General features: G+C 41.9%; 3 protein-coding genes and 1 pseudogene across 3 annotated transcripts; 2 read left to right on the forward strand and 2 right to left on the reverse strand.

The window, feature by feature from the left end:
* Window positions 1–19156: 19156 nt before the first annotated feature.
* Window positions 19157–55213, forward strand: LOC129517451 (cytochrome b-245 heavy chain). The gene is made up of 13 exons (XM_055337298.1): window positions 19157–19252; window positions 21219–21314; window positions 22656–22766; window positions 31681–31765; window positions 34717–34862; window positions 37061–37251; window positions 40070–40199; window positions 42827–42919; window positions 45729–45982; window positions 46938–47100; window positions 48535–48681; window positions 51378–51502; window positions 52776–55213. The coding sequence occupies exons 1-13, from the start codon at window positions 19208–19210 to the stop codon at window positions 52900–52902; spliced, it is 1713 nt and encodes a 570-aa protein (XP_055193273.1). The 5' UTR covers window positions 19157–19207; the 3' UTR covers window positions 52903–55213.
* Window positions 55214–63766: 8553 nt separating this feature from the next.
* Window positions 63767–64927, reverse strand: LOC129518458 (glutamine synthetase-like). Its single transcript, XM_055338595.1, is given in 1 exon segment — window positions 63767–64927. A coding segment is annotated over 1 exon segment (1122 nt). The 5' UTR covers window positions 64913–64927; the 3' UTR covers window positions 63767–63790.
* Window positions 64928–83288: 18361 nt separating this feature from the next.
* LOC129517879 (60S ribosomal protein L27a-like) lies at window positions 83289–83787 on the forward strand (annotated as a pseudogene).
* A 5103-nt stretch (window positions 83788–88890) lies between these two features.
* DYNLT3 (dynein light chain Tctex-type 3) lies at window positions 88891–96342 on the reverse strand. The gene is made up of 5 exons (XM_055339179.1): window positions 96233–96342; window positions 94082–94123; window positions 91664–91787; window positions 90954–91031; window positions 88891–90692 (listed from the first exon to the last, which is right to left on the reverse strand). The coding sequence occupies exons 1-5, from the start codon at window positions 96260–96262 to the stop codon at window positions 90616–90618; spliced, it is 351 nt and encodes a 116-aa protein (XP_055195154.1). The 5' UTR covers window positions 96263–96342; the 3' UTR covers window positions 88891–90615.
* Window positions 96343–144179: the final 47837 nt, after the last annotated feature.

Genomic DNA, 144179 nt, shown 5'->3' on the forward strand with positions numbered 1-144179 from the left:
TATATATACAGGAAAGTAAGTGATGAACTATAGCTATGTGTAACAAAATGGATGAATCTTACTAACTTTATTTTGAACATAAAAACACAATGAGAAAATAATGCCTACTTTACAATGCAGTTTATTCAAAATATGTAGAAGGAAAAATTAAACTCTGTGACTTAACTTATAGGTGGTAAAATCATAAAGGAAAATGATAATTGCATAAAGTCAGGCTACCGGTTACCTCTAAAGGGAAAGGAGTTAGACTACAATCAGGAAGGGATAGACCAAGTGAGGAATACCAGAGGGCTGGCATGTTCCATTTCTTAAACTTGGTGGTGCTTACATGGATGTTTACTTTAAAATTATTAGTTAAATTGTACATAGATTTTTTAAAAAGATTTTATTTGTTTATTTGAGATAGAGAGCAGGGGCATGGAGAGGAGCAGAAGGAGACGGGTAGGAGGGAAGAGAGAAGCAGACTCCCCCCAAGGGAAGGAAGCCCCACACGAGGCTCAATCCTAGGACCCTGAGACCATTACCTGAGCCCAAAGCAGACGCTTAACTGACTGAGACACTCAGGCACCCCTGTATATTGATGCACTTCCAGCTATGCATCTTTCATGATTTTTAAAGAGATTTTCAAAAGTGATCAAATTGGTACCTTTAAAATCTACATTTTTATTAGTTGCTATAAAATGTCTCATCAATGAAAGGTTCACAGAAGCAATGATACAGTTAAATTATGCCAGGGCCTGCTAGTGTTGTTCGATCAAAAATTTCAGTGATAATGGAAGCATTCTACGCCTACACTCTCTGATACAGAAGCCACTAACTATATATAGCTATTGAGCACCTGAAATATGGCTAGTGCAGCTGAGAGATTCAATTTTAAATTTTATTTAAATTTAATTATTTTAAATCTAAAGACCCACATGTGGTTAGTGACTCCCATATTGGGCAGTACTGGTCTAGACTCATTTGCTTGGTAAAACCAAAAGTACCAAAGCTTTGTCCTTAGGCCATTCTAAATTTTAATCCTACCTCTGTTTCTACCACCATGAGACTTTAGGCAGTAGCACCATCACTGTCACTCTTTTGTAGAGCTTCTTTTGTAGCTCCAACTCCAGATAAACTTTTCTGCGCATGTTTCCACGAAGAAATACGTTCAAACACCAGCCTAGCCCTTAAATACAGAGAGAGAGACCACCTGCACATGTGAATTTTTGTTTTGTTTCGTCTTGTTTTGTTTCTTAGACCTACAGTTTATATGTTTTATCTTTTATGGAGCAGGATGCATTATTTATTTCTTCCCTCAGTGAACAGTTTTTCAGGGTTTTTCCCTTTTGGTATGAATATTATATTATTATCATTACATGTTACTGAAATTTAATTCATATTGTCTCAACATTTTTACTTTTGTGTGTTTCTAATGTGTCTTAAAATATGACCAGAAGCCTTGACAAATTTACATGGTTTTAAAATAGAATTCTCACTGTGGAAGGAGCCTCGGTGTCCATCAAAAGATGAATGGATAAAGAAGATGTGGTCTATGTATACAATGGAATATTACTCAGCCATTAGAAACGACAAATACCCACCATCTTCTTCAACGTGGATGGGACTGGAGGGTATTATGCTGAGTGAAGTAAGTCAATCAGAGAAGGACAAACATTATACGGTCTCATTCATTTGGGGAATATAAAAAAATAGTGAAAAGGAATAAAGGGGAAAGGAGAGAAAATGAGTAAAAATATCAGTGAGGGTGACACAACATGAGAGACTCCTAACTCTGGGAAACGAACAAGGGATAGTGGAAAGGGAGGTCAACGGGGGTTGGGGTGACTGGGTGATGGGCACTGAGGGGGGCACTTGACAGGATGACCACGGGGTGATATGCTATATCTTGGCAAATTGAACTCCAATAAAAAATAAATTAAAAAAATAGAATTCCCATTGACTAATTATATGGGATGAATTGTGTCCCTCTTCAAATTGGTATGTTGAAGTCCTAACCCCCAGGAACTCAGAATGTGACTGCATTTGGAGATAAAGTCTTTAATGAGGTAATTAAGTTAAAATGAAGCCATTAGGGTGGGTCCCAATCTAATATGACTGGTGTCCTTACAAGAAGAGATTAGATCAAAAGACCCTCACAGAGGAAAGAGCACATGAAGACGAAGGAAAGGAGGGCCATCTATAAAACCAAGGAGAGAGGCTTCAGAATGAAACCAACTCTGCCAAAACTTTGATCTTGGACTTCTAGCCTCTAGAACTGTGAGACAATAGATTTCTGTTGTCTAAGCCCCCCAGTCTGTGGTATCTGGTTATGGGAGCCTACTATAACAGCCCTTCCTCCCATGAGGCTTCCCAATTTATATATACATGGCCTGAAATTTTTGATCAGGTACCTCAAGTCAATTGCTGCAGTATATATTAAAATGGTCTGGTGGTTGAAATTGATTGCACATTTCTATGTGAGCCAATAATGTGAGGCAAGTCTTTAAAAGGGTAGCACAATTGGTCTGAGATTGCACCAGAGACATGCTATCATTAAGACAGAGGAAGCCAAGATCCCCCTTCACTCTTGACTAGTCAGACAACACCTAGAACATTTTTCTCAGTTCCGTGCACCACATTTACAAAGGAGGTAAAACTCATGCATTTTTGGGCACTGTGCTGGGTGCATTGCGTACCCTTCATTGTCTCACCAACCAATCCAGTGAGGTAGGTATTAATACCCCTCCTCCATTTTTCAGATGAGGAGGCGAGAGTAATAGAGGTGAAATTGATTGACTAAAGTGATACAGCTTCAAGTAGAGGGTCGAGATTCAAACAAAGACTATGCAATTTCATTGACCCCTTTGCTACTGAAGGAGGTCCTTCCTTCTGGGTGACTTCAGTGGATCCAAACCCTGCCTCATTCTTCCTTTGCCTCCTTATTCAGAGATCTCCATGTCCCCCCACTTCAGCCACCCTGTCTCATGGCCATACTCTGAACCTGGTCATCTCTCAGAAGTATACCATCTCTAAAGTTTCCAGCTCAGACATGACCCTTTGGATCACCACCTTTTGCTTCCCTCTCTTCCTCATTCACTCACACTCAAGGTGACTATTTCAACCTCATCAAAACTTTTGATGTCTCTTTGATTCTTTGACTTTGCCTCCCTCCTGTGTGTTCACTTTCTGATGCTCTACCTATCTTAGACTCTACCATCCATCACTTCATTCTCTCGTACATGTCCTGAACTCCCTCACACACTGTCCTTCCATATCACCTGTCAGGCAAAACCCAACCCTGATCACCTCAACCGCCTTCTTCCTCTATACTTGCACAGAAGTTGTTAAGGAGAGCCATGAAAATTACCCACAGATTCATACTGCTGCTGTTCTATGATCTCAGAGCCAACTGGGTTCTTAATTTTGTTTTCTACAGCCAAATCCTACATCTGAAAAGCAGACACAAAACTTGAAAGCTTTCTTCATTTTCCTGAAATGTCCATTAACCACTTAATCAACAGAAAACCTTTCCTGTCCTTTCACAAAGAAAATGGAAACCACAAAGAGGAAGTTCCTCAAACCCCTGCCACCAGCCCTACAGACCTTTCTGCATCTGCCCTCTTTCCATCCTTTTACAAGAGAAGAGCCCCTCCCCCTCTGCCTAAGATTCCTTCCTTCTATGTACTCAGGAACCTTGCTCTATCAAAGATCCTCTGTGTGTAGCTCCTTCCCTTTGTCCTAGCTCCTTCTCAACAACAGTTACAAGCTCTTAGTTGAAAACAAAACAAAACCAAATCCCTCTGGTGTCCACATTTCTTCTCGATTCCAGCCATGCTCTCTCTTCCCTATCAGAGCCAGCCATTTTGAGGTGACTCCAGTTTTTCATCTGAGCCCATTAACATCTGGCCCCCTTGGATCACCATCATCTACTGAGCACGCTGTCTACTGAAACCTCTTACTGAGGTCACTGGTAACTTAAACTTATTGCTAAATCTGGGGTTATAAGTCTGTATTATGCCTAAACTCTTGGCATCAAATGACTAGTACCTGAAAGTCTAGTGGCTGCCAAGCACCACAGTTGCGGGTTTGCCCTATCTCCTCTGACTGCTTTTCCTCTTCCTCCATTTCAGACTAGTCCTTTTCTGCTCTCTTCAAACTAAGTCTCCAAGAAATATCTGCCCTGGGCCTCCTTCCTTCTTACTCCTGTACTCTCCTATGACCTTGCTTACCTTCAACTTACTTTTGCCACTCACAATTATGTCTCCTGCCAGACCTCATTATTTTTTAAAAGATTTTATTCATTTATTCATGAGAGACACTGAAAGAGAGGCAGAGACATAGGCAGAAGGAGAGGCAGGTTCCTCACAGGAAGCCCGATGCAGGACTCGATCCCAGGATTCCAGGATCATGACCTGAGTCAAAGGCAGATGCTCAACTGCTGAACCACCCAGGCATCCTAGCCAGACCTCATTATTGAGTTCCATATGTATACATCCAATTAACCAGCCAATGCTTCCCCTTGGAGGTCTCTCATTCCCAACCCACCTAAACTCAGTCCTGTACAAAAATGAATTGATTACCCTTCTTTGCATAACGGTTGTTCTTGGCCATTTTCTTCATATGGCATTGCGGTTAACCTAGCTGCCCAAACCAGAAACCAGAGGTCAGACTTGACTCCTTCCTGTCCCTTAGTCTCATCCAACTAATTGCTCATTCAACAAATCCTGGCAATATTACTTCTGAATTTTCCATTTCTCTCCCTTGCCTAGTCTAAGTCACATCACTACCATCTCTTGCAGTGGTAGGATATATCTATCTGCTGTATTGTTTGAGAACATCCAATTCTGCAGTAGAAGAAAAGAAAACAAATGGGACAGGTGAAACTCAGACAATACATAAGCTGAGATCGGTGTCTTGGCTCAGGTGGCCATAACAAAATACCACAGACTGGATAGCTTAAATAACAGAAATTTATTTTCTTCCAGTTCTGAGAACTGGAAGTGTGAGATCAAGGTGCCAGAATGATTAAGTTTGGTTAAAGCCTCTCTTCCTGGCTTGTAGATGGCTGCCTTCTTGCTGTGTCTTCACATGGCCTTTCCCTGGTGTGTGTGTGTGTGTTTGTGTGTGTGTGTGTGTGTGTGTGTGTGTGTGATAAAATAGAGATTCCTTTCTCTTCCTCTTTTTATAAGGACACCAGTCCTATCAGATTAGAGTCCCAGTTGTATGATCTCATTGAACCTTAATTATCTCCTAAAAGTCCTATCTCCAAATACACTCATACTGGGGGTGGGAGCTGCAACATATAAATTTTGGGGTGACAAAATTCTGTCCAAAACAATGGAAGACATGTGAGATAAGTAAAGTAAGTACAGAATATGCATGTGAACCTAGATAGAAAAGGATGGAACCAACAAGGAAACAGTAACACTCCTGACATATATGATAAATATACATAAAGTACTCGAGGCATACTGTTTTACATGAGGATTATGAGGGATTCCATATTCGTGAAGTCCTATGTTGGCAAAAGTCTTAGCCCTCCCCCTGCCCCCACCACTGGGGGCCCCATCCTGGTCCCATGTGTCCTCTCCCTAAGAAATACAAATCAAGTCCTCAGTTGTTCAGCAGACTTACTGACAGCTACAGCTATGGGTAGGTATACCTGTCTGCATCTCTCAGAGGAAGTGTGTGCCACCAGTCCTAGGCACTTTCCATCTGTGGACCCCTGGCTCAAACCTGAAGTCTAGTGCTCACAACCACACCATCAACAGGGGGGCTGACACAGCAAGAGACAGACAGGATGTCTGCCCACTGCATATACCTGGATTCAGGAATTGGGGTCCCTCCGTTTGTTTGTACCCTATAGGTAGTATGTGAACCTACCTTATCTCTTTCCCCTTGCCATTTGCTGTGTGTTTTAAGGTTTGCCTGATAAAGTATGTGACTCAAGTCTTTGCATGTGTTCTGTGGGTCTTTTCTGTGACCTCTGGGATAGTTTGCCTGGTAGGGTACTCGGAGGCCACCCTTACATTCAGGCAGTTTCCCACATGACAGGTGGATTGCATTAATGGCGCCAATTCTTCACCACTCCCTATGTGCACACCATTGGTAATGTGGCTTTACAGTTCCTCCGGAGAAGAGATGAAATATGTTTTCCTGCCCTTTGAAATTGAGCTCAACCATGTGCTTTGCCCAATGGGATGTTGGCAGGCATGACACTCGTAGAGGCTTGAAAGAGCACTTTTCTGCTTGGGCTTGCTCTCCTGCACCTCTTCCACCTGTAGGAGAAGGATGTGCCCATATTTGCCCACTGTTCCCAGGAGAAGGATAAAAAACTGCAGGGTGTGGAGTTATGGCCGCCCAACCCACTCTAAATCAGCTGACTCCCAACTTGCCCAGCCTAGATTAGTCATCTATCAGCTGATCCACATACTTGCAAGAAATAGTACTGGATGCTGTTCTAAGCCACTAAATTTAGGATCTTTCCTTAGACAGTAATGGCCAATTTACATACTCACCAAGACAAATTCTGGAGCCTCCTAACTTTTATTTCTGTCTATAGTGCTCCTTCCCAATCCATTTCTTGTTGAAGTTAGAGTTATTTCTATGAAGTTATTTCTTCTAAGACACAAATTGGATCATCTTATTCCCCTCCTTAAACCTTTCAGTGTATCTTGCCTTTATCTTTATGATAAATCACAAACTCCTGCATAATCTGGTCTGTGCTCATTCATCTAGCCAGCCTCATTTTTGACATTCCCCATCCTCTCTCTCTCTTAATTTCAAATACACTGAGCTATTCACAGATCCTTGACTGAGCCATCTTCTCTGTTTGTCTCTAGGCCTCTGGGCATGTTGTTTTCTCTATAGGAGGCATATGTTAGTTTCTTAGGACTGTTATCACAAAATGCCACAAACTGAGTGGTTTAAACAACAAAAATTTATTGTCTCATAGTTCTGGAGGGCAGAATTCCTAAACCATGTTGTCAACAGGTCCCTGCTCCCTCTGAAACCTGTGGAGGAGTATCCTTCCTTGCCTCTTCCTAGCTTTTAGTAGTTGCTGGCAATTCTCGGCATTCCTTGGTTTGCAGCCATAACACTTCTTCCCCCCTCATGTCTTCACACTCTTTGTTTATAAGGACACCAGTCATATTGGATGAAGGGTCCATCCCACCCCTGTATGACTTTATCTTTCTTTTTCCCTAGCTTCATTGAGATATAATTGACAAGTAACATCTTGTAAGTTTAAGGTATATAACATGATGATTTAATACATGTATATATTACCAAATGATTACTACAATAAGGTTAGCTAACCCATCCATTACTTCACATAATTAATGTTTCTTTTTTTGTGGTGACAACATTTAAGATCTAGTTTCTTAGCAACTTTTAAAGCATATAACACAGTATAATTTACTGTAGTCACTATGCTTCACATTAAATCCCCAGAATTTATTCATCTTAGGGGCTGGAAATTTGTACCCTTTGACCAACATCTTCTAATTTCTCCCAACCCCTAGTCTCTGGAAACCACCATTTTACTGTTTCTGTGAGTTAGACTTTTTGAGATTCCACATGTAAGTGAAATGAGACAGTATTTGTCTTTGTGTGTCTGGTTTATCTCACTTAGCATAATGCCCTTCAGGTTCACCCATGTTGATGCAAGTGGTAAGAGTTTTTTCTTTTTTATGGCTGAGTACATTTTCTTTAGTCATTCATCTGGGCCATACTTTCTTGTTTCTTCTTCTATGCATGCCTTGTCATTTTTCATTGAAAACTGGATATTTTGAAAGTTAGGATATGGAGCCTTAGATTCTCCCCTATTCCAGGATTTGTTGCTTGCTATGGGTTACAGTTGTTGGTTTTGTGACTTTCCCAAACTGCTTTTGTAAAGAATGTATTCTCTGCCATGAGTATTTCATGAGGTCTCTTTCCTTGAACTCACGGTCAGCTAGTTATTTGACAGAGATTTCCTTAAATACCTGGAGCTTAACTGAGAAAGAAGGAAGAGAGAGAGAGAGAGAGAGAGAGAGAGAGAGAGAGAGAGAAGGAAAGAAGGAAGGAAGGAAAAGAAAAGAAAGAAAAGAAAAGAGAAAAGAAAGAAAAGAGAAGAAAAGAAGAAAAGAAAAGAAAAAAGAAAAAAAGAAAAGAAAAGAAAAGAAAAGAAAAGAAAAGAAAAGAAAAGAAAAGAAAAGAGATCTCCTCTCCAGGTCCTTGAAGAGTGGCTCTGTGTTTGGGGTGCTCCTTCAACCCCTTAGCCAGGCCATTTACAATTCTGCCTTAACCTTCACTTCTTACTTGCTCAAAGCCTAAAGATCAGCCAGACGTGGAAGCTTATGGTTTTCTTAGGTCTTCTCTGTGCACGCATCCTATCCTGGACATGTGCGTGCATGGCCTTCTGGTTTCCTCAGTCTACACAGCAGGTTGTCAAAACCCTTCATCGTACCCCCAAGAATCTCAGCCCAGCTTTTCCCGGCAGGCTGTCAGCGCCCTGAGTCTTACTTCCCCCCCCCCCCAGGTGATGGCGCATATCCTTCCAATGTCTTGGAGGAAAGACCTCCAAAGAGCTCTTGATTTCGGGGAAACAAAGTGCTCTTTTCCCCCAGGGAACCCCAGATAGGTCAGAACCCACAAACTCTTTTCCTCAGGAATGGTCTGCTCTGCTCCCTCTACAGATAGGGCCCTGCAAGGGCATGCCATCTGCTGTCTTCAGGACCACTGCCACATGGGGGCAGGGGATCCTACAAGGGCAAGTGAAAGTGCCACCAGAGCTCTCCCACTGGGTTTCAGTGGCCCTTCTCTGGAGGAAGCACTTGTTCGCTTGCTAGAAACCTTTCACTATCTTCCAGAGCTCAGATAAGGTTTATTCTGACCGTTTTCCCCAGGCGTTCCAACGATTCTGGGGATGGACAGGCCCCTGATTTCCTTCCTTGCCTGTGTTAATCTTCTCAGGCTGCCATAACAAAACACTCCAGATATCTGGGTGGCTTCAATAACTGAAATGTATCTTGTCACTGTCCTCGAGGCTAGAAGTCTAAGATGGAAGGGTCCTCATGATTGATTTCTGGTGCAAGCTCTCTTCTGGGCTTGCAGATGACTGCTTTCTGGCTATGCCCTCCCTTGGCCTCTGCTCTGTGGCCATGCAGAGAAAGGGAGAAGTCACTGGTGCCTCTTCCTCTTTTTCACAAGGACATGGTCCTATGAGATGAGGGCCCCACCCTTACAGCCTCATTTAACCTTAATTGCCTCCGTAATGGCTCTATCTCCAAATATAGTCACCGTGAGGGTTAGGACTTCGATATATGAATTTTGGAGGGGTATGATTCTGTCCATAATACCATCATCTTTGCTGACCTCATAGCTGACTTTTTTTTTTTAATAAATAAAAAGTTTTTCTGGGCACCTGAATGGCTCAGTTGGTTAAGTGTCTATTTCCGTTCAGGTGGTAATCTCGGGGTATCAAGATCAAGCCCCACGTTGGGCTCTGTGCACAGCATGGAGTCTGCTTGAGACTCTCTCTCCCTCTCCCCATGTCCCTCCCCTCTCTCAAATAAATAAATAAATAAATAAATCTTTATTTATTTATTTATTTACTTGAAAGAGAGAGAGAGAGCACAAGGGGAGAGGGAGAAGGAAAAGCAGACTTCCCACTGAGGAGGGGCCTGACTCGGGGCTGGATCCCAGGACACTGGGATTGTGACCTGAGCCGAAGGCAGATGCTTAACCAAATGAGCCACCCAGGTGCCCCAATAAATAATCTCTCTTTTTTTTTTTAAAGAAAGCTTTTCTAATACTGATTTGTTCTTTACCCCCTGGACAATTTTATTTGAAGGCTACTTGTAAGGAGTTTGGGGAAGTTTGGGAGCCTTATTGTTTTTTTTTCATTCTCTATATTGGGAGGCAGCCGAGGAGAAGGAACTTGAGAAAATCTTTGGCATAGTCAAAAACAATGCCTGTAAATGTTGCTATTTAACAGACTCAATTATCCTGGGGAATGTGAAGTGGATACAGCCAGGGAATACCTTATGTTGACCCTGGGCTCCCATTGCTCATGGTGCCCCTTTGATTTCAGCAGTTTCATTAACAATAACAATTTTATACAGTTACTCGAAACACAGGTGTTGCCCATCATCAGACCATACTTCTAGAGAGTTTATGAGACTTTTGGCATCTCTACTCGTATGCCTGTCATATTTTCATGGACATTGCTGTTTCTGATGGGCCCATTTCAGTTTTAAGTCAAATCAGTAGTTGTAAATTTGCACCACACAGACTGGAAGTTTTCCAATTATATATGTATGGACATAGATACTTAAATTTCAAAGACAACTGAAGAACTTTTGAATGTCACTCATGGTCTTCAAACCTTTCGAAAATTGTGGTTTCATTTCCACCAAGCCATTTGCCTTTGCTCAAAGTTGTTAATCCACTGAACCCAGGGAACTTTAGAACGGGAAATGACTGTGGTCTCTGATTTATATAAAAGTCTGTCTTCAGTCTGAATATCTTCACTTCCTTGAACTGACAGCAATATTCACATTTTTAGCCTGTAGTTTCAAGTTCAGTGCATGCAGATGTCTTCCCATATTGGTAAGAAAATAAAACCTTATGATTCATTTGAACCCTTGTTGGTTGGGTTTCGTAGACTTCTTTAATTACTATAATTATGCAAATCACTACAATGCAAACCCCAGAGAATGCTGGCCAAGTCCAGTGTGTTTTCCCAAATATTTTAGGGAGGTTTTCAGTTGTTAGTATCCTCCTGTTGTCTCCTGCTGCTCCTGGGCGGGGAGTCATCTCTGATCATCTCATCAGGACTTCTCCTGCCGCCTGAGCCCCTTCTAGCTTACATCAGACATGGCCAGCATCTGCCTTATCCTCCTGGATGACCATTAATCCAAGCTGATGCTATGTCGTGCTGGTTAATCAGCTTTCATGAAGGCACACCAACAGCATGAAAGAATTATGGCATAGGAAAGGGAGAACCAGCAATCATTATTGTGCGTTCCTATTCTCCAAGATCGTCACCATGAACGAGAAGGCCCCTCACTGGCCACATCCTCTTTGGGCCAGACTTTCTGTCCCGTCCTGGGGCCTAGTTGTCATTTCTGTGAGAACCACTTGTATCCACTATGACATTCTCTTCTACAACCTCCAGTGGAAGCTTGAAATCAGGTAACACGGTAAGTTTCTCCACACAAGGATGTCGCCCTTTCATTATACTGTGCTGAGCACTTTACCTCTCTCCCCACCACACCTCTGACACCTAGGCCAGGCAGTGCTTTTGAATTACCAAAAAGTCCCTCAAGGTGTGTTCCCAAGTGAAAGAGCAGCATCTCACCAAAATATATTCTGCCCCCAACTGCCAGAGAAATCTGTACACACTGAAGACTGCTTTGAATGTCAGCTTTTAAAAATTTATCTTAGGGGTGCCTGGGTGTCTCTGTCAGTTAAGTGTCTGCCTTCAGCCCAGGTCATGATCTCAGGGTCCAGGGATTGAGTCTCACATTGGGCTCCCTGCTCAGTGGGAAGTCTGCTTCTCCTTCTCCCTGTGTCGGCTGCTCCCCTTGCTTGTGCACTCTCTCTGTCAAATAAATAAATACAATCTTTTCTTTTTAAAAAAGAAAACACTTCTTTATTTTAAAATAATTTCAAGTGTGCAGAAGAATGACCAACCAGGATAGTACAAAGAAATCCAGTATGTTCTTGACCCAGATTTATCAACTATTGATGTTTTTATCACATTTACATTATTCTTCTCTCTCTAGGCTATTTTTTTCTGAATCATTTCAATATATGTTGCCTACATTTAGTGTGCATTTCCTAAGAGCAAGGCCATCACCATGTTTGTGATACATATCACATGTTTGTGATACGACAAACCAACGTCATGGTCCTCACGATGTGGCACACTGAGAAGGACACACATCAGTTCTAGGATATTCCTGCCTGGTATGCATAACCTGACTCTAGTCATGAATAAATATCAGTCACACCTCCAATGAGGGACATCCTACAAATAACCAGTCTGCCTTCTTCCAATATGTCCATGCCATGAAAGAAAATAAAGGCCAAGGAACTGGTCCAGATAAAGACACTGAAGATACATGGCAACTGGATTCCATGCATGATCTCAGATTGGATCCTGGACCAGAACAAAAAGAAAATGTTGGAACTTGTACTGTGGTTATGTATGCTAACAGATTTTGCATGTGACTACATGTGTTTACATAAAACATCTTCAATTTCTCACTGGCAAGCAGTAAGATCCTATTAGTTTTTTTTAGGCCAAACATTATTTGCTGAAAGTATCAGGGCCATGTGAAAAGCATATACCTTTTCTCTTGGACAGGATCCTATTACACTGCCAGTATTCTTAGGAGAGCTGCCACTTGAATCTCTCACGTGACACTTAAGTTACTGGCTGACCTCTTCACAAGGATGAGTCTTTGCTAACTGCCCAGGTGGTACTGTGAGAGCTCACATACATTCTGGGGTAGGGAAAAGTGATGGATAAGGCACAAAGCCAGAGCTTTCCTCCTTCAAGTCCAGGTAAAAGTGGTTGTAGGGATCTAACACATTTTGCTCAACAAACTTCAGGCTTCTTGGGGTTGAGCTGGTTCTGCATGTGTGTGTGGTTACTGCAAGGACTTGTCAGTGACATTTAGGCTGTCGGAAAGGGACTGGAGACCAAGGACTATTCTATCAGTCTTGTGACAAAGAGTTGTATTACGTGTTGCAAACAAAAGCAGCATAGCAGAGTTCAAGTCGGGGCCTTGGACGGCAGCTGGTACTCATGAAATGATTTTATTATTTATGGTGAAGCCCTAGCTTTACAAAATGGTTCTGGTGGCCCAGGTAAGCAGTAGTGCAACAGACTTCCCAGATTTAACTCTCAGCTCTGGCATCAAGCAGCCTTTCGACTCTGGGCAAGCTACTTTATCTCCCTGGGGCTCTCATCTCTCATATGTAAAATGGTGTATGAGTTTCCTGTTGCTACTGTAACAAATTTCCAAAAGCCAACTGGCTCACAAGAGCATGAATTTGTTTTTTTACAGTTCTGGAGGTCAAAAGTCTGATATCAGTTTCACCGGGCTAAAAGCAAAGTGTCAGCAGGTCTGTATTCCTTCTAGAAACTCTATGAGGGAACACATAACCCTGCCTTTTACAGATTCTAGAGCAGTATTCTTTGGCTGATGGCCCCTTTCTCCATCTACAAAGTCAGCAGCCTAGCATCTTCTCTTCTGTGATCTTTGCTTCATTCCTCACATCCTCTCTCTATGTCTCTGAGCCTCCAATAAGGACCTTTGTGATTACATTGGGCCCAACCAGAATAATCCATACTAATCTCCCCATCTCAAAGTCTTTAATTACATCTACAAGGTCCTTTTAACCCCATAAAGTAATATATTCACATGTTCCAGGGATGAGTTCTGTTGGGGAACGTGATCAAAAAAGACATGACCACTAATTGACCTGTAAGCTGGACCTGGGCACTTAGAGGCTCCTTACCCCCTGCTCTGTCCTTGGACTGTGGGTTCCACTTGCCTTGCCTGCTCCCAGAGGCTGCTCCCAAGACAGAGCCTTGAGATGGTGATGTGATGTTGAAAACATCTACACAGTATACATGATTGAGCCCAGTGGGGGTATCTTTATATAAACATTTAAAATTTGGAGGAAAGTGTGGGAGTCTATTCATCTTGCTGCCACCCAAGATAAGCCTCGTGGGTAAGTTCCCTCTGCTATTATTAAAATGACCATCTACCCACATGGTGTGGTTGCCTCTTCCTCTTCTCCCTGCCCTCTGCATAAGGGGGCTGGTTTCAGATTACACTAAGAAAGCTCCCAAGAGGGTTGTAAACCTACATGTACCTAAACATCCTTGGTAGGAGGACAAGTATTCATCCTACTACAAATGGATATGATAATTTTATATAGCTTGCGGGGTGGTTATGGAAAATAAATGAGGTAAATCACATAAGGCTCTTGGCATGTATAAAATGCTTTACAAAGCTGTGATGAAGACCGAAGTAAATCTCTAAATATTGATTTTTTTTCCAAGAAAAACAAAGAAAATAGGCAATTTACCACAGGAGGCATACTCAAAAGTTTTAAATTCACATCAATGATTAGTGAGAGAAAATATATGAGCTTCCCGTATTTTCTTCCTTATTCTGATGAATTAATGCATGCAAATCACATTTAACCTAAAGAGTTAAAAATGTAAATCTTCATCACCAGACACTTTAGCTTTCTATTAAGTGAAATGCCAGTTAAAAATCATGTCCTTGATGCCTTTAATGACCTATATCACTAAATGTCTCTTCTTTCACTTTATTTTCTCCCTCAAACAGGGGATAGAACATCTGGATCCCATTCTAGCAGCTGTATTCAACTTTCACTAAGCACTGAGACTGTGGTTATGGAGTAGAAGTGAGTTTCATTACACCACACGTTAGTAGAAACCCTTCTAGGTGCAAGTGGTAGAAAGTTCACTCAAACTGTTTTTTAAAAGCAGGAAGTGGTAGTGGTGGGAATTAATGGTGTTAATTTTGATACTATAAATTTTGATACTATAATGTGGCCACCAGGTTGAACTTCAGGAACAAGAGATTTCCTGCCTTGCTGTGAGCACCCACAGCACAGATTGTTTCAGTGAAGAGAGCCATCTTGTCCAAGACCATTCTGAGTCATCCCAGCTCCAGATCTCCCCACAGAGCTGCTGAGACCTTACTGAGACCACACATGGATAATTCAACTTCCCCTTCTACCCACTCATACTTTCTTATTTTTCCCTACTTTCCACGGGTACTTTCCTTCCAAGGCACCCCGTACAAAATGTCCTGAACACTAATCTCCAGCCTCAGAAATCCAGTCTATAAGAATAACCAGAATGTCCTAAGTGTCTTAGGCAGATCAGACCCGAGAATTCAAACATGGCCATCTCATATCTGTCTCCAAACCTCTCCAGCTTCCTTATCTTCTGATTTGATTTTGTTTGTGTTGGCATAATTCTTATGCAACTTCTTAGCACAAGATAATAGAGAGAGTCTACAGCAGCAGCCAGCATACCTCATTCACAAAGATAGAAGAGCTTCAGCCTCTGTACTCCAGAGCTCTAAATGGCCTTCTCTGGGTCGAGGACCCACCCCTGGGACAAACACTGTGTCCAGGGAGATGATGTCCCCTCGCTGGTCATCCTTAGGCAAAGGAAGTGGGGCCACATAACTCAAAGAAGCATATAGAGTGGGAACATGGCAGTTCTCAAAAGAACAGCATACACAGCAGAGAAAAAGGGAACAGAAATCAAGGCGCCTAAGTGGTTCAGTCAGTTAAGCATCTGACTCTTGATTTTGGCTCAGGTCATCACCTCAGGCTCGTGAGATCAAGGCTGTGAGATCTGCATCCAGGATCACACCAAGTGTGGAACTTTCTTAGGATTCTCTCTCTCCATCTCCCTCTGCTCTTCCCCTACCCCATGTGTTCTCTCTCTTAAAAAAAAAAAAAAAGGAAAAAGAAAAGTAAAGAAAAAGAAAAGACAGAGAAATCCACTTATCATCACCAGGAGCAAAACACACTAGGAATCTTGGTGTGGTAACATGCCTCCCTTTCCTCAGCAGTTTCACACATACTTCTGGGAATACATTAGGAGCCTAATTTAATTTGAAAAATCAAGAAAGAATTATACTTGGGAATGCCCAGTCAGGGAATTTCCTGACGACTTGGGTCTGTTCATCTCCTTTTTTCTCAGCCAGGGGTGTCCAGGATTTCAATCATATCTGAGGGTGTTACTCATGACTGTCTACTGGGAGGGCGAGTACTTCCGTCTGTTCGCCCACAATCTGGCTTGACACTAAATGCTTAGGAAACCATGGAAGCCAAAGCATCTGGCAGAAGATACAGATGTTCAATTTTCTTTATTCTCCGTGTCCAGTCAATCCCAGTCAACCAACACTGGTTGCTTCTTTATCAAACCCTCCATCTTTCTGAGAGTGGTGCACATTACAATTTACTGGAACAGTTTTCTCAAATGGGAAGGTACATTCCATAAAAGAAAGCTTTTACTTTTCTTTTTTCAGCTGATTTCTCTTCTTCCAGCTGTGAAATTGATTGAAGTCCTTCAGGCTCTCAAGAAATCTCTACTCACAGCCCTGTGATTACTTTTACAAAGAGGGTGAGGGAAGCAATGGGAGGGAATGGTTGATTACCCGCAGAAAAGATTCTTTCTCTTTTGCATTTTCTCTCAAACCATGGAGGGAGCGGAAAGGAGTCGAACACGTTCAAGAGTTTATGTGAAACAGAGCATTATTTCCAAGCGTATGAATATTCATCTCAGAGCATATGAATATTCATGGTACCCTTTGTGTCCCTTCGCTAGAGGAGCACAGGCGTCAGGGGGTCAATGAGAAAATGTGAGAGAGGCTTGAAGATATATATATTTTTTAATTTTTTAAAGATTTTATTTATTTATTCATGAGAGACACATTGAGAGGCAGAGCCATAGGCAGAGGGGGAGGCGGGCTCCCTGAGGGGAGCCAAGTATGGGACTCCATCCCAGGACTCTGGGATCAAGACCTGAGCCAAAGGCAGACGCTCAACCACTGAGCCACCCAGGCGTCCTGAGGCTTGAAATTTTAGATGGGATAAAGGAAGAGGAAGCAGCAGGCTGGGGAAGAGAAGAGGGGGAGGAGTAGAGAGGAGATTTTGCTAAGTTTCACAGAGCTTGATGCAGCCTCAGTTTGTGGTACTCCCCCTGACCTCCCTGGAGGAGGCGGAGCATGGCAGAGAAGGAGAGAGCAGATGTTTAAGCTGGTTTATTCCTCATTGCCTCACTTCTTTAATTACATGAGAAAGTGAGTACATAACCTGAATTACATTTTGTGCATCAATAGGCAAATTCCAGTCAGAAAAACAAACCAACACATTTAACACAGGGAATTTCACACGAGGAATTTGCGGCATGGATGATAGGAAAGCACAGAATCCCAACACAAGTGTGGAGGCAATGTAAAGATTTACAGCTACAGGAAGTGGTTACCCTCAGGGTTGGAGGGACACTGAGAGGAGGTGGTATAACTCGAGCCCAGAAGCCAGGGCCATCTGGCAGGAGCCAGAAGGACAGCGGCGATGGCCAGCAGGAGCTCGTGCTATAGAGGGAAAGGCTGACTGCTAGGAGCTGGAACCTTCATGGAAACGCAGCCACTTCAGAGATGCCACTTGAAGCAGAGAGCTAGGGGGTCGGGGCGGGGGCGAGGAACACCCTGGCTTCTCTCCTGCTCTTCATCTTTCCGTTTGGCTGACTGTATCGGACACCAGAGGGCCAAGGAGCCTGGCAAATACAATTCTCCCTGAAACAGAACAGAGCAAGGAAGGAGTGGAGAGTAGATGTCAGAGCAAAGAGGCCAATAATGGGCACATGTTTTCATTGTCTGTGTTTCTCTAATTCACCTCTGTGTGGAATGGAACCACAAAGCTGTCTGTCCTTTATGTGGGTTACTCATGATCCAAGAGCAATGGAGAAGGCCACAGTTTAATACCTTTCCTTAAATATTTTTTTGAAGATTTTATTTATTTATTCATGAGAGACACAGAGAGAGAGGCAGAGACATAGGCAGAGGGAGAAGCAGGCTCCTCGCAGGGAGCCTGATGCGGAACTGGATTCCAGGACCCCAGGATCATGACCTGAGCCAAAGGCAGATGCTCAACCATGGAGCCACCCAGGCTCCACCCTTTCCTTAAATATTAAGTGAAAAATAATATTACTTCTCTAATTGTCCTAATTCTATAGGCTGTTTCAAAGTGGCTCATAAGTAAACAACCACCAAAAACAGTTTCATGCTTCTCCTCTTTTGATTCTCTCATTCCCATTTGGTCCTGCTATTTCTGCTTTGAATTCTTCATTAACTATAGCTGTTGTACAACCACCCTTGTGTAATTTGTCAGCTTTGATCTCATACTGGGGTTACCATCCCACCCTCCTGTCTCTTTCATGTCCTGAAGACATAGTAGTCAGGAAAAAAAATGTTAAATCTGGTTTTTGGCACCTGCCACATATACCTTTGTTTCCACCCTGTTTACATATCTAACCTAGAGGATGTCATGTCTTCCTGGGAATACTATAGTCATCCAAACATTTTGCTATATTTGTTATATTTTTACTTCCTGTAATTGTATTTGAAGTGATTTTGGATGGGGTTGACACAGTTAGGCTTTTTTTTTTTTTTCTGGCATCCGGTTAGAAGTATAGCCAAAGTGCTTGGATTTCAAATCCCAGCTTTACTATTTCCTAATTACATGACCATGGCCAAGTAACTTAACTGCTCTGGGTCTCAATTTCCTTATCTATAAGCGTAATCATAGTAATAGAAACTACTTTAGGGGCGCCTGGCTGGCTCAGTTGGTAGACTGTGTGACTGTTGATCTCAGGGTTGTGAGTTCAAGCCCCATGTTGGGTGTAGAGATTATTTAAAAATAAAATCTTTATGAATCACTGAATTCTACTCCAGAAGCCAATATTGCACTGTTAACTAACAAAACTTAAATAAAAATTCAAAAACTAAAAATATCTTATAAAAAACTATTCTATAGGGGTTGAATTGTTAGAATCAAGTGAATTTATTTATATACTGAATTTAATATGTGTGTCTGTGTTTGGCATGTATCAAATCATAAGTAAATATATATGTTTGTATATGTATGTGTGTATATGTGTATGCACACACATATGTATCTTAGAAAATTGGCATGAGGTAAGTATGCTGTAAGTATCAACCGTCATTATTGTTATTCTCAACAAGACTGTAAAATGCTGCTCAGTCTGTCAAAAGATATGTAATATTTTTATCTAGCATGAAGTCATGGCTGGTTGAGTGACTTTTTAAAAATTACTACTTGATAACCAATTAATCAAAAAGTTAAGTCCCTGTGTAAAATATATACCATCATTGGACTGTTATTTGTCTCTCAGTTGTAGAAATTGGTCTCATTTCCTACTCTGTTTAGTTATGACTGGATTATTATAGACCTTTTTCTGCAGCTGTTTTGTGGTTTAAAGATTTAAAGTTCTTATGGAAACAAGATTTTCAGTTGACCAATGATTAGCTAATTTCTGATAATAGAAAAGGAAACCGATTGCCCCGAGGCTGCTGTTTTCATTTCCTCATGGGAGGAAGAAGCAGAGCAGAGAAGAAAGGCAGACACAAGGCATTGAACCTTTGTCACCATGGGGAACTGGATTGAGAATGAGGGGCTCTCCATCTTTGTCATTGTAAGTACCAATGAGAGAGAAATGATAAATTCTCGAACTTGTCGGGGTTCTCCGGGAAACTAAAATAGGGCAAAATTATTTTGTTCGTTTGTTTTATTTCTTTGAGAAATTGTATTTCTGATCAATCCGTAAACTGATTTACTGTGTGAACATACATCTATCTGTAAGCAAGACTGAGTGCATTCTTCCAAACTTATTAATGATAAGAATGTATCTGGGGGATCACTTCGCCTACTTATTACTTGAATCTGGGAGTACTAAAGTAGCCAGCATTTCACAGAGCAAGTAGAAGACATTTCATGCTAATAACCTACAAGTCTAAGTTGTTTATTAATATTTACTCAGAGGCAAATTCTCCACTTTTTATGTGCTTATACCACTTAAGAATGGGGAATCATAATTTTACACCATCTTCCAAATAACAGGTACAAGGCTGACTCATGTATGGGAAATTGGCCTTTATTTCAGTGATTACACCGAAACTAATTGACGTTCTCAACTTTCTTTTTTTAAAAAGTACCTCTTTTCTCTGAGGTAAACTTGAGTTGTTTACAAGGTTTATAGAAATTCAAGGGAAGGAAATTGAAATAAACTAGACTCATAAATACAGTGGATATATATTATGTATATATATAAATATATATGTATAAATCTAGTTTATCTTAAGAAACAATTTTTGTAAGTAAAGATAGGACTAATTTTCATGTTAATCTCTTTAGTCTTTTACCATAACAAGGACCAACTATTATTTTAAGATGGCGGTCTCAGCAAAGTGATCACGGACAATTGGGAAGATAGAAATGTGATTTATAATTAGCCTTTCCAAATAGCCAATGAAAGTATTGTACTGATGCTAAAAAAGAACACTTGTGAGTGGAATTTCTGAAAGAATTTATCATAAAGTAAATATTGAGTCTTTGAGTTGCAGACATAGAGAGGAATTTGTGTCACAAATAAAAGCAAGAAATACTGTGTCATTAAAAAAAATATGCCAAACCAACATTCTAATGCCATATAGAATTCTTCTGAGGACTCAGAGCTGTTCGCTTTGTTTCTTATCACCATTTTGAGAACAGATTATTCCTATAGAAAACAAGTTCATATTATACTTTTAGCTCCTACCACAGTTTTTCCCAGGAGATGACCTCCTCCTAAATTGCACACTCATATGCTTCACAGTAAAGACACATCTTGGAAAGCAAGAGTAAGAATGGAGAAGTAGTTTTAATACCTTCTTCTTCATAAAGAGTTCATTCTTAAGCACCCATTTAATGGCATTAAAGCACAGGTAAGAAAATATCACTACGGAGCTGAAGGTTAGAGACTGAGCTGTGCCTCCACTTAATGCAATCTATGCTTGGGATGCAATGAGCAGTCAAAATGTAAAAGGGTCTCTTTAAAAAAAAAACAAAATCCCATGCCCCTTACCCCCCTTGTTCCTGTTCAATATTCCCTCTTTTAAAAGTTAAGCAAACTTACCAAATAGAATCAAAGGCTTGACGTTCTAGCTGATGTGACTCCCACTAGCTGGGGTGGGGTGCCATGTGGTGGAGGGAGGTGATGGCACTCACGAGAATAGGATACAATGTCTTACAGGTGCAGGGGACTATGTAGTAGCATATGCCTTTCCCTTCTTTTTTGAGAAGACTCACTCACCGCTATCTATTTAAGCTCCAGAAGAAAAGAAGAGGAAAAAAAACAAAAGGGTGATAGACTAATAATAACCTGGCATACTGGCTGGTAGAGAAAGAATCATGGGAAACCACACAAGGTGGAAAGGTCAATCACAAAGTGTAGTGGCACTGTTGTAGGAAAAAGCTGACTTTGAGCTGGTTACACCCAAATTTGTGATCAGCTTCGTTGAAGGCTAGACTGGGGAAGTCCTGACCCTAGTCTGACTCTAATCTTATGTGAAATCTACCTATGGAAATGTGGAAACTTCATGCAACTATTTCTCTTTTTGCAGCTGGTGTGGCTGGGGCTGAATGTCTTCCTCTTTATCTGGTTCTATGGGGTTTATAACAATGGAGAAGAATTCTTTTACACTCGAAAACTTCTTGGGGTAAGTAAAAGTTCCATCTCATGCAATATTGACTGGCTCACATTTCTAATCAAAGATTCTGGTTCTCATTCCTTTCAACACTTTAAATAAATATTCTGGCCAACCCAAATAACACCACTAGCCTCGATCCCTCCATTGCAACCACCTGGGCACGAGTCTTGAGGCCACCGAGTGTTAGATAAACTAAAGCGTTTATCTGGGAATCAGAGATTCCCAGCAGCATCCCTCCTCTCCCAAGAACTACTGTGCCACTGTTTAGCTTAAAGAAGAAATCTGATGCCAACTCCGGAATGGCAGGCAAATTTGGAGAGATCCATCCAAGGGTGACATAGGTGGGGCAAGTGAGACTTTCCATATTCTTTAAATCATTTGATTCCTGACACTTTTGTGCATGGAGAGCTCTGCTCCTAGTGACATGTTGTGAAATGATCTTCAGGAAATAAGCCTCTCCCTCCAGATGGAATTGTTGAGGAACTTGTCCAAGAGTCACACTGACTAGGCCAGCAGAATGAAGGCTGCCAATTTTCCTTGGGGTTCTTTACCATCCTTGATTTCCTTGAGCTGCCAGGGCTCTTCTTCATGACAAATGAAAATAACTACAATTACAACTGCCCTCACAGGATACCATTTGTTATATCATGCTGAAACTGTGAATTCATACTTAATACCAATTGTAATGTGTATTATATATCATATGTATAAATAATTATGACACAAAATTATATTGTACTATTATAATTGTTAGCTTATTCAGGTTGACACTGAGAAGGATGATTTCCCTTTGCTTTCCCCTGCAAAATATGCAACTTCTGTAGGCGTTACAAAGAACAATTATAACGTCAAAGCATTACACCAGACCAACTTAAGTTACTGCAGAAGTGAGTCTGAGAACTAAGAAAATCTTCTTTAGAAAACCCCAGTTTCTATATTGAACTCTAATTAATAATACACGTGCTTAACTATTTAGGGGGACGTGAACTAATGTCTGCAAGTCACTTTGCAATGCATCAAGAATAAGATGTATTGATGGATGGATAGAGGAATGGGTAGATGGGGGGAGAGATCTATGATGGTGGAATCTGGGAGTTGGGAAAACAGGTGTCATTATGAAAGTATTTCAAATTCTCTTTACATTTCAAAATTTTCATAGTAAAATGTTGGGGTGGGAGAGAAGGGCCAGATTAAAACGAAGGATCCCAGCAGGCCCTAAAGATAGACTCTTGGTTCTGAAGGGCCTTCCTTCTCAGATTACTTGGTGTCTCATCTGGGAACTCTGGTCAAGTGGAAGAGGGGTATCCTGTGCTCACGGAAGTAACCTGCTTCCTATCCTGCACCTTCCAGTTTGCACTGCCGTTGGCTAGGGCCCCTGCAGCCTGCCTGAATTTCAACTGCATGCTGATTTTGCTGCCAGTCTGTCGAAACCTGCTCTCCTTCCTCAGAGGTTCCAGTGCGGTAAGAGCAAACACTTACAAAATTGAAAACTTCTCAAAATTTTCAAAGGCCATCAAACTAAATGTCCTTTCTAAGGAAAAGCAAAAATGCCCTTTCTAAGGTGAGGATCCCAACCTCTGTCCAATATTCACGAGTTAAGTGATGCCTGATTCTCCATGATATTTCTATATTTGTTGTTGATGGAGCTCCCTGGGACAACCATTTCACTTAGAATGGACATTTTTAAAAAGCCAACCAACCTACACCTCAAGAAGAGCAATCAAACACTTGTGCATCCACATACACATGCACACACACACACATCAGACATATATGATATAATACATTATGGACTTTATGAGGCTGACATGGGATTTGGGAATCAATCTTACAATGCCATGTTTTTCAAAATATTTAAGTCAGACACAGTCACTTTGTGGGTAACATCCCAAGCAGTTGAAATCAATGAGTGATGAGCCACAGTATAATGAGAGTGACTAAGAGGTATTGAGTCCATGGAATTGAGGAGTTCAAAGCTTTCTAAGTGCTCAAGACTTTTTTTTTACTCTCACTTTGGCAATTTGGTGATCCCCTAAATGTACTATGCTAGAAGAAAGAAAAGATTATGTAAGAAGAAACTTTGTAACCTATAAAATGGTATATGAATTTCTTATTGTTCTTATACAAAGATGAGAAACAAGGAACTTAGAATCTACTGAGATCTGTGTACAAAAATAAATACAATACAAAGCAAAATACGATGGGTCCCACAAAACATTAGAAATAAGGAGCTATGGGGGAATCAAAGAAGGGGGGAGATTTGGAATGAAGGTGGGGCAGGGAATGAAGAAAGGTTTCATCAAAAAGGTGGCATCAAATATGGGCATATGAGGATCAAATAAGCCACTAGGAGATGTAAATGAAAGAGAAAGACATTCTACATGGAGAAAATGGAATGAGCCACAGCAAAGAAAGTGGTGAGGAAATTATATTCATGAAAGCCCCATATAGGCATGGCAAGTGGCTTTTCATTGGATTTGTTTGCGGTTCCTGATCCCACCAAAGAGGGTAGCTGGGAAAAGTAAAAGGGATTGATATCTTGGTGAGACCCATTCCACTGGATCTTTAGTAACTAATAGCCTCTGTTTTTCCTCTTAATAAAATGTATGTGTTTTATATTAACTATCTTTAAAAGAATCTATTAAGTAGAGATAATTTATAGAGGAGAACAGTGAGCAATCTACTTTGATGGGGATGTAAGGGTTGTAAAGGGCAGGTGTCTGAGATAAGGCTGCAGAGGACAGCTGGAACTTGGCTGGTAAAGTGGGACCTTAAATGTATAGCTGAGAAGTAAATATTAATTTGGCAATCGTGGAACATTTGGGGGAAGGATCTGAACTGTCAATAACAAGTAGAATTTGCCTTACACTCTGCCTTATTTTTCCTAGTCTTACTAGATTTACTAGTTGATCTAGGAATATAGGATTGGCAGGATACAACTAATAGTAGACACTGATTATAAGGATTTCTAAATTATCTTCTCATTCTAAGAAACTGCAGAGGTAAAATTCCATTTGATTTAAAGTTTTGTCAACAAGCCCCCCGTAACATACAAAGCCTGATATATTGTAGGTGCCCAATGCACATTTGTTAAGAGGCTCATGTACTGTAGCTTTTCATTTTTAGGGAAGCACAATTCTTCTTTTAGCCTTCCTTCCTATGCCCTGTTTGAATACTTTCTATTTAGAGGAAGTAAACCCTGAGAAATAGGCAGGGTTTTCACCAGGATGGCCTGTTAAGAAATCCTTGTTACTGCACAGGCCCCAATTGCACTGCCGTTGAGCTACCATGCCCTGTGAAAAGCACATGTTGTAATGGTTGCTTTCTGGCTTCCTGTGGCCCAGGAGGGAAGATCTTCATGAGTGTCTTTAAAGACAGGGACAAAATAAGGCTGTTCTTCAAATTGCACAGAAGCTTTGCTAATCAGAGAGATCTGTATGTAAGAGAATGTATTTTTTTAAATTAGCAGCATGCAACATTCTTTTATAAACACGGAGTGTCCCTCCTGGGTTTCCCAACCTGAAATGTGAACTTGACAAATGAAACTTCTTTTCTGATTGGGAATAAAATAAGTGACCATGCTGTGAACAATGTTGGAAATCCAAATAGCTGCCACTTACTGAGTCTTCACAGAGCTCACTTCATAAAGGCTGCACGTCAAGTCGGTGAGATGGGGATGCAACGAAATGGCAATGTTGGAATTCAAACCCAGCTCATTGTGTCCCCAGAGACCATTCACTTCCCTACGTGCCACCTAAACTCAAAACTATCTTATTGTCCTATGACAGTCTTTAAAAAGTCCACCATCTATGTGAATGTTGGGCATGCTGAATAGCCCAGGCAGAAATGGCAAGACCGTTGTAACTTCAAGGATTTGTTAGTAGGACGTTGTGCAAACTACATAGTCATAGAACTTCCCTTCAGTTTCCAGTGGTCTTAATCAGTTAAGACTTTGCTTTATAATCCTTGTGATTATTTGGAGAAATAAAGCCCTAGTATTGGCCCACCATGGGGAAGATAAAGACTCTCGGCCTCCTTTGTTGAGGGGGATGGGGAAGGATGGGGCTTAGGATGCAGAAGTCCCCAGAGAATCCTTAATAATCCCAACTTGCCATGCAGAAACTAAATTCTCATTGGATGACAGTTCTAGTCTTCAGATCAGAAAGAAAAAGGAAGGTGAGACTGTTAGCTCTTATCTGTAACCTTATATAGTCTGAGAGTCAGAGGTCGTCAGTGTGGTTCTGTGTCTAGCCACATGGTCTAGGGAAGTCTGTTGGACTTCCTGTCTCACAGGGTTTTTTTTTTCTTTTTAGTTGAAAAGCAGGTGAGACAATGCAACTGTAAGAATGAATATAACATCCTAAAAGTATATTAATTGATTAAGCTGTCAACTGCTGAGTTGTCAGTCAACAAATATGTGTTGAGTGCCAGCTACATGCTAAGTACTGGGGGACACATGGTGAATAAAGGGTAATAAATACATGGGCCATGAGCTCATGAAAGAGAGAATAAACATGCCATTGCAAAGTTTTAAACAGTGCTATACAAATAAATTAATGTTTTCTTTTTTTGTATATTTTTTATTAAAGTTTGATTTGCCAACATAGAGTATAACACCCAGTGCTCATCCTGTCAAGTGCCCCCCTCAGTGCCCGTCACCCAGTCACCTCATCCCCTGCCCATCTCCCTTTCCACTACCCCTTGTTCGTCTCCCAGAGTTAGGAGTCTCTCATGTTTTGTCACCCTCTCTGATTTTTCCCACTCATTTTCTCTCCTTTCCCCCTTAATTCCTTTCACTATTTTTTATATTCCCTGAATGAATGAAACCATATGTTTGTCCTTCTCCGATTGACTTACTTCACTCAGCATAATACCCTCCAGTTCCATCCACGTTGAAGCAAATGGTGGGTATTCATTCTTTCTGATGGCTGAGTAATATTCCATTGTGTACATAGACCACATCTTCTTTATCCATCATCTGTCGAAGGACACGGAGGCTCCTTCCACAGTTTGGCTATTGTGGACATGGCTGCTAGAAACATTGGGGTGCAGGTGTCCCGGCGTTTCATTGCATCTGTATCTTTGGGGTAAATCCCCAGCAGTGCAATTGCTGGGTCGTAGGGCAGGTCTATTTTTAACTCTTTGAGGAACCTCCACACAGTTTTCCAGAGTGGCTGCACCAGTTCACGTTCCCACCAACAGTGCAAGAGGGTCCCCCTTTCTCCACATCCTCTCCAACATTTGTTGTTTCCTCTCTTGTTAATTTTCCCCATTCTCACTGGTGTGAGGTGGTATCTCATTGTGGTTTGGATTTGTATTTCCCTGATGGCCAGTGATGTGGAGCATTTTCTCATGTGCTTGTTGGCCATGTCTATGTCTTCTTTGGTGAAATTTCTGTTCATGTCTTTGCCCATTTCCTGATTGGATTGTTTGTTTGTTTGCTGTTGAGTTTAAAAAGTTCTTTATAGATTTTGGATACTAGCCCTTGATCTGATACGTCATTTGCAAATATCTTCTCCCATTCTGTAGGTTGTCTTTAAGTTTTGTTGACTGTTTCTTTTGCTGTGCAGAAGCTTTTTATCTTGATGAAGTCCTAATAGTTCATTTTTGCTTTGTTTCCCTTGCCTTCATGGATGTATCTTGCAAGAAGTTGCTATGGCCAGGTTCAAAAAGGGTGTTGCCTGTGTTCTCCTCTAGGATTTTGATGGATTCTTGTCTCACATTTAGATCTTTCATTCATTCTGAGTTTATCTTTGTGTACGGTGTAAGAGAATGGTCTAGTTTCATTCTTCTGCACATGGCTGTCCAATTTTGCCAGCACCATTTATTGAAGAGACTGTCCTTTTTGCAGTGGATAGTCTTTCTTGCTTTGTCAAATATAAGTTGACCATAGAGCTGAGGGCCCATTTCTGGGTTCTCTATTAAATTGATGCTCTCATTTACCACATATCCTACTGCCACTAGGTTTGGACATTACTGTTGGCTTCTTTGCCTGAGTTCTATAGATTCAGGGGTAGCTTTTGTGATTTCTTCCAAATTGCATATAAACAGCAAATTTAAGTGAATTCATGGCATGTGTGGTGAGACCAGGTGCACATAAAATAGAGCTTTTAAGGTTTTGAAATGGTCATGTTACGGAAACTCATGTTATATACCCCATTAAATATGCACTCCTTTTTAGTTCCATTTCACACTTAAAAATTTTTTTTCAGGGTGCCTGGGTGGCTCAGTTGACTGAGTGTCCAACTTTTTGATTTTAGCTCAGGCCATGATCTCAGGGTTAGTGGGATCAAGCCCTAGCGCCCGGCTCTGTGCTCCACACAGAGTCTGCTTGTCCCTCTCCCTCTACACAACCACACACCCCACCCCCCGTGTGCACACACACACTCTCTCTCAAATAAATAAAACCTTTAAAACAATTTTTTTCTCTTCAGAAAAAAATTTTTTTCTCTTGCAGTTTGAATGGAGCATAGGAATCTCCTGAGATGACTCCATAATCTCCCTTACACTTGAATGTTAGCTTAGTGAGATCGGGACAGGCTCTAGGTGACAGTAACAGAGGAACTTTCCTGTAGAAATCAATGGCAAGGGGCACCTGGATGGCTCAGTGGTTGAGCATCTGCCTTCAGCTCAGGTCGTGGTCCCGGGGTCCTGGGATCGAGTCCTGCATTGGGCTTCCCGCAGGGAGCCTGCTTCTCCCTCTCCCTCTGCCCATGTCTCTGTCTCTCTCTTGTATCTCTCATGAATAAATAAATAAAATCTTTAAAAGAAAAAGAAGTCAATGGCAAAAGGCCAAGAGGTAGTTCAGCAAGGAAGCCACGGGGCATGATGGCAGCTTGAGTAATTAGGAGGTGGCTGGCAATAATCCAGAAGTGGCTCAAAAGCATAAAATGGTATCTGTGTGATGAGGAAGAACAAACAAGCCCTGGGTGGTCACAGGCAGCAAAGCCCTTCCTTCCCACCCCACCAACTAGCTGCCTTGCTCTCCTTTCAGGAAATGGTGAGGAAATTATATTTGGAAGTTCCATATAACATGACCTGTGACTTCTCTTTGGATTTTCTTTTTTTTTGGCCATCCTCAGCATAACATAGAGGGAAAAATTAGGGATTGGTGCCTTGGTGAGACCTATTCCATTGACCCATTAGTGACTAACGGTCTCTGTTTTTCTTTTTCAGGAGATGTACGTGTTTCATATTTAGTGGCTTTTTAAAAAATTACCTATTAAGATTGGAGTATTACTGAATGGACCTTTATTTCTCAAGCACATCTCTCCACTGTTCTGGCATTCAGTTTATTTTTCTCTAACACTGCTGCTCAAGCTGATAGGCATCAGAATCTGTTCTATATTTTTGATGATCTATTTTGATGATGATAAGTGTAGAACTATGGAGACACTGTAAAGGCCACATCAAAACCATATTGCTTTTCTTCAGATTCAGCATGCAGGAGCATAGTATTTTCCCACCAAATTCCAAAACAGTTTGTCAAGGAAGTAAAAAAGAAAAAAGTATGGCAAGTATAGATATGTGGGTAAATACATTTCTATAGGTTTAGAATAATCATCTTAGGTTCTAGAAGAGTGAAAATGGAATTTATTTAACCAAATAATTATCAAGGAATTTTTTTAAAAAAGATCTATCTATTTATTTTAGAGAGAGAGAGCAGGGCAGGAGTTGGGAGGGCAGAGAGAGGATGAGAGAAACTTAAGCACAAGCTGCATTGAGTGTGGAGCCTGACATGGGGCTCAATCTCACGACCCTGAGAGCAGGGCCTGAGCCATACCAAGAGTCAGACACCTAAATGACTGCTCCACCCTGGTGCCCCAAGGGATATTTTTTAAAGCATATGATATATTGCTCTGCACATAGGAAGCTTACTCTCTAGCTGGGGAGCCACACCATACTAGTAAAAAGTTAAATAATGATACCAAAAAATCCTCAAATATTTATTAAACACCCCTTTGTGAATCTAGGAAATGGACCTATGAGAGAAGAACTCTGGTAAAAAAAAGAGGTGAGGAAGTTAGAAACTGAGCATATTGTTCAATGTCACACAGCTAGGTAGTAGAGCTGAGATCTAACACATGTATATCTGATGGCAGAACTTGCCCTCTGAAATGTAAGTCAGTACTAATTTCTGATCCTACTATTTCCATTTTCTCAGTCTTAGGACTCCAATTGTGGTCCATCACCCTAATAAAGACTATATTAAAAAAAGACTATATTAATTATCTGCTGCTGTGTGACAAATTTCCACAAATTCAGTGACTTAAAGCAACCCCAATTTATTAGCTCACAGTTCTGCAGGTGAGAAATCCAGCATCCTGTGTATGGTTGGGTTCTCTGCTCAACATATCACAAGGATGAAGTCAAGGTGCCCCTTGGGCTGAATTCTCAAATGGAAACTCGGTAAAAGTCTTCCAAACTCATCCTTACTGGCAAAATTCAGTTCCTTGCAGGTGGGGGACTGAGTTTTCTGTCTGCTTACTGACAGCCATTCAGGATCTGAAAGTCCCTGTGTTCCTTCCATGTGGCCTCCTCCACGTTAAAGCCAGCAACATTACACCAAATACTTCTGGCTCGTTGAATCTCTGAACTCTTTAGTCTCTGAGTTCTGGACCCAGATTCAAAGGGCCATGTGATTGGCTCAGGCCCACCCAGATAATCTTTCTCTTAAGGTCAACTGGGACTTTAATTACCTCTGCAATCTTCCTATTGCCATATGATGTAACAAACTCGTAGGAGTGACATCACATCATATTCACAGGTCAGGTCCCACCCCCCACTCAAGGGAAGGAGATCATATGAGGTCATTGGGGATCATCTGAATTTTGCCTACCACCCCAAGGACTCCAAGAAACTGTGGAGGAACCTAGCAATTGGGAAACAGGAAAAAGATAATTCCTTAAAATTGTACAAAGTTGTAAAACAATGAACAGCACTTGAAATAAACACAAAAGACAATGAGGCCATGTAAGAAACCAAGGACAATTATTCACCAACAGAAATGTAAATTAAGTGATTTCAAACAGGAAACCCTTATTTTGAGAGCCTAGCTGAGTCACTGCCTAGCTCCACTAGTGGACACTTAGTTTATAGCTGATGCTGATGGTGGAACTCAGGTTCCCTCCACACTTACCGTTCTACAGCGCACGGAGTAGCTGCCTTCTGCAAGCCCCACTCATTCTCTACCTGAGGATTTTCTTTCAGCCCTCTCCTGGGGCAAGCCTGAGATGCCAGGGAGTTGATGCCCTGGGACCAGCCCTCGGCCTGTGATGGATGGGAACTGGGGGGTGTCAATACCTAAGCTTTCCTGCCCCTCAGATAAAAAACATTCCGCCTTTAAAGAGTTTACCCATAATTTGAGTAAAATACTATTTTTAATATACTATTTACTGGCCACAGTAATCATGCAAGGTATGAAATATCAGAATATTGATAATCTGGCATCAGATAGCCTGGACTTAAATCCCATCTCTGCCACTGACCAACCATGTGCCCTAAGGCAAAGTAACCTCTCCACACATTTTTCCCTAATCTGTTATACAATGATCATAATGGTACCTCCCTGATAGGACTGATGCAAGAATGAAAAGTCAGAATGCATATAAAACACTTAAAACAGGTCCTTGCACAAGCTCTTTGTAAATATTAGCCATTGTTCTCTTTGCTATTAACATTTGGCTAATGATATCTTGTGATGTCTCTGTCAACAGAGATGAGTGGACAATTTTTTCTCCTCCCCGCCAGTGTATGTCTTAGAAGGGTGTTATTCTAAAACTATTCACTTGTTCTAGAAATGTTCACTTATCTATGTCCCTGTTAGACTTTCAGGGTCTTATGAAATGAATACACTTTTTTTCTTGGAGAGAATCCTATTACACTGCCAGTATTCCTAGGAGAGATGACATTTGAATCTCTCACCTGACACTTAAGTTACTGGCTGACATCTTCACAAAGATGAGCCTTTGCTAACTGCCCAGCATGGAACTATGAGAGCTCACATACATTCTGGGGCAGGGAAAAGTGATGGAGAAGACACAGAGCCAGAGCTTTCCTCCTTTGAGTCCAGGTAAAACTGGTTGTAGGGACCTTACACCTGTTGTTCAACAAACTTCAGGTTTCTTGGGGCTGAGCTGGTTCTGCATGCATATGGTTACTGCAGGTACCTGTCAGGTAGGCCACTCACTAGCTGTTTGACCTTTGGAAAATGACCACAGGCATCTGAGCCTCAGTTTTCTCATCTATCAAATGTGTAAAATGACATAGTTTCAGGGTGGTTATGAGAATTGAATGAGATGATATATATCTACTGCCTGGCACACAGCAAACGTTCTTGTTAACATTATTATTTTCTTTTCCCTTTAATCCAAAGTGCTGCTCAACAAGAATTCGAAGACAACTGGACAGGAACCTCACTTTTCATAAACTGGTGGCATGGATGATTGCACTTCACACTGGTAAGTTTATCAAGATATTTGAGATTGCAGAGAAAACTTGGAACCAGAGAGTTCCCTCTATCCCTAGATACTTTTTATTTTCTAGGAGATATAAGTCTTTTTAGGTAGATTAGGTTTTTGATTGGATATGTTGAATTTTTAAAACTTATTTTTAACTGAAGTATATTGAACATACAATATTATGTTGGTTTCGGGTATATGGCATAGTGATTCGATGATGACATGTATTATAAAATTCTCACCATGATAAATGTAGTTACCATCTGTCACCACACAAAGTCATTACAGTATTATTGACTATATTCCCTATGCTGTACTTTACATCCCTGTGAGTTATTTGTTTTATAACTGGAAGTTTATATCTCTTAATCTCTTTTACTTATTTTGCCCATCCCTTTTCTCCCAACCCGTTTGGCAACCATCAGTTTGTTCTCAAGTACAGAGATCAGACAAAGACAATACATATGGTTTCACTTATATGTAGAATCTAAAACCAAACCAACAACAAACAAAACAGAAGCAGAAGTCTGCTTGGTATTTGTCTTTGTCTGATCTATTTCACTTAGCATAATATCCTCTAGATCCATCCATGTTGTTGCAAATGGCAAGAGTTCATTCATTTTTATGGCTGAGTAATATTCTGTTGTGTCTATATACCACAATTTCTTTATCCATTCGTCTATCAAGGGATACTTAGGTTGTCTCCATATCTTGGCTAAAAATGCTGCTATAAACGTAGGGGTGCAGATAGCTTTTCTTAAAATTAGTGTTTTCATTTTCTTTGGGTAGGATTACTGGGTCCTATGGTATTTCTTGTTTTAGTTTTTTGAGGAACCTCCATAGTGTTTTCCATAGTGGCTGTACCAATTTACATTCCCACCAAGACATGTAGTACTTTCTGAATGAATTCCACTAAAAAATATTCACCACTCTTTCTCCCATCCCAATATTAGGATTTATTCCTTCAAGTCTTAAAACTTTTTAACCTTGGGCTTTTTGACAAAATACCAGTGTCTTTACCCTTTTCCATGCTTTTTAATATAAAAAATGTTAGTTCACAAGTGAGAACTTTTGTTTATCCATTAAAAAAATACTAAGTTGAGGGATGCCTGGGTGGCTCAGTGGTTGAGCATCTGCCTTTGACTCGGAGTGTGATCCTGGAGTCCTGGGATCAAGTCCCACATCAAGCTCCCTGCGTGGAGCCTGCTTCTCCCTCTGCCTATGTCTCTGCCTCTCTCTCTCTCTGTTTCTCATGAATAAATAAATAAAATCTTTTAAAAAATACTAGGTTGAACATGTAGATTTGTGGATTTCTTGCAGTAATCCTAGGGGGGACCACAACCCATAAATTGAGAAGATATCTTATCTTAAGGGTAAGATAACCCTTATCAGCTAAGTGTCTTCTTTATTATTATTGTTATTTTATGTCTAATAGGTATGCATATGTATATACATATTCTTTTTTTAAAGATGTATATATATATTTTTATTTATTTATGATAGTCACAGAGAGAGAGAGAGAGAGAGAGGCAGAGACATAGGCAGAGGGAGAAGCAGCCTCCATGCACTGGGAGCCTGATGTGGGATTCAATCCCGGGTCTCCAGGATCACGCCCTGGGCCAAAGGCAGGCGCTAAACCGCTGTGCCACCCAGGGATCCCGTATATACATATTCTATCTTATGTGTTATTTTATAATTATTAAAGCAGTGATGTTGACACAAGGGATGTATCTGGGACCCTTATTGAATCATCACTAATTCACTTAATAAATAAGTGATGTCCCAGGCAATAGGCATGCACACAATGTACAGTGACGAACAGAAGAGACTTTTATTCCGCCTTTAAAGAGTTTACCCATAATTTGAGTAAAATAATCTTAGATTACAGCTATTCAACTGGATTTCTCTTATTAGTAGACTGTGCAGGCTTTCTAAGCTGTGGCAAACAAAATGGTTCAAATGCAAAATGCATGATAAAATCTTATCAGAAAGTAACATAGCATAATGGTCAGAAGCAAAGATTTGAGTACCAGACTGCTTGTATTTGATTCTTAACTCTACTGCTTCCTAGCTTGGTGATCTTGGGCAAGACATTAAAGCAGTCTATGCTTCAGTTTTCTTATCTGTAAGTTGAGATGATACTAGTAGTACCTACATCATAGCCTCCATATAAGGATTAAGTCATTATAAAGCACTTATAACAGTTCTCGGCACCCAGTAATTGTATATAAGTGCTTGTTAAGGGCAGCCTGGGTGGCTCAGCAGTTTGGCGCTGTCTTTGGCCCAGGGCATGATCCTGGAGACCCGGGGTCAAGTCCTGCGTCGGGCTCCCTGCATGGAGCCTGTTTGTTCCTCTGCCTGTGTGTCTCTGTGTCTCTCACGAATAAATAAAATATTTTTTTAAATAAGTGCTTGTTAAGTAAGGAATGCAATTTTCAAAAAGATATTCACTCTTGTGGCCATTGGTTTATATCAGTTCAATAAAATTTTGTTGTCTTTCTGGCATAATGTCAGAGTCAGTTGAATGAGCCAGCCAAAGACATACATTACATGAGAGTCTTTTTGTTTGAGCATAAATATATTAGGAGGAGAGAGACAATGAGAACACAGCTAAATATCCTCGGAGACCAAGATTATTTTTGTAGAATCTTAGAACTTGCTTGGATCTTTAGGATGGTGTCGTTTAACATCTTCATTTTACAAATGAGGAAACCAAGACCAGAGAGGTCAAGTGATTTGCGTACGATTTCACAACTGGAGAACAGCTTACCCACTAGACCTGTCTTGCCTCTCTGGTCTGGAGATACAGTTCTTGTGTCTAAGTGTCCTGGGCCATTCCTGTGTCTCCCTGTAACTTATCACAGAGTCAGGGGCTAGAGGCAGAAACCCAGCTTACAGTAAAATTGTGCTCACTCTTCACCTTGTTTGTTTCTCTTCTCTCTCCTCTTCAGCAATTCATACCATTGCCCACTTATTTAATGTGGAGTGGTGTGTGAATGCGCGAGTCAACAATTCTGACAATTACTCAATAGCACTCTCTAACCTTGGAGATAATCCTGGTGAAAGTTACCTCAATTTTGCTCGAAGGAGAATCAAGGTAAGGCCCCTCTTTCCTAATGCAGATGTTCCCTAGGCCATTAAAACTGAGACTAGATTTCAGTGAGTGAAGAACTCCACTTGGGCAGAACAACAACAATGACAAAGGTTGACTAACTGTCAGTGGGATGAGCCTGCCTGTTGTTTCTAAGAATGTGGGTACAGAGAAGATGTCCCCCACATTCCCGACCCCATGTGTGGAGGGTCTCTAGATGGTTTCCAGTTCCTGAGGCCCACCTGTGGCATCTGGACTAACTCAGGCTCAGCCATGACAATGCCCACCATCAAAGAAAGACAAGAACACACATCTAGTCAAACAAAGTTGAGTTATTACTTACTGCAGCAAAAGAGACCTCCCACCATGAGAAAGTCTGGGACATTCCAAGGTGTTAATAGAGGCTTGTTGTAGGACATGGACTTGTGTTAGGTGGTTTTGGAGGGGTTTAAGAAAGCAAGGATTTGCTCTGCCTCAGATATGGTCAGGAATTGGGGGGAGGTCTTTCGAGAATTGGGTATCTTGGCAGCAGTCACTTGTATTGTTGTCTTGGCTCTGACATAATTTTGGAGTGGTCTTGTTTTTGTCTCACTCCCCCACAGTCACAGAATGACATCATCTGATGTACTATGAAATTGTTCATGTGAAATAGGGAACACTCCCGCCTTGGTATTAGTCCCAGGCCAGCCAGCAGAGGCACTTTTCTTCTCTCTTGCCTAGAACATCTGAGGGGTGGCCTATGTCTGCTGATTATCATCCATGAGCAGCTGAATGCACTGGGAGTAACTCTGTGGTCTTCCAGGGGCAGCCATTTAGGATAGCCACAGCAAGGACTGCTTCCCTTCCAGCAGTTGCTAAAGCTTCCTACACTCAGACAGAGAAGCTCCAAGTCATCTTCATGTGCCCAATGGCTTGGGGGGGAGGTGGCCAAGTCACAAAATCATACACCGAATTCCAAATACAGTTCCTCGTGTTTAGAAAAGATGATCAGAAAAGTCGCGTAACTTTGTAGAAATCATTCTCCTCAGGCTAACATAAAAAAAATAAACTTGCATAAAAGTAAACAAACTCCTTTTCTGTAATGCCTGGGATAATTTTTCTTTCCTATTGCTCATTGTACAATGATACAGAAGGAAGGCAATGTGAACATGCTAGGTGAGCCAACTGCCATGCTCTGCCTGGATCTCTTTGAACCACTTGTACTATGTCTGTGTTCCCTCCACCTTTCTGTGTTTCCACTTTCAATTTCTGATACCTGGGTTTCTTTCTCCTAAGGGAGTCCTTTTGCCCACAAGCTCAGAGATCTGGAAGGGCCTGGAAGGCTACCTCTCTGTGGGCAGCTGTTAACCAATAACTGATGGGCACAGGCCACGAAAGCCCAGCTTCCTTGCCTTGAGTCAGGATGAACTCACCCTCCATCATTCCTCAGCAGCATCAGGCTGAAGCTACCCTCTCTAAAGACTTGGCCTAAGATCACCCTCTTATTTGACTTGTTTCTCTTTCCTGTCCTATAACCTCTCTGTGGGCAGCTGTTAGCCAATAACTGATGGGCACAGGCCACGAAAGCCCAGCTTCCTTGCCTTGAGTCAGGATGAACTCACCCTCCATCATTCCTCAGCAGCATCAGGCTGAAGCTACCCTCTCTAAAGACTTGGCCTAAGATCACCCTCTTATTTGACTTATTTCTCTTTCCTGTCCTATAACCCATCTTCTTACCAGTCTCTTCTGGAACACACTTTTTAAAAATCACTTGCTAATGAAGCCTCATCTCAATGTCTATCTGCTTCAGGGGAACCCCGCCTGAGATGGTAGGCATGCCCACAATACATTTGCAGGCTAAGCACCATGGCCTTTTCCAGACCAAAGGGAGAAGGAGCTTCAGACCCTTTTAGGATGTCTTCAGACCCTTTTAGGACGTCTTATAGCTCACCAATGTTCTTTATTAGACACTCCTTCAGAACTATTTCAGTATATTGATTAGTACTTCCTATGACACCTCAACCACATAAGATGTTTTTAAATTGAGAAATATCTATTCCAAGTCTATATCACTCTGTGAGGGATGGTTAGGATTATCTAAGGGGGATTGAAAATATCTGTTGCTCTGTACACTGGACATTTTATAAATAGGTAGTCCTGCATTTAAGAGCCTGTGAGTAATGTGTGTGTGTGTGTGTGTGTGTGTGTGTGTTTATATTTTACAGAATCCTGAAGGAGGTCTATACGTGGCTGTGACTCTGTTGGCCGGCATCACTGGCATTGTCATCACACTGTGCCTCATATTAATTATCACCTCCTCCACCAAAACCATCCGGAGGTCTTACTTTGAAGTGTTTTGGTACACACACCATCTTTTCGTGATCTTCTTCATCGGACTCGCCATCCATGGAGCTGAGTGAGTGTTTCATCTCTGAGGTGAAGTCCTTTAAGTCCTTCCATTTCCAGGTGTGATGCTGTTAGAGGCACTGTGATCTCCTTGTCTGTTTGTGGTTAGCCTGTCTGCTGAGGGAAAATGAGGAGGGGCCCACAGAGGTCAGTCTGATAGAGACCACTCAGCAGAATTTTAGTTTCTTGTACCCGATTAATAGCCATTATTGCTGAAGTAATTTAATAATAGCTATTATTAATGTATTTATTTCTAGCAAGCTAGAAAAAAATACACCAAAGCTTGAGTACCTCTGCAAGTGTGTAAAACACGTTAAGGGTGCTGGAGGGGTCTTGGATGTCTGCAATGATGTTTCTTATGGCTTAATCGCTAGTAAATTAGACAGTCCCAAACTGGAGGGGCTAATGATTAATCAGCTGAAGGGGTTTGCTGTAGTTCAATGAGCTTCAATTCAAGCTGGACATTTATTGGATGTAGGCACTGACTGTGGATATGAGGACTGATCTCAGGCACAGTGGGGGAATACTAGAAGGAAAAATGCATGATTATTGCCTTTCAGCATTCTAATATGACAAAGGTAAGAGCTCACTTCTATTGAGCATTTGTTATAGACATGAAATGTTTCTCTTAGGTAGAGACACTCTTAATCCCCATTTCCTGGGGAAATTGTAGACAAAGGAACAGGCTAACAAAGGTAAAAGATATAGCCCAAGACACTCAGTTTGTAAGTGGCAGAGCTAGGATCGGAGCCCAGGTGGTGTAAAGCAGACCACCAGCAGACAAATACTCTCATAGAGACTCACAGTGCCTGCATGTGTGGTAGACAGTTCGTCTTACTGGGAATCCTATTTAATACCCAGTTTCCCTTTTATGCTGTTTCACACCAGCGATTCTCACACCTGCACACAAAAGTAGGCTGGGGGAGTTCCCTGGTGAGTTTGGGTCTCCATATAACTCAGTGTGAAGAGAGCAGATGCTCAAGGCTCTGCTTGATGTTCTCTGCTGGGAGCCAAGTTAGCCTCGAGGTGACTAAGACCTGAGTGTGAAAAGGGGAAGGGTGAGAAGCAGCAGCATTAGGCAACCACTGAAAAATCTGCGTAGACAATCTCTTGACTCTCCTCAAGCAATCAAATATCTTTAAATGAGATTTGGTCATAATCCAGCTGTTTCAGAGAACCCTAGAGACAAAAACTGAATCCCTTCTCCTCTCTAGCTTAGTGATTCCACCACTTTCTTTCTGCTTGTATAGTTTCACAACTATGCATTTCCCTTTGGAGCAGAGGAGATAGATAGATCTGCCCCACTCTCCATCTGCTACTTACACTGGTTGGCTGATTGCTCACAGTCTCATGGCCAGGCAGCGGCTGAACTGGGATTAAAACCCAGGTTTTTTTACTTCTGGTCCTGGCAGTGAGAAGAAGGGAGAATCCTTTTTTTTTCTTTCCTCACACTTCCTCTCCAAGTGAACTTGGGCATTAGGGACTTTGATAATTATCATTTGTTGTATTTTTACCTTGTGTTGGCATTTTTTATGCATCAGGCCAATTGGTCGCTAAAGTACCCCTTTGATTAAGTATGGCTAAACCTATTTTCTGGCTGAAGAAAGTGAAGCTCAGAAGAAGTTGAATAACTTCCCCAAGACCACCAAACTAGCCAGGGGTGGACCTGGGATTTGAAACCAAGGCTGTCTGACTCAGGCCCAAAACTGTTTTCTCACAATCATTCTGCTTCTAAGTTACTAGTTTCTCTAAGCCTCGATGTTCTCATATGCTAAATGGGGGTGCCAATACCTACCATTCAGGCTTGTTATGAAGGTCAACTGAGATAATTTGTGTAGAGTAACTTTCCCCAGGCCTGGCACATAATAAATGCTCAATACATGGTATTTCTCTGCCCCAAGACCTAGGGATAGAAAAAAAAAGGTTAACAGCCTTGAATTAAAACAGTCACAGAATATATCAAGTGGCACAATACATGTTAGGTCCCCCATACAACTATGGCAAAAGGCCTTCTGTGTCTCTTCTTAGTATATATTCTGAAGACCCTGCCATTTATGTTCCTTGAGGTTGGGAACATGACTTACCTGACTCTATGCCTCCTTCCTCTGTTCCCACTAAACTCACATCATCTTGTGTGTTAGCAGTTGCTTTAATTACAATTTATGGAATTGAAATGAATGGGTTCTGAGCACCTCAAAGGACATACCATTAGTGTTGATAGCTCTGAGAATGTCACAATCTCCACAAGGTACTCTTAAATTGATTTCGACCTTTTGATTTTAATTTAGACAATTTTGGAACAACAAATGAAACACTTGGACTAAACCTCAGAGCTACTGTGTGACAGTATGGACCATCCCCCACACAGGGGTGCCTATCCGTGGGGCATACTACTAGCCCATGCTTTGGGGCCAACCTGTGTGCTTCTGGGACTGTCTTCATAGGGGCAGGGCGGGGGCATCTTTTTGTAATTTGCAGAAAGGCACTGTATGGGCCTTGCTCTGTTAGATTTGCAGCTTTCCTGTTTTTTGCTTGCTTGCTTATAAATGAAAATAATCTTGAAGCAGAAGCACAAATGCTTCCTTTGAGAAAACACATATTGATGATCCAAAATCTACATATTCTTGTGCCATCATACATATGGTTTTTTTTTCTATTGCTGAAGAAGACATATTTTCTCTCAAATCTACTCAGGGATCAATAAGATATAACTGTTAAATAGAAAGTACAGGATCCATACTAGAATACTTGAGATGTTCTTAGAATCTCAAAAAATAAGAACTTAATTTCTTTCTACTAAATGGTCTGGACTTACATTTCCTCCCCAGGCGAATTGTACGTGGGCAGACTGCAGCGAGTAGACTGGAACACAATTATAAAGTTTGTGCGGACAATATCTCACAATGGGGAAAAATACCTGACTGTCCAATCCCACAGTTCTCTGGAAACCCTCCTATGGTATGTACAGCTCATTGTTACTATTACAATTTCATTACCAACAATCTTTAACCTGTGTCTAAGAAATACATACAAATGCCATAGAGATGTCCATTATGAATGCCGGGGAACTACTAGAATGTTAGAAGTATTGACTTTTTATTTCTCTACTTACTGTCTAGAATTATTTCTTAAAGAGTAAGGATTGCATTGGACTATTATGAACATCCTGATATAAAACATGGAAGAGCATTATTTTTGAAAGTGCTGTTGAAGTTGAAGAAATTCCATCTCTTCTCTTCCAGATGTGAGGGCCACAATAATAACAGTTAATGATTTCCACAGGGATCCATTCTGAGAGAAGTTGGATAGCTCAGATAATCACTTAGAAGGAGCTAAAAGTCTCCTCAGATACCAGGAAGTAAGACTTTCTTTTTTTATTTTTAAAGATTTTATTGATAAATTTGACAGAATGAGAGAGCACACAAGCAGTGGGAGGGGCAGGCAGAGGGAGAGGGAGAGACAGACTCCCTGCAGAGTGGGGAGCCCAATGTGGAGCTTGATCCCAGAAGCCTGAGATCATGACCTGAGCCGAAGGCAGATGCTTCACCAACTGAGCCACCCAGGCACCCCCAGAAATAAGACTTTCTATACAGCTTTCAAAGCTGGGAAGGAAATTGATGAAATGACACATAGGGCTGCCTTTAACCATCAGGAGGAATGCCTATACCATACAAAGGATACTGGACAGCCAGGTTCAGACCAACGCCCATTGGCTTTGCATGTGGAGCAGGATTGTGGCAAGGATGACCAAGGGGAAACATGCTGGAATATTTACCTTCTGTTGGGAGCTCTTGTTGGGTGCTCTGCAAAGTTCCATTTTGTGAATTCTTGGTATCTCCACTCCACTGAGTGAGAAGTGGGCCCTGTGTTCTTCATATCTTTTCCTCCATTGACAAGTAATGTACTTTATTGGTTATCATGCTAACCATTGGTATAAAACTAGGTAAAAATCAACATTTGTATAGGGCTTCTTTTTTTTAAGATTTTATTTATCCATTCATGAAAGACATACACAGAGAGAGAGAGAGAGGCAGAGATATAGGCAGCAAGAGAAGCAGGCTCCATGCAGGAAGCCCGATGTGGGACTTGATCCCGGGACTCCAGGATCATGCCCTGGGCCGAAGGCAGGTGCTAAACCGCTGAGCCACCCAAGGATCCCCTGTATAGGGCTTCTGAACAGAATTGTTGTTGTTGTTGTTGTTTAAGCACAGTATAATATAAAGGTAAATGTCCCATCCCATTATCTCCTTTCTTTTTTCTACACTCTTAACATAGGAATTTTCTTTCTCTAAGACACAGTCTGCTGTCCAAGGACTTAACATCTTTAAGGATCCTTGCTCATTAATGAAAGCAACGAGATGTATCAGTGAACTGCTCCCACTACATGCAGACATCTATTGATTAAAAAAAAAGGGATTAAAAAAGGAACTGCATCGAGGGTCCTCTTATGGGTTAGAGGAAGGCACATTTCCTTGAAGACAGCTGGAATCAGTGTACTACTACCTTAACAGGCATCTACCTCAAAGGAGCTTCTGGCTTTCTGGGATTAGAGGCAATGTCCAAGACCTTGCTCCATTCAATGGAACCCCACTGTGGCCCCTAGGAAGTAGATGCATGATGCCAGCCTGTTTTAAAAACCTGTCCCATGAAGACAAAGGCCAGCAGCAGAATATTTCTGACTTTCAGAGCAGATATCCTTCCACTTTGGCTGGAGGTGGGGACATTCAGGTGCTCTCAACTTCCAATAAAAAGTTTCTCAAAAAAATGTAATAGAAAGATCATATGTGAGGCTGTAGCAAGCACTCTGTAATTTTATTTTTCTTTCTTGAAATCCATTCTGGAATGCCATCTTTTAAATGATTCTGCCTTCTAAAACTGTTTGCTACTTCAGGTATTAAACTAGGAACCTAACTGATGGAGTCCCAGGATGGATTTGCTTATCCTAAAGGTTTTCATATAGTTAGAAGTACTACAAGGTGATTCCAGTATTGTGGAACACTGAAGATTCTGATGGGAGGGGAATCTAAAGAAATCTGAAAATCTTTGGGCTTGTCCCTCTTCGGCAGGTGCATTGCATAGCTCCTAGAACTTACCAGGATATTGGAGAAACAGCTAAATTCTTTGGATGAAATTTCTTATCTTGCAAAAGATTAAGCTTTGGCTACAAGGATGAGAGAAAGCAACTGCAATGTTGCATTAAAAAATATGGTGTTGTTGAAATGCTATCCTTAAGAGAAATATTAATTCTGAAACTAATCTTGCTCCGCTGTAGGGTCACTGCAACTTCTATTGCAACACCAGGAGGAAATCTCATTCTTGTGGGCAGTTCCTCTTGGGAAAGTTTTATACTGTAGATAAAGTTTCCCAATGTGGCTAAGGAGAATGTTCATCTGCGTTGGCTCAAAAATTTATTTTAATTTTAGATATTTTTCATGCATTCTGTTGTATTAGAAATTTATGAATGTGATCCTGAGTATTTAAACAAGCCTACAAAGATTGACTTCTAAAATGTTTTGTCCCCATGAATCTTATATCAGCTATTACCCCTTAACACACCGTGTTTTCATGTTTTGCTCTCATTACAGACTTGGAAATGGATAGTAGGTCCCATGTTTCTGTATCTCTGTGAGAGGTTGGTACGGTTTTGGCGATCTCAACAGAAAGTGGTCATCACCAAGGTATGGTCTGGTTTGGGAATTACTAACAGTATCTAACTATATCATGTTTACCCAAGTTCCCTATAGCATTGCTAGGAGCTGGCTTCCTCTTAGTTTCTTAATTAAACATAGGACAGAGAGAAGACCAACAGTTTATTTCAGTGTACTTAGCTTGATAATCAAATGATTGGACTTTTTAGCTGGAAGAAGTACAAGTTAACATTTTCTGTTGCAATATAAAGCTGATTGCTTTGCATACACGAATCTGTGTGTATGTGTGCGTGCGTGTGTAGAAGGGAGGAGGAACACACAATGATGATGTGAGCAGATAAGAGTGAAGAAGCAAAACACATGATTTCGAAAGGGTACACACTGAGCCTTAAAATACTCAGATGCCAAAAGAACCAGGGAGCCAAGGGCAGGAGTGACTGAGGTTGAGATAATTTTCCAGGCCTCCCTTTACCTCCTTTTCTGTGCTGTGTATATAATCATAGAATATCACAGCTGAAGAACCCAAAGTCTCAAGGAAATTAGTAACTAAACTGCATCCAGAATTGAGTCTGCTAACTCCAGGTATATGACAACTTTTTCCCCATGCTTCTGTGCTGCTTCTCATTACTAACTAAACACCCAACTCAATAGATAGAAACTCCTGGTTGTCATTTCAGGAAACAACAGACAAAACTAGTTTTATCAAATAAATTTTTAAATGTTTTTCAAGATTTTATTTTATTTATTCATGAGAGACATAGAGAGAGAGGCGGAGACTGGAGCAGGCTCTCCGCGAGGAGCCCGATGCCAGACTCGATCCCAGGACTCCGGGATCATGCCCTGAGCCGAAGGCAGACTCTCAACCGCTGAGCCACCCTGGTACCCCTATCAAATACAATTTAATTCCATTCAATACAGTTCAAAAAGTGTTTACTAAAAGCTACTACGGGCTATTCTTGCACAACACTGAATTCTTCTTGTCCTCCACCCTAGCTTTTCTCTCTTGGCATCTGTGGAAGGCCACAGTAAAGTTAGTCCAGCTGGCACTGGAAATCTTGAAATATAGGAAGCTACAGCAGTTCTCCTTTTTTACTTATACTGTATTATAAGAAAAAGCCCACGGAAAAGCAAGAGGGGCTGCCACAAAATTTCCCTTACTAGGTTAGACCTGACTAAGCAGGCAAGTATTTCCTTTAAACATATTTTAAAGGCAACTTTGTTTTCCCTTGGAGCAAAGAATCATTTTTTACTCATAAAAACAGAGACTCATTTTCTTCTCAAAAACAAGTAAGAAACAAGGTGTCATCCCCAAGTATTCCGATGTCCATTCCACTAGTGCATTTTATGGAGTTGAATCCCAATTGCACCTGTGGCAGCAAAATTGCAACGGGGGAAAAATTTTCTCACCACACAAAGTTGCGACACAGTGAACACCATATTCAAAATAATTTTTGTCAATTTTTATTTTCTGTTTCCAAAATGAAGCTTTAGGTCTCTTTATTTTAGTGATGAAAGGACGTTAGGTACTGCTTTATCATTTAAGATGGACTGAAATCACAAGTTTGGGAAATGCTTGGCGATGTTTAGCAAAAGGGTTTCCCATCTTATCCCTTTTCACTCACGGAGGGAAAAGCTCAGCACTGTCAGTCAACATTTAGGAAGCTGCTATGTTGTTTCTATTGCTTCTTCTATTCCTTTGATGTGCCTTGGTTGGTTTTCCAGTTGTACATAGAAAGTCCCGTGTATCTCAGGAATCGTCCCAGAAACAGTATATTACTTTCTGTATTATAATGACATCTTTTTATTGTGCTTTCTTTGTAAAAGTTATTTACCACCTCACCAGCTGCTGGACGTTTGGACCGTTTTTGCTGTTGTAAACAAAGATGCCATGCCCTTGCACACATGGAGAAGGGGGATGGCCATGGGGTGTGCTTTGGGGGAGACAGAGAGTGTACTTCCAGGGTCGGTGGAAATGTAGACAGGCAGAATCAGGTGGATTCCAAGGCAGATCCAAGGTGTGAGTCAGAACAAAGATAGATCAGTACATGCAGCTTGGCTTGCGGGATGTTGCTAAATAGCCAGCCCAGGGGATCTCCTTCTCTCCAGCTGCCAAGGCTCTCGAGCATCCCCCAGGAGACAGGAAGGCCGGGCAGAGAGCCATCTCTTCTTCTTGTTGCTAGGACCTGCCTTGACTTCTGGGAGAAAAAAAATATCACAATAGGCTGGTGTCTTAGGCTGGACTCCCTGGCAAGACTCTGAGACAAACAATCACAGACAGAAGGTTTCTGGGATGTGTTCTCAAGAGATGAACCTGTGAAAGAAAAGAAAATCAGAAATTGGGGAGGAAATGAATGACTCTGGGTGGTTGCAGCTGCAGCCTCAGCTGATCCTACAAGGAGAGCAGGGGGTTGGGATGACGTCTGGGAGTTGTCTCAAGTTGAGGACAGGGCCAGTCCTTTTTTTTAACGTTTTATTTATTCATGAGAGACACACAGAGAGAGGCAGAGACATAGGCAGAGGGACAAACAGGCTCCCTGCGTGGGGGAGCCTGGTGCGGGACTGGATCCCAAGACCCCGGGATCGTGACCTGAGCCAAAGGCAGATGCTCAGCCACTGAGCCACCCAGGGGCCAGTCCTTTGTACCCCTGCTCATCGTAGGCCGTGGGCTCCAGCCGAGGGCAACTCTGAATGAGGGCCACATCTGTTGGAGGAAAGGCTGCGTTGGCCCTGAAGAATGGATGTGGGTGGGCATGTTCGCTCAAACTTTTGTCTGTGTGGACAGTGAAAAGACAAGTATTTGGGGAAAGTGTAGTTTCCAGACACATGTTTTATTCCATAGGTGGTCACTCACCCTTTCAAAACCATTGAGCTACAGATGAAGAAGAAAGGATTCAAGATGGAAGTGGGACAGTACATTTTTGTCAAGTGCCCCAAGGTGTCCAGTCTGGAGTGGCACCCTTTCACACTGACCTCTGCCCCGGAGGAAGACTTCTTTAGCATCCATATTCGGATTGTTGGGGACTGGACGGAAGGACTTTTCAATGCTTGTGGCTGTGATAAGCAGGAGTTTCAAGATGCTTGGAAATTACCTAAGTAAGTACAAAGCGCATATTTATGAAAGTGTATGAGTTCAGAAAAAGAATGTCACTAAATAGGTTCCCTGTCTCACCTCTCACTACCCTGTCTCCTTGGTCTGACCAAACACACAAGTTCTACAAATACAGGTAGCTATTTCTGTGTTCCCCATTTTATGTGTGCAGTGTGTTTAGGCATGTACTTATAAATCTTGTGCGGAATATGAAATATTTGAATCCAACATTAATAATGACTATTCCCCAATTCCTTTCAAAATGTAAGGGGCAAGGCCAAAGTATATTAACTTTTCTAACAAACGAAGTTCTAGTATATCAAAGATATTCTTAAAATTTAATTGACATATGTTATTTGAGGGTAAATGCCATATATTATTCACTTTGTCCCGTTCTTCCCACGTGCCTGAGATGGTGCCAGGCACTTAGAAGATGCTAAAGAAAAGCTTGTCGGTTGACTCAGTGAATAGACAAATGAGAAGTGAAGGTGTTAAAGTTAGAAGATGTTATGACAGAAAATTCGCACTTCACTTCAGTGTGCAAAGTAAGCAGGAATTTCAAGTGTGGGGTGCCCTGGCAAGAAGTACAGGTGTGTGCGTGTGTGTGAGAGTCTACGTGTGTATGAGTCTGTATGTGAGTCTGTGTGTTTGTGTGTGTGTGAGTCTGTGTGTGGGGGGGGGTTGGGTGTGGGTGTGGGGGCGTAGGTCAAAGGGTGGAGAGATGAAAAAAATACCCCCGAGAGTTACCAAATATTTTCAGTTAGCTAAGACTTCCTCTTCTTACTTCCAACCACAATGTTGACACTGAGTTGGTTACTTGAAAGCTATTTCATAGAAGAAAGTGCCCCACAAGGACACTGTCCCGGGGCGATGTGACACATCACACATCCCCGGGGTGAGCTGTGTCGGACTCTTTAGCGCAAGGCAGCCCTGTAACCACGTCCTCGCGCTTCCCCCCAGGATAGCGGTGGACGGGCCCTTCGGCACGGCCAGCGAAGACGTGTTCAGCTACGAGGTGGTGATGTTAGTGGGAGCAGGGATCGGGGTCACGCCCTTTGCATCCATTCTCAAGTCGGTCTGGTACAAATATTGCAATAACGCCACCAACCTGAGGCTCAAAAAGGTAAGGCCCTCAGGGTTTCCGAGGGCGTGGGCAGTCCCCCCCACCCCCCCAGGGAGGCCGCTGAGGGCCTTGGGGCGGAGCTGGCCGAGACCCAAGGAAGTGAAGACAAGTTCCGGCTGGGTCCAGAGAGACCCACACCTCCTAAAAGGGCTGTTCACACGTCGGATGTGCTCGTGCGTCAGCAGGCCTGTTGCAAGTAACATGCTGCACTTGCAAGGCGTTCGTAGAAACTGGGAAGAAAGGAGGTTGGGGTAGAAAGTATTCACAACCCCAACGCAGCAGCTGCCCTCTTTGTGGCTGCTCCTCTGCCGATGTTTTCCTACGTGTTTACATACTCTTGGGGAGTTGTAAATATTGAGTAGGAATGCTTCCGTGTCCTGCTTTAGGAAAACAGTGTTTTCCAGTGTTGTCACAGGCTTTGTCATGATCTTTTTTTTTAATGATTCTTGTATGTTCCTTTGAGGGGATATAGAACAATTGTTCTATCGATCCGTGTTAGATACTGAGATTGAGTCCATTTCCGTCCCCCAGTCTTTTTTTTTTTTTTTTGCAAGGGGAGGGCAGGAGACATGTCCTTTCATGAAACTTACTTACTTTCTTATGGGTATTTCCTCACAATAAATTCCCAGGCCGGGCAGCCCGGGTGGCCCAGTGGTTTAGCACCGCCTTCGGCTCAGGGCCTGATCCTGGAGACCGGGATCGAGTCCCACGTGGGGCTCCCTGCATGGAGCCTGCTTCTCCCTCTGCCTGTGTCTCTGCCTCTCTCTCTCTCTCTCTCTCTCTCTCTCTCTCTCTCATGAATAAATACATAAAATCATTTAAAAAATAAATAAATTCCCAGGGCAATTTTTTGGTCACATGTAAATTTGGTTTCATTGCCCGATAAAGGACATCTTGAATAAAACATGAGTCATTCTAATAACTTTGGAGATAGCCTCTAATTGGGACATGGAGCATCCATTGACTTTTTAATTCTCCCCTTTCTGTCTTTACTATATGGAGGAGGTATGGGAAGAAGGGCGTTTTTTCCCTTAGGAACCCAGGAATGTCTGGCATTAGCAGGCAGTGGAGTAGTCCTGTGGCAGCCACTGCCAGCCTAGGTGGCATTGGTCTTTCTGACAGGAGGTACAAAGGAAACCAGGGAGGTGAGGTGGACAAGAGTAGGCCCAGGAGGAAGGTGGTGAGCTACTGTTTTCCTAAGCCATGTATTTCTGAGACGGAGCTATTTATTTACTGCCCCACAGGGTGAAGGCCAGTGCAAGTGCAGGCTCTTGTGAGCTAGCTTGTGAAATGTCCAGAGCTTTCTGAAAACCTCTGTTTCTAGGCATCCTGAGCTGCAGGAAAAAGTTGGGGGAGGGGAGGTTAGAAATACATATGTCATTCTGATGAGGCCTATTTAAGTATAATCTGCCTCTTGATCTGTTGCTCTTGCAGATATACTTCTACTGGTTGTGCCGGGACACGCACGCCTTTGAGTGGTTTGCGGACTTGCTGCAGCTGCTAGAGACCCAGATGCAGGAGAGGAACAACGCTGGCTTCCTCAGCTATAACATCTATCTCACTGGCTGGGATGAGTCTCAGGTGAGGGAGAGATCCCGGCTCTCGGATCCTTCCCACAATGCCCGGGGCTGATTGCTTCCCTTTGGTTATTGCCGTGTTTTGTGTACTGTGTTTTCATTTCATTTTGTTTTTTTTTTGTTGTTGTTGTTTTTACCAAGAAGAGTTAATGGATTTGGTGATCCGGCCTATTCACTCTCACTCAATATCCCCACATGTTCAGACTCTTGAGACTAGATTCAAAGTTGGTATCTGTGGAACAGATTAGCGTTAAGGAGCCCACAAGGATATAAGAGCCATGCCTTTGACCTTGTGAGAATCACGTTCCTACCAGGGGTCTTGAACCAGCTGGACAAGATGATCCATAGGGTAATGGGAAGAAAATATTAGCTGTCTTTCTCCTCTCTTTATGTCTCTCTCTCTCTCTCTCTCTCTCTCTGTCTTTCTATTTTTATATCTATACACACACACATATTCCATTAATTTTGTTTATATGCATTTCACAATATACATAATGCATTTAGTAAGTAGTAATAATAATTGTGCATAGTTATTAAGCATATATAATGTGCTAGGTATTTTTATTAGTGTTTACATAGATTGGCTAACTTGATCCTTAAAATAGCCCTATGAAGTAGAAACTCTTATTATCCACACTTTACAGATGAGGAAACCAGAGCCCAGAACAGGTTAGGTCATTTGTCCAAGGGCACCCAACTAGTAAGAGGCAGAGGCAGAATGTTCCAGAGCCTGCACTCTTAGGAACTCCCACTAGTTTATGATTATTATTTATAAATAAAGCAAAACATATTTAATGAAGATGAAATATATTTGTGTGCATATGTGTATATGTATATAGCATATGTGTATGTATATGTGTGTGTGTAATATAACATATAATGCATAATCCATAACATGTTTTATCTATCTATCCAGGGACATTTAACAATGAAAACAATTTATAAGACAACCCCTCCCAACAAAGAATTATCTGGCCTCAAGTGACAAAAGTGCTGAGATTAGGAAACTCTGAAACAAGTTACTGATTCCTAGGGGGTAAAATCTTCCTAAATAAGCAAACAAAAATAATTTGGCCTGGAAGCAGCATAAGCAGCATAAGCTCCCCCTGCATGAGTAGCCAAGGCAAGAGTCTCCTCCTTTCCCTGGCCAGTGTCTCAGCTGGCCATAGCCACACATCCTGGGCAGGTTTCACATGCACCTTGTACTTGTGAAAATGGACTCCTCACTTGGGTTTCAGTTTATTGTTTATCATAGATTCTCCAAGTCTTAGAAGAGTCTTGTTACAAATGTAGATCCAGGAACACATGACCCGTAAACTTTGCTGCTCCAGAAAAAAGGATTTCAAGATGCCATTTCTGCAATTTAAAAACGAAACAACAAATATTTGATAAATGGTAAAATCGATAAAAATGAAACCCAGAGAAAAAAATGTGATGAGCACTGGGTTTTATACACAATTGATAAATTGTTGAACATTAAAAAAATCTATAAATACAAATTACTTTGCAGTTTTATGATTTAAAAAGCCAGGCACAATTTTTTAAATGGGAAATTTATTTGCATCAAAAAAATAACTATTTTCGGGCAGCCCGGATGGCTTGGTGGTTTGGCGCCGCCTTCAGCCCAGGGCCTGATCCTGGAGACCTGGGATCGAGTCCCACGTCAAGCTCCCTGCGTGGAGCCTGCTTCTCCCTCTGCCTGTGTCTCTGCCTCTCTCTCTCTCTGTGTCTCTCATGAATAAATAAATAAAATCTTTTAAAAAAAAATAACTATTTTGCTCTACGAAACTGGTCCCTACAGGATTATTAAACCAGAGTGGTCACCCTTCCTTACCTCCTCCATCCCCATCATCTATCCCCTGTCCAGTGAATTTAAAATCTGATTCAAGTTTTAAATAAATTTAAGTAACCACTTTTTAAAAAAGATTTTGTTTTTATTTATTTATGAGAGACACAGAGAGAGAGGCAGAGACATAGGCAGAGGGAGAAGGCTCCTTGTGGGAAGCCTGATGCAGGACTCGATCCCAGGACTCCAGGATCACAATCCGAGCCAAAGGCAGATGCTCAACCACTGAGCCACCCAGGTGCCCCTAATTAACCACTTTTATGAAAAATATCTGTTGGTCGAGCTGAGGCCCGGTAGAATGGTAGCAGAAAACAACACGTGACTATGTACACACACACACAGACTAGTTTTAGACTTGATTTGTTGTGTCATTATGTTGCCAAAATATGAATGCATTTTAATCTGTAGTTACTTTAGTTCTTAGTGATTCTCCTAAAGGAGTGGGAGTAAGTATATTAGGGGGAAGAGAGAAAGTCACATGCAGAACAGAGAGAAAAACAGTGAAACAGTATTTAAATCCTACCCACACCTTCAAAGCCTGATGTCAGGTGCTGCCAGGCTGCAATCTTCCCATCCTCCCATGCCAACTCTCTTAGCTTTTACTGAGATATTTGTGCCTCTCCCATGGCACTCATGATACCCTATTCTACAAATAGGATGATTCATGTTCTTACTTCCAGGTTGGCCCTTCTAGATTATAAATTGCCTGAAGAGACCCGGTTTATTCATTTTGATGTACCTTCTAGCCTTCAGATATATATGGTTAGCGAGAGCTTGGCCTGTGAGATACGTCAATCTATCTGTACTTTGGTACAGTGTGTCTCTGTTTTGTGACTTCATGTCCTTTCCCACAGGCCAATCACTTTGCCGTGCACCATGACGAGGAGAAAGACGTGATCACGGGCCTGAAACAAAAGACCCTGTATGGACGGCCCAACTGGGATAATGAATTCAAGACGATTGCAAGTCAACACCCAAAGTAAGGAGTCCCCCAGCAAGGTGTCCTTGAGGCTTGTGCTCCGTCGGAAGCACTGGCTCCCAACACAGCTAGATTTGTATATTCTGAAAACTAACATACACCCAGATGACTATACTGACAACCCATAAAAGGTTCTAGTTATGCAGGACTTTATGAGGGAGTCTTTAAATCACACCAAAATTATCTGGAGTTATTATCAACAAAGATGCTTGGGGCACCCCCCACCTCTGACTTTCTGCACCCTGCTCCCCCCAAGTAGGGCCATAACCCACTTCTTTTCCTTCAGCTCCTAAATCTCTTTTAATTCAATATGATTTCTACCTTGATTATTAGGGAGATACCGTCCCTACATTCAGTGTTTAGGTTTTGGGTCTAGAATCATAAGTTGCCGGACATCCTAAGGTCCTTTCTATCCTTTCTGAAACTTTGAGGGGCTCCTCTATCTTGCTACAACACTTGATAAACTCATGAAATCACCACAAATAGACCTTTCAGGCCTTTGCTTTTTATGCATTAATGAGCATATGAATCACTTGGGGGATCTTTTCACAATGCAGATGCTGATTTAGTAGGTCTAGGGTGGGGCCTTAGAATCTACACTTCTTTTTTTTAAGATTTTATTTATTTATTTGAGAGAGAGAATGAGCCAGCTGTTGAGCCTAAGCAGGGGGAGAGGCAGAGAGAGAAGCGGACTCCCCGCTGAGCAGGGAGCCCCATGCAGGGCTCCAGCCTAGGACCCCGGGATTATGACCTGAGCCAAGGGCAGATGCTTAATCAACTGAGCCACCAGGGTGCCCCGAGAATCTATATTTTTAAAAAGTTGACTAGGAGGCTACTGGTCTGGAACCACACCCTGAGGAACTAGGCTTTAGCATCTAAAACAGAGAGGGATGAAGCCCCACCCAGCTGTTGGCAGAGTCGGTGAACCGAAAGCAGACGTGTTCCTGATTTCTAGATGCTGGAGCGGGTTGGAGACATAGAGCCCTGAAGGCAATTAGTCCACAAACTCACAGATTCGCCACTGTTTTCTCTGTGGCAGAGATTTCTACAAACTCCACTTGAATATGGTTTCCCAGGGAAGTCAACTGCCTTCTGTAGCTGTCCCCACAAACAGGGCTGAGCCACTCTCGCACAGGGTTAGTGGGAAGGACAAAGGAGCAGGAGTTGGGGGGGGGGACTCCGCCGTGGAGCCAAAAATCAAGAGGAAGTTCCCCCATGTGCTTTGTAATCCAAAAGCCTGAAACTCTTTTATTTTTACTTTCTTTCCCCAAAGCACCAGAATAGGAGTTTTTCTCTGCGGACCTGAAGCCTTGGCTGAAACCCTCAGTAAACAGTGCATCTCCAACTCTGAGTCTGGCCCTCGAGGAGTGCATTTCATTTTCAACAAGGAAAACTTCTAACTGCTCTCTTCCATGATATCAGTGTGGGTTATGCTGCCAAGTACCTAACCTAATAATGCTAGTTGATGATGTAAGTTCCACCCCTCCCACCTTAAAAAAAAAAGAGAGAAAAAAATCAAACTGTAAGGGGAAGGTTTTCCTTGAAAGGAATGTCAAAGATTATTTGATAGTGATAATTTGCATTTGCATGGGGCTTTATGGTTTTCCGAGTGCTTTTACAAACTTGATTTCATGTTTCACTCACAACGATGCCAAAGAAAGGTAGGACAAGTGTGCACTTGACGGGATGAGCACTGGGTGTTATTCTATGTGTTGGCAAATTGAACACCAATAAAAAATAAATTTATAAAAAAAAAGAAAGGTAGGACAGGATTCCTGGACTCAGTGTTTAGGATAAAAAAATGTAGGGATGCAAAATGGTGAAGTAACTTCCCAAAGATTATGAAGCTTGGACCAGATCTAGTCCACGCGGCCCTGGGTTTGTTTGGCGGTCTTTCCGTGATCCCAGGCTGCCTGGAAATAGGCTCATATACTCCCCCAAAGGAAGCAACAACCCAGGGAGTGACCATTCATTTTCCATCTGGTGTTATATTTGTTATCATTATGTCAGATGGAATGACATTTTGCAAATATTTAGGAGGTAATACATGCCAAGAAGGATTGAACACTCAAGAGTGACAGGATGGACATCTGAGCATATACTCCAGGTTAGCAAAGCAGCACACCGACTGGGTCAGAGGTACTTCCTCCAGAAGAAGGAATGGAATTAATTAGCCTGGAATTAATGTATTACTCAGCATTTACAATGAGGCTTGGCAGAGTGGATACTCAATGAAAGTTTGTTGAATGAATGAATGAAAACATATTTAAAACCATACAAGGCCTGAGTAGAAATATTTTAAAGCCTTAAACTAAGAATTGTGACAAATGTGTACCTGATAGGCCCAGCTGCTTTAAATAGCATCTACCCCCTTGTTTTATTTAAATATACACACAAAATGGCTCTTATTTGTGTGACTACTGACTGGTTTATTGTTACATCATCATCAAATTTATGTCCTAGAAATAAAAATCCCCAGCTTACTGTGTAAGTATTGAATTTACACCCAGTAGAATGTTCTAGATGTCCATGAGTTCAAGAAGGAGTCTCTAAATCACTGTTAGTATGGCCAGAAACAGTTTTTTTTTTCTTTGAACCGCTCTTATTTCTGGAAACTAAAAACAGCTTTGTTTGCCCCACCCTCTGGAGCCACAGGTATTTAGAACTACTTAACTTTGGTAATAAGGAAGAAAGACAAGAGAGCTGGGGGAAGGACACAAAACTGGGTTAGGAGGAATGGGGAAGGGCAGAGGGAAAGAGAAGAGGAGGAGAGGGAGAGAAATAAAAAAAAAGGCAAAAAGGAAGGAGAGAGGTGGGGGGTCTCACCCCAGATTCCACAATCTTGTATGTATCGGATGGAGCCGATGGAGGCTTACACACACTCATTTTATTTTGATTCCATATGGCATTGAAGCTGAGAATTTTGAGGCTGGGTGGGGGGGTATATTTTGAGGACCAGGATGAAGTAGTGAGAACTCGGTTGTTCCTCTGGGCTCCCACGCTGCACAAGTCACTGCAGGCCCGTCCTGACAAGTCAGGCCTGCCTTGGGAATGTCACCTCCCCCAAACGTCCCAGCAAGCTTTTTCCTCAGAGAAACTTAGACCCAGCCTGTTCACACTGCACTCCAGGTTTCAGTTCATTCATTGACCAAATTTTTATTGTGCTATTACTCTGACTCAAGGCCCTGGTGCCCAGAGTTTCAATTCTTTACACCAGAATGTGAGCAAGAGGGGGAACCACAGTTCGAAGGAGTCTGAGAACCTTGGCCCTCTCTAACTTCCGTGACAGAAGTAAAACCAACTCCATCTGCTGCTCTGAAAATGTGTCTCCGGGGGTTTGTTTTGTTTTGTTTTGTTTTTTACCTTGATGACATCGTAGTTACCAAAACAGAGAGCCCTGCCCTGTGTTCTCCTGGTCCTGAGATGAAAAATGAATGTAAAAGTGCTCGTCGTAAATCCATTCCTCTCCCAAGCCGCTAGCTGCCAGCTGCCAGCACAGCTTTTCTGGCTTTTAGTATTTAGCACTTAGTACAGATACCGAGAGAATGATTAAGCATTGCTTTTAATCTCAAGGCTACAAAGGCTTTTCTTAGTTCTCCTGTTTTTGCAATATTACATTTATGAAATGTGAATTCTTGTAGGTGTTGTATTTGAATTGTTTGTGGGGGAGGGAGGGTTTGGGAGGTAATTCCTAGGAAGAACTATTAAAACTGTGCTAGACTATTAAAAATGAATGAGCATCCTTGGTGTCTGTGTTGTTAATCTTCTTCGTATTAAAGGGTGGGTTCATGAAGCAAGGATGTGCTCTGCCCTGGTGGGGCTGGGATTCTCTGTGTCTTTGCATGTGGCAGGCCACACAGGTCATGATTTATGGGTGAGGAAGGGGAAACTGAGTACTGAGTTTTGTGCTCATGTCCTGGTGACCCTCATGGCACTGGTATGAGGCATGAGTGTCACCTCATGCTGTAGACAGAATCTCGAAGGCAAAGAAACCCTAGTATGACTCCTCCCCCCTTTTTTTTCACTTCCACTCATTTTGTAGGCTCTGACTTTGCAGTTAGATGATTGTGAATATAGACATATGCTCATGGTTCTGTTTTGGCCATTGTTCTGAGTCAATCAGTTATGATCTGCTCTGTCTAGAAAATGGTTAGAGATGTGGGCATATGTTCTTCTGGGGGGTTGGCAAGTGCTGCCACAAGGGGAAAGGACATTACCTGAAAGAAATGCCAATGATAGGAGGACCTAATGTTGGGGCACCTGGGTGGCTCAGTGGTTGAGCATCTGCCGTCAGTTTAGGTCGTGATCCAGGGGTCTTGGGATTGAGTCCTGCATCGGGCTCCTCACAGGGAGCCTGCTTCTCCCTCTGCCTATGTCTCTGCCTCTCTCTGTGCGTCTCTCATGAATAAATAAATAAAATCTTTGAAAAAAAAAAAGAGCTAACATTTAGCAAAACACCTTCAATTATGCCAAACAGTTTACATACACTTCAGCTAATCTCTTAGGACACTGAAAGGTAGCTATTTTATCTCAATTCTGTTGATGAAAATCGAGGCCGAGGACAGAGGATAAACGATAGGCACCGACTATCTCACACCTACTGTGTAACTGTGTCAACATCAGCGCACACTTTTCTGGTGAAGAAGTCCCATGTTCTTTATACTACACTATCAGATTAGTCAAGGTATAAGTAACCAAGGATATTTTCAAAGCTATTGTGCAGGGTACAGATTATGCACTCAGAATAGCTGGGTAAGAAGTGCTGGCTGGGACACCTGGGTGGCTAAGCGGCTAAGCATCTGCCTTTGGCTCAGGACACGATCCCAGAGTCCTGGGATTGAGTCTCACATGGGGCTTCCAGCTCCACAGGGAGCCTGCTTCTCCTTTTGCCTCTGCCTCTCTCTCTGTCTCTCATGAATAAGTAAATAAAATCTTTAAAAAAAAATTTTTATAAAGAAACGATGGCTAACCCAATTCATGCTCATTTTTACTTTTATTTATATTTATTTATAATGTTTCTTCAGCTTTATTGACAGATAATGACCAATAAAATTGTAAAACATTTAAAACATCACGACGTGATGATTCGCCAAAAAATGTTTTTCCCAAGAAAAACTTTTACCTATACAAGGCAATGAACAAATCCAAAGAATTTAACACTGATACAGAACTATCACTTACTCTCTGTTCTATGTACAGGTGACTCTGCATCCCCTTTGCATTAGGGGTGGGTACTGTCAGTTTGTCCTGTTACTGATGGTATTAAGTTTGACCACCAGATTTCTCTGTTTCCATTTTACTTTTGTAACTAGGAAGTCCCATTTGGAGAATGCTTACTCTGTGACCATATGAATCTCATTTTCTCCTATAGCCTTTTTTTAAAAAAAAGATTTTATTTATTCATGAGAGACAGAGAGAGAGAGAGAGGCAGAGACACAGGCAGAGGTTCTGAGAAGCAGGCCCCACGCAGGGAGCCCGATGTGGGACTCCATCCCGAGTCTTCAGGATCATGCCCTGCGTCAAAGGCGGCGCTAAACTGCTGAGCCACCCGGGCTGCCGTCTCCTATAGCCTTTTACCCAGTCATTTTAGCATACATCAATGAAATTTCACTGAATCAAGTTTTATAACGATGGATACAAAATATATGGATTCTTAAACCTTAATAATTTGCCAATTTCTTTTTTTCTCCACATTTATTGAGATATAATTGACAACATGGTGTAAGTTTAAGATGTACGAACTATTGAATTAATACATTTATAAATCGCAGAATGATTACCACCATAGGGTTTGCTAACACCTCTGTCCCGTCACTTAATTACCATTGATTTGGGGGGTGGTGAGAACATTTAAGATTTAGTCTCCTAGCAATATTCAAGTATATAATACAATCAAGTATATATTATAATCACCATGTTGTACCTTAGATCCCCAGAACTTGTTCATCTTGTAACTGTAAGTTTGTACACTTTGGCCAATACCTCTCAATGTCCCCCACATCCCAGCACTGGGTAACCACCACTCTACTCTGTTTCTCTGAGGTCAGCTTTTATAGACTCCACATATATGTGAGATTATACAGTATTTGTATTTCCTTGTCCAACTTATTTCACTTAGCATGATGCCCTCCAATTTCATCCAGGTCATTGCAAATGCAGAATTTCCTTCTTTCTCGTGGCTGAATAATATTCTGTTGTATATATATGAAACATCTTCTTTATCCATTCCTCTGTTGCTGGGCACTTAGGTTGTTGGCTATTGTGAAATAATGCTGGAGTAAACATGGGAATGTAAATATCTCTATGAGATACTGATTTCAATTCTTTTGGATATATATACCCAGAAGTAGGATTGCTGATTCATAGGGTGGTTCTATTTTTAACTTTTTGAGGAAGCTGCATATTGTTTTCCACAGTAACTGCACCAATTTACATTCCTACCAGCAGTGCACAAGGGGTCCTTTTTATTCACATTCTTGCCAACACTTGTTATCACTTGTCTTTTTGATGGTAGCCATTCTAACAGATATGAGACAATATCTCATTGTGGTTTTAATTGGCATTTCCCTGATGTGAGTGATGGTGGGCACATTTTCATGTACCTGTTGGTCATTTGTATGTCTTCTTTGGAAAACTATTTAATTCCTCTGTCCAGTTTTTTTTAAGATTTATTTATTTATGATAGAGAGAGAGAGAGAGAGGCAGAGACACAGGAGGAGGGAGAAGCAGGCTCCATGCCAGGAGCCCGATGTGGGACTTGATTCCGGGACTCCAGGATCGCGCCCTGGGCCAAAGGCAGGCGCTAAACTGCTGAGCCACCCAGGGATCCCCCTCTGTCCAGTTTTTAATTGGATTGCTTGATTTTGCTGTTGAGTTGTAGGAGTTCTTTATATGTTTTAGATATTAACCCCTTATCCAATACATAATATATATATTTTTTCAATACATGATATTTTTTATTTTGATTGTTGTTTCCTTCACTGCGCAGAAGTTCTTGGTTTGATGTGGTTCTGCTTATTAATTTTTGCTTTTGTTGTTTGTAGTTTTGGTGTCTTATCCAGGAAATCACTGCTAAGACCAATGTCAAGGAATTTTCTCCTTACGTTTTCTTGTGGGAGTTTTATGGTTTCAGGTGTTAAGTTTAAGTCTTTAATCCATTTTAAGTTCATTTTTGTGAGTAGTGTCATATAGAAGGATTTCATTCTTCTCATGTGGTTATCCAGTTTTCCTAGCACCACTTATTAAAGAAGCCATCCTTTCCCCCATTGAATATTCTTGACTCCTCTGTCAAATATTACTTGACCACATATGTGGGGGGTTATCTCTGGGCTATCAGTTCTGTTTTATTGGTCCATGTGTCTGTTTTTATGCCAGCACCATACTGTTTTGATTACTGTAGCTTTGTAGTATAGTTTGCCTCTAGCTTTGTTCTTTCTTAAGATTGCCTTGGCTATTCGGGGTCTTTTGTGGCTCTATACAAATTTTAGAATTGTTATTCTATTTCTGTGAAAAATGTCATGAGCATTTTGATAGAGATTGCACTGAATATATAGATGGCTTTGGGCAATATGGACATTTTAACAATATCAATTCTCTTGATGCATAATATGAGATATCTTTCCATTTGTTTCATCTTTTCCAATTTCCTTCATTCAATTCTTATAGTTGTCAGTGTACAGATATTTCACCACGTTGGTTAAGTTTATTCCTAAGTATTTTATTATTTTTGATCTCATCATGAATGAGATTGTTTTATTTCTTTTTTAGGTGTTTTGTTGTTAGTGTATAGAATCACAGCTGTTTTTTGGATGCTGATTTTTGTATCCAACTTTACTGAATTCATTGATTACTTCTAGCAGTTTTTTGGTGGAGTCTTGACAATTCTCTCTATGCAAGATCATATCATCTACAAACAAAGACAATTTTACTTTCCCTTTACTATTTGGATGTCTTTTATTTACTTTTCTTGCCTGATTGCTCTGTCAAGGACTTCCAGTACTGTGTTGAATAGAAGTAAAAAGAGTAGGCACCCTTGTCCTGTTCTTGATGTTAGAGGAAAGCCTTTCAATCTTCCACCACTGAGTATGATGTTAGCTGTGGGCTTGTCATGTATGGACCTGACAATATTGAGGCATCTTCATTTTATACCCAATTTGTGAGAATTTTTTATCATGAAAGGATTTTGAAACATTATATGGTCTTATTCATTTGGGGAATATAAAAAATAGTGAAAGGGAATAAAGGGGGAAAGGAGAGAAAATGAGTGAAAATATCAGCGAGGGTGACAGAACATGAGAGACTCCTAACTCTGGGAGATGAACAAGGGGTAGTGAGTGGGGGGTTGGGATGACTGGGTGATGGGCACTAAGGGGGGCACTTGACAGGATGAGCACTGGGTGTTATGCTATATGTTGGCAAATTGAACTCCAATAAAAAAATAAATAAATACAAAGCAAACTAAAAAAAAAAAGAAAGGATTTTGTATTTTGTCAAATATTTTTTCTACATCTATTGAGATGGTCACATGATTTTTATTTTTTTATTAATGTGGTATATTATATTTATTGATTTATGTATATTGAATAATCTTTGGCTCTCAGGGACAAATCCTACTTGATCATGGTGTATGACCCTTTTAATGTTCTGTTGGATTTGGTTTGTTGGTATTTTGTTGAGAATTTTTGCATCTGTGCTCATTAGGGTTATTATTTTAAGATTTTATTTATTTATTCATAGAGATGCAGAGAGAGAGAGAGAGGCAGAGACACAGGCAGAGAGAGAAGCAGGCTCCATGCAGAGAGCCCGACGCGGGACTCCATCCAGGGTCTCCAGGATCACGCCCTGGGCTGCAGGCGGCACTAAACCACTGTGCCACCGGGGCTGCCCTCATTAGGGTTATTAACCTATAACTGTATTCATTTTTTGTGATGTCCTTACCCAGCCTTGGTATCAGGGTAATGCTGGCTTTCTAAAATGAGTTTGGGAATGCTCCCTCCTCAGTTTTTTTGGAAGAGTTTGGGATAGATTTGTGTTAATTCTTCTTTTTTTAAAAAAATTATCTATTTATTAGAGAGGGAGAGAGCATGCACACAAGATGGAGGAGGGGCAGAGGAAGAGAATGTTCAAGCAGACTCCAGCAAGCCAGCAGGCCAACACAGGGCTTGATCTCAGGACCCTCATATCATGAGCTGAGCTGAAACCAGGAGTCAGATGCTCAACCCACTGAGCCACTCAGGCACCCCTGGGTTAATTCTTTAAATGTTTGGTTGAATTCACGAGTTAAACCATCTGGTCCTAGAGTTTACTGTGTTGGGAGGTTTTAGATTACTGATTCAATCTCCTTTCTTGGTTTCTTCAGATTTGTATTTCTTTATGATTCAGGCTTGGTAGCTTGAATGTTTCTAGGAATTCATCCATTTCTTCAAGATTATCCAGTTTGTTGGTGTATAATTATTCATGGTATTCTCTCATGATCCTTTGTATTTCTGTGGTATCGGTTGTAATGTCTCTTATTTCTGATTTTATTTATTTGAGTCACATCTCTTTAATTCCGAGTTAGTCTAACTAAACTTTTGTCATTTTGTTTATCTTAACATAGATACCAGCTCTTAGTTTCATTGATATTTTCTGTTATTTCTCTGGCGTTTATTTATTTTTGCTCTGGTCTTCATTTCCTTTCTTCTGCTAACTATGGGCTTAGTTTGTTTTTCCATTTCTAGTTCCTTGAGAATTAAAGTTAGGTTGTTTATTTTAGTTGTTTCTGTAAGCATTTATTTCTATAAACTTCCCTCTTAGAACTGCTTTTGCAGCATCCCATAGGTTTTAATATGTTGGGCTTCCATTTTTTTCTGTTTAGGGACATTTTTCAACTTATCTTTGATTTCTTCTTTGACCCATTAGTTATTCAGAAGTATTTGCTTAATCTCCACATATTTGTAAATTTTCCAGTTTTCTCCAGCTATCAATTTCTGGCTTTGTACCATTGTGGTCAGAAGACCCTTATGATTTCAATCTTCTTAAATTTGTTAAGACTTGTTTTATGACCTATCATTTGATCTATCCTGGGGAATGTTTTGTGTGCATTTGAGAAGAATATTTATTCTGTTGCTTTTGGATAGAATGTTCTGTATGTGTCTGTTATTTCCATTTGGTCGAAAGTATGGTTAAAATCCAATGTTTCCTTGATTTTCTTTCTGGATGGTCTGTCCATTGTTGAGAGTGGGATATTAAAGTCCTCTACTATTACTGTATTTTCTAGTTCTTCTTTCAGATCCATTAAAATTTGCTTAATAAATTTAGAGACTCTAATGTTGGGTGTATATATATTTATGATTGTTATATCTTCTTGACTAATTGATCCCTTTATTATTATATTACCATCTTTGTCTCTTATTACTATTTTTGGCTTAAAGTCAATTTTTTCTGATGTAAGCATAGCTACCTCTGCTTTCTCTTGTTTTTCACTTGTGTGGAATATGTTTTGCCATCTCTTTCAGCTTATATGTGTTCTTAAAGCTGAAGACTCTCTTGTAGGTAGCATACAGTTGGATCTTATTTTTTATCCATCCAGCCACTGTGCCGTTTGATTGGAGAATTCAATCCACTAACATTTAGAATAATTATTGATAGGCAAGGATGTACTAATGCCATCTTTTAAAATGTTTTCTGGCCATTTTGTAGTTCCATTTTTCTTTCCTCCTTTCTTACTGCCTTCCTTTGTAAATTAATGATTTTCCATAGTGCTGCGATTTGATTCCCTTCTCTTTATTTTTTGTGTATGTATTGTATATTTTTGCTTTGTGGATCCCATGAGGTTTACATTAAACATCATATACATACATATGTATCAGTCTATTTTATACTGATAACAATTTAATTTTGATCACATACAAAAACTGTAAGCCTTTATTCCTCCTTTTGTTTTTGATGTCATCATTTACATCTTTTTATGTTGTATAATCATTAACAACTTGTTGAAGCTATAGCTATTTTTAATACTTTTTTCCTTTAACCTTTATACTAAAGCTAAGTAGTTAACATGTTGCTATATTATAGTATTAGAGGAGTCTATAACCGACTCTGTGCTTACCTTTACCAGTGTGTTTTATATTTTTACATGTTTTCATGTTGCTAATTAGCATCCTTTTGTTTCAGCTTGAAGAATTCTTTTCAGCATTTTTTTTCCTTTTTAAAAAGTTTTAATATATCAAAAGGCCTGCTTTAGTGACATGCTAGTCCCATCAGAAAATAATCCTAATAACCCCTTGTCAGTAACATGCAAGTTGACCAGCCAACTCTTTTTTCTAAACCTCTGTGTGTACATGTGTGTCTTTTAAACCAAAGCCACGGGGCTCAGGTGACTCCTCCTTCTACACCGTGCTTTCCACCTGTCAACCGGCTGGTGTCTACCCCCAATTGCAGAAGGGTGGGCAGGGCACATGGGAGCCCTATAGTGGCAATGAGGGAAGACCAAGTCTCCACTCAGTAGGAGATCCTTATTTCCAGACTATTCACCTCAAATCTGGCTCTCCGTGACCAGAATGTTTTTCCTCCTTTAGGAAAAAAACCACACATATCTGCACACCCATATATATAATTTTTTTTGTTTTTACATTTAAATATAAAAATACTACTCTTGCTTTGTGTTATAAATGGAGGACCAAGCAATAAGAACTTTTTCTGCTAAGGTAGGTCAATCCATCCTTACACTGAGCTTGTCTTCAGGTGAGGGCTATCTCGCTCCAGGCAGGGGAAGCCCTGCACCAGGAGGATGGGAGGCACATTCCCGCCTGATTCTCTCATAAGTCTCACTTTTAATAGAAAGTTGGTTATAACTTTATTCGAAGTGGAACTTCCCACCAGGAAGGGAAATACTAACCTAACCCCAGAGTAAGTAACCCTCCCCCACCTCAACACTCAGCTACCTCGAAGAAAGAGCCCTCCCCCTCCCTTCACAAACACTATTCTCTGTCCGGATAGCTATGCCTATTGGACAAACACACCTTATTAAATGGGAACAGTGGTTATGTCTCCCTACCCCCTCCCTACTAACATACTAGACAGCTTTCAGTGACAGGGAAAAAAAGGGGGGAGGGTGTAAAAAATTAAGAACTTGACCCCTCTATCCTGGCCAAAGAAAGCAAGAGATATTAACTGGGCATGAGGAATAAAAAAAGACCTTGATATTCTGCCCTTTGATTTACAGCTATTAGGACAGTCAAGAGAGGGGCAAACACGGAGGCAGGATGGAGAATTAGGAGGGGTTCGATGGCTGCAAGTCTAGTCCGCTTAGTTTTTGTACTGGAAGGGTTCATCGCCAGTTTCGTTGAGAAGACATGTGCGGATGAGGGCTTCTGTCACCAAAAAGGGGTCGCAGTTGGCAGAGGGGTGATGGTCTTCAACGTAACCCTTCTTCTCCTGGCCGACAGTCCGGGGAATGCGGATGCTAGCACCATGGTTGGCCACGCCGGCAGAAAAGTCGTTGATGTTGGATGTCTCATGGAATCCAGTTAGGTGCCAGGCATTATCCAGGGCTCCCTTGGGATCGTAGGCTCAGATGTGGTACTGGTACCACTTGCTCAGTTTCTCAATGGACTCCTCAATGTACTTTAGACCATTCTCCTCTCGCATGGCCTTGGTGCTGAAATTGGTGTGGCAGCCTGCACCATTCCAGTTTCCGGGAATGGGCTTAGGATCAAAGGTTGCTATCACTCCAAAGTCTTCACATACACGATGCAAGATGAAACGGGCCACCCAGAGATGATCTCCCATGTTGATTCCTTCACAGGGTCCTATCTGGAATTCCCACTGGGCAGGCATGACCTCAGCGTTTGTCCCAGCAATCTTGATGCCAGCGTACAAGCAGGACCGGTAGTGAGCCTCCACGATATCCCTGCCATAGGCTTTGTCCACTCCCACACCACAGTAGTACAGACCTTGGGGCCCAGGGAAGCCATTGGAAGGCCAACCAAAAGGGTGCCCATCTGTGCCCATGAGAGTATATTCCTGCTCCATTCCAAACCAGGGGTGCTGGTTGCTCACCATGTCCATTATCCGTTTACAGGTATGCCTTAAATTGGTTTCTGCAGGCTTTCTGTTGTATTTGAAGACTTCACAGAATACCAGCTTGTTGGGGTCTTTGCGGAAAGGGTCGCGAAACATGGCAGCAGGGACAAGATATATGTCACTGTTGGAACCTTCAGATTGAAAGGTGCTAGAGCCATCAAAATTCCATTCAGGCAACTCTTCAACACCCTTGGGCTCACTGTCCAAGGTCCAGGTCTTGCAATGTAATCCTTCTCCAGTCCCCTCAATCCAAATATACATAGCTTGCACTTTCTTGCCCTGAGGCAGGGACATGTACACCTGCTTGATGCCTTTGTTCAAGTGGGAACTCGCAGAGGTGGCCATGGTGGAAGTTGTTCTGGGTGGGTCGCAAGCAGCAGGGCAGGCAGGCTGCGAGAGTGAGGTTTGGTGAGGAGAGGAGGCCGGGGCGCTGCTCAGAAGCTCCCCTCCGCTCCCATTCTCGGCTCTGCCTCTTTTCAGCATTTCTTATAAGGTATATTTATTGGTGATAAAGTCCCTTTGTTTATTAGAGAGAATCCTTATTTTTGCCTTCAATTCTGTAAAGGAGTGCTGCTGGGTAAGGTATTCTTGGTTGGCACTTTCTTTCAGCACTTTGAATATATGATCCCATTCTCTCTTGGCCGATAAGGTCTCTGCTGAGAAATCAGCTAATAGCCTTACAGGGGTTTCCTTGTATGAGATTTTTTTTCCCTTGCTGATTTTAAAATTCTCTTTTTGTCTTTTGTTTTAGACAGTTTTATTATGTATCTTGAAGAAAATTGTTTTGTATTAAAATCTTTAGGTGACTTATTAGCTTCATGAACTTGGATATTCAAATCTCTTCCCAGAGTTGAGAAATTCTCAGCCATTATTTCTTTAAATAAGCTTTCTATCCCTTTCCCCATCTCTTCCTCTTCTGTGCCTCCAATGATGTATACATTTTTTTCTTTTTAGGGTGTCTTACAACTTACCTAAGCTTTCTTCATTCTTTTTCGTTCTTTTTTTTTCTCCTTGACTAGATAATTTCAATTGATTTGTCTTCTAGCCCACTGATTATTCTGCTTGCTCCAGTCTGCTGTTGAAGCTCTTAATTGGATTCTTTAATTCAGTCATTTTATTTTTTAGCTACAAAATTTCTGCTTGGTTCTTTTTCATCATTTTAAAAATCTCTTTGTAGTGTTCCTCATTTCATTCTTATCTTGCTTTCCTGATACTATGTTTAAAAATATTTTATTTATTCATAAGAGAGACAGAGAGTGAGAGGCAGAGACACAGGTAGAGGGAGAAGCAGGCTCCCTGCTGGGAGCCTGATGTGGGACTCGATCCCAGGACTCCAGGATCACATCTTGACCAGAAGGCAGATGCTCAACCACTGAGCCCAGGCATCCCTCCTGATACTATTAAATTGTTTATCTGAGTTCTCTTATAGCTCTATGAGCATCTGTAGAATAATTATTTTGAATTGTTTGTCAGGTAATTCCTGGTTCTCCATTTCTTTGGGGACAGCTGCTGAGGTTTTACTGCATTTCTTTGTGGCATCATGTTTCCCTGATTCTTCGTGATCCCTGTAACCTTGCATTGGTGTCTGCACATTTGAAGAAGCAGTCACCTCTCTCAGGCTTTATGGACTGAATTCAGTAAGGGAAACTTTTCACCTGTGTGTGGGGGCACATTGGATCAAGTTGTAATCCACTGGGTCTAGCGGTGCAAGTGCCAGGTGTGGGGGTACATGGCAGCACCAGATCTGGAGAAAAGTATTCTCTTTGGCTCAGTCCATTGGGACCCATAGCATCAATAACTATGTGGTCCTTAGCACTGTGAGATGTCTACAGTGGCTGTGAGGGCCATTGAGATCCTCAGTAGCACCTCCAGTTCCAGGAGGTAAGGATCAAGGTAGGCAGTGGTGGTGTCCTGGTGGTATATGCAGACCTAACTATGGGGGCCAGCTGCAGGTGCTTATGCGGTGGCTGGGGCCAGTTGCAGACATACTCCAGTTGATGGGCACCAGGGCAGGTAGCAAGGGCTGGGCTAACTATGGGCTCACTAGCAACTGCAGAAGACCTGACTATTGTTGTACTCTCCAGTGGCTGCATACCCTCACCATAGGAGTGCACGCTGGTGACAGGTTCTGGCTGGGGGTGTACACATAAAAGCTGGATGGGCTAGCTCTAGGTAGGCATGGTCATGCTGGCCAGTGATGAAAGACAGGGCCTGATCTGGGCCCACAAGTAGCTGCAAAAGCCCTGGTTGTTGGCACACTCACTCATGGCTGTACACATTCCCCCTGTGCTTGCTGGCTGCAGTAGAGGCCAGTGACTGGGTCAGGACAATGGTGGGCAGGTGCACAGCTGAAGGTGCTAGCCTTCAGGACAGGCACCGGTAGTGGGGTCATTAAGGAGGGCCCTAGTCTCATGTCTTCCATTCGTGCGGCTGCAGAAGCTAGCACTGGCTGTGAGCAGGGCTCCTGGCCTCTGGTGGTTGTGGATAGGGGCTCCGATGGGTGGCCCAGCCACAGAGACTTCAATGGCTGCAGGTGCTGGTCTCGGTCCATGGTGGTGCTGAGAGGGGGGAAGGTCAGGAGAGACTCAATCAGCTGGGTTCAGCAAATGAATACCTGTGGGGCACAAGCTGGAGAGATGTGCACAGGGTCTGTGGCATCTGTGCAGACTTTTGGCTTCATCAGTGACAAAACCTGCAGCTTTTCTGCACAGTGGGTCTCTGGGAACAATGATTGCTGCTGCTGTGTGTTTGCTAATAACAGCCTCTGCTTTTCTTCCTTATTCTTAGCTGGCTCACCACATCTCAACTTTGCAGGTCTGGGTGGGGTGACACTGAAGCGGAACCTTTGTGCAGTATCCCAAGAGACTGGGGAAGCTGGTCACTCAACCCTTTTTGGGCAAGAGGAACTCTTTCTAGTCAGGAAGTTCTTTCTTGGTGTTGAACAATGCTAGCCTGGAAGGTGCAATGATGTGGGCAGAATGAATCTGTTTTCCTTCTCTTTTTGTGTGATTACTCTCACTTTTTTGTTCCAGTGTTTCTAAAATGTCCTATGTGGGCCCTGGAGCTCCCCCAGAGCTGTTTTTGTCCATGGATAGTGTCTACTTATTAAGCTTTGTGGGGAGGGAGACCAGGTTCTCCTATGTCACCATTTATTTCATGTAACCTAATTTTTACTTTTAAACTAAAATCAGACCTATCAAGAAATGCAATCATTTGTCTTGGAGAAAAGAAGGTTCTAGGATGACTCAATAATATTTATGAAATTGAAATCTACTTTTTGATACTTATTTTATTTATAATGTATTTATATCTGGCAGAGAATGGCCAGTTATCCACATCGTGTGTGTATATTATGAAATAACATTGCATGAGGAAGAAGCTAAATTATAAAAGGACAGAATTTCACAGCTCTAAGTGTTCTTGGGTAAAAAACAAATTGCTGGTGGAGGCTAGAATGTCTAACCCCTAGAGATTTCTAAAAATTCTACAAAAGTTCAACCAGAGGGCCCGAGATTCTTTTAAAACTGTAGTCTTGGGGCACCTGGGCGGCTCAGTGGTTGAGCGTCTGTCTTTGGCTCAGGTCATGACCCCAGAGTCCTGGGATCGAGTCCTGCGTCTGCCTATGTCTCTGTCTCTCTCTCTGTGTCTCTCTTGAATAAATAAAATCTTTAAAAAATAAATGAAACTGTAGTCTTTATCATCTTGATGAAGAATGAGGTAGTTTCAGCAATTGGATATTCTAATTAATACTAATGATTGTTAACAGATGACCAGTTTTCAAGGAATCAGGATACCATAGTTTAAGAAGAGATCAAATTTTTGATGTTTACTGTGTTGTGGGGAAGTACTAAGGAAGACTGTACATGAAGAGTGGCGACTGTGAGTTTATTTTCACAATTGTACTCAGAACTAGTGACCTGGAGGCTGTGCCTGTCTGACATTTGGAAATAGCCCAAAGTATTCTGTTCTGAAATTTATCCTTCAGAGAAGACTACTGAAAATACAGTAAACCTGATATATATATAGGCTCAAAAGTTCTTCATAAATTTTAGAATTGCATTCAAAGATTAAGTAATCCCTAAGTTTACCATTATGTTAGATCACTCGATTACTAAACATCGCTTCCTCTTTTCAGTCATGCCATTCCCAATTAAGTAACAATAACATCTCTAACCCTCCCACTCACATGGAAACAGCTCAGGTCAGATGGGGGGAAATTTCGGGACATGAGGCATGAGTCACCTTTGTCCTTTCCAAAGGCTTTTAGAGCAAATTTCAGAGCTCCTTGGGTAGGTTGATAAGAGTAAAAACCATGCTATCTGAACATCTCCTGAGGTTCACTAATGTACTTGGCACCCCAGGGCACCCTATCCACAGGGGCCATTCCAGATCTGGCTACTGAAGGACCACAGACCTATCTGATCACTCTGTTTTCCAGTTGGAGGCTCTGCATAGCCCACAGCTAAAATATTAAACTCAGAGGTCTGTGTTGCCAACTTCATGCTGCATTTATTACTTGCTGTTTCATTCTGTGAGGGCAAATGTGCCCAGGACTTTACTGAGATTGAAGGTAACAGCAAGTTGGACCACATCCAACTCAAAGTGGAAGTAGGCTGTCAAACATCCTTTAAAACTATGAGTTTTTGCACTTTTTTCTGCAAGTGTTCAGCAACCTTTACATTCCATTTGGTTTATCTAAAAATGCATTTTGAGACATCTTCTTTAAGGTATTGTATATCAAAGGGTGAGGAGTTGGGAATAGGGAAAAAATAAAACACAAACAGATGGTATCAGCATTAACTACAGGGAGAGAAACGAAATGGGGAATATTAAAATAAAATAGAGCAGTTCTTTTTCCTTGATTTAAAAAAAAGCAAATAATGCTTAAATTGATTGCAATCTGGCCTCAGTTTTCTACGTATCTCTGTATCCATCTCCTCTGCAATGTGACTTTGCAGTTTCTTCTGTCAAAAGGAAGTCTCTGGCAGCCCTGGTGGCTTAACTGTTTAGTGCCACCTTCAGCCCGGGGTGTGATCCTGGAGACCCAGGATCGAGTCCCACAAAAGGCTCCTTGAATGGAGCCTGCTTCTCCCTCTGCCTGTGTCTCTGCCTCTCTCTCTGTGTCTCTCATGAATAAATAAATAAAATCTTTTTAAAAAGAGGAGGAGTCTGTAGGCTTACCCCTTGAATTTGGGCTCTTCTTGTGACTTGCACGGATCAATCAGATGCAGCAGAATTGATGTGTGAGTTCCAGAGTCTAGACCTCAAGAAACCTGACATGCTTCTGCTCTATCTTTTGCTCTTTCACCTTTTTCATGATAGTATGTCCTAACTAGCTTGCTTGGAGATGAAACATGTAGGGCAGAGCAGAGTCAGCCTACCAGTGCCCAACCAAGACACCAGACATATTCGAGAGAGCTCAAGATTAACAGAGCTTTCTAGGCAACCTATGGCTGACTGCAGATGCATAAATGAGCCCTGATCACATCAACAGAATCACCCAGATGACTTGTAACTGGATGCATAGAAAATGTAAATAATTGTTGTTTAAAACCTCTAACTTTAGGGCAATTTGTTATGTGACAAAGCTACTGATAGAAATGATATCAAAAGTTGATGAAAGAGATGGATGGGTCCAATATGACAGTTTTAGGTGATTATATCCATGCTTACATTGCAATGGCAAACTTTTATGGGAATTACCATAAGGTACCTATTGACTTTACTTCGAGGAAAACACTATATCCTCGGAATCATCATGACTTACATGGAGTTATGCTTGCTTTGAAAATCCTGGGGTTCTTAGAGCCTAAAGGTGTTGTTATACAGAAAATACAGGTAATTTATATTAGACACTTCTATCTCAATCCCTAGTACATTGTTTCATCCATGTAGAAATAAGCTATCTGGCAGTCTTACGATCTGAAATAGAAGTAAAAAACTGGAGATGAGGGCAGGGAGGAAGTGTCTGGGCAACGAAAATGGAACTAAAATTCATCAACAGTACATTAAACTCTGGTAAAACCAATCAGAAACTCACCCAGAGCTTTTTTTACTTGCCATAGCGAGCTTAGCAAGCTTGGTCCCAAATCCATACTTTATGAGAAGTGGTGAGTGAAAAGAAACGAGAAGAGTTTGTATACACCATTGTATGTATACTTACAATTTGGTACAATACGTGTAATGGCAATCACGTGTTTAATAGTCCACTCACAAAACATGTTAAGTCAGCTCAAACATTCAGACGTAATGGTTAAGATTTTTGCCCATGCCCATGTTTAAAGGGTAAATCTTTAATCATCCAGAAAGTGCAGACATTGAGAATGACTTGCAACAGGTGTTCCCAGAGGGCTTAAGTTTTATGTTATTAATATGTCTGATTTTTTGTAAGTTTTGTATCATTAGCATGAACAAACCAGTACAGTAATGTCCAGATTTCTGGGGGAGGGGAGAAGAGAACTTGTGTAGATTCTGCCTAAGTAAAATTTATGAATTGATTGAAAGATCCAAATAAAGAATTAGTTTGCTCTAAAATCAGGGAGGGAAAATAAAAATTATGTGATATTCAAGGCATTAAAAGAAGAAAAATCGAATTTTTATTTTTCTGTAAATAATTCCTTAAGTCTTCTGCTAGAAGCGAAAAACAGACTACACTAACTACTTTTTCACTTTCCACTTTCTTAGTGGCATTTAAAAAACACAATTCGCTATTTGCAGAAATGACGATGTGTTGACCTTCTGGTTAAAGGTCTGCTGCAGGGGTGTTGATCGCTTTGAGACAGCAGATAACTATTACTTGTCTCTAAAAGTTTACACTGGCCCAATGAATCAAAAACATGCCTAACATGTAGAAAATGATCGTCCTGTTAAGTAGTCATGAAACACGCAAGCTGCACGGCAAAGACGGATTTAAGTATGTAATAACATTTAGATACTTCCAGTTCAAGGTGGCGAACCAACCCTAAGCAATTTTCCTCCTCTCACCCCCAAGGCTCTTAAAGTGCATTAAAAATAGATAATTGTATAACTCCGCAAAGAGACTAGATGAGGACCTCAAGGGATAAAAGGTTTCAATATATTTCTAGAAGCTGGATAGTTGGTAGAGAAATGATAATTTGGGGCGCCTGGGTGGCTCAGTGGTTGAGCGTCTGCCTTCAACTCAGATCATGATTCCGGGGTCCTGGGACTGAGTCCCACATCGAGCTCCCTGCACAGAACCTGCTTCTTCCTCTGCCTATGTCTCTGCCTCTCTCTGTGTGTCTCTCATAAGGAAATAAATAAAATCTTAAAAAAAAAAATAAATGGTAATTCATGAATTAGGAGGGAGGAAACCAAAACCAGAAGTATCTGAAGAGGAGGCCAAAGCTTAGAAAGATGCCCTACTTACCCTGAAGGATGCCAGAGAGTTTAGGGATGTGAGATTATCAGATTTAAAGGAGGAGAAAAGAGACATGGAACTGAAAAGAGTCCATTATCCAACCAATAGAAGTTCCAGAAAGACAATATAGAGATAGCAGGTACAAGAAAAGTATCAAAGGAAATAAGAGATAATTTATCTGAGCTAAATAACACAAATCATCACATTAATAAGGTCCACTGAGTAATCAGTTACACATGACATATATGTACATATATATACATATTAATAATATGTATTACTATTTTTAACTTTGGGTTGAGTTGTATGCTAGGATTATTTTTCCTTCTCTATGGATCTAATGTCATGACTATACCACGAAAAAGGGAATATTCCTAGAGTGATATTTAAATAGATTCTTTTTAAAAATCTTCGCAGGGTATCCCTGTCCTGTTTTCCATTGGTCGAGTTCACTTCAAGGAATGTAGCCCTTCATGATATTGTGATATAATCAGTACTATACATACTTTGGTCTTCATTCCAGGCTTCTGGCCAGAGCTCCTTAAACCTTTGTAATTTCCTAAGCAATAAAGGCACTAGAAGTCTTTTTGGTTCTAAGGTTTGGTCTTTGACCCAGTTCCTGACACAGAACTCCTAAATCTCTTGGAATTTCCTGAGTGATAGGAACATTTTTGGTTCTAATGAAGTGACTCTTGATGGGCTCCTGGATGGCTTCAAGATGGAGGCCTGTCTCCTGAAAAAGCACACCATGATTAGAAGCTTGGAAATTTCAGCCCTACCCACCCATTCTCCAGGGAGGGTAGGGGGGCTGGAGACTAATTTAATAATTGAACCAACCTCCATAAGAATCTCTGAACTACAGAGTTCAGAGAGCTCCCAGGTTGCTAAACTCCTCAAGGTGCTGAGAGGGTGACATAGCCCAAGAGGGCAGGAAAAGTCAAGCCCTCCCACATACCTCTCTTTAAACACCTCTTCCACCTGGCTGTCTCTGAGTCGAACCTTTTGATAATGAACTGATGATCTGATAAGTAAACGGTTTTCTTGAGTTCTGTTGAGTGGCTCTAAGAGACCATCAAACCTGAAGAGAGGGTCAGGGGATCTCTGACTTAGAGCTGGTCAGTCAGAAGTACAGATGACAGCCTGAGACTCATGACTGGCATCTGAAATGGGAGCAGAGTTGTGGGACTCAGCTCTGAACTTGTGAAATCTGAGTTACCTCCAGGTAGAAAGTGTCAGAACAAGTGAATTGTAGGACACCCAGCTGATGTTGGGCATTTGGTCAGTCTGGGGAAATGTCCACATGTTTTGTGACCAGAAGTGAAATGGTGTCAAAAGGAAAAACAGTTTTTCCTTTTTTCCACTCCCCTCCCCAACACACACACACACACACACACACACACACACACACACTTTCAGAGTGTATCATCTAGCCTCGGTGGCATGTCAGGAACTAGACCTCCTGTACTTTGTTGGGACATTTCATTTAGGTCTGGAAGAAAAGGAGCAATCAACACACATGGGGCTCTGTCCAAGAGGGCCTTTAAGGAGACATTTAAGGGAACCTGAGAGGAAGCACACAGTTTGTGTCCTTTAACCTAGTTAAACACTCAACTGTGAAGCAGAACAAAAATATTTTCAGATTTCCATTTCCTTTCCTTGATTTATTGATATATGACATATGTAAAGCAAAGTATATAATGAACACTGATCTTAAATGTACAACTCAACAAATGTGTACATACATAGGTGCCTGTGTAACACCACCCAGATCAATATAGAGAGCATTTCTGGAAACCAATTTTCATCATGCCTCTTGACAATCAATACCCTGCCCCCTAGAGGTAACCATTATTCTGATTTCTAATATCATATATTTCTTTTTGGAAGCTCTTGAGTTTCATGGAAACAGAATCTTGTAGTATATGCAGTTTTGTGTCTTTTGCTCAAAAATATTCCCGAGATTCATCCATGTAATGGGAGGCAGGAATTTGTTCTTTTTCATTGTGTAATCTTCAATTGTATGACTCCACTAAAATTGATTTATCCATTCTCCATTAGTAACACTTGGTTTATTCCCAGTTTTTGGCTATCATGAATAAAGCTTTACAAACATTTTTGTCTGTCTTTTGGTAAACATGCATTTATATCTCTTGGGCAAATACGTAGGAGTCAAATTCCTAGATCATAGGGCAAGTGTATGTTTAGCTTTACTAGACATTGCCAGACTTTTCCAAAGTGGTTGTCCCAATTTATACTCCTACTAGCACTATGAAGGTATAGTAATTAAGATAGTGGGGTGTTGGGGCAGAAAAGTTGGCAAATATATATATATATATATATATATATTAACATTTATATATATGTTACGTTCAAATTTGTATGTATTTAAGTTAATATTATATATTATAAGTATATATTAATGTGCCATTGCAATTAAGTCAAGGGAAAGGATGGTCTTTTTTTATAAATGTTGCTGGAGCAATTGTACATCCATATGGAATAATATGGACCTCAACCTCTACTTCATACTACACCCCAAAATTAGAGAAAACATAGACTTAAGTGACCTAAATTGAAAAGGTAGCAAACAAAACTTCTAGACTAGAACAGAGGAGACTATATTTATGATCTTGGGGATAAGCAAAGATTTAATAAACACTATACAATGATCAATCACTATCCATAAAGAAAAAAAATAAAAATCAGACTTTATAAAATTAGGAACTACTATTCATCAAAAAATATTAATAAGAAAATGAAAAGACAAGTCACAGACTGGAAGAAAATATTTATAATACATATGTCCATAAAGGACTCAGAATCTGAATATATAACGAATTTGTACAGATCTATAACAGAGACAAAAAAAACTAAAAATGGACAAACCACTTGGACAGCCACTTCACAGCAAGACATATCCAAATAACCAATAAACATGAAAAATTCTCAATATCATTAGTCATCAGGAAAATGGAGATTAATATCACAAGCAATACCACCTCCTATCTACCAATATAGCTTCAATCGAAAAGTTTCAGTGTTGGTGAGGATGTGGAGCAATTGGAACCCTCAGATGTTTTCAGATTTTTAGGCGTTACTAAAATTAACCTCCCATAACTCTTTTATGAGAAGTCACTTGATGCAGTATTTTTGAAAAATGAGGAACTAATGTAAAACAAATGAGGAAATAAGACCTAGAGAGAAATGTCTCTAACCCAGGGGGGCAGAGAAAGAATGCCTCAGGATTATGCCTGTGCAGTTTTTCAGGCTGAGCAGCTATTTCAAATAGAAGCAGGAGAAAAGAACACTCCAGGAAATTAAGAAACGTGATGGAATAAACAGAGATAGAGAGAGTTGGCTTCTTGAGCATATAGTAAAAGCATTTGATAGGAGTTTTTAAAAAGGGAATCCATTCAAACCTCAGTCTAGGAATATTCCCCTTTTTGTGGTATAGTCATGAGCTTAGATCCATAGAGAAGGAAAAATAATCCTACCACACAACTCAGCTCGAAGTTAAAAAATCTACATATTGTTGTTATTGTTACATAATATATGTCATAGTGATGTAAATGTCTACTTGTTTTTAAATTTTAGAATTAATTATAGACAAAGCACAGAAGAATTAGCTGTGCTTTAAAAATGGAAAGTAAAATTATCAACCTTGACAATATAAAATTAAAGGTACAACAGAAGGGGTGCAGTATTGGGAACACCTGAGGGAGAAAGGGGATATGCCATCCAGATATGTAGATATGCCATGGGAAATCTAAAATCTCACTTGTCCAGACGTGGGACAGGAAATAGCTGAGAGATACCAGATCTTACGGGAAAAATGGACAGATGATAGGGGGAAATGTCCAAATGCTCCAGCCCTTTGGCTTGTGTAAGGTTCCATAGGTGGCAGTAAAGCCATAACCCTTCAAAGACCGGTTAACCTTACTTCTGTATAAAAAAAGAAATTAAGTTGTGTTAGAGGGAGTCATACATACTTTAAAGTAAAGAGAGTCATACATGGTGTACACTTTGGTTTAGAGTTCAACTTCACAACTACACGAGATGTATACAAGGATATTTACATAGTATTGGAAACATCATAATTGCACATTGTTAATAAATTATAGTGTAGCCACACACTGGAATACATATAATACAGCCATCTAGTTAGATCTATATGTATGATCTCATTAATGTAAAAAAAGAAGCCTCTGTGTGTGTGTGTGTGTGTGTGTGTGTGTGTGTGTGTGTGTGTTTAGGTGCATGGCAAAGGTCTGGAAAGATGTACACCAAAATATTGATAAAATACCCTGGGGAAGTGAGAGGGATTTGGGGTCAGGTGAAAGGGAATTCTTACTTTTACTCTATATTACGTTTTGTTTTATTTTATGTTATTCTGTTATGTTGTGTTAGGTTTTGAGTATTTTAATGTTTTTCACATTTTCAGATTTTTGCATAGTTATTGTTGACAAAACATTGCCTATTCTAAGTTTTGGTGGGGAATGCAATTCTGACCAGCCCATCTTCTATCATCCCTCTTTTAAAAACACTTCAAAGTTTCCCTCCTTCTTCAGGACAGAGTCCCATGGTTTTGTTTTGTTTAAAGATTTTATTTATTTATTTGAGAGAGAGAGAGAGTGAGAGAGAAAGCACAAGTAGGCAGAGGAGCAGAGGGAGAAGGGGAGAAACAGACTGCTGAGCAGGGAGCTCACCTTGGGGGCTCGATCCTAGGACCCCAAGATCATGATCTGAGCTGGAGGCAGATGCTTATCCAATTGAGCCACCCAGGCACCCCTAGAACTCCATGTTTTTAACATGACTTGAAAGGGACTGTGTTTACTTCTGTGCCTTCCCTATACCTAATATTAAGTGTCCTAGAAAGTGCCATCCTGCCGTGTGCTTACAAGTAAGACTGGACATTTTTGGAGAATGGCACTAGTTTATGATCCTTTTTGTATACAAAATACACTCCTTGCTCAAGCTTGACAACCCCGAAGGCCTCCCATCCCATCACAGAATTAAGCTCAAAGCCCAGGAACCATAGTTGAAACTCAGGAGTTACTCTAATTTCTACTTGCAAGCCAGTCAATTCTCAGCTAACGGCCAGCAACACACTACTAGCGTTAAGTTTTCCATCTTTTCCACCAAGACAGGATTCACAGATACATGAAATTCTTTCCAAGTGACTACAGGCAACATTTTTAAAAAGATTTTATTTATTTATCCATGAGAGAAACAGATAGAGAGAGGCAGAGACATAGGCAGAGAGAGAAGCAGGCTCCCTGTGGGGAGCGCGATGTGGGATTCGATCCCAGAATCCCAGGGTCTTGCCCCCAACCGAAGGTAGATGCTCAACCACTGAGCCACCCAGGCATCCTTACAGGCAACATTTTTTTTAAATTTTTTTTAAATTTATTTATGATAGTCACAGAGAGAGAGAGAGAGAGAGAGAGAGAGAGAGAGAGAGAGAGAGAGGCAGAGACACAGGCAGAGGGAGAAGCAGGCTCCATGCACCGGGAGCCCGATGTGGGATTCGATCCCGGGTCTCCAGGATCGCGCCCTGGGCCAAAGGCAGGCGCCAAACCGCTGCCAGGCAACATTTTTAACCAATGTTTTTCCTCTGCATAACAGAGATCTTCACGTTTTCAATCTTTGATACCTGTTTCTTTGCCACCCACCAACAGATCACTACGTGAAAGTCACTAATTTTAGGTTTTGTTACAGGATGCCCTACTTCCAATCTCAATTTCTATGTCAGTCAGTCAGGACTAGGTTATGCTGCGGTAACAAACAACTCCCAATCTCAATGTCTTAAAGCGATAAAAGTTTACTTCTTGCTATACTACATGACCATTGCATATTGGTTGGGTATAAGAAGAGGCTCTGTTCAACATTTTCCTTTTTTACAGACCCAGGCTGGGGCAGGCTCCATCTCCCTGCTTCTACTATATGCAGAAGGCTTTATATGCTTCATCTCATTTAATCCTCATAGTTATTATTCCTGCTTTTCAGAGGAGGAAATTGAGGCACAGAGGTAATAAGCAATGTTCCCAGTGTTACATCTAGGAGATGAAGGAGTGAGGATTTGAATTTGGCTGGTGTGTTGCCCACAAAACTTGAGTACTACCCTATATCTTCATAGAACAATGATGATCAAGGTAAATGAACTGAGGTACTGCAATTCACTCCAGGGTAGGAGTTGACCTCAAAAGATGATCTTGCAAGAGAATTCTACTTTCAAACTTAGAATTTTAATTAGTGACAGTATATAAAGGCAAAATTAGGTTATGCCATTAAATAAACTGTTAACAATTGAGAATAATGTACAACCATTTTAGTAAGTCCATTTATTTCAACAAACTGTTTAAAGCATGATCATTAAATAAAGCGCAGCACAGTTTCCAGATCCGGGGCCACTGTGAGCTCTGGAGTGCTTGAGATTATCTAAGAAGACTGGACGTGGGGGGGGGGTAATGGCCATAGAGGGGGAGCTGAGATAGATGGTGAGTGTGAAGCAGCATTCTAGGTGGGAAAGAACCACTCTGAATGGGGAAAGCTGGATTCTTCTTATTAGACTTGCTCTGGGAGCTGAACAGGGTGTGCCAGGTGGAGCCTTTTGGATGTAGCCTTTCATGGGGTGTCCCTTTGTCTCCCAATGCAAGATGAGAGTTCTGTTGTCTTGTCTCTAGCGGAGCTCCAAGAGACTAGGAACTGAGAACGAACATAGAGGACCATGACATTTTGAGGTCAAGTATGAGAATTGTCTCCAACTCTCAGCAAGGGAGGATTGTCTTCCAACCCAGCAGGCATTGAAGGTGGCAGAAACATCCACCGATGTCAGTGAGACTGTGTCAGGCAGCAACTGTAGCCACAGCTGCAGAAGAGATGCCACCCCCTCCCCATTAGTGTGTGAGAAAGTTGTTCACACTTTCTTTCTTACAAAAATTTCTGTCCTTGACTTTTCAGGAGCCCTCACTCTTGTAGTGCTTTTCTTACTTCAGTGCCTAGCGGGTAGTCTTTCCCACCACAGTAAGTGGATGACTCCTTCTGCTTTGGCCAAAACCATAACCTAGCCCGAGTCCTCTTTCTTCAAAAAGCCACAGGCAATTTATTATCAAATGCCGTCAACTCTACCTTCACAATGTTTCCAGCATCTGACCTTCTCCTCCACTCTTCCGCTGCTACCATCTTAGTCTGAGCCACTATCTGTCACCGGACCTACAGCAAGGGCCTCCTCACTGGGCTCTTTGCTTCTGTCTTTGGCCACTTCTGGTCTACTCTCAACACCGCAGCCACAGTGACCACATCACATCAGGGCTATCTCCTCTCAGGCAGAAATGGGCCTATGTGATCAAGTCCTGTATTATCTACTTGGTCTTATGTCCCATCACTCTCTCCCTTTCTCACTCAGCTCTGACCATGCTGGCCACCTTGCTGTCCTGAAAACATACTGTGAGTTGTTTCGCCTCAAGATCTTTACACCTGTGCTTCCCTTTGCCTGATATGAATCTCATCTCAGAAATCTGTATGCTTCACCCCCCCTCAGCTCCAGATCTCCTCAAGTATTCCCTTCAGTGGGGAGGTCCGCTCTGACCATCCCGTCGAAAATGGCAGCCCTGCCACTGGGCCCTCCTTGAATCTCTCCCTCTCCCTTTCCCCTGTGCCACAGCACTCCAACCGGTACGCTTACGTCCTCCTTGCCTGAGAACTAACCTACTTCCCTTGAGATCCTGCTGACCACTGGCCTCGAGGAACAAAGGACCAGGCTTACGGGAAGAGAAGGCCTGACTGCGCTCAGAAACAGCCCTCGCTGACCATGGTATCCTCCATGAGAGACACCTGGGAGCCTTGATTATGGGCAGATTGGTAGAATCAGGACAAATGACTAACTGCTGAGCACCAGCTTCCCCTGCATGTAGCCTGGTCACTGTTTCCCGAGCCTTCCCCTTTAAAAACCTCCTGCTATTCCGGGATGGGCTCCTTGGGACATTAGGCGCCATCTTTCTAGGCTGCCCCCTCCCGGAGTAAAGCAACCTTTCCTCCCTCTTCTCTCAAGTATTGACTTCCGGGTGGTGAGCAGCAGAACCTGAGTTTGGATCCAGCCCTCCGTCTGGCAACACCCGCGTTCCTTCTTATTTGTTATTACTTCTGTAGAGCATTTACCACCGTCTGAACACATTTGCTTACTGTTTGCCTCTCCACTGGAATGTAAGTTCCATGAGGCAAGGGCTTGTTGGTCCGTTTCCCCAGCGCCTGGAACAGTGTCTGGCACAGAGTGAACGCCAAGTAAGCACTTACTGCAGGATTTACTGACCTCACCCCGTGTTGCCTGTGGGAAGAGACCAGGGGAGGAAAATAGGCATTGGGAGGCTGGCCGGAGGAGGCCTGGAAGGGGCACTGAGGAATACACAGCAGACCTCGAAGGGAACAGCAGGATTTGGAATTCCAGTGATTTCTCTGAGGAAGGGTTGCCATAAATTGGACTGCCACTATTTCTTCTTGCTTAGGTACTCGGAAGCCTGGAAAATCTGGGTTCCAGTGTGACAGGCTTAAAGCTTGACAGATTGTAATCATTTTAACAAATGGATACATTTTCTAGGCAAAGCAGGAGATCTATGGCTAGACATCCTGGGTGACAGATCAAAGCTAGCAGAGCCATCTTTGAATCTCAGGGAGAGACAAACTTTCGAGTTTCTCATCAGCACATAATCAATGGCGTCCGTCTGTCCCCTGGTGGCAGCACAGCTAAACTGCACAGGGAGCTAAATTCCTTGAAGAAGAGAAGGCAAAACAAGAATTTCAATATTATACCTTCAGGATAAAGACTTTTAAACACTGAGCATGTTTTTCTTCCGTTAAATCCAACCATGCTTCCCTACTGGTGTGACTTCAGATCAAAGGGGACCAGTTTAATGGAAGACATTACCCTGCCTGGTAATGGATTTGGATGTAGAGCAGGACGCCTAATCCAGGCCCTACACAACCACCCACATAAACCATCTGTCAAATGTGTTTGTAGAAAGGGTTTCTGTTATGGCCAGGATGTTAGCATAGGCAACCTCAAAGTCCCCTCCAATTCTAGGGTTCTACAACTTTATGATGAGCCCTTCTCCATTCCCTTCTAGTCTATGAGTCTGGGCATTCCTAACTTTTCCATTTCCAGCTTCCACTTGCTGGAGCCATCTGCATCCCCTTGGAGTCTTCACCATGTGCTCCTTCCTTCTGCTTAATAACACTTTTTTTTTTTTGCTCCTGAGTATTGTTTGTTTTAAGGGCTGGCACAGGATCTCTTTAGCCATATATGTGTGCATTGTATGTACATCCATGGGAGGGAAAGTTCCCTCCCATGTGCAAATATATTTGCTTGCTATTTTCAAGAGTCTGAATTTTTTTCTGTCTTCTTAAGACAAATGATTATTTTTAAATTACAGAAGAAATGAAATATATTCATATTTAAAAGGTGCACATCTTAAAACCCAATAACTCTACTTCTAAAATATTTTTGGACAGACATTTGCAAACACAAGGCAGTTTGTGCAAAGATATTCATGTCAGTATTGTTTGTAAGAGCAGAATGTTGGAAATTACCCAGTTGCCCGTGAGGACAGAAAGGAATAAACTATGGCCCACCCATACCGTATGATGCAATATAGCAGCTAAACTTAGCAGTGTGGCCCTATATATGTTAACATGAAAAAAATCCCCAGGGTATATACTGTTGCCTAAAAGGAACAGTCTGCAGAATCATATCTATTATATACAATTTTCCAGTGGCACATGCATATATGTATATAAATATAGGGAAAATCCTGGAATTGTATACATCAAAGTGCCAGCAGTTATTACCTCTTATTATCCTTGGGAGTGGATGACAAGGTGGGAAACCAAAAGGAGACAAGATGGAGGGCAAGGGCCTTGTTAAGCTTTGGTTACATGGAAGGGCTTCAAATAAAAATGCACTCGTGTGTAATTTAATTTTTTAAAATTACTATATAATTAATTGTTTAATGGTTTCTAACCTATAATCCATGAAGTCCAATGTCATACCTTCTCTTTTCTTCTCCATGATTCATTTATTTCTTGTCCTAGTGGTGGACATTGTAGTTTCCTTTTTGTAAATTTGCTTTTATGAACAATATGGCAAAGAAAATTCTTGTTTTTTTTCTTCATCCATGAATGTTATTATTTCTGTTGTATAGATTCTAGGAGCTGTGGTTATGGGCTGTAACACTTAAACATTGGATAGATGCTGCCAAATTGCCCTCCAAAGACAATATACTAACGATTCATAGAACAGTAGTTCTCTGATGAGAACATACCAAGGTTGTACTAATAGCAGCTGCTCCCAGACATACTGCCTTGGCCTTAAGTCCGGACAGCGGCTGACTTAATTTTCTTCCCTTGCTTATTATTGACCACTGTGGGACTATTGCAGTGTCTGGCCATCAGCCAAAAAGTGGAAGAGACTGGGACAAGGTGGGAGGGGAGGCCACAAGGTGGCCTAGGAGACCATGAAACAGAGACAAACTAATGACCCAAGGACCATATTGACCCACAGACATGCTTTCTTTGGCCTGGACAATGTTAGGCTACAAAGTGTTTAAAAACCATAAAATCAGGGCACCTGGGCAGTGCAGTTGGTTGAGCGTCCAATTCTTGGTTTCTGCTCAGGTCGTGATCTCAGGATCATGAGATCGAGTCCTGAGTTGGGCTCTGTGCTGAGTGTGGAACCTGCTTGAGATTCTCTCTGTCTCTGTCTCTCCCTCCCTCTGCCCCTCCTCCCTCTCTAAAATAAATAAATGAATCTTTAAAATCTTCAGAATCAGTGACAAGTGTTAAGGGAGCGGTGCTAAAATTCCACTCATGATGTTTCCTTTCATATGGTTCCCCATGTGGGCCATCACCAATTCATGTAACGTTATTGATCTTTCTTTGCTCCCTCACTCATTCCTGCCCTGGGAGGTGGAATGGCTGCTTCTTATCTTCCTCTTTCTAGCTGATTCACCAGAGAGACTATGTTTCTGCTTGGGACTCAGCGGTGATTCAAATCCTGAGGTTCAATATTAAAAAGATCAGTCATTCAGGTAAGTTCTATTCTCCAACAGAAAGGTGATGTTTTGACTGTATCCTTTTTTCTTGTCTCTTAATTTGTTCAGAACTCAAGTAGGAAAAACCTGAACAATTTATTGGGCCCCCAAGTCCAAAATCCAATGTTGAAAAATATCAAGATCTTGAAGTTGACAGATTTCACAGTATAATGGATATTTCTGAATTTTTTTATGAAACTGAATTTCTTACAAAACTGAGGAACCTTGAGACCTTGTTTCTAAATGTTGATGATGGCCTTTTTCCTCTGGGCCGCCATCATGCCATCCAGACTGAGGAAGACCCGGAAACTTCGGGGTCACGTGAGCCATGGCCACGGCCGCATCGGCAAACACCGGAAGCACCCAGGAGGCCGGGGTAATGCTGGTGGCATGCATCATCACAGGATCAACTTCGACAAATATCACCCAGGTTACTTTGGAAAAGTCGGTATGAGACATTACCACTTAAAGAGGAACCAGAGCTTCTGCCCAACTGTCAACCTTGATAAACTGTGGACCTTAGTCAGTGAGCAGACACGGGTAAATGCTGCCAAAAACAAGACTGGAGCTGCTCCTATTATCGATGTGGGCGATCGGGCTACTACAAAGTTTTGGGAAAGGGAAAGCTCCCAAAACAGCCTGTCATCGTGAAGGCCAAATTCTTCAGTAGAAGAGCTGAGGAGAAGATAAAGGCTGTGGGGGGGGGGCACCTGCGTTCTAGTAGCTTGAAGCCACATAGGGGGAGGTTCATTAAATGCTAACAAGTGCTTTTCAAAAAAAAAATGTTGATGATGGCTGAAGCTGATATGTAGCTTCCATCTTTGAAGGGGCATGTGCTATTCAATTCATTATGGTCCCCAATGCTTTTCTGATATTTAGACCGAATCCACTGGCATTCAGTACAGTACATTCAGTACAATTAGTACAGTAATTGAGTTGTACTAGACAAAATAATGACTGCCCCAACATATCCACATGCTAATCTCTAGAACCTGTAAAAATGTTACATGGTAAAAGGAATTTTGCAGGTGTGATTAAGTTAAAGAACTTAGGGTGATGACATTATCCTGGATGGGCCCAATGTAATCACAAGGGTCCTAGGAAAGCAAAGATGGAGGCTGGAGGCTCAGTCAGAGAAGGAGATGACAGAAGCAGGGGTCAGAAAGGAGAGAAAGTTGAAAATGCTACACTTCTGGCTTTGGCAATGGAACCACTAACCAAGAAATGTATGTAGGCTCTAGAAGCTAGAAAAGGCAAGGAAACAGATGCTTTCCTAGAACCTCTAGAAGGAATGCAGCCCTACTGGGGCACCTGGGTGGCCCAGTGGTTGAGCATGTGCCTTCGGCTCAGGTCATGATCCTGGGGTCCTGGGATCAAGTCCCATGTCGGGCTCCTGCAGGGGGCCTGTTTCTTCTCTCTCTGCCTGTGTCTCTGCCTCTCTCTCTCTGTGTCTCTCATGAATAAATAAAATCTTTTTTTTTAAAGGAATGCAGCTCTGCTTAAACCTTGATTTTATCCCAGTAAGACCATTTTGGACTTATGACCTCCAGAACTGTAAGAAACTTAATTTGTTTAGTTTGGGGCCATCAAATGTAAGCAGCAATAGGAAACTAATACAAAAGGTAAGGAGAAAGTGAAACATTTCTTATATGCATATCTATTCCTAGAGGGAAAGCAGAAACTACATCAAGATGGCTATATATTTCAAAATAATGTGAGAAAACATTTCATTGTGGAAGGGTAGTGGGCATTGCCGATTTCTTACCAGGCATCCCGTCCAATACTCACTACACCTTTCACACCATGTGACCCAGCAATTACACTCTTAAGCATGTGCCTGAGAGAAATGAAAATGTATGTCCACATAGAAACTTGGTCACAAATGTTCATGACAGCATTTTCATAATATTAAAAACTAAGAATCCAATTTCCATCAACTGATGAATGGATAAATAAAATATAGGATGCAAGAAAAGTACTGATTTTTGGGGAAATGTTCAGCCCTCTTCCACATCTGATACACTTTGTGGAAAACTAACACTTATCTGGTCTTAAGTGTAATTGAATCCTTGCTACTACAAATCATTCATGAGCCCAAATTTAGCAGAGTCAATACAGAATTTTCCAGATTAAGAGACTGGCTTATTACAGAGCAGCTTGGCTATTCTGCCCTCTCACTTTTTCTTTCAGGATGTCTTTATGTAGTGGTGTATCCTGGGGAGTAGTGGGAGTGGTCTTTCCTGGAAGCAAACAATAAGGGGGCACATTTTGGAAGAGAATTCAGAGTCAAGAAAACAACCAAAAGTTGATCTACATTTTTAAATTTTTTTTTGGTATGAAATTGTTTCATCTTCATTTTTAATTAAAATTTTTATTGATGTAATTATAGGTTCATATGTAGTTATAAGAAATAATAGATAGGTTCCCTGTGTCCTTTTCCCAGTTTCCTCCGATGGTAACATTTTGCAAAACTATACTACAATATCACAACTAGGATATTGTCATTGATCAATCCACCAACCTTATTCAGATTTCCCCAATTTTACTTGCACTTATTTGTATGTATTCAGTTCGACACAATTTTATGACACGTAGAGTTGTGTGTCCACTACCACAGCCAAGATACCAAATGGTTCCAACCCCACAAGGATTTCTCATGCTGGACTTTTATAACCATCCCCACTCCCCTCCTGCTTATTATCTCTACACTCTGGAACCCACTAATCTGTTCTCCAATTTTTAAAGTGTCATTCCAAGGGTGCCTGGATGGCTCAGTTGCTTAAGCATCCGACTCTTGGTTTCAGCTCAGGTTTATGATTTCAGGGTGGAGAGACTGAGCCCCAAGTCATGTTCTGCACTAAGTGGGGAGTCTGCTTGAGGATTCTCTCTCCCTCCCTCCCTCCCTCTGCATGTGTTCTCTCTCTCTCTAAAATAAATAATCTTCAAAATAAAAGTGTTTCAAAAATGTTATATAGATGGAATCATATACTATGTATTCTTTTAGGATTGGCTTTTTTACTAGGCCCAGTTCTCTTGAGATTCATGCAAATTCTTGTATCAATAATATATTCCTTTTTTTCTGAGAAATACTCCATGTACATACCAGAGTTGGTTAAACTATTCACTCACCGAAGGACATCTAAGTGGTTTCTAGGGTTTTTTTTTTTTGTTATTACTATTAAAACTGTTACGAACATTTGTGTATAGGTTTTTTTCTTTTTAGCACCCTATGCTAGTGATTCTAAAAGCCACACCATTCCCATTGACTTGCTCCCTGCCGAATACACCACTCTGCCTGCCACAACTGCTGCTGGTACTGGAATTTGGTCTGTCTTCTCTGGATTGAAGGATGGTAGACAGAGGAGAGGGCAAGGTATGGTGACTCTTCTTCCATTCAGAAAACTTGCACCAATCTTTGACAAGACTTTTGCTTCTCTCTTTGCTCCCCTCTCCTGTTGACTAATGCTCCTTATTTTCGATCCACAATTCGGAGGAACTATTTTGCTTGACTTAATGTACCCAGCCATTCCTGGGTAAAGAACATCTACTTTCCCAAATTATGAGGCAGGGTTATTTGATCTGTAGGCTATGCACTTTCTTGTATGTGATTTCTGCTAATAAGAGGCATTGAATGGGCCATGACTGCCACGTCTGGTATGTGTGAATGATTCTCTAGGTACATACCCATCTTCACCACAAAAAAAAAGGCGCAAAAATCTATAAAACACACAATGTTGACTTTTTATAATAATAGTCTTTAAAATAGGTGGTAAAATGAACTCTAATAAGATATAAAATGATCTGTCAACTAGTGAAAAGTGAGGTGATATAGATCCAAAAAGGAATTACTTTAGTTTTGGAAAAGTTGATTTGTAGCCCTTCTTTCTTTTCATAGAGTACAGGTTTGGCTCACTGATAAGGTCCCTCTGAGTCCAAGATAATAAAAACATAAAAATGCTTTGTGTCCCTTTGTAACTGAGAACAATAAAAGGGAAAAAAAGTTCTCAGATCCGTTAATATCTAATTTTTTAAGTGGCTAGGAAACACTTCTTTAATGCAGGGGTTGGTAAACTTCACCAGCTTGCCACCTGTTTTTGTAAATAGTTTCCTTGGAACACGGTCACACCCATTCACTCATGGTCTGTGGCTGATTTCATACTATGATGGCATACTTGAATAGTTGCAAAGGCCTGCAAGGTCTCAAATATTTACTATATGACCCTTTACAGAAAAAATTTGCTTTAATTTGATTATTAAGAAACCATTGTTCTAACCCTGACCATTTTGGGTGGTGTTTTGTATGAGCATTAACTATGAAAGCCCACGTTCGCTCATGCAGCTTAACCCAAATTCCTGGCCTACAAAATTAAAGGTCAGAACATGCCAAAATCTAATAATTTTCATGCAGATTTTCTCCGTAAGGTATTATAGGGGATGAAAATGAGTTGACAAAGCTTTCATTACTGGCTCATGTAAAACTCTGCCCTGAGAAACCCAGACTGAAATACCTCGTTCAAAGCTGATGTTCTTAAAAATATCTAAAAAGATGAAGCATTCAGTAAAATAAAAAGTCATGTATTTTGGCATGAAGAAAGCCGAATATACATTACTGGATAAACCCAGGCATCAAATTCCCTGACACAGTAAGGCAGAGCTGCAAAGAAACTTCCCATATAGTCTATACCTTTAAAGCATCCCAGAGTGGGGGAGTTGCCCATGTTTTGCATTCTCTGTAGGGAAGTGACCACTATTCGGGTGGTGCCACCACCAGTGTCTTCAAAGTCCCAGCTTCATCCCTGACATCCTTAGAAGCCATTTTGGAACGAAACATTCTTCATGAAGGAGTCAGTTCTAAGTAGTCCTGGATTGTCAATATATCCTACGTATCCAAGGATGACACACCCAAGCGAGAATTACAGGGTTTGCAACTAGACATTGTGGACTAGAATCTCCTGGACCACTTAATGTATATTGATGATGGCCATCTAAATCTTGAAAGGGCTGCGTGGTTAAGAGCCTTTTATAAGGCATTTCACAAATATACAAAGGTTTTACTGAATCTTTCTAGTCACAAAATATAGCTCCACCTTCTGTATTTTAAAACAAATTACCCTCAGGTAGGTCCTAACACATGGGGTGAAATTTTCATCTCTCAACCTTTGCCTTAGTGTCTGCTATATAAAAGAACTACATCCTTTGTCATAAAGAGTCAGCATTTTCTCTTTTAAAGAACTTATCAGTTTGTTGGGTTTTTTACTTCAAACTTTGAAAATCTGCAGTATTGTAAGATTACTTTAAAAATGTGATGACTTTAGGTGGTGAAATGCTTTCAGTGACTCATAATTAGATAACATCCAGCTTGGGAAGAAGAGTAAAAAAGTACTTTTTACTAAAGAAAATGTAATGAGATGTTGCCATCAACTTAGGGCAGCATACTAGCACTTTACAAACATAAAATTGCAGCTTTACAAAAATCCGAGTTAGTACTTACATTTGAATACCCTAATTTTACATACTTAAAGTCTTTAATTAAAAAACAAAACCAGCAACAACTCAATTGAAAGTTGACAAACAGGGACAAAATTCCTTCCCAAAAATAGTCATTAAAAGCTAATAGTTACAGAATGTATTTTACATTGACTTCTTTAAAGTGAAATTTTGTGTTAAAATCAGAATAAAAGGCATAAAATAGAAGCTATTATGTTGTAATGTTGAATACTGGGCTTGGGTTGCTATTTTAATGGTATTTATTCTGTACACTGTATCTGTGTGACCTAACATTCCTTTTCCTTATTCCTATTTAGAATTTTTTAGAGTAAGCACAATGCCATTTCTTTATTCAATGATCACACAAGAAGCAAAAGCACAGCACAGGAAGATAATCTTTATTGTATTTTAAATAAAAACAGAGCAGATAGCAAGTTCACGAGGTATATTTGATTATTATTCCTTTAGAATCAGGCTTCAATAATAATAACCAAAAGCAAGCCTTAACCGCACAGATATTTTGGTCACTATTATAATCTTCAAGGGCACAAAAGCTAGCAGCGCAAAGTAAAATAAAGGTAATGGCTGTGAGAATTTTTGACGTGCCAAAAATGTAGATCACTGCATGAAACTCTATCCTCATATTTTAATATTCTTCTTAAACATTAAACAATTACTGTTATTCAGCAACATATCAAACATGCACGTAGTATTCCTACAAGAATACTATCTACTATCTTAATATTGTCAGTACTAATATAAGCCTTTCCCCTCAAAATGCAATGAATCATGATTCCACTCTCTAAACATATTAGTATTAGTAATATGCAAACTTAATTTTATTTTCCAGGTTAAATAAACAGATTGACTTCATATTTGGTGACCAGCTATGTACCCTAATTTTTCATCTTTTATTTTAATAAATTTAACTACATTTCATAAGCCCTGAGATATTCATTAACCTGCTAATGATTGTATACTTTTAATCTATACTTGATTCCACTCAATTTGAACCCCATGTAGTATTTAAATTATTTACAGATGGTTGTAACTAAAGCAATGATAAAATTGACGATCTGTGTAGTTATACTGCTAGTAAGGCCTTTAAGAGTTGCATATTTTATGCATTTTTTTTTTTTACTTGCTAGGAGCAATGCTTAAAATGACATCTATAATTCTCTGTCAGCAATAAGTGCTATTCATTTTGCTTACTTCTACATGGATAACCAGATTTGTTTTCTTCTTGTAAAACAATTCCTTATTTCTTCCCCCAACATGTTAGCTGTCCAACTGAACAGGTGCCAGAATTTGCACAGTACATTGATAACTATAATGCTAAGAGAAAAATATGCATATAATAGGAATTCCATAAATGTTAGATCTACATGAAATGAGTCAGTTGTAAGGCAGCTGTCAGTATTGTGTACTTTTCATCACACAGTCATGAATTATGTTTAACTAGGGAATTCAGGTTACCAGATTTATTTGGCCCTCAAATGTAAATCCAAGAATCTGGAATTTTAAAAACTGTCTTGACAATTCTCAGAAAAGTAACAAGTCAGTGATGGTTGCTACTGCAATAATAGTTGGTAGGGAAAAAAATGAACAGAACTATTTTCCACTAAATGATGTTTACAACTGAGTGAGGAGAAGAAATGAAAAACTAAGAAGTGTTAGCTAGTTATTATTTTCTCTACATTTATCTCTGCAGCTTTTTTTTTGGGGGGGGGGTCATACATTTATTCCTGTTAACTTCCCTAGATGAAATAGAATTTCATTATCTGAATGGATTTCTCCATCTTCTTAGGTACATGTTAGTGAAAAGCCGGTGTAAACATAAGATTGTATTTTCATGTCATGCCGTATTTGTTTTTGTGTTTTGCCAACATTAAATTTTTCCTATTTAAATGATGCCGGATAGAATGAGATAATCTGCCAACTTACTATGAGATTGCTTGCTTATAATATTCAGTTTTTGTTGCTAGCTTTTGAAGCATATTGCACACTTGTCATCTAACACATTAATAAGTAACTACTCTTTTTAGAAAGGATACACTGACAAATTCTTAAGTTAATGGCTTTGACCGAACATTTTTAGTCTGTCACAGAACAATAGCAATGGCAAAAACATTGACAATACAGTTCATGGTTCGGTTCTCCCATCTTACGGTACAGGTTCCTGAAACACAAAAAAAAAGGACTTTGAAATATCAGCAAAATATCGAAATCACACATTTTAATTGGTTTTAATATCATATTTTCTGCAATCTGTTACATCTTCACATTTCATATTTGAAGGTATATTTGTTGCTAGGTACAAAGCAATCCTGTTGATGCTTTTTCAGAATTTAATTAGAGGTAAGTAAGCATCTGATAATAAGTGCACTATTTGACTCTGCCAGAAGTTGGATTTTGTATGAATCAGCTTAAGGTCTCTTACCATCAGATGTGGTGTCCCAAAAACATGAGCTGGCTGTGTGAAAGCCATAGGCACTCCTCTGGACCACTGCACAGGTCACTAAAAATAAAGTTGCAGAATGAGAGCACTGGCAAAGGAGAAGATATCAAAGTGTTTGAGTTCAGAGCTCTAAAAGCTGTAAAAACCAACAGAAAACAAAGCATTCGGCAAATAGATTAGAAAAAAATAAGTCCTCTTGATTATCTACCACCACGATTTTGACCCCACTGGATCCAGTCTGTTGCCCGCGGCCATAACCACTGATGATTGTGCTGCAGGAAAAAAATGTGGGCCAAATCACGTGCCTCATTCCATGGGCATAATCCAGACACAAAAATGAAGAAAAGATTACACTTTCCCAACAATTACCGTGTGGCGCTTTGCCATCCTACGGCCATGTAAGGAGGCCTGGAGCTCCTGACAGGGAGACAGTAGGGCTGAGTGGGTTTTGGTGGAAGGGGGGGCAGCTGATACAAATGTAAAAGGTACAGCTACTAAGGACAGGTGGGTGGCTGGCAGGAGCTCCATCTTTTAGGTAATACCATATATTGTCTTTGTCTGAATAAGGTAGAAGTCCTTCATGTCCTATTAGAATCCAACTTGTGTATCACACTCATTTATATTCTCTAAATTCAGAGAAGACCGTGAGGACAAAGGGGAATAAACTAGTGAGGAAGGACACTGATACTCACCAATATATTTATAAGCTTTTCCCAACTTAACCAAATGTGTTAAGGATTGTTCCACTATGCTTGCAGTCCATTGGTTGATGTTGTTCTGGTTATAATCTTCACCACCCAAGACCCCATCTATACACTAAAAGGGCAGAAGACAGTTAAAGACATATACAAATCACAGCATATACAAATCACATAAACAAATATGTTTATTCAAAACATAAAAATATTTATAATCCCAAAAAGCATCTTAGAAAATATGCATCTGGTAAATATTTATTATGCCCTGTCTCTGTGTTAGGATTTTCAGAGTGTTCACCTTCTCTGCGTTAGGATTTTCAAAGTGTTCACCTGCACGTATTATCTCAGTCTATGAGATAACTAGAGGCCATATAAAGATAAAAATGACATGGCCTCTGTTGGAAAGAACTAGCAGAGCAGCTAATAAAAGAAATCTGTAACACAAGAAAGACTAATCAAGGATGATAAGCTATGTCATAAAAGGATTATGGAGGCAAGTGGAGATTAAAGGAAGGGTGAAATTAATTGGTTAAAGGTTGGCTTTGAAACAGCTGGGATTTGAACTAGGTTTCAGATGCTAGAAACAAAGCAGGAGTCCAATTTAAAAATAGAATTTTCATGTAAATTTTCATTTACATTTCTGTTTACATTATGTAATTACTTAACTATAAAGCTACCACCTCCTGCCACTAAAAGTAAATCAACAAACATCACTTTTCAGATGCTTTAGCACAAGACAGTTAAATAATTTTCCAGTGCTCATTCACATCCATTTCTGATGCCTGATTGAGTGCTGGTCTAGAACCCCAGTCGTAGGCTGTAAAGTCACTTCTGCCACCTAATCACTGTGACCTTTTGCAAGTGATTTAAACTCTCAGAGCCAGAGCCCCTATTTTCCTAACCCTTAGAACAGCCTCATTGTATCAGGTTGTTGTGAGGATGGAGTGAGATCGTGAACATCAAGTGCTCAAGTATAGTGACTGCGACAGAGGAAGCACATATGCAGTGTTACAGATTATCATCCTCCTTATTGTTGCTGTCATTTTATTTTTCCTGGCTTTATTGAGGTGTAACTGACACAAGACAGTGTGTAAGTTCGAGATGTACAATGTGATTTGATACGACAGATATATTGTAAAATTATCACAATAAGGTTAGTTAACATATCCACCCCTCCATGTAGTTACTACCTTTTGCCTTTGTGGTAGAATCATTCAAGATCTACTCTCAGCAGCTCTCAAGTATACAGTACTGTTAGCTAGACTCATCATGCTGCACTACATATGTCTGAACTATTAAAATACGGCAGCATTTTGAGGTGCCTGTCTAGCTTTCTCAGATCTCGGGTTGATCCTAGCTATACAAGACTAGACCTGGATGAGTTCTGGGTGAGCTTGTGCCCTAGAACATTCAGACAGGCCAGACACTGTCTCAGGATGGGCTGAGAAGGTGCTGAATGCCCAGAGGGCAAGCCAATCCAGCCCAGACTAAAGGCAGGGTAGGGCCTGCTAGGACACAGATCCAGCCACCACACCTACAATACATGGTTGCCTTCTGGGCCAGCTCATTGTTTTCCTAGGATTTGGCACAGTGAAAATGACTCAGGACTATTAAAAGGGTTCATAAATGCCTTACTCACAGTATAGTCTGTATGTGATACCACTAGAGTAATTCAAGTTCCTGTCAGAATTGGTTCCCAAATAGAACTTCCTGTCTATTTGCCTACTAGGAGGATCAGATTCCATGTTTCAAATAATTTTAAGATTTTGATTTAGCATATCAGTGTCTGTGTTAAGTGATTATTTTTCCAATTAAATTGGGCTAAAACATACTTCTAGGGTCTTTTGACATATTTTACATATAATTTACCTATATAAAAATGTGTGTGTGACAGAGACATACACACACATACTTCTATAGTTTTAATTTTTAAAATAATATTCGCCCTACAGAATAAGGGCTCTTTTTTTTTAAAGACAGAACATCAATTTTAGAAAACAGCAAACCAGTTTTCTAGAATTATGCTCCAATATCACTTTCAGAGTAAGCTCCAGGATACCTGATGGCATACAACAAAACACCTTCCTAAGGCCCATCTCTATAAAGCACCCCTATAAAAAGTGAGTAAATATTAAAAATCTTGCGATGCCTGGGTGGCTCAGTGCTTGAGCGTCTGCCTTCGGCTCAGGTCATGATCCCGGGGTCCTGGGATCGAGTTCCGCATCGGGCTCCCCACAGGGAGCCTGCTTCTCCCTCTGCCTATGTGTCTGCCTCTTTCTCTGTCTCTCATGAATAAATAAAATTTTTAAAAAATATTTAAAATCTTGTTTTAATCGTAAGGTTTCTAAGTTTGTACTGGAAGTCAAAACAGAGCTTTTTAAAGTTTCAAGATGAACAAGATGTGTAACTCACCTCCTTCACAATATTGTGAGCTTCATCAGCATTGAAGCCAACCTAAAGGGGGGGAAAACAAAATACAGCTGCTTTCAACACAGACTTCCTTTTATTTGTAGCTGTGACACACAGAATACCCTAGGCTATCCTGAGCAGGTGTTAGTGACAGCAGACCATAATGATAAGGGGTGTCAGGTGTACCCAGCTGCTAATCCCACCGAGAACACTTCTACAATTGCAGAATGCTTTCCCCACCCACCTCCCTTGAGATTTTGATCCATTAAGTCTGGGGCACAGCCTGGGCAAACACAGTTTTTTAAAGGTGCTTTGCTGGTGATTTTGATGAATGCCCTAGATTGAGAATCTTTGTACTGTAAAGCTCAGGAAATAGCAGGAGGAGGATATAAAGATGTATACACATACATCAGTATATAGGAAAAGGCCACAGAAGAATAAGAATGAAGTGATCTATAAAGAGACTAATTAATAGACTATTTTCAATTTTGTTTTTTAACTTCATGTGGGGCAAAAATGTGGCTTTCCTGAATTAAAGATTATGAAAATGCTTGATCTAAATTAATGTCACCTTAATATTATAATAGGCCGGGTAACTTAATCTTTGTTGTGAAGTGGCTTGATAGACTTCTAAGTTAAAAACAACTATTAATGACATCCAAGTGTCCTAGAGTAGAGAACTAGGCTATGTGATAAGATCGTAATCTAAACCAAAACTCTTCAGGCAATACATGACTTGTTTCCATGGAGACGTTTTAGGTGCTTTATGACCTCACCATTTTTGTAAAATACCACTGTGCAACTTAAAATTAGTTAAAAAAAAAAACAATTCTGGAGCTAAGTATCATCCTGAGTATAAATTTAAAATATTTTCAACTCATTTCATTACACTACAGAATTCCCCAACAAAGGAAAAAAAAATCCTAAACAACTAGGATTGTGAAAACAACTCTCACATTCTGACCCTCTCAAAATTATCATTTCACCTTAAAATAAGGTCATTTTCAAGTGACCTACAAATTAAATGATGTCCGTTTCACTGCGATTTGGAAGGTCACCCAATAATCAGGTAGTAGTGGGTAGCAATGGTAACACATGTAATTTCATTTCTTTTCAAATATATTTAGGAGGTACTGTAGTACAGAACCCCCTTGGGAGTCAGTAGACCAGCGTTTGGTGGGAGGGATAGGTCTGAGAAACTGCTTGTGCCTTAATTTCTAAAATGAGAATACTTTCCCACTAACCTACAAGCGTTGTGTGCTACCTGCATCACAAAACTAAATGGGTTTCAGTGTGGCTTCCGCAGAAGCCTACATCCGAAAGACGGAGGGACCAGAAGCCCTCTCCAGGGGTCGAACAGCACACCACTTGCGGTGGCCCCTGCGCCAGGTGCCTACTTTATTTCCTTCACTGCATCGTTCACCTGTGGCTACCACTGGACGGAGAAGGCCTTGCTCTCTTCTGCCCTTCAGGCCGGTCCCTATGCTGGGATCCCTAAGGCCTCACCCTCCTAATGGCTAAGGGGAGCCAGGCTTGCAGGCGTGTAGTCAAGAGGCCTGGGTTCGAATGGGGCATCTGTGGCTCCTGGCGGTTTTAACTTCGGGCAAATCGCTTAGTCGCCATGAAAGTCAGAGTCCCCATCAGTAACACGAAGAGAACACCTAACATCGTGGGGTTCCGGTGAGGCGCCGGGAGGCCTGAGGCAGTCAGTAGGCGGGGGCTCGTGATCCGCGGGGCACCTCCTTCCAGCCCACCCCCGCCGCGGTGCCGGGGCGCGGCTCCGCCATCAGGGCCCGGCTCGCGAGGCTGCGGCACCTGCCTCCGGGACGCCGAGGGGCGGAGGGAGCCGCCGGGCAGACCGGCCTCTAAGGCCCGTCTCGGAGACGGGCGGCGCCGACACCTCATCCCCACCCCACGCACCCCGAGCCCGCCTTCCGGCCCTCCACCTCGATCCCCCGCCCTCCCCTGCCACCCCGACTCGCAGCCCCCCACTCAGGCCTCGGGGCCGGGCGGGGCGGGGCCCGGAGGGCAGGGGAGGGGGGGCCCGGGCTCGGAGAGCGCCGGGCCCCGACTGTCGGGGGCGCCCTCGGGGCCGAGCCTGGAGCCGAGGCGGGCAGGGGCGGGGGTCGCTCGCCGGCTGCCGAGGGGCGGTACCTCGTCGCAGTGCCTGTGGTACTCCTCCATGGTGGCGCCGACTCTGCCGAGGGGCGGAGCCACAGCCCGCCGCGCTCCGCGTCCGCGCAGTGCCCTCCGCGGAGGCCCCGCCCCCATCCCTGCAGCGGGGCGGCCCCCCGGAAGGCCCCGCCTTTGTGTCGTCAGGGCGCCGCCTCGTCGGGAGCGGGGGCGGGGCTCTGCGCGCTGGGAGGCGGCCGCCCCTTGCCCCCCGCCTTTCCGGAAACCCGGCTGGGGGGTGAAGAGCTGGGCAGTGTGGCCGGATGGGTGACCTAGTGTCAGCCCAGACCCCGCAGCATTGGTTGAGGGCCCACTGCTGTGTTTAGTGCACATACCCTTTCATCACAGTCCCGCCACGAAGTGCAGTCGGTGTAATAATGAACACTTTGAAGTGCTTTGTCCCCTCACCAGCCCTGTTACTTGGTTACTTAGGTGAATTGACCTCTCACAGCCTCGTGTGAAAACTTCAGATTATACCTACTTCACGGTTGATTGTAAGGATCGAATGAAATGTTACATACATTACTCTTAAAAGTAAATGCCTCTACCCCGGTCCTCCTCAGTGGCGACATAAAAAGAAATATTTGACTTTTAGGATATAAGGTACAAATACCCTAAATTAAATGACAAAAATTGAGCAGAACAAGGATTACATTTATCTAAAAGTTCCTGATGAGCCTAAGGATTTCCTCTAGTAAACTCAAAATAACCCAGCAGGTTTGGTTCTGGTACCAACCCTCCCATTTTTCAAATGAAACTGAGGTACAGGGAGTTTAGGTCATTTGTGGAAGTTCACATATCCAGTAAGAGAAGAAGGATTTAAACTCAAGTAGTCTGATAGTAGCGCCCAAGTTCTTAACCTAAATTAGTTTCCTATTGCTGCAATAACCAATTACCATAAATTTAGTGGCTTGAAGGGGCACAAGCTTATTATTTTACAGTGCTGGAGGTCAGAAGTCTAAAAATGGGTCTGCAAGACTTATGTTTCTTCTGGAGGCTTTAGGGGAGAATCCATTTACTTGCTTTTTTGCAGCTTCTACAAACAGCCTGCATTCCTTCAATCAAGACCCCTTCCTCCATCTTCAAAGCTGGCAATTTAGTATCTTTTCTCCTCTCTGACCTCTACTTCCATCCTCATGTCTTCTCTCTCTCTCAGGGTCCTTAACTTAATCATATCTGTGAAGTGCCTTTTGCTACATGAGGTAAGGTATTCACAGGTTCCAGGGATTCAGGGATTCAGACATGGACATCTTTTGTGGGGCTGAGGTGGGGGTGGCAGGGGTCACATTACTCAGCTTATCGCAACCCTTATTCTATCTTACTCTCCCAAATCAAGGTTGGAAGGTTCATTCGTATTCTAGTCCAACTCTCTTATTTTACAAGTAAAACTGGAGCTCAGAGAGGTGCCATATCTTGGGCAAGGGCACGTAGATGTTAACCAGACCCCAGGGCTTCTTAATCTCAGGCCTCTCCATTCTCAGCTCTCATTTTATGGGCGAGGCTGAACCACACTGGCCTGCTTACTTGATGGTGTGCAGTTTGCTACTGGGCTCTCCTAAATTGTGTGTCACATGCAAGCTACTGCAGAAAAGCTGCATTTGTAATTTATAGAGGAAGACTGTTTCTCCTTTTTCAGGATATTTTGCACACCGAAGTGATTATACCAAAGCTATTGCAATATGGTGGCAGCTATTATGCCTACTTGTTTTGTAATCACCAGGAACCAGGTAACTCCCATAAGAAACCTTTTCCAGGATTAGAAAGGATTAGTTCACTTCAGAACTGTTCATCTTTGAGAACCAGAGTTCACTTTTCAAGCTATAGGGTACCACTTTGGGAATGAAAATTTCTCTGTACTTAAATCAGACACTTAGAATTGCAGTTATTAATGTTCTCACTAGTAGACCATCATATGTTATATGAATATTGATGAAACTCCCCAATCAGTAGTGCTAACCCCACTTCACTATGGGTTCTGTTTTGGACATCTGCATCTATAATCCCTTAGTTTCTGGTATTCAAGCTACTACAAATCAAGACTGTCACAGAGGACTATTTTAAGGCCCTTATAATATCTGATCCCAATATGACAGCATAGCCCAAACCACCATTACAAAAGAAAATTGCAACATAATACAGTTTTCCTAATTATCAGAATTACCAAGAGTAGAACACTGGTTTTTAAATTGCTTTATTTAGGATGAACATGGATCAACAATAGGGCAGGGAATAGAAGATATAAATGGAGCAAGAAGTGACTATGCTCATTGACACTTTCTTTCCTCTCAAAAGTACTGATCGCCAATGTGGATGTGTGAGAAGAAATGTCCTATCTGTGGCAATCACTATGCTGTGGAATTAGTCTTGGGAGGATCGAGGAGAACAGGAATTGAACCTGGCTGCAAATCAGAATCATAGGAGGAGGCTTCAAAAATCATCTAGGGCTGGACCCCACTCCTGAGATTCTGATTTAATTGCTCTAGAGAGGAGCCTGGCATCGATAGTTTTTCAAAAGTTTCCCTGCGGTGATCATAACATGCAGTGAGGGTTGAGAATGCTTGGTGCAAAACCCTATCTTTCCTAAAACGAGGTAAGTTCATTTTTTTCTGGTAAGACTTAAAGATAGCTCTGCTGGAAGCTAGAGCAGTAAATTCTATTACTTCTTGGGGCTTCTTTGTGATCTATGATTTGGTCATTCATACATTCATCACTCTGTGCCAGGCATTGTGTTAGAGCAGTGGTTCCCAATCAGGGGCGATTTTTCCCCTTCCGGGCTCCTGCAGACATTTGTGATAATAACGTCTGGAGACATTTTGGACTGTCATAGCTAGAGTGGATGCCACTGGAAGATAATTAGTATAGGCCACAGATGCTGCTAACCATCCCACAATGCACAGGACAGTGCCTCACAACAAAACTTATTTTACACAAAATAATAGTGTTGAAGTTGAGAAACCCTGTGTTAGATGGGGGCGAACAAGAAAAATCCCCTGTCTCTATGGCGTTTGTCTATATTTGTAAGGTACAGATGGATACACATGTGGGGGACATCAGGTGGTGATAGGCATTTCAAAGATGACTTAAAGTGAGGGAATGGAGTGTGATGGGGGAGAGGAGAGGGCTATTTTGGATGAGGTGCTAAGGGAAGGCTCCTCTGAAAAAAAAGTTCAAGCAATCATTTGAATGGTGGAAAGAAGCTAGATGGGAACTTGAAAGTTAGATTAGAAGTTAGATTCAAAATTAGAAGTTAGATGAGAGGGAACACTGTGTTTTCTCAGAGAGCAAGGGAGTGGTCCTTATTTCAAAGTGAAACCGGTCATTGAGGCCGTGGGCTTTAATCACATTCAGCTCTTAGAAGCATGAGAAGAGTCGGATTAACCAAGGTTGGGAATTTTCCAGGTGATTTTAACGGAGATAGAGAGGATCATGGGATCTGAAGGCATTTTCAGAGGCGGCACTGTGCTGATCACGGATTCCAAGCTGGCTAAGTAGCAACGAACGGTGAATAAGCAATAGGGTCGTGGCATCCAAGGTCCAAGTGGGGTCAGGGAATTACTGCAGTGAGGGTTGTAGAAGAAGTGAGAGGACAAGAAAGAGAGTGAGGGTCAGAAAGTCAGATGATTGAAAAGAAAAATAGATCTAAGGAGCAAGGAGGCTCCCCCCTGACCTGGCTCCTTCATCCTATCATTATATCCTACTGTGGGCATGGAGGCCAGGGGAGGGGCGCGTTACTAGGAGTATAAGAAGCTTGGTATTGGTGTCACGGCGCGGGGGGGGGCAGTGTTTTTATCAGCCTCTGTGGCTTTTATTTGACCTTCTCTGGCTTATCAGTCCTTCTCTGGCTTTTTGGTATTTGGGGTGGTCAGGCGGGCATGAGTGAAAAGAGATAACTAAGTACAAAGCCTCGCCTGCTGTACCATGATTAGCACAGTGGCTGGGGGAAGTGAACAGGCACCGGGGAAGCAAAAGAAAGACTTGCCTACACAGGTTGATGCCTTTCCTGCAGACTCAGAGATTCTATATGAGATACCCAGCTTATGCTCTTTCCTCTCTTTCCTGTCCTTGTCTCTGCCGTGAATTTTTATTACGATTCAGTACTCATTCATGCAGCAAAAGGTGAAATTACATTTATGTCTCCGGTGCGCCTCTGCTTGTTCACACAGTTGCAGGACAGACAATGTTTTTGGCCAAGGTTTAGGGGATTCATTTATTTGCGTGTTTCGGCCTCACCTCTTGCCATTTCTCAGGAAGGCAGCAATTTTTGAACCATTCATTGAACTAAATACGTTACTTATGTGATGGGCAACCCACACCCCAGCTCATGCACCAAGTACAAACTTGAAACAAATCTCGGGACTCAGGATATTTGCTTACATTACAGAGAGGGGAAAAAAATGTCATATTTAGTGTCTCTCTTTTAGTGGAAAGAAATGCTGACCTTTTGATTCCGGGTATAGGATGTGACCCTGTTGTCTATTATAGTGCTTTCTTGCCCTGAAGGGAACCATAAATTGGTTAAAAAATAAATATACGTCATGAGTCAGTTCTGTACTGATTCAGAGAAAGAACAGGTGCAAGGAAACCTCTCATGTCTCACCCAGCTCTTAATTTCTGTGATTCTTCTAAAGCATGTCTCATAAAGGACATTTCTTAATGATTTTGAAGGACTGGAGTAAGGTATTTATAAGCATAAAATGCCTTTGTTACGTTTTGTCATTTTTTGCTCTTCACAATTCTGCATCCTTATCAAAGGAAATAATTCATTGTCCAAGTTTATATGCTAATGACCCTCTTCATAGTCAAAGCACATTATAAATATTTATTCATAGGCCAGATGAGAACCTTGAAAGCGGTTAATTTTAAAACAAAGCAACTTTTGTATGAGGAGAAAATAACACTGAATATGAACAAAATGAGCATTTTGTGCCCTGGTTTCCACATAACAAAGCATTGGCTAAGCACTAATGCTAATCGTGTATGCTTGTTCAACACATGAACAGGGATGTTCTAAACATCCCTGGTTTTCAAATGCATAATCAAATATAAACATATATAGATTGACCTCAGTTGACATGAAGGGACCGTGTGGATATTTCTCATCATAACCCCCCCCCTTAGGTAAAGATTTGGATGATACAGATGTTGAACAATGTGCCAAGACAACATGATTAAACACATTTCCCATTCCTCTATTCCAAGCTATAAAAATTAGCGATTAGCACTGACAGAAATGTTCAAGGCCCAACTATCTCTTTCCAGATACAGAGAAGGGCATGCATATTGGTAAGTCTGTTTAAGAAAAAGGGGTTTCTGCATCCCCCCGCAGGTCCTACCTCTGTTTCACCCCTAGTGAATGTTTGATGCAATAGGGGAGTCAGAGCCTGGAGACTGCCAGTCATTGTAGTGAGGACATTGGGTCCATGTGGCCAAGAATTTGTTCAGATGGAGAGAAGGCTCTCACTGGGGGGTTTGTGCCAGGGATATCTTTCCTGGAGTCATGGAATTTGGTTTTAGGCTGTTTCATTTGGGAACCATCACAAAGCAACAAAAAACTATGATTTTCTTTGATTCTTTGTAGACTATACATTTAACGCTTGAATTGACCTAACTCACTTGCCTTTTTTTGTTTTTAAGATTTTATTGATTTATTCATGAAAGACACAGAGAGAGGCAGATACATAGGCAGAGGGAGAAGCAGGCTCCCTACGGGGAGCATGATATGGGACTCAATCAAGAGACCCCAGGATTACACTCCGAGCTGAAGGCAGATGCTCAACCACTGAGCCACCCAGGAGTCCTTCACTTGCCTTTTCTCTACCTAAATCAGGCTGGTAGAAAATGTCCTTCAGTGAACCAGACTGGGGCCTCTGTAACTCTGTGGTCCCCACCCACAGTGGAGTTTTCAAAGCAGCAGGGAAAACCTCTGATGATTCTCTGGTCTGCTCAGTTCTGGCTCTCCACAATGGCTCTTACACACATCCTCTCACTCTCCAACTCTGTGACTCCAGAACTTTCCTGTCACAATCTGCATATTGCTTCCCGCCTCAGCAAGACATGGAATCCATCATATGAGGCTTCCTTTCACTCCTTGCCACCCGACATAAGAACATACTTGCATGCCTTGCTGTTCTTTGCTTCTCTTATAACAGAAGTGATAATCCCTATACCAGTTCTTTAACATTTCTTTCTTACGGACTATGGAAAAGTATTTTTCTTCTTCTTTCTCCTTTGTTTTTCATCTCACTCCTTCTAGAGTTTATTGTAACTGCCCACCTGTTTGTCTTGTATCTGTCACATGAGTATAAACCTCCCAACCAGGGACCTGGTCTATTCTGCTCCTTGTATTTCTAGAGCAGAGAATGCCTGATTCAATAAATATTTTTGTTTTTTAATGAATGAATGAGAGCTAAGAGGGATGTGTGGTGGGGCACAGTGGTGTTATGGAACCTAGAATGTTCTATGGTTCCATTTCAATTATTTTGTTCCTTTTGAACTCTCCTATGTTAGTCTTAACTGATAAGTTGTCTTTCATCAACAAAGCAGTGGCGATATTGGAATACTTACCTGTAGTTGCTTGTTTACTTCTAGGCCAACACAGTGTATGTCCTTGACCACTTGTCAAGTTTATGGCATTCATACCGTGCCATGCTACCAAGGGACTCATAATGTATAAATTTCTCAGTGAATTATTTATCAGAAATATCAACCCCACTTGAGAAGAGGGAGCTGTAAGAGAAAATGTTTTGATAGAACTATATTTATTTATTCCTTCATATTTACTGGAGCATTGCATAGTACATGTTAGATATCAATGACACGGTTGAACATAGTGTGCTTTTCCCAAAAGAAAAGCATTCAGCCATTTACATAAGCAAGGAAAGTGAAAGTCAACTTCAGAAAATAGCATGTCATCCACTAGGGGAAAAAAACTGTTTAAGGCCTATCACTTAGAGGTTATATTTGAGGTCAAAATAAAATGATTCAGGGGATCGCTGGGTGGCTCAGTGGTTTAGTGCCTGCCTTTGGCCCATGGCACGATCCTGGAGTCCCAGGATCGAGTCCCACGTTGGGCTCCCGGCACGGAGCCTGCTTCTCCTTCCTCCTGTGTCTCTGCCTCTCTCTCTCTTTCTCTATGTCTATCATAAATAAGTAAATAAATAAATCTTTAAAAAAATAAATAAAATGAATCATTCACTTCCAGCTATCACATATCATACTGTGAATTTTGCTTGAAGAGAAGTAGGAGGAAAAAGCAGTATAAAATCTGTTTATGTGTCACCTTTTATCTCTGTAGGCTAAAACAAAATTTGGTGTTTTGTCTTTGCCCAGTAGACTTTGGTTTTTTTAAAATTTGGAATAAAATTAAATATATATTTTTATTTTAAATAACTGTCTCAACAATTGTTTGTTGATGGCTTGCTATGTTGTAACACTAGCCTGGACTTTGGGGGGATGGCAGAAGCAGGGAAGGTGACGCTTTCACTGAGCTGACTCTTGGAAGAGGGCAGACGGTAACCAGAATGCGGTGAAACTGCCTGGAAGAAGCAACAGAATGTTCAAAAGCATGAAGCATGAAAAATCACAATGCATGTGGAAGATTACAAATGCTTCCATTTGGCTAGAGAAAGGGCACATGTGGAGATATGAAAGTAGGACTCCTGAATATGGTGGTGGGGGGATATGCAGAGTGAGGAGAAAAAGGAGCACCAAGGTTGAAATACTAGGAAGCACTCACATCCAAAGGATGGGCATTAGAAGAGCCCCTGAAAAAGAGAAGCAATTCTAGAAGAAATAATATTGCATGCTTTAAAAATCCACAGATAGAGTAGATAAATTACACTAACGACTAATTTTTCACTCTTCTCATATCTACTCCTAGTATTATGTAAATTTTCAGTGCCCTCCCATTCTGACTCTAGGCTTGATCCCATGACATACCTTACCCAATGGAATGTTAGCATATGTGACACAAACAGATGTGAAAAGCAGCTTGGCTTGGGCATCTGCTCTCACATCCTGCAATGAGAAGGACTAGCCTGTGTAGCTCACCGAGCATAGCAGAAAGATAAGCCACCACCAGCTAAACCTAGCCTAGACCAACCAACCTCCACTGGACCTGCATGCTTATGTTGGAACAAAGAGTGTTGTTGTTGTTGTTGTTTAAAGATTCTATTTATTTATTCATGAGAAACACAGAGAGAGAGAGGCAGAGACATAGGCAGAGGGAGAAGCAGGCTCCCTGTGAGGAGCCCGATGCAGGACTCAATCCCAGGACTCCAGGATCACAACCTGAGCCAAAGGCAGATGCTCAACCACTGAGCCACCCAGGTGCCCCTGATTGTTGTTTTAAGCCACTAACTTCTAGGGTGATTTGTTATGCAGCAATTGCTGACTAATGCACAGTTTCAAAGAGAGAGTGATTTGTGGTGTGGAATGCCAGAGAAAGAAGTATGAATTAAATTATGCAATTAGAAGGATTCTGCTGACTTTAATCAGAGCTGTTTCAATGAAGTGGTGGGGTGGGAACCACAACTGCAGAAGATTTGAAAAATACAAGGATAATGCGATCTGTCATTTTGTGGTGATAGACTATCAATACAGTGTAGAGAGATAGAGGGGAACAGCTAGAAAAATATGGATAAAGGGATAGGGTGCTGTCTGAAGATACTGGAGATGTGACTACTTTTATTATTTTTTAAGATTTTATTTATTTATTTATTTATTTATTTATTTATTTATTTATTTATTTATTTGATACAGAGAGAGAGAGAGAGAGAGAGAGAGAGAGGCAGAGACACAGGCAGAGGGAGAAGCAGGCTCCATGCAGGGAGCCCGATGTGGGACTCGATCCTAGGTCTCCAGGATCATGCTCTGGGCTGAAGGCGGCGCTAAACTGCTGAGCCACCTGGGCTGCCCCTGTGACTACTTTTATATGCTCAGGAGACAGAGCCAGCGAAGAGGGAATGGTTGAAAACAGAGGAGAAAGAGGGAGTGACCAATGCAGAGTGAGCCCTGAGCAAGTAGAAGGAAGTGACCACTAAGACAAAGAGGAAATTGCCTTGGTTAGAAAAAGGGGTACTTAGGGGCGCCCGGGTGGCTCAGTCAGAGGTGACTGACTCTTGATCTCAGCTCAGGTCTTGATCTCATGACCCTGAGATCAAGTCCTGCATTGGGCTCCACACTGGGCATAGGGCCTTCGTAGAAAAAAAAAAAAAAAGGTACTTCTCCACTGAGCTGGGAAGAGAGAAATAGGAGCTGGAATAAAGATGAGTTTCTAGGAAAAAATGGAGAAGAGGAAGAAAAGTGAAGCAAGGAGTTCCCATATTATGGCTTCTATAGAAATACAAAAGGGTATTATTGGTCCAGGGCTTTTGCAAAGTCATGTTACAAACAGTAAGAGTGATAAACCTTAATTGCTGCTGTTAGGTGAAGAGAGGGAACTCAGGATATTTTACCACCAAAGTTGAAGATGAGTTTATACTGGTAAGAATACTTACTTGTATGACTTCTCTAGATAGGCTTTGTAATTCAGGTCTAGAAGTAGGTGGGCAGTTGGAGGGCTTCAAGTTCGGAATGCTGCAGGGCAGTGTGATAGAAGGCAAGATATATTGAATATATAATGACCCAGTAAGAAAGGAAGTTGCTTTAATGTAACTGTGTGATATAGTCATGAGCAACAGAAAACCTTACCATAGGTAATGACTTAAGTAAGTAACAGATTATTTTTCTCATACAGCAAAAATCCTTTGTGGGTGCAGTATAGCTGCTAAACAAGTGCATCGTCACATGAGTTCTAGACAGGAAGGCGGAGGGAGTCAAGGGCTTTCTCTTAATGAACTTTTCTTCAGGAAGGGAAGCCTTCCACTGTGACTTCCCCTAATCTCTTCACATTGCACCCTTTGTTACATAGGAGACCCAGAAATTCAAGTTCTCAATTTCCCAACATCTATTGTACAGGGAGGCGCAGGGAATAGGAGTTTGATATTGAAGTGAACCAATGTATAGTGTCTGCTACAGAAGTGAGATCAAGAAGGAGCTGACACAATGCATGAAAACGGAGGAACCAAAGAGAAACTTTCAACAAATTTGAGTATCAGACATGGTGAAAAATATGAGAAGGCTAAGTGCTGTTGGAGGTAAAAAATTCTGGGGTGAAGGAATTTTGGGAATGAAAGATGGTCATTAAAGAGCCCATGAGGGGAAAGTTCTTCGAATTGAGAAGGTTAAAAAAAACCATACTAGAAAAAATCTTCTATATGGATATTGACATTTCTCAGGATGATGGAGGGACTCGGGACTTGAATAACATAAAAACTTAGCTTTTTAATAAAGAAAAGAATATCCTTCTCTGTATATTGTATCAGTAAAGAAAACAAGTGCTGTGGCCCATGTTTATTTAGGTTTTTTTCAGATTTTTTTTATTTATTCATGAGAGACACAGAAAGAGAGAGAGGCTGAGGGAGAAGCAGGCTCCATGCAGGGAGCCTGATGCGGGACTCGATCCCAGGAGTCCAGGATACGTACTGGGCTGAAGGCAGGTGCCAAACCACTGAGCCACCCAGGCGTCCCCCTGTGGCCCATGTTTAAAACCTGTAAGATACTAGCCCTTTATCTGATATGTCATTTGCAAATATCTTCTCCCATTCTGTAGGTTGTCTTTTAGTTTTGTTGACTGTTTCTTTTCATACGGGGAATATAAAAAATAGTGAAAGGGATTATAGGGGAGAGGAAAGAAAATGAGTGGGAAAAATCGGAGAGGGAGACAGAACATGAGAGACTCCTAACTCTGGGAAACGAACAAGGGGTAGTAGAAGGGGAGATGGGCAGGGGGATGGCATGACTGGGTGACAGGCACTGAGGGGGGCACTTGACGGGATGAGCACTGGGTGATATGCTATATTTTGGCAAATCGAACTCCAATAAAAAATATACAAAAAAATACAAAAAAATAAAAAAATAAAAATAAAACCTGCAAGAAAAATCAGGATGAGTTCAACGAAAATCAGACAGTAGGCCCAAGAGAAAGTTAATATTCACCGGTCATGTCAATTAGCTACTGCTAAATGTAATCCCTCAAATGATAACCATCTATAATTTTTTGGAAGTCTTTTGGTTGGCTTGGCAACCTTGCCACTGAGCCACCCAGGCGTCCCCCTGTGGCCCATGTTTATATCAGCTTGTGTCCCCCTGTGGCCCTGTTTATATCAGCTTGCCTCATTCATATGTCTCTGCTCAGCTGTCTGGTCTAGGGTAGTCTCAGCTGGGTTGATGAGGCCCTACTCCTTGTGCCCTCTCACTTTCCATCAGACTAGCTGAGACTTACTCTCGTATAGAGGGATGAGTCCAAGACAGAAAGCAGAAGTGTGCAGAGTTTCTTGCCACCTGGGCTCAGAATTGGAACATTATCACTTCTTCTGGATTGTGTTGGCTAAAACAAGTCACAAGTTGGTCCACATTCAAAAGGTGGAGGAGGGACACCTGGGTGGCTCAGTGGTTGAGCGCCTGCCTTTGGCCCAGGGCATGATCCTGGAGTCCTGGGATCGAGTCCTACATTGGGCTCCCTGCATAGAGCCTGCTTCTCTCTCTGCCTCTTTCTCTCTCTCTGTCTCTCATGAATAAACAAATAAAATATTTTTTAAAAAAAGGTGGAGGAAAGGACTTCACCTCTTAAGGGAGAAGCTGAAATATCACAACACGAGAGTCTACCACATTGTTTATTTTCTTGAGTCATTTATTGAAATTCATGACCACGGTAAGTCTGACTGTATCTACTTCCTGAAAATACGCATAAATGCTTACAGCTTGACTAAGTGGCTTCTCTTAGATTACTGAGATGGGACAACCTGAAATGACTGTAGATGGTAGTCATAAATATGAATAGACATAAGCCACTTAGAAGTTTGAATAGTTCTCTGTTTCTATGTTGGATTTCCAGCTCTAGTAGCTACTATGCATACTGAGCTCTTTTGTCATTTCTTTAATAATAACTTTGCTCTCATCTCACCAGCCATGTAATATGTACAGGCTCACCATTGAGTTGTTTGGCTCTCACATGCCTGGTTTATTAAGCCACTTGTGAGAACACTGGTGATGCTCAGGCAGACAGTGATAGCTTTCTGCTATTTCCACAAGAGTTCTGGGAGAGGGGAGAGAATTTTTTGTAAACCCAATGATCCTTCACACATCTGACACAAACAATATTAAACCTGGTGTTCTCAGAGCTGGGTCTACCAAATGTTCTCCTCACTGTTCTCCAGTCAGAGCACATACGCATCCATCTGTGTCAGTGTGGCTCCTGCTCTCCCTTCCTCTCCCCCCTCTCCTCTCACCCCCTCTCCATGTTACCTCTGTGTGAACACAGGTTTAGGAAAGAATAAAAGGACACTCGGGCTTCTTTCCCCGGTCGAGTGAGTTTCTCTAACGATGATGCTCCCAAGTGCCACAAAGAAGCTGTTGTCAGGTTGCGGACCTAGAGTAGGAACCCAACTCCCTCACCGATTGTTCTTTGATGCATTGCTTCAGTAGCCAAGAAACAGAGGAGATTTAAGACCAATAATAGCTCTTCACAGAGTTCAATGAAACAATTTTTCCCTTGAAAGTCACTTTATTTCCACTGGTACTTTCCATGCCAGTGTGTTAAAAATGTCACTGAATCAAGCTTTTTATTAACTTGTCAGTGTATCCAAAGTGTTCTACAGAACCTCCACGGGGGATTTTCTTGTCTTTTAAACCTACACATTGCCACACAGGCTTTCCTCCCTAATTAGCACTGACAGGTTCTCTTTAGAGGAACTATCCCACTCTCATGGTACAAGAGGGAACGTGTGGGTGGAAATAGATTTGGATCATTTGCTAGACACAGAAAGAGAAACCAACAGTGCTAATAGCAGATGGCTGTGAAGGGAATATTGAACGAGTAAGTCCAGGGCGGTGAAGTCATACAAGTCAACAGTGGATTGAGATAATAACACAGGCTGCTTGTTCCAAGAGAACTGGAATATCTTGGGTCCTCTGGGGACTGAGATTTTCCCCAACTTAGGGTCACATTACCGAGTCCACAACCGTGGTCCACACCGTGGGATCTGAGATTGTTCTGTGGCTACCATTATTCACTTTAAGGAAGTCTCGGCTAGCTAGTTTCTTGGTGTCTGGGTGTTTTCCAGAGTACACCTTCCTTGATTCCACTGATTTTTATGGCTCTGCACTCTGGATGCCTGTTTGATCTCCTGTCCCTTTCCCCATTCCAGTGTAGTCAAATTTCAAAGAGATAATTAATACACCTTCATATCACTAGAAATTCATTTGCTTAGTCTCAGGTAAAATCCAAATTCATTTGATATCCACAGAAATACGCCAGGAACCTGTTGGGTAGTTTTGGTAGAGTCAGCCCTATTCTTTGGTCCAGAAGATTCCCATCTTTGTAGCATGATTTTGAGGTATTAGACCCTGCCTACCACTCAGACATTTGTATGAAGATCTTTCCAGCAGACCCCAAGTTCCTATTATTAAAGAATCATTTTGACCAGATCTAAGTTTGAAATAAACTCATTTGTAATTTGCATTCAAATTTGATATTATAGCCAAACATATTATTAAAAGTTAAGATAGGGATGCCTGGTGGCTCAGTGGTTGAGGATCTGCCTTCAACTCAGGGTGTGATCCTGGGGTCCTGGGATGGAGTCCCACATCAGGCTCCCTGTAAGGAGTCTGCTTCTCCCTCAGTATATGTCTCTGCCCCTCTCTCTGTGTCTCTCATGAGTGAATAAATAAAATCTTTAAAAAAAAGTTAAGATAGTGTACTGTCAGACCTCTGGTTTCAGCTTCAATATGTAAAGAGCTTTGGACATTGCCACTCTCATCCTTATGACAAGAAAAAGCTTAAATAAAAAAAAATCAGTGATTTTTCTTGGACCCCTCAGAGAAGTGAGGTTGCAGGGCAAACCACCACCCCCAAATCCAGAGAGAAGCAAATCCAGAGTTGTAGCCAAGATCTGTTTACCTACAATAGAAGTGGCTAGAGCCATTAACTGGTAGGAACACTTACATGGTAATTTTGAGGAATTGCTAGAGGCTGAGTGTGGACCAGGATGAGAGGGAGAAACACCTGGGTGATGCAGTCTTGTGGGAGGGCCTATACTTTTTGGAGATTTACCTCCAAGAACTCCACCAGGTTCTCATGGCAAAGAGCTGAAAAAGATCCCCTGGTAGCTCTGACAGTGAAAGGGGAAAGAGTAGCCTTTGTGAAATATGCCCAGAGTACTCTCTATGACAATGGTCCACTTTCCTCGGAGGGGAATGACTTTACCAGAGTCTTATCCCACTTGGAGGAAGGGCATTTATCCTACTCAATTCCAATCCAGGCTTCCTCTTACCTAAGAAGGAAAAAATAAAGCTAAGAAATGTTTGTGAAGGTCACAGCCTAGGGACATGGGCCCATTCAAAGTTGGAGATTTCATCATAAGCTTATAGAATGCTTTTACTCACCAACACCTTGGTATGACACCATCAGGACTCCAGTATAATAATGGTGGATTTCAGCCAAAAGAGCAGCAAGAAGGAGACTCTGTCTGAGGAGGAGTACCTAGGGAAGCCCAAAGGAAGAGGGGAGGCAAAAACAAGGACACTGGAAGAATTCGAAGCTTCTGGCCCCTACAGCAACAGGAAAGCACTGAACAGAGACAGATTAATTCTTAGCCAGGTTAGCATGAAACCTCATGCCAAAGGCCTATTTACCACAGCTCCTATTATCTATATAGTATGTCTGGTTTTCAAGAAAAATATTCAGGCTATGTTAGAAGACAATAAAGATCATAGTCTGAAAAGACAAAATAGACATCTTGGTTCTGACACAGATTTGCAAATTAACAGGCAGCGGATTTAAAATAACTAGGAGGAAAAACTGAGCGGGGGAAAAATTAGAGAGGAAGACTACTATGAGAGACTCCTGACTCTGGGAAACAAACAAAGGGTTGCAGAAGGAAGGGTGGGGGGGATGGGGTAACTGGATGATGAGCATTAAGGAGGGCACGTGATGAGATGAGCACTGAGTGTTATACTATATATGGGCAAATTGAATTTAAAATATTAAAAAATAGAAACTTAAATAAAATAACTATGATTAATATGTTAAGGGCTATGATGGATAAATAGACAACATACAAGAGCAGATGAGTAATTTGAGAGGTGGAAAATATAAGAATGACTAAAAAGAATGCTGGAAATCAAAGCACTGTAATAGAAGTAAAAAATCTCTTTGATAGGCTTGTCAGCAGGCTGGACATGGCCAAGGAAAAGAATCAGTGAGCAGAAGCTCGGATCAGTAGAGACTTCCCAAACTGAAATGCAGAGATAGAATACTGTCTGAAAACCTTTAGCAACATATAAAATAGTAATTTTCCCCATAATTATATTTACCAAGCAATTAAAACAAATTTTGAGAAGAAATACAAGATTGCATAAGGACCATGCCTCTCAATTAAAAAACTGTATTGGTCCCTAAAATGTCTCAATAAGCTGATGACTTATAATCAACTAATTTTGAAAGAAGAGGAGGCTGTCTAGCAAAGGCATTAATTAGTGTCTTATTTGAGACAACTGGAATTATTACAGAAGCAGCCTATGTGTATTGGCTCAGCTGTTTTAGCAAAGGCTAAATAACAATGGCTTTAACAAGAAGGAAGGTTTGTTTCTCTTCCATATGAAAGTCCAAGCTGATAGAACAGAAGGATAAAGAAGCCCTGGTGAACAGGGTTATCAAGAGACTCACATACATTTCTTCCTATTGCTCTACCAACCCCTTGGTTGTTTCCCCCGTCCTACAAGTCAAAGGAGACTCATCACCACATCTGTTTTAACCCATGGGTGAAAAAAAGGACTATGAAGTAGGGGCCAGGCATCTTCTTCTTAAGGATATGACCCTAGAGTTGCACACCGGTACATGGTCACCACAACTAGCTGCAAAGGGGTCTGGGAAATGTCATCTTTAGTTAAGTGGTACCCAGTTTAAAAGTGGAGGTTTCTAGTACTAAAAAGAAAAAGAAAAAATGAATATTGTGTACATTTAGCAGTCCAGGCCACATCCACTCTCTGGCCACCCAAGTATCCATGAACACCACTTTCCCCATGCAGACAACACAAAGAGCCATGTAGTTACTTTATCTAACTCAAAACCCAGCATCTCTGGGTGATGCATAATTCTTTTTTAAAGCATTTATTTAAATTCCACTTAGTTAACTTACAGTGTAATATTCGTTTCAGATGTACAATTCGTTTCAAGGTGATGCATGGTTCTGACTCTGAGGTTTGGACGTGACTTCTCACGGTCCAGCAACCTGTAAACCTACAGACCAATGACCAGCTTTCTCACCATCTCATACACTGTGGTGAGGAGGGATAGGAGAACCACAATTAAAGCTCCCATTCTGGGAAAAAGAAGAATGGGAACACATGACACTCATTATCCATGGCAGGTATCAAATTCTGCTGCACAGCAATTGCAAAAAGTCCCTGCCCTGGCAGTGAAGTGCCATGGGGTTCTACTCAGGGAGTCACTCTCATTCTGGGGGGGGGGCACATTTGAAATGGGTATTGGAAAGTATACCCTTCTGGGGGCTTGCACAGCTCTTTCTAGCTCAATTTCTACTGGTACAGACTTGAAGGATTGGGGTTGTTTAGGGTTTAAACACTCTGTCATTGCAATTCCACCAAAAAGAAAACAAGAAAAGTACTAGTTTATTTGCTTTTGGTCAATTCCATGCAGAAGTGACCAGGGGTAAGTGGTTCTTAAATTTGCCAGCACTTTCGTCTCCTAACCTCTGTGCTCAACCCTTGTCATCTTCTTCAAGTATCTTTCTTCTTTCTCAGTCTAACAGTGGCTACCTTGACGGTGCTTGAAGCAGTGAGCTGGGTAAAGAAGGCATAATTCTCAATCTGAGCTTTCCTGCTGGTCTTGCTCCTACTGCCTGGCGAACAACAATCATGGGAGATGCTCTTGAGAGAGGCTGAGCACCACGGTCTGATCGCCACGGTGTTGGGAATCTGGAGGCAGTTGTTCCTCCAAAAGGGCCAAACCTCAAATGATCCGGTTCTCAATTCAGACTGTAGGCTATGGGCTGAAAGCATCCCTTACTGGAACTCTATTTCGTCTCGTCTTCGTTTGCAGATTGGTTAACTCTTGTCTGTGTTCAGTTATTGATGGTAGCACTTTGCAAAAAAAACAAGATACACCAACAAAGTGATTTTTGTTAACTCCCTCCCCAGAAGCTACAAGGTCAGTAGGCAAATGGCCTGCCTTTTGGTGCATGGACAACAGTTTTACCAAACGTTGGCTACGACACAATTGGAGTCACCATCTTTCCAGCCTGCTTTATCTGTTTTCTCATTGCCTGCTGCCCAAAGTGCTAAGCAAATAGCATATACTTCATATTCTATTAAGTCAGCCTTGCTTCTGGTAGCAAATTCAGTGTTAGGGTGTCTGGCCACCTTAACAGAGATCAGATAACAATGGTCTTTTATTTTTTAAAAGATTTTAATATTTATTGATGAGAGACACACACAGAGAGAGGCAGAGACGTAGGAAGAGGGAGGAGCAGGCTTCCCACAGGGAGGCTGATGCAGAACTCGATCCCAGGACCCCGGGATCATGACCTGAGTCAAAGGCAGACACTCAACCACTGAGCTCCCCCAGGTGCCCCAACAATGGTCTTTTTAAAAATAGTTTATTGCTCCCTCACAGAAAAGTCTCACCTGGAAGGTAGACTGAGGAATAGGGAAACCCTTAAAAAGTCATCCAGGGACCTGGCATTTTTCTTCTTTTTTGTTTTATCAACCCTTTGGATGTTGTCTTCATTTATTTGATTAAAAGAGGCTCACCGGGGATCCCTGGGTGGCTCAGTGGTTTAGTGCCTGCCTTCAGCCCAGGGCATGATCCTGGAGTCCCGGGATCAAGTCCCACGTCAGGTTCCCTGCATGGAGCCTGCTTCTCCCTCTGCCTGTGTCTCTGCCTCTCTCTCTCTCTTTCTCTCTCTCTCTCTCTCCCTCTCTCTGTGTCTTTCATGAATAAATAAATAAAATCTTAAAAAAAAGAGGCTCACCAGCACTTATTTGTACTCTGGATTGCAGAAACAGGGAAAGGGGAAGTAGAAGGCAAGAAGCTTCCTTTTAAGAATGTGACAAAGATGTCACACCATTTCTTCCATTCAACGGTGTATCAGAGCTGTCTCACACAGCATGCACCAGCTCATGAGAGGCAATTGTTAAACTTGTAAAAATTACCAAAAAATAAAAAAATAAACTTGTAAAAATTCTGTGAGCCGGCTATTAAACATAGCCATTATTAAAAACTAAATTGTATAAATTTACCATTAAAAAATTGTATTTTAAAAAGGCAAGTATTGGGCAGCCCAGGTGGCTTAGCGGTTTAGCACCATCTTCCGCCCAGGGCATGATCCTGGAGACCCCGGGATCGAGTCCCACATCGGGCTCCCTGCATGGAACCTGCTTCTCCCTCTGCCTGTGTCTCTGCCTTTCTCTCTCTCTCTCTCTCTCATGAATAAATAAAATCTTTAAAATAAATAAATAAATAAAAAGGCAAGTATTCAGAGCTCATCTTAGCTATTTTACTACATTTTACTATTATCTATGCTTTTGTTGCTATTTGAATCTATGCTATCCATATGGCAGGAATAATGTTGTTATTGTCAATTTCTTCCCAACTCTCCACTCAGTGACAATGTATCTTGAAATCAGACATGCTGGGAGTATTTACACCATAGAAATCAGCAAATGCTAGAAATCAAGGCTCTTCTTCCCACCCTCCAACCCCAGAGAGCTGGTGGTTAAACATTTCCTGACATATCATTGCTTCCACTATATCTCTTTGGCCAGAATTTACTCACATGGCCATATCTAGCTGCAAGGGAGGCTAGGACATGTAATCTCCAGCTGGGTGGCCCTATGCCCAGCTATACAACAGAGATTCTATTTCGAGGAAGAAGGAGAAAATGCATATTGGAGGACAAAAAGCGTTCTCATGTTTTGATGTAGAAGAGCTAGCTCTGAACAGGTTTCTAGAACTGAGATCCACTCTGTCACTGGGTCCTTAGTAGAGATGGTAATAAACTCAAAATAGAGATTTTTAGTGCTTGTCTAGTTCACTATCACAGATTTAGTGAAAATTAGCAATTTCAATTTATTATTGTAGACAGAGCACCTAAAATAAGCCTCTACCCTATGTCAAGTTCCTAGAAAATGCACTATATATATACCAATATATATATAACCTATATATATACAAAACCAATATTATATATATAACCAATATAATATATATATTATAAATAAACCTATAATTGTGCTGGAAAACAAGAAAGTGAGCCCTTTGTACTTCCAGAAACTATGAGGAATCACAGAGGGGAAGAATAATGATCTAGAATTTAAGAATGTACCTAAAATCCAAAATATGCCCAGGTGAGCACTCTATACCCGGCTCCACTTTTAAGGAAATCCAAATTAAAACAATGAGTGTACTCAGATATAAAAGCAAGTCTGTACTTTTGATTTGCTAAGGGATTACAATGTGGAGGTACCTAGCCTCTGGCTCCTTCTTCCTTCCTCAAAACAGTTCTTATAAAGGGCGAGTCTTGTTTTAAAATTTCAAGTCTGTAGGCATTTTTTTTCTACTGATGTGCCAAACTCTACAATTTAGTGCTCAATAGAGACTCTTAAGGCAAGAAAAGATATGACCAGTGACTGGATGCAATGCTTATCTTGGGTATTTGCTTGCAGAGTAAATATCCATGTGAGCTGTTTGCTCTTTCTACATTCAAGTATAATGAAGATGTTTGGACTATGTAATATAATCAGAGATGTGTCTTATGCATATATAACTTATATCAAATGAGCATTCTATCCAAACATTTTATCTTTTAAATCATGTTAGAACCAAGAACAAAAAAAAAAAACAGAAGTAAAAATATTCCCAGGGTGATGGATGTTAACCTGTTTATTTCCTCCTCACACACACAAAATAAAAATGGCGGTGTCTGTTTTTAGCAGCATTTTCCATAAGAGATCAGGAAAGCTATTACAGGATGAATTCTTGGCATTTGATGATAAGACTAAGCAGCACTTCTATGGATTTAACACAGCTGGAAAAGGCTGTACAAATAAACAATACTTTAGGATGTTAGACATCTGGATTCTGGCAGGAAAGAATACAAAATTATAAAATTATTTTTATTTTTAATTATTTTTTTATAAAATCATTTTTAAATTATGCATCTATTTCTCATTTTTTGATTACTAGACACCTTCTTATAATAATCCTGAGTTCCTATTATATGTCATGTGCCACTAAGCCCTAAAATAAGCACAAAGATGCCCTCCAGGAGCTCACGAGCTAATGGAATAAAAGATATTTCAGCTCAAATTTTTGTATAAATATTGAGGGCAAATACCTATTGACTGTACCTTTTTTAAAACAAGTGCTGTCTACCTCAACAAGTTGGGAATGCCTGCATTAGGAGATGTGAGTAGCAGGCAGGAGGTCTGTAATTCCTTAATTTCTTCAGCAAAGAGCACAGCCTGAATGCTCTAGTTTAGAGGGAGAGATAAATCCTTTTTAATTAGCCCACTTTTCCCCTAAAGGGGCACAACTGGGAAAGAAGGAGAGAGGACAGGACTGAACTAATAATTTTCCACAAACACTTTGAATCTTGCTTTTAGCTATGACAGGAACCAATTTTAGTGATGTATATATAGGAACTGGCTTTACTAATGGGGCCAATTCCTTCATTTCCTGGATGAGGTTACTAAGGTCAGAGGAGGTCCAGGGCCTTGCCCCAGCTCCTACCAGAGAGAAGTTGGCGGATCTGGACATGGAATATGGTTTTCCTAGTATCTTATCTGATATTTATTCCACTCAATTCTATTTGTTCTTCCCCCCCATTCCCGCCCCCAGACCTAATTGTTATGCCTATAGTAACTGTTTACCATGGGAACATCTGGTGATCTCCCATTTGACAGCCGGCATCCAAAATTCTAAGTATATATTTGAGCACTGGAACAGAAGGGAAAAAGTGAGGGATTCTCTCACTTTTTAAGAGCATACCTGGATGGTCTCCATGATCACTACTTTTTAATGTTGTTAAATATGGCTGTATTTTGTAATTCAAACTATACCGGGCAATGATCAACACTTCTCTACCATAAATGTCAAGATAGAAGTCGGGAAGGCAGGGTGTGGGGCAGCCTTGGTGGTGGAAGAGGACCACCCTGCCATGTGCCCTGCAAGTGTCATCAGAAGTTCAGCATAGAGACTTCAGCCAACCCTTTCAAAGCTTATTCTGTGTGCTTTTTATATATATAAAAGCTGGCTCTTTATTTTATTTATTTTTTGTTTTGTTTTTATTGAAGTTCGATTTGCCAACATATAGTATAACACCCAATGCTCATCCCATCAAGTGCCCTCCTCAGTGCCCGTCACCCAGTCACCCCATCCCCCCACCCACCTCCCCTTCTGCAATCCTTTGTTCGTTTCCCAGAATTAGGAGTCTCTCATGCTTTGTCTCCCTCTCCAATTTTTCCCACTCAGTTCCCCTCCTTTCCCTTATAATCCCCTTCACTATTTCTTATATTCCCCGTATGAGTGAAACCATATGATGATTGTCCTTCTCTGACTGACTTACTTCACTCAGCATAATACCCTCCAGTTCCATCCATGTCATAGCAAATGGTGAGTATTCATCATTTCTAATGGCTGAGGAATATTCCATTGTATACATACACCACAGCCTCTTTATCCATTCATCTTTTGATGGACACCGAGGCTCCTTCCACAGTTTGGCTATTGTGGACATTGCTGCTAAAAAAAATCGGGGTGCAGGTGTCCCGGCGTTTCATTGCATCTGTATCTTTGGGGTAAATCCCCAGCAGTGCAATTGCTGGGTCGTAGGGCAGATCTATTTTTAACTCTTTGAGGAACCTCCACACAGTTTTCCAGAGTGGCTGCACCAGTTCACATTCCCACCAACACTGCAAGAGGGTCCCCCTTTCTCCACATCCTCTCCAACATTTGTTATTTCCTGTCTTTTTAATTCTCACTGGTGTGAGGTGCTATCTCATTGTGGTTTTGATTTGTGTTTCCCTGAATACAAGTGATGCGGAGCATTTTCTGATGTGCTTGTTGGCCATGTGTATGTCTTCTTTGGTGAAATTTCTGTTCATGTCTTCTGCCCATTTCCTGATTGGATTGTTTGTTTGCTGTTGAGTTTAATAAGTTCTTTATAGATCTTGGATACTAGCCCTTGATCTGATATGTCATTTGCAAATATCTTCTCCCATTCTTTAGGTTGTCTTTTAGTTTTTTGACTGTTATCTATTGCTGTGCAGAAGCTTTTTATCCTGATTAAGCTCCAATAGTTCATTTTTGCTTTTGTTTCCTTTGCCTTCATAGATGTGTCTTGCAAGAAGTTACTGTGGCCATTCTGTGTGCTCTTAACATTCATTTAAATTCCCTTCCTGCTTAAGATTCTGAAGACTGAAATCTAGAACTTGTCACATAAAGTCACCCAAAGCATCACAGCCAGTAAAGGTGCAGATGTGGGCTTGAAGTCAGATCTGACCCTCTCAAGTTGACACTCTAACTACTTTGATTCTAAGGTCTAGAAAGAAAAGGGAATGGTCTACCTGGCCTTTACTCCAGAGTGACTTTCTTTAGTTTTCAGAAGCCATTATTCCATATATAGGGAGGCCTTGGGAAGTGAGAATCTCCAATCAGATACTTTATTGTAAGGATTGTGAGTTCTGTAAAACAACTTATGAGCAGGAATAAAGAGGACACATGCTTGCTGCTCTTGTCAATGCTGCATCTAGGGAAACTTAGATGTCCCGGATATTTTTGTTTATTTATTTTTTAAGATTTTACTTATTTATTCATGAGAGAGAGAGAGAGAATGAGAGAGAGACAGAGACACAGGCAGAGGGAGAAGCAGGCTCCATGCAGGGAGCCCGACGTGGGACCTGATCCCGGGTCTCCAGGATCAGGCTCTGGATTGACGGCAGCGCTAAACTGCTGAGCCACCGGGGCTGCCCCAGATGTCCTGGATGTTGAAGGAAAAACATCATGGGGCACCTGGGTGGCTCAGTCAGTTGAGCATCCAACTCTAGGTTTTGGCTCAGGTCATGATCTCAGGGTCATGAGATTGCATCCCGCGTCAGGGCTCCAGATTCAGTGCAGAGTCAGCTTGGGATTCTCTGCCTCTCCCTCTGCTCTCTCTGTGTGTGTGTCTCTCTCTGGAATAAATAAGTAAATAAATATCTAAAACATTAAATAAATAAAGGAAAAACTTCAGTCCAGCAGAGGATAATTCACCGGAGCAGCAAAGAATACTGAGTAGACCCTAGGACTGTTTCTGCAGAGTTAGTAACAGGAACCCTAAGTGACCTGGGAATACTTACTGTGGGTCAGCAAGAGATCATCAGGCCCCATGGGACTTCAGGTTGCAGCATTTGGTTTGCTGCAGATTGGTTAGCAGAATCATACTTCTTTAGCATAAAAATCCCTTGTGATGTGGTGTGGCCAGGACTCTTTCAGGTTGGGGGGTTGATGCCTGTCTACTGAGCAGTGCAATACAGACAATTCTCCAGGATTCTCAAACAACAACAACAAACAAACAAACAAAAAACAAAAACAAAAAAAGGAGAAAGTTAAGCCGACTCTTTTACAACAGATGTTACTAATCCTAGAGATATTTTCAGATGCTACATAGGTTTTCTGTTTTCATAATAAGGTCAAATGAAGCCAAGTAACTCGTGGTTGTGGCATGGGTTTGTATTGGGCGATAATCAGAAAAGAGTCTTTATAAGAAATATTGAGAAGCAAAGTACAATTTGCCTAATAATAGCCACCCAGTGAAAAAGAATTGCTTAAACTTCTCTTGGGTGCTTTAATCTCAGTTCTGACAAAATGAATGCCTGTTGGCAATTTAACAGTTCCTTGGTTTTTAGCTGAAAGAAAATCGAATAAATGGAGTGCTGCTAATGTTTGAGGTAAATGTGCAGTCTTGCAGGACTAGAATTAACTTGTTTTCCAAATAGATAAAAATATATCATAATTATACTTCATTGAGATATTTTTTGTGCATTGTTTTATGTTTGTTATGTTATACTGTTGCCTGCCTGATAGTCCCAAACCCGTTATTTGTATATTGGCCTTATCACTCTGAGAGAAAATGAAATGGGAATCACATGTCTTCTTAAGTTTTATATTTTGATTTTTCTCTGTGTAAGAACCATCCAAACACACTCCAATTAAAAATGGTCAAAGGATTTAAATAGGCATTTCTCCAAAGAAGGTATCATATGACCAATAAGCACAGGAAAAGATGCTCATCACTAATCATTAGGGAGATGCAAATCAAAACCACAATGAGATACCACTTCACATTCACTAGGATGGCTATAATTGAAAAAAAGCCCAGATAATAACAAGTGCTGATGTGGAGAAATTGGAACCCTCAAAGGTTGGTGAAACATACAGTTATCATATGATCCAGTGATTCTACTCCTGGCTTTATACCCAAGAAAAATGAAAACATACATCTATACAGAGACTTGTACATAAATGTTCCTAAGAACTCTGCATTATTTAGAGCAGCCAAAAAGTGGAGACAACTAAAATGTCCATCAGCTGATAAAGGGATAAATTATTGTGTTTTCACACAATGGAATATTATTAGTCAAAGCAAAATACAGTTGACCCTTGGGCAACATGGGTTTGAACTACATGGGTGCACTTATATGCATATTTTCCCTATAAATATAGTACAATACTATACATGTATTTTCTCTTATAATTTTCTTAATAACATTTTCTCTACTTTATTGTCAGAATACAGCATGTAATGCATGTAAGATAGAAGATGTGTTGATTGTGTTTATGTTATTGGTAAGGCTCAATGGTATGTTCTTTGTAGTTAAGTTTGGGGAGACTCAAAAGTTAAATGCAGATTTTCAACTGTGTAGGGTCCCTCTCCCCCAGGTTGTTCAAGGGTCAACTGGAAAGTACTGATATACATTACGATGTGTGTTGTAAACCTTGAAGACATGATGCTAAGCAAAAGAAGCCAGTCAAAACACTACATATTTCACTACGTATGAAAACATCCCAAATCGGCAATTCTATAGAGACAGAGAGAGATTATTAGCTGCTTAGAACTGAAGGATTGAGGGAAAATGGGGAGTGAGTGCTAATGGGTATGGAGTCTCTTTGTGGAGTGATGAAAATGGTCTAGAATTGATCATGATAATGGTTGTGCAACCCTGTGAGTATACTAAGCACCATTGAATTGTACTCTTTAAATGGGTAAATTGTATGGTATGCAAATATATCTCATATATATCTGAGATTTATTTGCATCTGTACGTGTGTGTGTGCATACTTGAATAATCCAAAGAACTTGCTATGAGTGTACGTTTTAAGGCAAATATCACAGACTTACTCATAGAGAAGAATGACATGGTTCTCTCTATCCCGTATGGGCCTGTTGGCAATACGTTGCAGCTGTTAGCACCACCTTACACTCTCTGGGCATCTGGTAGATGAGGGGGAAAGGAAATCTCAGAGCCAGGAATGCTTAGAGGGAAGCATATGCATGCTAAACTCGCCCCATATCATTCCTCTCAGCCCGGGTGGCTCAGCAGTTTAGTGCCGCCTTCAGCCCGCAGGTGTGGTCCTGGAGATGTGGGATCGAGTCCCACGTCAGGCTCCAGCATGGAATGGAGCCTGCTTCTCCCTCTGCCTGTGTCTGTGCCTCTCTCTCTGTCTCTCTCTCTGTGTGTCTCTCATGAATAAATAAATAAAATATTTTTTAAAAACATTCCTCTCTTCAGAGAGAAAGTTGAGTGAAATCTATGAAGCAACTTCTGCTGTGGTTTAATTCAAGAGCCCCTCAGTGTGCATTGCACTGAGGCGGGAACTGTGGGGAAACACAGACATATAGGACAGGGAGATCCCTGTCTAACCGGCCAACAGTACTGTGAGTGGATGGAAGTCAACTGCTAATCTGAGAGCCTGATGTTTAACACAAGCCCTAGATACACTGGCGATGAAAGGGGAGTTTAAGTCCAGCAGCAAAGAATAGGTTGCTCTCTGGCTAGATAAATAACAGCAAAAGGGCATTATTATTCAGTGAATGTAAAGCACATGACAGCAGAGCTGGTCGCATGTTAAAGCATTTTCTCAGACGCACTGATCATCAGTACATGTCAAAGGTTTTATTCAAACTTATGGCAAGGAAAGGTGAAGAATCTTTCTGGAATAGGAACTTATTTTTTTGAAGCGTAACATACAGATAGTTACGTTTATCAATCTTAAGTGTACCGCTTGGTGATTTTTTACAGTTGTGTGACCACAACCTAGATTGTGGTACAGAACATTCCCACCACACAAGAAGTCTCCCTTATCCCTCTTTCCTATCAATACTGCTTTACCTTATGCAGGTCACCACTAATGAATCTTGCCTGCTCTTGAACTTCATGTGAAGGAAATTATAGCATATGTTATCTTTTGTGCCGGCCTTCTTTTACTCTACGGAAATATGCCTGTGAGCATCCGTGTTTTTTGTTTAGTAGTCGTTCATTTGTTTTTATTGCTGTGTGGTATTCCACTGTATGAATATACCACAATTTACTTGTCTATTTCTGTATTCTTGGACATTAGAATTGCTTTTGGTGTTTGCTGATTAGAAATAATGCAGTTGTGAGGGCACCTGGCTGGCTCGGTTGGAAGAGCTTGTGACTCTTGATCTTGGGGTCATGAGTTTGAGCCCCACGTTGAGTGTAGAGATTACTTAAAATAATTAAATTAAGAAAGAAAGAAAGAATGCAGTTGTGACCCATTTTTGTACAAGGCTTTTGGTAGAATGTGCAGTGTCTCTTAGGTATATACCCAAGAGTAGGGTTGTTGGGTCCTAGGGCTTGCATAATCATGGCTTTTGGAGATACTGCCAACAAGTTTTCCAAATTGATTGTACACATTTACACTCCTCCCAGCAAAATGAGTGTGCCATTGAAAGAGATCTTTGAATAGGGTGAGAGTGTGGTTAGATTCTGATGTTAAACTAGGTAATAGAAAGAAGGTCTGGTTCTAGGATACAGACAAGAAAGATGGTTGGCTGTGTGGTCAATGCATTGGGAGCAGAAATTTCACTTCCCAGACAGGGCTCTAAATCTCAACATTTATCAGAAAAGTGCCCAAACATTTGTATCAGAAATGTAAATACTTCCCAGGAGAGGTTGTTAATGACATCCTCAAAAAGTTCTGCTCCAGTCCACCTTTGCTAAGGTTTGAGAAAAGTTTTGTTCCCACATACCTAGGTTCAGTGCCACGTGGGCCATTTAGTAATTCTATGAATTTTGGTAAATTTCTTAAGCTCTTTATTGCCTTTGTTTCCTTAGCTGTTAAGATGGGCAGCACAGTAATATCTACCGCAGAAGACTAGTCTAGGGTGTTCATGCCTGGCACAGAGCAAGGGTCCAGTTAATTTTAGCTTTCTCCACTCCCTCATTCCCTCCCTACCTTTCTTCAAGTGAGCTTATAAATAACAATGACAACATTGTGCCTTTGTAATATCTTAAACCAAAAAGTCTAGGGTGACATCGTGGAAAGTGAGAGGGTGGAGGATGGTTGGAGAATAGAAAGGAAGGAAAAAAGAACTGTACAAGGGAAAGACATCACGTCCCCATCCTTAAAGTGCTCCATGATAAGGCTGGCATGGGGGGAAGTGGTCAGCAGAATAGAACACCTGAGATTTTGAAACTTAAACCTCATTGCCGCTATCAGTATCAAGCACACACGTACACACACTAGAAAACGGCTTAATGATATGCTATAAGTAGATTTGCATCGAACTGAAAATATGTCCATGTGAAAGTATATCAAAATTAAAATCTCATCTGCATATATAATATGAGCTAGAGCAAATGTTCATTGCATGATAATGCTCCCTCCAGGAGAGGCCATTAGGTTGATTTGCATTCATTTCAATGTTCATGTGGGATGTTGATTTTGTCTGTGCAATTGCTAGGGTAGTTAGTATATTGTGCTATTAAAACAGTTAAAAGACTGCACAGAAGCAGTAACATACAAATGTGGTAACTGATGGGCAGACTGTGAAGAAAACTTTTCGCATAAACAGACACCCATTCTTCAGTGTGGGCAGGGAAACTGGAACTGATTGCTCCATACAACCCCCCTGCACCCCCCTGCATTATCCTTGTGGCAGGGATTCAGGAATGAGTGGCAAGTCATTTTTACAATCAGCAAAATAAATGAGGAAATTACACGTGGTGTTAGAAAATGTGGTAGATTGCAAGCATGGCCACAAACACCTCCCACACCTGTTTGTACACCCTTCTCCCATGTTATATTGTGGTATGACTTTGCAGCTCTTCTTACTGAGGATTGGAATCTCTTTCTCAATCTCTTAAAACTAGGCTGACCACGTGACGTGCTTTGGCCAACAACACATTAGCAAATAAGACACAAATGCAAGCGAAGTTTGGAAAGTGCTAGCTCTTCGAACCTTGAGACCACTATGTGAATGAATCCAAGCAAGATTGCTGGAAGATGACAAAGCTACACGGTGGGAAGAGAACAGGGATTTCTCAGCCTGCCAACCACTGGAAACGTAAATGGAGCCATCCTGGATCACTTGGCCTTCAGTGACCTGCCAGCTGAGCATGGATGCATGAGCAAGCCCAGAAGAGATTAGCTGAATCAGGTTAGGCCAGAAGACCTGTGCAGCCAGCCCTCGGGAACCTGAGCTAAAGGAAATGGTGGTTGTTTTCAGCTGCTATGTTTGCAGGGTTTTGTTATGTCGAAGTAGCTAACAGGTACCGAAGGTTAAAAATACTTCAGAGAAAAATAGAGGGGAGAAGGAGGGAGTAGAAGTGTTCATGTGTATGGGTAAGTGCGGGTGTGTGGAGGTGGGGGGCAGGTGGGAATGTATTGTGATGTTAAATAATTTCATCAGGGAAGGCTTCCTAACATTTGAATAAACATTTGAAGGAAATAAGTGATTTCCGGGGTTATTTAAAAGAAGAGAATGGCAAGTAGAAAGTTCCTAAAGTATAGGGTGCCTGGCTGTTTTGAAGAAAAGCAAGATTAAGTGTTGGAGCGCTGTGGGAGACAAGGGCAAAGAGGTCACAGGAAGCCAAATATTTAATGAGTTCCCCATTCAAATCTAGGGAGAGACTTCCAGTACATAGGAGGTGGTGCCCCAGAGGCCTGCCAAGACTCCTGTGAGACCATGCTAATGAATCCGTCCAGAGGTAGAAAACTAACACAGGCTGAACCAATCAGGTCCTTCCTCCTGGAAAGTTGAAACTGGGGACATAGAGACCCAGAGATTGGGAGGTGTAGGAGTTCAAGTCACCCTCCTGGCTAAACTTGAGACCCAAGATCCACAACCAGTACTATTTGTTGAATTTCTAGAGCTGGCCTGCTTCTTGTCTTTTTAAGGTTTAGGAGCTACACTTGTTCTCCAGCTTGCGTGAGGAATACCCCTGAACGATTACAATGCATTTGCTCTTCCACTCAATCTTTTTTCTTCAATAAGGCAAAGTTAATGTCTGTTGCTCGCAAATAAAAGAACCTTAACTAATATAATCATCCTGTGATTTCTTTCTTGTTGCTTAATATATGCCTTCTCTTCTGAAATGGATTATTCATTTCCCAAAGACAGGAATAATTTGTTCAATTTATTTTGGACCCTTCCTCTACCCAACTGTGCTTACAAGACAAGATAATGACAGCCAAGCATTTGTTCAGCGTCTACAATGTGTCAAGCACGGTGCTAAGTGCTTGTATAGATTATCTTAAACTTCACAGTAACTCTATGAACAATCACTCTGGTGATCTTCATTTTTACACACGAGGAAACAGAGGCCAGAGAGGTGACATGGCTCATAAATGGTGGGATGTGGCCTCAAACCTGGGCAGTTGTACCGCAGAGCCTACAGTCTTTCAAGACCCAACACTTAGCAGGTACTTAAAGATATTTGTGTATGGATTCATTGAGGAGTACTAAGTACTCACAAAATCATCTCCTGGGATAATCAACTGACCTTCACCTTCCAGGCAGGGTTTCCTCTGAGTCCCTCCACTGTGGGTAGACGGCCTTCATTTTAGGAACTTGGTATCAGTGACAGGTGAGAGGGTGTGATGTACACACTACAGAAAACCATTCCTGCTCAGAAAGTGTTCCTTGGGATCCCTGGGTGGCGCAGCGGTTTGGCGCCTGCCTTTGGCCCAGGGCGCGATCCTGGAGACCCGGGATCGAATCCCACGTCAGGCTCCCAGTGCATGGAGCCTGCTTCTCCCTCTGCCTGTGTCTCTGCCTCTCTCTCTCTGTGAGACTATCATAAAAAAAAAAAAAGAAGAAAGTGTTCCTTATTCCATGAGGACCAGACATGACAAAAAGGGTCACCTTTGGGGTTAAAATTCTTGTTAAGATGCAAATAAGTTATGCAAATGTGAGTATGTATAACACGACATGAATTCATGAATGCATATCAGCATGTACTAAATTACCCAGGAGGGGGAAACAACACCTCTGTGAAGGCAGGGCCTGTGGCTACTCTGCTTATCGTTGTATCTCAAGTACCTCGTGCAATGCTTGACACACAGTAGGTACTCAACAGAAAAAAATGATCGAATGAATTGGATGCAGGAAAAGAGCCATCAGAGAATAAATGTCCAGCTAGGATGGTTCAGACATGTGGAATGACCCACCCTTCATGGCTGTATAATGATCTTATTGTAGGAGTTTCACAATTCTTCTGATTTGTAGGGATTTCTGTGTTGCAGATTTCCTGCGAACTTAGATGGGGCCTCTCCCCTGTGTTTTAGAGGTAGGTCTCCCAGGAGAGATGACATAATAGTTTTGAGTTAATAACCCAGACAAGACCATCCAGGAGGAATGCAGTGGGATAGCTGTGATCACATCCTTTGACTCTAGTTTGAGGACAGAATGGACATCCATTGTATCAGCCATAGGGAATGAGAATGTAGATGAGAAACCCATGTGAAGAAGTTGCCTGGTGCAATGGAGAAGAACCCTGGAGGAGAATACATCAATGACTCCAATTCCTTATCCCTTCCTATATGGATGCTCTTAGCTGGGTAACTTTGCATTGCCTTCCCTGGCTGGGGTGCACTCTCCTGTTCCTTAACTGTAAGTTCAGCCAAAGGCCTTTAATGGGCCAATAGAAGGAGGTGGAAATGATGCTGTCCCAGCTCTTAGCCTGACAAGAGACTTTGCATGTTTCCTTTTGTGTATTGCTCTTCTACTAACCAGAAGAGGAGCGTGCCATGCCGGCACCAGCTTTATAATCCCAGATCACAACAGACTAAACAGAGCAGAATCACTGACAACCAAGCTCAGCCTAAATCAGCTGACTCTCATCTAACCCACAGATACAGGAGAGTAAACGATTCTAGTTGTAAGCCACTGACTTGTGGGGCAGCAGTTTGTGACTAAGGCTAATTAATACAAGCACCAAACCTGTGAAGAATAGAACTCGCTGGCTCTTTTGCTAACTGGCTATATGCCCATTGACCAAGTGTTTAAACTTCCTGACCCTCAGTTTCCTCATCAGTAAAGTGGGCATGAGACACCGACCTTATCTTTTAGAGCTGCTAAGAGGAATCTCAAAGATACATGTAAAGATCTTAAGAAAAAATGAATAGAGTGATGCTTGTTATTACCGGAGAGAACTGATTCCACGATACTTATTTATTTTCTTCCTTGGAATGTTACAGGGCTCTCATTTGAAATTCCACATTATCTCAACTGTTCTACCCCATGACAAAGTTTTAATGAGGAAAAACACTGGGCCTCCGGGGGCCCTGATGTTGGTGGGAGCAGCTGGTAGATTGAAAGACTTTCAAGAGGAATAATGAAACTCATGTGAACAAAATCAATACCTCCAGAGCAGATGATTCTGCTCTGGTGTTTGGTTTAGTAAGAAACCATTCCCTGATGCCTAGAGGGAGGGTATGGAGCCACCTTAGGCAACCGAACTGTCCTTGGTCCCCTGGCCATCCTTGATGTCAAAGGCCTAGAGGTGAACCAGAAGATAAGAGGAGGTATAGGAAGAGAAAATCCCACCAGCTATCCTAACATGACGCCTCCCGCCCCAAGGGTGCTCCAGTCATTGGGCTGGGAATGCAGAATTGCCCAAACTTTAGACCCAGACACCCCAACCACCAGTTATGAGCTTATAGCACATTGTCTCTCCCCATCTCATTAATATTTAATTATGAGCTGCCCCATGACACCAACGTGCTACTCCATAATTATGATCATGTTTATTTCGGTGCCATGCAGCTTCACTGGAATTTTACTTTTCAGACCTTTTCTTTTATGTTGGGTACTGATAGGAATAGACTATCTCCATGACAAAACAGAATTACAGATTTATAGTCATCTTGTGAGACTTTAATGTCAAGATGTTATAGAACTACCTATCGGGGAAGAAACAGTTCAGTGGAATCAGACTATGGGAGACAAAGGGCAGAAGCAAGGAGATGGGTTGGGCTGTTTGTAATAACAGGTGACTGTCAAATGATAGGAGAAGCGCAGGTTATGAGAAGTGGTCAGATTCCAGAAGTGTTTTGAAGGTAGAATAGACGGGATTTGCTAATGGCTTGGATGTGGAGCATGAGAAAGAGGGAAGTAAAAAATGACGCCAGGTTTTTCGGTTCAGCATCAATATGAGCAGAGTTGGCACTGAACAAGATAGGGAACACCTCAGAAAGGGAAGATCTGGGGCAACATTGAGAGTTGGATTTTATACAAGGTAAGTTTCAGATTCCTATTAGTCATCCAAGTGAGGGTGTGAAGCAGTTTCCTGGAGAAGGTCTGGAATTCAGAGGCAATGTTCAGACCAGAGATATAAATCTGGGAGTCATTAGCAAATAATTAGAATTTTTTTAAAAAAGGACTGGATTAGACCATGGGTGCTGGATAAATATTTGAAAGTTAATAAAAAAATACACACTATCTCTCCTGTTAGAACACGTTTTGCATAACAAGTAGCTCGTATGCAATTGCAAATAGGGGAACAATGTCACTAGAATGGGGAAGTTGTGTTGGAGTATAATTATAACCTTCAGCATGAAAGGACAAAGGACCCAACTTGCCTGCTGCACAGTCAGAAGCCTCCTTTAAAAAAAAAAAAAAAAAAGAGGGCAACCCGGTGGCTCAGCGGTTTAGTGCCGCCTTCGGCCTGGGTCCTGGTCCTGGAGACCCGGGATCGAGTCCCATGTCTGGCGCCCTGCATGGAGCCTGCTTCTCCCTTTGCCTGTGTCTCTACCTCTCTTTCTCTCTCTGTGTGTGTGTCTCTCATGAATAAATAAATGAAATTTTAAAAAAGATTTTATTTATCTAAGAAAGAGTATGTGCACAGAGGGAGAGGGAGAAGCAGAAGCAGACTCCCTGCTATGTGCAAAGCCCAACTTGGGGCTCTATGGTGGGCTTGATCCCAGGACTCTGAGATCATGAGGTGAGCTGAAGACAGAGGCTTAATTGACTGAGCCACCCAAGCACCCCAGTGAGGACCCTCTTAAGCTTTATTTAAAAAAACTTAAAGGTGAGGGTCTGTACCCCAGATTTCCTCCCCAAGATGCACCCCAGCCTTGCATGGTTCTTGTTTCAGAAAGACGGCACTTCGTCCTCTTGCCAACTTAATAAGTAGCCTATTGTCTTAGCACTCTGCTTCCATCTGCATCGTCTCAGCTCTACATTCCAAAATTTTCTCTCTATTGGTTCCTTGCATTTCTCATATCCGCAGAGGCAGCCTCTTACCATACCAAGATGTATGTCTGAGATATCCAAGTTATTGCCCGAGATATTCATTTTTAATTTTATCAATGCTCTACTAATAAAGTTGTAAAAGTTTTGTGTGATCTAGCCCAACTCTATTTTTTTCTATAAGCCTTTTAATTTTAATGTGTTATTTTGAAAAATGAGATTTTCATTTTCAGGGAAACACTTGCATACATGTAGTTGACTTGTTACTTAAGTCCACATCTTTCCTAGCATCTTCTCCTGTAGGACTATACCTTCTACTTCAGGTAAGGCTGTCAATCTATTAATCATATCCCTCCCAAACAAACAAGGATGGGCACATGACCCAGGGTAGCCAATCACAATACATTACCTACCTGGCCATGGTGATTGAGTCAGGGATGGGCACATGACCCAAGATACCCAATCAGAATATACACTACCTACCTGGCCATTGAGATTGGACAGGATGGGCATATGACCCAGAGTAGCCAATAAGAATACACTACCTTCCTGGCCATTGATATTGGACAGGGATGGGCACATGACCCACTGCAGCCAATAAGAATATATCACCTACCTGACCATGTTTTTTTTTAATAATTTTTATTTATTTATTTATGATAGGCACACAGTGAGAGAGAGAGAGAGGCAGAGACACAGGCAGAGGGAGAAGCAGGCTCCATGCACCGAGAGCCCGACGTGGGACTCGATCCCGGGTCTCCAGGATCGTGTCCTGGGCCAAAGGCAGGCGCCAAACCGCTGCACCACCCAGGGATCCCCCTGACCATGGTTTTGAACAAGGATTGGCGAATCACCCAGGGTAGCTAATCAGAATACACTACCAACCAGGCCATGGTGATTGGACAGGGATGGGCACATGACCCAGAGTAGCCAATAAGAATACACTACCTTCCTGGTCATTGATATTGGACAGGGATGGGCACATGACCCACTGCTGCCAATAAGAATACACTACCTTCCCGGCCGTGGTGCTTGGTTCAGGGATGGGTGCATGAACCAGGGTAGCCAAGCAAATACTCTACCTACCTGGCAATGGAGATTGGACAGGGATGGGCACATAATCCCGGGTAGCCATTGAGAATACATTACCTGCCTGTTCATAGTAATTGGTTCAAGGATGGGCACATGACCCAGGGTAGCCAATCAGAATACACTACCTTCCTGGCTATGATGATTGGTTCAGGGATGCATGACCCAGGGTAGCCAACAAGAATATGCTACCTACCTGGCCAGGTGATTGGACAGGGTTGAGCACATGACCCATGGTAGCCAATCAGAACACTACTTACTGGCCATGGTAATTGGACAGTGATGGGCAGATGACCCAGGGTAGGCAATCAGAAGACACTATTTACCTTGTCATGGTGATTGGTTCAGGGATGGGCACATGACCCATGGTAGCCAATCAAAATACACTACCTACACTGTCATGGTGATTGAACAAAAATTGGCACATGACCCACCATATTCAATTAGAATACACAACCTACACCATGGTGATTTGACAGGGATGGGCACATGACTCACGGTAGACAATCAGAACACATTACCTTCCTGGCCAGGATGATTGGCCCAGGATTGACACATGACCCAGGGTAGCCAATCAGAATACACTACCTACCTGGTCTAGGTGACTGGTTCAGAGATGGGCATATGACCCAGGGTAGCCAATCAGAATATACTACCTTCCTGGGTAGCACGATTGGTCTAGGGATGGAAACATGACCCAGGGTAGCCAATGAAAATATGCTGCATCCCTGGCCATGGTGATTGGACAGAGATGGGCACATGACCCACGGTAGCCAATCAGAACACTACTCACCTGGCCATGGTGATTGGACATCGATGGGCAGATGACCTAGGGTAGCCAATCACAATACACTACCACCTGGCCAGTATGATTGGTCCAGGGATGGAAACATGACCCAGGGTAGCCAATCAAAATATGCTGCATCCCTGGCCATGGTGATTAGACAGGGTTGGGCACATGACCCAGGGCAGCCAATCAGAATACACTACCTACCTGGCCATGGTGGTTGGAAAGGAATGGGACGTGACCCACAGTAGCCAATCAGAATACACTACCTTCCAGGCCATGGTGATTGGTTCAAGGATGGGCACATGACCATGAGGATACCAATCAGAATAGACTACTATCCCAGAATAGCCAATAATATGCTACCTACCTGGCCATGGTGATTGGACAGGGATGGGCACATGACAAAAAGGAGCCAATCGGAATATACTACCTACCTGTCCATGGTGATTGGACAGCCATGGGCACATGACCCACAGCAGCCAATCAAAATACACTACTCACCTGGCCATGGTAATTGGCAGGGATGGGCACATGACAAAGAGTAGCCACTCAAAATACACAGCCTACGTGGCCAGGTGATTGGACAAAGCTGAGCACATGAGCCACGGTAGCCAATCAGAACACTATTTACCTGGCCATGGTGATTGGACAATGATGGGCAGATGACCCAGGGTAGCCAATCAAAATATATTTTATCGCTGGCCATGGTGATTGGTTCATGGAATGGACGCATGACCCAGGGTAGCCAATAGGAATACACTACCATTTTGGTCATGATGATGGGTTCAGGAATGGGTGCATGACCCGGTGTAGCCAGTAAGAATATACTACCTACCTGGCCAAGCGATTGGACAGGGATAGGCACATGACATAGAGTAGCCAATCAGAATATACTACCTACTTGGCCATGGTGATTGGACAGCGATGGGCACATGACCCACGGTAGCCAATCAGAACTCAGTACCTTCCTGGCCAGGATGATTGGTCCAGGATTGGTACCTGACCCAGGGTAGTCAATCAGAATACACTACTTACCTGGTCTAGGTGATTGGTTCAGAGATGGGCATATGACCCAGGGTAGCCAATCAGAATATACTACCTTCCTGGCCAGGTGATTGGACAGGGTTGAGCACATGACCCATGGTAGCCATTCAGAACACTACTTACCTGGCCACGGTGATTGGACAGTGGTGGGCAGATGACCTAGGGTAGCCAATCAAAATATATTTTATCCCGGGCCAGGGTGATTGGTTCAGGGAATGGCACATGATCCACAGCAGCCAATCAGAATACACTGCATCCCTGGCCATGGTGATTGGCCAGGAATGACCACATGACCCACAGTGGCCAATCAGAACACACTACCTTCCTGGCCAGGATGATTGGTCCAGGATTGGCACATGACCCAGCGTAGCCAATCAGAATACACTACCTACCAAGTCTAGGTGATTGGTTCAGAGATGGGCATATGACTCATGGTAGCCTATCAGAATATACTTCCTTCCTGGTCAGTATGATTGGTGCAGGGATGGAAACATGGCCCAAGGTAGCCAATCAGAATACACTACTCACCTGGACATGATAATTGGATAGGGTTGGGCACATGACAAAGAGTAGCCAATCAGAATATACTACCTACTTGGCCATGGTGATTGGACAGGAATGGGCACATGACAAAGAGGAGCCAATCGGAATACACTACCTACCTGGTCATCGTGATTGGCCAGGGATGGGCACATGACCAACGGTAGCCAATCAGAACTCACTACCTTCCTGGCTATGATGATTGGCCCAGGATTGGCACGTGACCCAGGGTAGCCAATCAGAATACACTACTTACCTGGTCTAGGTGATTGGTTCAGAGATGGGCATATGACCCAGGGTAGCCAACAGAATATACTACCTTCCTGGCCAGGTGATTGGACAGGGTTGAGCACATGACCCATCATAGCCAATCAGAACACTACTTACCAGTGCATGGTGATTGGACAGTGATGGGCAGATGACCCAGGGCAGCCAATCAGAATATATTTTAACCCTGGCCAGGGTGATTGGTTCAGGGAATGGCACATGACCCACGGCAGCCAATCAGAATACACTACCTACCAAGTCTAGGTAATTGGTTCAGATATGGGCATATGACTCATGGTAGCCTATCAGAATATACTTCCTTCCTAGCCAGTATGATTGGTCCAGGGATGGAAACATGGCCCAGGGTAGCCAATCAGAATACACTACTCACCTAGCCATGGTGATTGGACAGGGTTGGGCACATGACCCATCGTAGGCAATCAAAATCCATGCCCTACCTGGTCATGGTGATTGGACAGGAAACGGCATAAGACCCACTATATCCAATCAGAATACACAACCTACCCGTCCATTGTGATTTGACAGGGATGGGCACATGACCCACGGTAGCCAATCAGAACACACTACCTTCCTGGCCAGGATGATTGGCCAAGGATTGGCATCTGACCCAGGGTAGCCAATCAGAATACACTACTTATGGTCTAGGTGATTGGTTCAGAGGTGGGCATATGACCCAGGGTAGCCAATCTATACTACAATCTATACTACCTTCCTGGCCAGGTGATTGGACAGGGTTGAGCACATGACCCATGGTATCCAATCAGAACACTACTTACCTGTCTATGGTGATTGGACAGCGATGGGCAAATGACCCAGGGTAGCCAATCAGAATACACTACCTAACTGGTCATGGTGATTGGTTCAGGGATTGGCACATGACCCAGGGCAGCCAATCAATACACTACCCGCCTGGCCATGGAGATTGGACAGGGATGGGCACATGACCCAGGGTACCAATCAGAATACACTACATTCCTGGCCAGGATGATTGGTTCAGAGATGGGCACAGGATCCTGGGTAGCCAATCACAATACACTAACTACCTGGCCATGGAGATTGTACAGATTTGGCACATGACCCACCATATCCAATCAGAATACACAATCTACCCAGCCATGGTGATTGGCCAGGGATTGGCACCTGACCCAGGGTAGCCAATCAGGATACACTACTTCCTTGGTCTAGGTGATTGGTTCAGAGATGGGTATATGACACAGGGTAGCCAATCAGAACACTAGTTACCTGGCCATGGTGATTGGACAGCAATGGGCAGATGACCAGGGTAGCCAATCAGAATACACTACTTACCTGGTCTAGGTGATTGGTTTAGAAATGGGCACATGACACAATATAGCCATTCAGAATACACTACCTGCCTGGCAATGGTGACTGGTCACGAATGAGTACATGACCCAGGGTAGCCAATCACAATACACCTCCTACTTCACCATGGTGTTTGGTCTGGGATGAGCAGTTGACCCAGGGCAGCCAAGCAGAATACAGTACCTACCTGGCCATGATGGGTTGGACTGGGATGGTCACATGACCTAGGGTACCCAATTAGAATATACTACCTATCTGGTTAGGGTAATTGGTTCAGGGATGGGCACATGACACAATATAGACATTCAGAATATAGTATCTATGTGGTCATGGAGATTGGACATGGATGGACACATGATCCTGGGTAGCCAATCAGAATACCCCAACTACCTCGTCATGGTGATTGGTTCAGGGATGAACACATGACCTGGATTAGCCAATCAGAATACACTACCTACCTGGCCATGGAGATTGGACAGGGATGGGCACATGACCCACAGTAGCTAATCAGAATACACTACCTTCCAGGCCATGGTGATTGGTTCAAGGATGGGCACAGGACGTAATATAGCCTATCAGAATACACTATCTGGCCATGGTGATTGGTAAGGAATGGGTGCATGGCCCATGGTGGCCAATCAGAATAGACTACCTACCTGGCCATGGTGATTGGAGGGATAGGCACATGACCCAGGGTAGTCAATCAGAATACAGTACCTCTCTGGCCATTGAAATTGGACAGGGATGGGCACATGACCCCAGGTTGCAAATCAGAATACACTACCTACTTGTCCATGGAGATTGGACAAGGATGGGCACATGATCTCAGGTAGCCAATCATAATACACCAAATACCTGGTCATGGTGATTGGTTCAGGGATGAGCACATGACCTGGGTTAGCCAATCAGAAAACACTACCTACCTGGCCATGGTGACTGGACAGGGATTGGTGCATGACCCAGCGTAGACAAGCAGAATACACTACCTACCTGGTCATGATCCAATGATCAGGGATCAACACATGATCCTGGCAGAACCAATTAGAATACACTACCTACTTGGCCACAGTATTGGTAAAGGGATGGGTGCTTGACCCTGTAGAGCCAATGAGAACCTACAACCTACCTGGCCATGGTGATTTTTTCAGGGATGGGCCCAGGACCCAGTGTAGCCAATTAGAATACACGACCTATCAGGCCTTGGTGAATGGTTCAGGAATGGACACAGAACACTGCAGAGCCAATCCCTGTACTTTTTTTGGAGCTATCAGGAAAGTGAACTCTTAACCCTGGAGGTGTGTTAGACACTATCTGCCTGTAGAATGATGCATCACAAGATAAAGGAGGTACAAATTAACAATCCATAGCAAATTATTTATCTTGTGTGTTTTTCTCCTATTATTATTATTTCCTGGAAATCTCTTAGTCTTTTTTTCAAGAATCCATTCAATTGTCATTTTCTGGTGAGATGTTTCATGTCCCTCCCACCCCATGGAGGTCTTGTCACTCCAAAGGCACGTTGTACAAATCGCTATACTAACTTCATTGTTTGCTCCTCCCCTTTGCCCACTCCTTGGTGTATGGCATTTTTGATGGTAGTAACTTTGCTTTGTCTGTAATCCCGGGTCCCCGCACAATGCCCACTACATAGTAGATGCACAGTAAATATGAGTTGAGTGGATGGGTGAAGATATGATTCTAGAGATACTTTTGGTTGATCATATTGCATGAAGAGATACATTGTTTCAGGGCACACACTCATATTTTGGGGGAATGTTGGATTTTGGGTAGGTAAGAAGTTTAGTCTAAGTACCTAACAGCTTAAAACAAAACAAAAAAAAGCAGCAAAGGCACTCCATTGCGATTGCACTTGAATGTAAGATGGTAAGAGAGATGCAGAGTAAGGGAGACTTTAGAAAACGGAAGAAATAATGTTGGAAAACATGACTTTGTAGACTTAGAGCTTAGAGGTAGAGAAACTGAGGGGTGCTATTATTTAGGAAAACAGGCATGGATAAGGAAGGAAAACAGGTGTGGATAAGGATGGCAAACAGGCATGGATAAGGAAGAAAAACAGAGAAACTAGACGGCAAAGATGGGAAGCATAGAGGTAAGACATGGAAGGCCGGGGTAGGAAGGTCTTGGATGTTAGATCTTTGAACTTTCAATAAAGATTTATTTTCCACTATGTGTCAGACTGTGTGCTAGGTTATTGGGATATTGAGGTGAATGTCATAGTGCCTTCCTATCGTGGGGGAAGATCTAGGTTTATAATGGCAGTAACAAAGCAATGGGAAGATGAGAATGAGTGTGTGTTCGGGGGTGATCACCCACTTTCCTGAATAGGTACTAACCTCCTACTCTTGACCAGACTCGTAGGAAATATACCTGCTGAAACGCTGTCCTCAGGCTGGGAAAATACTCCATTCTCTCCCCAGTCTTGCTCCTTTGTGTCTGAATTCTGTAATCCTTTCCTCTTGCCAAAACAAACGGGATTCTTGTTGTACGGGCTTTTCCTCCCAGTTTGAATATGATGGAGACCATGGTCTCATCACCCCCGTCCCCCCAGAAGAACAAGATAACCTCTATCAGAAAACTGGCAGGTCTCAAGGCAGATTCCCAATCCATATTTGCTGGAGATGTTACTTCTATTAAGTCCTGGCAGTCTATTCCTCCTTGACTCTCCCAAGTAAACCTTGCATATGGCCTTGGCTACTCTTTCCAAACGAAGTCAGAATGGGAGGGTGTCCACCGACAGCAGGACCCTGAAGGATCTGAGAGGGGAGAGGCTTCTAGCCACCTCCACGAGGTAGGGGACTCCCCACAGGCGGGAACAATTTGGGCATGGGCGGTGGGTGGTGGGCAGTAGGGGGGCCCTGGACACAGAGATCAACTGTGGGAGGGTCTGGGCATTGCCAAACCCAGCTGGCAGGTAGAACGTGTGTCAGATGAGCAGCCCTGGGCGCACGAGTCTCTGCAAGGTAAGAGTCCAGGGAGAGGAAAGTCCCCTGGAGCAGGATGCACCATCAGCAGGCGCCAGCTGCACCTGTCTCTAGGCTGGGTGGGTTTGGGCGCCGCCGCAAGGGGGAGACCGAGGGTGTGGGGGGGTAGGAGGTCGTGCTTGGCTGAGGGTGAGTCCCGGAGCCGGCGGCGCAGCCTGAGACAAGCCTTGAGAGTGCGTCGTCCGGCTGGCAGGTGAAAGGTGTGTAGAGCTCAGATGGGCAGCCCCGGGGCATGCCTAGGCCCTGGGGTGGCGGGCGGCGGAGGACGGGGAAGGCCACCCCGGAGGCACGCGTCCTGCAGCGGCGGGGGCCCGTGCCGAGGGGCGGGCTGAGCGTGGCGCGGCTGAGGCTGGAGGGCTCCGGCGCGGCCGCCTGGGGGCGTCGGGCGGAGGGCCCCGCGGCTGGGGCGGCTGCAGACCGCCTCCCCGGCTCCGGGCCGGCACCTGGAGGGGCGGGGGGGGGGGGAGAGGGGCGCGCGGCGGAGAGGCGGGCGCCGGGCGCGTGAGTCACTCGGCTCCCCGGGGCGCGGAGCGGGACGTCGCCTCCCGCCCGGGGTCTGCATTTCATCTCCAGCTCGGGCGACCAGCCGCCTTTCCGTCGAGGTGAGGGCCAGGTAAGTTTCCCGGCTTTTGATGCCTCGGGCTTGGGGGACTCGGGCGCTGTGTGTGTGTGTGTGTGTGGGAAGGGAGGGGGTCTCCCAGCCTCTCTGCCTTTGCTTTCCTCCCTCTGCTTCTCTCCATCGGAGACAGAAAGTTAGATTTTAAAAACGCAACGGAGGATATCAAAGCCATGCTCAGACCCCCAGACAAGCCAAACTCTAGGGCCAGATTCTTAATTTCCCCGAGTACCTTCAAAGGTCCGGATGCGGCGTTTATGAGGGCTAGAAATGTTTGATTTGTTTCCCGTGGTGCCCTCCTCCCCCACTTTCTTCCCGGGTGATTCTCAGAAGGGGGGGTGTGGGGGGGTGGCAAGAGAGCTAGAGGGCTGAGCCGGAATCCTTTGCCAAGGTGGTTTCCTCGTTCTCGGCAAGGTGGCAGATGTCTCACTGAAGCCTTACTTGGGATCTTGGAACAACCCTCCCCAGCCCAGGACGTGCCAGGGCTGGAAGGTAACTGCGGTTGCTGCATATCAATCTCGTCACCACCGACCGAATCAAAATGTTTCGGAGGCCCAATTAATGTGAATGTCACGATAATGTTGAAACAATTCATTAGAGACTCTTGAATATTTTATTTTTCTAATGTATTCCAGGAACATTGTAGGAGACCACTGCTGGTCTTGTTTTCAGAGATGCTTCAAAGCCTATTATTTCCCTTGCAGGAAAATCAATGAGGACCTATTCGGTTTCTTATGACGATTTAACAATGCAAAGCTACATGTTAGTTTTTCTCTACCAGTGTTTGTGGGGGGTGGTGGTGGGGGGAAGGTGGGGTTTGCTGCCACCAACTGCCTTTAGAAAAACCAGCACGGGGAGGTTGCATCCCTCTTTCTCTACCAATAAGTGCAGGTGTTTCTGTGATTATTAAGTAGACACTAATTATTGCTGTCGTTTTTGCTTAAAAGTAGCAGAGGAGAGAATCTTCTGGAACGCATGTATTTGTGGCTCCTGTTGACAACTGATTGCTTGATTATCAATATTGTTTTGCTGCAATGTTAACAGGTGGTCTTAATTCACAGCACAGAATTCTTCTGTTCTACACAAACATCCCTGCTGATATGGGAGGAAAGTACTTACCTTCTCCCCCGCCCCACCGAACCTTGTCTTTATCCTATTTTGTGGGAGAAGGATGGCTGGGGAAGCTTTTCTGGCAGTTGATTGAGTGGCCTATCATAAATTTGCTCTTTCCTGAAATGTCCTGAAACTTGTTTTACAGTCTGTGATTATAGAAAACAATCCCCCTCCCCACCTCAGCCTTGGAAGAAAAATAAAACTTTACATGTTTAGTCAGATCATGGGAGTAACTTTTTAGAGTTGAATGGAAACTTCCATGATTCTCTCTTCCAAAGCTCTTTATGGGGAACCCCCCCAACTCAGAGGTTTCCCACTTCCCTGATAACATGACTTCTCTCCTCTGCACATCTCTGTCTCAGCACTTACCATCCTGTGATTCTTGGTTTATATACCAGTCTCGCTCAGGATAGAAAAATTTCTTGGAAGGCAAGGGTAAGGTTTTATTCATCTTGATATCCCTGGAGCCTACTAAAGTGGGGGTCTGTTAAATGAATGAATAAATGAATTTGGCAGTTCAGACTGGGTTTACGGTTCCTTGAACGCCACCTGGGCGTGCTTTTTCTTCGTTCCTAGAAGAAATTCCTTCTAACTCAATAAATCTCAAAGTGTGGATCCTCAGCCCCACACTGTGTTCTAAGTGAATGAGTCTGACATACGTGGAAAACATGTATTGTGATTTTTTTTCCTGCGAGTAACAGAAAAAGCCAACTCAAGGTGGCTTTAACAAGTAGAGAAGCCTGACAGGTGATCACTGGAGTTGACGGCCCAACGGTGCCAGGGTTCTGGGCCAGTGACTTCTGCTCTTGGTTTCAAGATGGCTCTCACAGCTCCAGACACTACATCCTTAGTCTATGTTTTGGCACTTCTGGTCCCTTCATTGATCATTTTTTCGTCCTCAACACTTTGGCAAATATAACACGCTCATACCACAAAACCACTATTTTCAAAAACCAAACAATTCTATATTTACAATAATAATAACTATCTTTCTTTATTTCCCTATCTACACTTCAAACTACATATTCTCTCTTATTTCTCTTTCTTAATCCCATTAATTTTCCACCCCATTCCTATTTACTAATAAATCCCCATTAAACAAAACCCTATCCCTACAACATTAATTTTACTAACCCCCAATACAAAACATACTCCCCTCCCAACTCCTTTTAATCCCCCCACAAACTTCTAAACCTTCATCACCCCCACCCAAATATTAACATAACAAAATTTCATATTAAAATACTCCACACACACACCCTAACTCATTAAACAAATACACTTTCATCAAATCCTAACATTCCCTCTACCCAACTACCACTATTACACTATATACTTTTCCCATTCATAAATTTATCAACATACAAACCTCTCCCCTATTCCTTTATAATATCTCACCCACAAAATATTAAATTCCAACAACATATCCTATTATAACCCCCCTTATATCTAACAAATTCCATCCCTTCCCCCATCCTCATAACATTTCATCAACAATGAACTACAACCTTATATAATATTTTATTAAATATATAAATTTCCCTTAATATACAAACATTCCTACAGTATACCCCTTCCCGAGTAGATAGGTTTACTACAAAGAATGTTCAGGACAATCCTAGCATAAAAATTTTTAAGTTGATGCATGAAATGAAGAGAGCATATATTACTGCCAGCTTCAATTCTTGATCCTCTTTCCCAGTAGGAGGACTAGGTTTGGAGACATATTGATGGGACATCAGCTAAGCAAGTATCAAGAGATTGAAATTTAACAGTTGAAGGACCCTGTGTCTTAGATTTCTCTCCAGCAGAAGAATGAAGCAGACCATCCGTAGGTTTCAAATTTTGTTATACTTAAAAAAAAAAATCATCTGGAAAACTTTCAAAAATCCAGACTTATGGTCTGATCCCCATACTACTTAAATTGGGACCTCTGAGAACAGGACCCAGGTATCAGGATTTTTAAAGAACCCCCTGGATTATTCCAACATGCACCTGAGTTTGGGAACCGTGTTAGTGTGCTAGGGCTACCATAACAAAGTACTGCAGACTAGGCAACTTAAATTACATTTTTATTTTTCGCACTTCTGGAGACTAGATGTCTAAGATCAAGGTGTAGGCAGGGTTGGCATCTTCTGAGATCTCTCTCCTTGGCTCGTACGTAGGTGACTGCCTTCCCACTGTTTTCACACCGTCTTTCCTCTGTGCCTGTCTGTGTTCTAATTTCCTCTTAAAAGGACGCGAGTCATATCACATTCGGGCCCACTCATTTGAACCAGTTTTGCCTTACTCACCTCTTTACAGGTCCTGTCTCAAAATACAGCCCCTTCTGAGGTACTAGGGGTTAGGGCTTCAACATATGTATTGGGGGAGGGGACACAATTCGGCCCATAACAGGAACCACTGGACAGATAGAGAGCTTCTCGAACCTTGATCTGCGGGCAAGTCACCCAAAGACCTTTTGATAATTTGGATTCCAGTTTGGTCTGGATGGGCCCTGAGAGTCTGCAGTTCCAATGAACTCGGGGTGATGCTAATGCAGATGTTATTTTAAGTAACATGGTTCTACCTAGGTGCGCGGTTCTCATGGCTCTGCCTAGATGTGTGGTTCTGAAGCTCTCCCAGGCATTAGAATCACCTGGAGCACTCATGATGAGCAGATTGCCAGGTGCTGGCCTCAGAATTTCTGATTCCCTAGGTTTGGGGTAGAGCCCAAGAATTTCCATTTCTAACAAGTCCCCAGGTGACACTGATGCTGCTGGTCTATAGATGATACTTTGTGAACCACATATCCCTGACATTTTGAGGCTTTATGGCATTGGGTGAGTCTGGTTCATTAAATACATCACTGTGGGTGAAGTTTATCTGTGGTATTTGCCATCCTAATTGCTGTTACTGTTGTAGCTTTGCTTTTGAATCACTATTTCTGCTCACAGGACAAAGGATGAGGAAATGGGAGAAAATGCTACACTGAAGTCTCTCTTAATCTCTTACACAAATGGAGGTGAATGAATGCAGAGACTGTACATCAGCCCATTTGTCTCTATTCATGTTTCTTCTCCAGTCACAGAGCTAAATTGCAGCTTGCCCTTGTGCCAGCTCAAAGATGATTTTACAAGGCTGGTTCCTTGTCATTTTTTTTCAAGGATTAACTATTCCATGGATGGAACAATCTCGAGAGGCATTGGAAATTTCTCAGCACACATTAATATAAAATTCTAATTTAATCACATTTTTTTCTCTACATGAGACCAGCAGTGAGCTACATCACACAATATACCCCTCTCCAAAATAGAGATGGGAAAATAGTGTGCCTTCTCTTTACGAGTTAAGTCAGTAAAATTCACATTCTGTGGATGTTATTCACTTGTGGGAGTAAAACAAGAGACTGTAAATATGAGATTAAATGGCTTAGAAACATCCAGAACTTTGAGCTAGTGATCTGTGTATAATATTAAGAATGTGATTATATTTTGGAAAGTAGAAATCTATCAAAAATAAGAATAACTACACAGTCTCTGACTTAGCAGTGGTTCAATTTATGATCTTTTGACTTTATGATGGTGCAAAGGCCATACACATTCAGTAGAAACTGTACCTCAAATTTTGATCTTTTCTCGGGCCAGTGGTATGCAGTATGATCCTTTCTCCTGATGCAGGGCAGAGGCGGTGAGCCGTGGCTCCCTGTCAGCCACACCATCACCAGGGTAAGAAACCCCTACACTTATAACCATTCTGCTTTTCACTTTCAGGACATTACTCAACATAATACATGAGACAATCAATGCTTTATTATAAAGTAGGCCTTGTGTGAGATGATTTTGCCCACCTGGAAGCTAACGTAAGTGTTCTAAGCACGTTCAAGGTAGGCTAGGCTAAGCTGTGGTGTTTGGTAGGTTAGGTGTGTGAAATGCCTTTTCAATTTATGATATTTTCAACTTATGGTGGTTTTATTAGGACATAACCCCATCGTAAGTCGAGGAAGATGTATATTTCTATTGTTGTTGCTGTGATGTGTCAGTCATTGTACCCGTGGTATCTCATTTATTTAACTATTGTAACAAACGTATATCAGACACATGTGTTTTAGTTATCTATTGCTGTAATAATGCTGTGTAGCAACCAATCACAAAATCTCAATAGCATATGAAAATATGCATAAGCATTCATTGCTCATGTGCCTAGAGTCAGTCAGGGTTGGGCTAGACTGCTTTACTGATCTTGGCTGGGATTGCTCATATGTCTTGGGGTTCCCTGGATATTGGCTGATCTAGGACTAACTTTGATTGGAGTACCTGATGTGCCTGGG

Source organism: Nyctereutes procyonoides, unplaced genomic scaffold (genome assembly GCF_905146905.1).
Source record: "Nyctereutes procyonoides isolate TBG_1078 unplaced genomic scaffold, NYPRO_anot_genome, whole genome shotgun sequence".
NCBI classification, from domain to species: domain Eukaryota; kingdom Metazoa; phylum Chordata; class Mammalia; order Carnivora; family Canidae; genus Nyctereutes; species Nyctereutes procyonoides.

What these genes read in the sequence shown, in the direction of transcription:
- LOC129517451 (XM_055337298.1), top strand. Translation starts at nt 19,208, where the DNA reads ATGGGGAACTGGATTGAGAATGAGGGGCTCTCCATCTTTGTCATT. An exon ending in ACACTCGAAAACTTCTTGGG is followed by an intron (nt 21,315 to 22,655) that starts GTAAGTAAAAGT and finishes TGCACCTTCCAG; the next exon opens with TTTGCACTGCCGTTGGCTAG. An exon ending in TCCTCAGAGGTTCCAGTGCG is followed by an intron (nt 22,767 to 31,680) that starts GTAAGAGCAAAC and finishes TTTAATCCAAAG; the next exon opens with TGCTGCTCAACAAGAATTCG.
- DYNLT3 (XM_055339179.1), bottom strand. Translation starts at nt 96,262, where the DNA reads ATGGAGGAGTACCACAGGCACTGCGACGAG. An exon ending in ACCACAGGCACTGCGACGAG is followed by an intron (nt 94,124 to 96,232) that starts GTACCGCCCCTC and finishes CCCCCCCTTTAG; the next exon opens with GTTGGCTTCAATGCTGATGA. An exon ending in AAAAGCTTATAAATATATTG is followed by an intron (nt 91,032 to 91,663) that starts GTGAGTATCAGT and finishes CTTTATTTTTAG; the next exon opens with TGACCTGTGCAGTGGTCCAG.